The sequence below is a fragment of the Cervus canadensis genome, chromosome 30, assembly GCF_019320065.1.
Source record: "Cervus canadensis isolate Bull #8, Minnesota chromosome 30, ASM1932006v1, whole genome shotgun sequence".
In the NCBI taxonomy this organism is placed as follows: domain Eukaryota; kingdom Metazoa; phylum Chordata; class Mammalia; order Artiodactyla; family Cervidae; genus Cervus; species Cervus canadensis.
In genome coordinates this window covers 30,583,944-30,728,122 of record NC_057415.1, presented here as the reverse complement: position 1 = coordinate 30,728,122, position 144,179 = coordinate 30,583,944, and the positions used below count along the sequence as shown (strand labels likewise).

The 144,179-nt window shown below is 42.2% G+C and overlaps 1 protein-coding gene and 3 pseudogenes across 1 annotated transcript; 2 read left to right on the top strand and 2 right to left on the bottom strand.

Moving 5' to 3' along the window:
* The first annotated feature begins 758 nt into the window (after positions 1-758).
* Positions 759-2,151, top strand: ACTL7B (actin like 7B). Its single transcript, XM_043453641.1, has one exon. It carries the CDS (start codon positions 816-818, stop codon positions 2,067-2,069), a length of 1,254 nt encoding a protein of 417 aa, XP_043309576.1. The 5' UTR covers positions 759-815; the 3' UTR covers positions 2,070-2,151.
* An 18,049-nt stretch (positions 2,152-20,200) lies between these two features.
* On the top strand, positions 20,201-20,364 carry LOC122432160 (annotated as a pseudogene).
* A 17,041-nt stretch (positions 20,365-37,405) lies between these two features.
* On the bottom strand, positions 37,406-37,729 carry LOC122431798 (annotated as a pseudogene).
* Positions 37,730-69,231: 31,502 nt separating this feature from the next.
* Positions 69,232-142,354, bottom strand: LOC122431797 (annotated as a pseudogene).
* Positions 142,355-144,179: the final 1,825 nt, after the last annotated feature.

Below are 144,179 nucleotides of genomic sequence, written 5' to 3'. Positions count from 1 at the left end.
GGCAAGAATACTGGAGTGGGTTTCCATGCCCTCCTCCAGAGAATATTCCTGACCCGGGGATTGAACCCGTGTCTCATCCATCTCCTGCATTGGCAGGTGGGTTCTTTACCACTAGTGTCACCTGGGAAGCCTTTGGCTCACTGCTGCTGCTGCTGCTAAGTCGCTTCAGTCGTGTCTGACTCTGCGACCCCATAGACGGCAGCCCACCAGGCTCCCCCGTCCCTGGGATTCTCCAGGCAAGAACACTGGAGTGGGTTGCCATTTCCTTCTCCAATGCATGAAAGTGAGAAGTGAAAGTGAAGTCACTCAGTTGTGTCCAACTCGCAGCGACCCCATGGACTGCAGCCTACCAGGCTCCTCCGTCCATGGGATTTTCCAGGCAAGAGTACTGGGGTGGGGTGCCATTGCCTTCTCCCTTTGGCTCATTATAGGGGCTCAAATATTCATCACCCTCTTGACAAGCTGAGAAGCAAGAGGTGATCAGCTAGTGAATGGAGGATTAGGAACAAGGATATAAGGCGAGAAAAAGCAGAAACCTCTGAGACGCAAGTGTGCTTGGATTTCTAAAACTGTGCTGGCCACCTGCTCTGTCCTGGAGCAAAGTTGAGTTAGGCCAATGGGGTGGGGGTGGGGGTGGGGGGATAAATCAAGGGCCCACCCAGACCAAGCCCCCCCCTGCTGCAACTGCCAGAATGGACCAGCCCGTGTGACATCACAATTCCAAGGGGTTGCCAAGTCACTGCTAGAGACAGACCCTCATTTCTCCCCAGGGAGCTCTAGGATGTGGATGTGAGACAGGTGAGCAAGGAAGGCAGATGGCAACAAGGAACAGCCCTAGCCCCAAGCCGATGGGCACGGCTCAGGGGGACCCGGGAGAGGCCGGCACCCTGCCAGCTCCTGATGCTGGCATCCGGGACACAAGTTCGGCCACTCAGCTGAAGATGAAGCCCAAGAAGGTGCGCAAGATCAAGGCGCTCATCATTGACCTGGGCTCCCAGTACTGTAAGTGTGGCTACGCGGGTGAGCCAAGGCCCACCTACTTCATCTCCTCCACGGTGGGCAAGCGCTATTCGGAGGCAGCCGACTCCGGTGACACCCGCAAGGAGACCTACGTGGGCCACGAGCTGCTCAACATGGAGGCGCCTCTGAAGCTGATCAACCCGCTCAAATATGGCATCGTGGTGGACTGGGACTGCATCCAGAGCATCTGGGAGTACATCTTCCACACGGCCATGAAGATCCTCCCCGAGGAGCACGCCGTGCTGGTCTCTGACCCCCCGCTCAGCCCCACGAGCAACCGGGAGAAGTATGCGGAGCTGCTCTTCGAGACCTTCGGCATCCCTGCCATGCACGTGACGTCCCAGTCGCTGCTGTCCATCTACTCCTATGGCAAGACCTCCGGGCTGGTGGTGGAGAGCGGGCATGGCGTCTCACACGTGGTGCCCATCTCTGAGGGCGACGTGCTGCCGGGCCTGACCAGTCGAGCCGACTACGCGGGCAGCGACCTCACCAACTACCTGCTGCAGCTGCTCAACGAGGCCGGCCACACGTTCACCGACGACCACTTGCACATCATCGAGCACATCAAGAAGAAGTGCTGCTACTCGGCCCTCAAGCCAGAGGAGGAGCTTGGCCTGTGCCTGGAGGACCTGCGCGTGGACTATGAGCTCCCGGACGGCAAGCTCATCACCATCGGCCAGGAGCGCTTCCAGTGCGCTGAGATGCTCTTCAAGCCCACTCTGGTAGGCAGCAACCAGCCCGGCCTCCCTGCGCTCACGGCCGCCTGCCTGGACCGCTGCCAGGAGGCGGGCTTCAAGGAGGAGATGGCCGCCAACGTGCTGCTGTGCGGCGGCTGCACCATGCTGGATGGCTTCCCCCAGCGCTTCCAGAGGGAGCTGAGCCTCCTCTGCCCCGGGGACAGCCCTGCAGTGGCCGCAGCTCCCGAGAGGAAGACCTCCGTGTGGACCGGCGGCTCCATCCTGGCCTCCCTGCAGGCCTTTCAGCAGCTCTGGGTCAGCAAGGAGGAGTTTGAGGAGCGGGGCAGTGCGGCCATCTACAGCAAGTGCTGACCGGCCAGGTCTGGGGGCAGGCGGCCACAGGCCACTCTATACGCATTTACAGAATTTCACATAAAATTTTAAAGTGCAGTGGCTCCTGTCTGGTCTGAACTTCTTACTCTAGGCTGATAGCAGAAGGTGGGGAGGGTGGGGGGTTTGGGATTTCAGTCTGTATCTGCTGGGTTGGGAGCAGCAGGGGTGGGGGGAGGCTCACCCCCTCTGCCCTCTTCCTGATGGTGACATCATCATAGAGCCCAGAATGTGGCTTCTTGTTCCATTAGCTCTTCAGGGTTCAAAGCCCAATCCAACCGACACTTATACTGCTTGCTCCCCCATAGACCAAGCGGGGAACAAAGACTCAGATTAAGGGACTGGCTTGGGTTACAAAGTTACGTGGTGGGTGGGACATTCAAACTAGGTGTCTTTGCCCCTGATGGTTGCCAGCCCACAACCGCCTGCCCACCCCCCCCCCCCAAAAAAGGTACAGCCCATGGGTGTCTCCTGAGTGGGAGGGGCCATTTCTACCCATCAGTGGCCTTCTCCTTTTAGATTCCTGCCAAGACTGTGGCTATTTTTACAGCGTCACAAAGAGCCACTGAATCTGGAAGATGTTAGAGAAACCAGAAGGCCATTTGGAAATCATTTGGTTCTCTCCCTCCTGTAGAGATGGGGAAACTAAGGAGCCAGGATGGAAGGGGCCATGTTAGTGGCTGAGCCTGGGTCTCCTGACCCAGGTCATGATTATTTTCAGGAGGGCTTCAAAGATGGTGCCAGTGGTAAAGAACCTGCCTGCCAACGCAGGAGACGTAAGAGATGCGGGTTTGATCCCTGGGTTTGGGAAGATCCCCTGGGAGAGGGCATGGCAACCTATTCCAGTATTCTTGCCTGAAGAAGTCCATAGACAGTGAGTCCCATGGGGTCGCACAGAGTCGGGCGCAACTGAGGCAACTTAGTTACAAGCACACAGACATGGCTGCTTTGGTTAGGGCTGCTATAGCAAAACACCGCACGTGGGGTGGCTGGTCAACAACAGAAAGCTATTTTCTTACAGTTCTGGAGGCTGGAAGTCCAAGAGCAGGGTGCCAGCAGGCCGGGTTCTGGTGAAAAGCTCCTTCCAGGTTGCAGACCCCTGACATCCAGCTATGCTCTCCCTTGGTGGATGGGATGAGGGGTGTCTCTGGGGCCTCTGCTGTTGAGGCACTAATCCCATCCATGAAGGCCTTACCCTCCCAAAGGTCTCCCTCCCCTAAAGCATGACTTTGGGCATTATGTTTTCAACATAGAATTTGGAGGTGGGGGTTGGGGACTGGGAGGGTGGAAGCAAACATTTAAACTATAGCAATGATTCTTAGTGGTTAGCAACCTTTAAGCACTTACCAAGCATCTACTGTGGGTGAGACCCAGATTGGAGACAGAAATGGCCAGTGTGGCCCTTGGGATCACACACAGCTACTGGGGGCAGCCACGTCGATAAGGAAACAAGGCCTGAGCTCAGGGTTCCGGGGGTGGGAAAGTGGAGGTGGTGTATTGAAAAGCTGCAAATGGAGAAGTGCTGGGTGTGGTGACCACTCGGTAGCTTTGGGGCTGAAGGACAAGACATCGAGACTCGTGAAGGACTTCAGCTGGTGAACGACTGTCTACCCAGAAGAGAGTCGTTCCTGCCTCTTCTCCTACCCTCACCTCCAGATGGGGGCCCATGACTGGGGGCCCGTGAGCAGAGCCAGTGAAATCAGCCATTGTTGAGCTGTGTAATCCGATGGGCCGTCAAGTATCCCTGAGCCCCTTACCTTAGACAAAAAGTCCTGATCTGGGGGCATTCTGTGAGGCTACCTTTGTCCCTGATCCTGTGCTAGGAACTGCAGTTTTGGGAAAGAACCAGACATGGTCTTTATCACCTAATGCCCTGGCATCTAGGCCTTCCCTGTTGCCTAGAATTGGGTTTGTAGCCTGGAGTTAGGGTTCCTCTGGGACTGGCAAGGCTTTGGTTCTATGCAGGGCTCTTGTCTGTGGGGAGAGCTTCAGACTGGAGGCTGCCAGTCGACACAGTTTGTTTGGTCAAACGGTGAAAATAATTTTTTCTGGAATGTGAATTCTTTCAGTGGGACCTATATTCTTATGTTACTAAAGTCTTTACCTCTCTGATGTCTTCATACATACCAGCTGCTTCAACGTAACTGTTGCTTTATTAGCCAGCATTCATTTCTGTGGCTTGCAACCCAAGAACCTTGGGTCGATATTTCTCCTAAAACACTGATGAGATACAGAGAGGAAAGTGGGGGCTTATAGAAGGGAATGTAGTGTACCCCAAATCACATAGGCAGTAAGTTAGTGCTGCATGTAAATGTTCTTCCACATGCTGGTCTTGACAGTCGCTGAAAACAATGTGTCTACCTCCCCACCTCCACAATCTGTTCTTCCTCAGTCCATCCATTCTCAACAACTTCTGTCTCCACAGTCACAGCTTCAGTGCTCTCACATCCCGTTCATCTCCTCTAAAAACATCACTGTGGCAGGTGCTACAAAAACATGAATCACTTAAGAGACTCTGATATGAACTTATTTAAGCCAACCACAAGCATGACAGATTTAATTTTTATAGAAAAATATGGGTCAACAGGTTTCAGCTTAGGTGACTGACCACATGTGTTTATCTCTTCCACCTAAGCTTCACTGAAGTGATAATAGAGAAATATAGATGTATAACCCGCCACAAACAAGGATGGTAGGGGGACTGCAGGAAGCCAGAGATCTCTAGTTGATTCTGGAAGGAGGAGAATGGACGCAGGGCAGAAAGGCTGCAGTCTGAAATGTGCAGGTGCTCCCAGCAGGGGAGGGCAACTTCCTGTCCTGAAGGATGAGAAGAGGTTTGAGACTTGGAAATGCCAAGTAGGGGAGGAAGAGAAGTGTGCGAGACAGTCAGGCCAGGGGCAGAGATGGTAACTAGCGGTCTCTATCTGAGAATGCAGCTCCCCTCTCTCCCTCTGCATAGGTAGGGGGGTGAGCCTGTGAGTGATGTTCTGCAGACAAAACAATTGAAGGGTTCTCTCTGTGATAGCAGGGCTAGTCCAGGGAAGAGGAGGAGAGGACTGGAGGATGAGAGGTCGTGAACCCCACCTGTATCCCGTTGTGGCTCCCCTAAAGCACGAGTCACACTCACGTCTCACTAACACCCCCCAGGTGGAACCAATAGCTGATGCCCTCCATTTCCCTCCTCATCCCTTACTTACAACTCCCTGTTTCTATATGGGCATCAGATGTGACCTGGGGCTGACTCCCAGCTCCAGCACCCAAAGCAGAGCATATGACCTAGGTTAAGCCAATCAGACCAGTCCATCTACCAGGTCACAGTGGTTGGCTTGGCCTGAGCATGTGACCTCAGCTGTCCATCTGTCTGCGTCCCCACCCCGCAGAGTGAGACACAGACTTTTTGCTTGGAAGGTTGACTTGAAATTGGAGTATATGTGGCGCTGTGGTAACATCCGTTACCTTCCAGAAGGAAGCCAGCTTGAAGCTGACCCACCAAGGAGTGTGGAACTCAGAGAATCTCAGAGAAAGGGCTGGCTGTCCTGAAGCAAAGTGGCCTCCTAGTGAAACCATGCCCAGAGCACCCTCTGCCGTCAGGCCGTCAGACTTTGTTTCTGCCAGCATTCATCCTCATCCCTCAGGTAAGAGTTTGTGTGTGTCTGCCACTCTGACTGAGAACATTCTAACTGCTTCTGTTTCCTTCTCAACAATGGCATTCCTCCTGAGCAGTCTGCGTGGAGGAGGAGCCAGGGCTGGAGACAAATCTTATAGTTGAAATATGAAGACCAACACTTCATTTATTTCCCGACACAAAAGCTACCACATGTGAAGAATTTTTGTCATGGTGTTAGAGAATGTTAGATAACACGTTCACACTTTAGAGTAGAAAGCTAAGCGTGTCTGTTGGCCGTTGTCCTCTATTCCCTTGTTTAGATGTTTGTCTGTATGTGAAGTTAAACTTGAGCTTCTTAAGGGCAGGCACTTGGACAGCCTCATTCGTGCAGAGCATGGCATGGGGTGGGTGTTCAGTATGTGCCAGTGGAAATGATGTCCTCCCAGTCTGTGAGGCACAGGTTACAAGGATCTGTCTGCATTTTACAGGTGAGAACCCTGAAGCTTGGAGAGGTTAAGATTCTTGCCCAACTTTACTCACCTGGTAAATCAAAGTCTTGTGTTAAAGTTTTGTGATTCCAAAATGCTTCTCTGCCCTTGTCTCCTTTCTGTAAATTTTCCATCTCTTCTACAAGAACAGCTTCCCAGGTGGTAAAGAATCCGCCTGCCAATGCAGGAGTCACAGGAGACTCGGGTTTGATCCCTGGGTCAGGAAGACCCCCCAGAGTAGGAAATGACAACCCATTCTAGTATTCTTGCCTGGGAAATCCCATGGACAGAGGAGTCGAGTGGACTGCAGTCCCAGGGTTTGCAAAGAGTCGAAAACAAATGAATGACTGAGCACGCACACACAAGAAAAGAAAAATGTGTAAATGATTCCTTTCAATTCAATTCAGTTCAGTTCAGTCACTAAGTCCTGTCCAACTCTTTGCGACCCCATGGGCTACAGCACACCAGGCTTCCCTGTGCATCACCAATTCCTGGAGCTTGCTCAAACTCATGTCCATTGAGTTGATGATGCCATCCAACCATCTCGTCCTCTGTTGTCCCCTTTTCCTGCCTTCAGTCTTTCCCAGCATCAGGGTCTTTTCAAATGAGTCAGTTCTTCAAATCAGGTGGCCAAATATTAGAGCTTCAGCATCAGTCTTTCCAATGAATATTCAGGACTGATTTCCTTTAGGACTGACTGGTTTGATCTCCTTGCAGTCCAAGGGACTCTCAAGAGTCTTCTCCAACACCACAGTTCAAAAGCATCAATTCTTTGGCACTCAGCTTTCTTATAGTCCAACTCTCACATCCATACATGACTACTGGAAAAACCATAGCTTTGACTAGATGGACCTTTGTCAGCGAAGTAATGTGTCTACTCTTTAATATGCTATCTAGGTTGATCATAAAAGGGGCAAGCATCTTTCAATTTCATGGCTGCAGTCACCATCTGCAGTGATTTTGGAGCCCCTCAAAATAAAGTCTGTCACTGTTTACATTGTTTCCCCATCTATTTGCCATGAAGTAATGGGACTGGATGCCATGATCTTAGTTTTTTCAATGTTGAGTTTTAATCCAACTTTTTCACACTCCTCTTTCACTTTCATCAAGAGGCTCTTCAGTTCCTCTTCGCTTTCTGCCATAAGGGTGGTGTCATTTGCATATCTGAAATATTGATATTTCTCCAGGCAATCTTGATTCCAGCTTGTGCTTCATCCAGCCTGGCATTTCGCATGATGTACTCTGCATATGAGTTAAATAAGCAGGGTGACAATATACAGCCTTGACATATTCCTTTCCCAATTTGGAACCAGTTTTTTGTTCCCATGTCTGGTTCTAATTATTCTTGACCTGCATACAGATTTCTCAGGAGGCAGGTCAGATGGTCTGGTATTTCCATCTCTTTAAGAATTTCCCACAGTTTGTTGTGATCCACACAGTCAAAGGCTTTGGCATAGTCAATAAAGCAGAAGTAGATGTTTTTCTGGAACACTCTTGCTTTTTCAATGATCCAACAGATGTTGGCAATTTGATCTCTGGTTCCTCTGCCTTCTCTAAATCCAGTTTGAACATCTGGAAGTTCATGGTTCACGTACTGTTGAAGCCTAGCTTGGAGAATTTTGAGCATTACTTTTCTAGTGTGTGAGATGAATGTAACTGTGTGGTAGTTTGAATATTCTTTGGCATTGCCTTTCTTTGGGATTAGAATGAAAACTGGTCTTTTCTGGTCCTGTGACCACTGCTGAGTTTTGCAAATTTGCTGGCATATTGAGTGCAGCACTTTCACAGCATCATCTTTTAAGATTTGAGATAGCTCAACTGGAATTCCATCACCTCCACTGGCTTTGTTCCTAGTGATGCTCCCTAAGGTCCACTTGACTTCACATTCCAGGATGTCTGACTCTAGGTGGGTGATCACGCCATCGTGGTTATCTCGGTCATGAAGATCTGTTTTGTATAGTTCTGTGTGTTCTTGCCATCTCTTAGTAGCTTCTGTTAGGTCCATACCGTTTCTGTCCTCTATTGTGCCCATCTTTGCATGAAATTAAAAGACGCTTACTCCTTGGAAGGAAAGTTATGACCAACCTAGATAGCATATTAAACAGCAGAGACATTACTTTGCCAACAAAGGTCCATCTAGTCAAGGCTATGGTTTTTCCAGTGGTCATGTATGGATATGAGATGTATGGATGTGAGAGTTGGACTATGAAGAAAGCTGAGCGCCAAAAAATTGATGCTTTTGAACTGTGGTGTTGGAGACTCTTGAGAGTCCCTTGGACTGCAAGGAGATCCAACCAGTCCATCCTAAAGGAGATCAGTTCTGGGTGTTCATTGGAAGGACTGATGCTGAAGCTGAAACTCCAGTACTTTGGCCACCTCATGTGAAGAGTTGACTCATTGGAAAAGACCCTGATGCTGGGAGGGATTGGGGGCAGGAGGAGAAGGGGACGACAGAGGATGAGATGGCTGGATGGCATCACCGACTCAATGGGTATGAGTTTGAGTAAACTCCAGGAGTTTGTGATGGACAGGGAGGCTTGGCGTGCTGCGATTCATGGGGTCGCAAAGAGTCGGATACGACTGAGCGACTGAACTGAACTGAACTTGCATGAAAGTTCCTTTGGTATCTCTAATTTTCTTGAAGAGATCTCTAGTCTTTCCCATTCTATTGTTTTCCTCTATTTCTTTGCAGTTATCATTGAGGAAGGCTTTCTTATCTCTCCTTGCTATTGTTTGGAACTCTGCATTCAAATGGGTGTATCTTTCCTTTTCTCCTTTGCCTTTAGCTTCTCTTCTTTTCTCAGCTATTTGTAAGGCCTCCTCAGACAACCATTTTGCCTTTTTGCATTTCTCTTTTTTGGGAGATGGTCTTGATCACTACCTCCTGTACAATGTCACGAACCTCTGTCCATAGTTCTTCAGGCACTCTGTCTATCAGATCTAATCCCTTGAATCTATTTGTCACCTTCCACTGTAAGGGATTTGATTTAGGTCATACCTGAATGGTCTAGTGGTTTTCCCTACTTTCTTCAATTTAAGTCTGAATTTTGCAATAAGGAGTTCATGATCTGAGCCACAGTCAGCTCCCAGTCTTGTTTTTGACTGTATAGAGCTTCTCCATGAACAACAAATTTGATGTAATTTCGTGATCATCCCAAGGTATAAAAGTTAAGAATGCCAATCTTTTGGCAAAGGAGAGACAGTTTGCCTCAGATTTCCAGAGACATAAGTTAGCAAGTATTACAGTGACATCCTGTGGTGAAATCCTACTATTTACCCGCGGCAAGAGGCCTGTTATCCCCACTGCCTTATCTGGGCAGCCTGATCTCTCTCCCCCAAGTGTATTACCAAGTTTTCCCCAAGAGTTATCTGTGTAAGGTGGGTTTAAGCAATTAGCTTTATTACAGTACAGACCGTTAACAATGTTCTATTTGATAAGTGGATTTTTTTGGTTTATTATTTTTGCTTTATTAAATCCACGTTGTCTTGTAATGCAGTGGTTCTTAACCAGTTGGGAGGTGGAGTATAGGGATTTGGTGATGTAGCTGGAGCTAGATCCTAATGGCTTGTGAGAGCCCATTGTTGATTATTCAGAAATTTTGTAAGCCAGTTCAACTGTGTTGTGTAGCTTGAAATCAGCCAAGTTGAAAGTATTGCTTTTTTTTTTCCTCTGCAAGTAGGCCTTCTTCTTTTGAGAGCATCTAGCTAATATGTAATGCCAGGCTCCTCTGTCCATGGGATTCTCCAGTCAATAATACTGGAGTGGGTTGCCATTCTCTTCTCCAGGGGGTCTTCCCAACCCAGGGATTGAACTTGGATCTCTTGCATTGCAGGCAGATTCTTTACCATATAAGCCACCAGGGAAGCCCCAGTATATAATACAGATACACATTACACACTAAAGGGGAGAGGGTTGTGGCTCAAACAGCAGGGAAATTTTTGTGTTAAATTTTTCATGTCTTAAAAACAATTTTGTTTCATCATGAAGATCTGCTCTGTGAGGTCAGAATGTCTTTTACCACCTGTCCAAGTTCCACTCTTCTTCAAGGTGCAACCTGAATGTCTGCTCCTTTGGAAGGCATTCTTCCCTGCTTGCCCCTTCCCACCACTGTGGCCTTGCACACCAGCCTTAGTTTTTATCATCTGCCCAATTTGGTGGAAAGGACAGACTGTGTCTCTCCCATCTCTGTTTTGGCTCGTTATAGGTACTCTGGGGAAAATAAGTGGTATGCATTGCTGTGAGGCTCCTTAATTGTATTTGCTAGGCCTGGACATTTTGCTGTGTTGCCCCAGAATTCTGCAGAGTCTCTAGAGTTCTCAGCCTTTCAACCCTGGCTGCTAGTCAGAATTGCCTGGGGAGCTTTTAAAAAAAACACCAGTGCCCGACTTTAGCCCCAGTTAAATCAGAATGTGGGGGGCGCAGTGGAAGTACCAGTGTGATCTCCCAGGCCCCCAGGGATTCTGATGTGAGAACCTGTGCTCCAGGGCAGCTTCAGGGCCCACCTCCTCTTTCATTTTCATGGCCAGAAATGCCAAAAGCTTTCAGGCAGCACTCGGTCTAGAAAAGTGTCCTTTTCCTGAGATGGAGCCCTTCAATGTGCCAATTTTCTGAGCCTTTAATATTTCAGAGACCACAGAATGGCTTCTAAAAGGAGTTGCACCCCTCCTCGCTTCTACATTTGCATAAACACATGAATAATAATTAGGATTCAAATGAAGCAATAAAATTACGCTCAGTGAGTTATGGGAAAGTCAGGTTGAAATACAGCGCTTTAAGGATGATCCTTGAGCAATTGCAGACAGAGAGAGAGTCACTTCCTTGGTTTTAGGCTGTAAGTGTCCAGCAGAGAAAACTGGAGGATGGAAATGGATCAGTTCAGTTCAGTCGCTTAGTCGTGTCCAACTCTTTGCGACCCCATGGACTGTAGCACGCCAGGCTTCCCTGTCCATCACCAACTCCTGGAGCTTGCTCAGACTCATGTCTGAGTCAGTGATGCCATCCAACTACCTCATCCTCTGTTGTCCCCTTCTCCTCTCGCCTTCAATCTTTCCCATCATCATGGTCTTTTCTGGTAAGTCAGTTCTTTGCATCAGGTGACCGAACTATTGGAGCTTCAGCTTCAGCATCAGTCCTTCCAATGAATATTCAGAGCTGTTTTCCTTTAGGATGGACTGGTTGGATCTTGTAGTCCTTTGTCAGCAAAGTAATGTCTCTGCTTTTTAATATGCTGTCTAGGTTTGTCATAGCTTTTCTTCCAAGGAGCAAGCATCTTTTAATTTCATGGCTCCAGTCACCATCTGCAGTGATTTTGGAGCCCAGGAAAATAGTCTGTCACTGTTTCCATTGATTATATTCTTATCTGATTGTAAATCAGATTGATTATATTCTTTGCAGCTGAAGATAGAGAAACTCTATACAGTCAGCAAAAACAAGACCAGGAGCTGACTGTGGCTCGGATCATGAGCTCAGATCATTCCTTATTGCAAAATTCAGACTTAAGTTTAAGAAAGTGGGAAAACCACTAGACCACTCAAGTGTGACCTAAATCAAATCCCTTACAACTATACAGAGGAAGTGACAAATAGAATCAAAGGACTAGATCTGATAGACAGAGTGCCTGAAGAAACTGGATCAGTAAGACTTTGAATGTGAGCTCTCAACCACAACCTTGAGAAGCACCCCTTCTCATTTTTATGGCCAAATAAATGGATATAGGGTTGAATTCCGCCGGGATCCCCTTTTCTCCCAGCAATCCCAAAGAAAGGCAATGCTAAAGAATGTTCAAGCTACCACACAACGGCACTCATCTCACATGCTACCAAAGTAATGCTCAAAATTCTCCAAGCCAGGCTTCAACAGTATGTGAACCAAGAAAACTCCCAGATGTTCAAACTGGATTTAGAAAAGGCAGAGGAACAAGAGATCAAATTGCCAACATCCACTGGATCATCAAAAAAGCAAGAGAGTTCCAGAAAAACATCTACTTCTGTTTTATTGACTATGTCAAAGCCTTTGACTGTGTGGATCACAACAAACTGTGGAAAATTCTTAAAGAGATGGGAATAACAGACCACCTTACCTGTCTCCTGAGAAATCTATATTCAGGTCAAGAAGCAACAGTTAGAACCAGACATGGGAACAAAAAACTGGTTCCAAATTGGGAAAGGAGCATGTCAAGGCTGTCTATTGTTACCCTGCTTATTTAACTTATATGCAGAGTACATCACGCGAAATGCCAGGCTGGATGAAGCACAAGCTGGAATCAAGATTGCCTGGAGAAATATCAATAACCTCAGATATGCAGATGACACCACCCTTATGGCAGAAAGTGAAGAGGAACTGAAGAGCCTCTTGATGAAAGTGAAAGAGGAGTGTGAAAAAGTTGGATTAAAACTCAACATTGAAAAAACTAAGATCATGGCATCCAGTCCCATCACTTCATGGCAAATAGATGGGGAAACAATGTAAACAGTGACAGACTTTATTTTGGGGGGCTCCAAAATCACTGCAGATGGTGACTGCAGCCATGAAATTAAAAACACTTGCTCCTTGGAAGAAAAGCTATGACCAACCTAGACAGTATGTTGAAAAGCAAGGACATTGCTTTGCTGACAAAGATCTATCAGTCAAAGCTATGATTTTTCTAGTAGTCATGTATGGATGTGAGAGTTGGACCATAAAGAAAGTTGAACGCCGAAGAATTGATGCTTTTGAACTGTGGTGTTGGAGAAGACTCTTGAGAGTCCCTTGGATTGCAAGGAGATCAAACCAGTCAATCCTAAAGGAAATCAGTTCTGAGAATATTTATAGGAAGGACTGATGCTGAAGCTCTAGTACTTTGGCCACCTGATGCGAAAAGCCGACTCATTGGAAAAGACCCTAATGGTGGGAAAGATAGAAGGCAGGAGGAGAAGGGGATGACAGAGGATAAAATGGTTGGATGGCATAACTGCCTCAATGGACATGAGTTTGAACAAGCTCCAGGAATTGGTGATGGACAGGGAAGCCTGGAGTGCTGCAGGCCATGCGGTCACCAAGAGTTGGACTTGACTGAGCGACTGAACTAAACTAAAAAACGCCGGCTTGGTACATTTCCGTAGTTCTCAGCACTTTCTTCATTTTCTTGTTGCCTGAGAGCACCAGGCCTCTTATCTACCTCTCAGCCTGGCATGTGCCTGCATTCATGCATACACCTGTACATGCTTGCACACACGTGTACATAGAGCATGCAGTCTCCATAAAATAATTTGTCTTTGTGATGGGGAGTATTAAAATAGAGGGCCAAGCTCTTGTCTTGGCCTTGTGGTTCTCAAACTTTGTTGTTTATTAGAATCACATGAGGAGCTTTCAAACTCCTTATGTCAAGGCCTTCTGGCACCAAGATGGAGTCACCTTGTTCTCTCAGGCCCTCCCTTTTACAGCTAAAACCCCCTGCACACTGACAGAGACTCTCCTTGGCCAAACTCTAGCCAGGGCCCCTTGAGCCCGCTCTTAACTAAGCCTCAGCTTTGGCCTATAAAGACTGGTTGTCATTGTTTGGTTGCTCAGTCATGTCTGACTCTTTTGTGACCCCATAGACTGTAGCCTGCCAGGGTCCTCTGTCTGTGGGGATTTCCCAGGCAATGATACCGAGTGGGTTGCTATTTTCTTCTCCAGGGGATCTTCCTGACCGAGGGATTGAACCCATGCCTCCTGCATTGCAGGTGGGTTCTTTGCCACTGAGCCACCTGGGAAGCCGAGAAAGGTGGGGAAATCATTAAATAACTTAAGGCTGAATCCCTAGGATGACCCCCATTACCCTTTAGAGTGTCTGTCTGAGAAAACTCAGGATACCCAAAGAATTTACTGTTTGTTCCAGCCAATACCTGAAGGAAGATATACTCCTTTTCTCCCTGGCTCTGTGGGAGGGTAGGAGTCTAACTTCAATAAATGCCAATTGGCAGGCCCAGGAGGGTTTCCCAGGGACTAACCTCTGCTTCCTACTTTTGTTATTTTTCACTACTTTGACTCTCCTCAAGCCCGTGCTTGACTTCCTCTCTATGCCTTTAAAATTCACAGTCACCTCTGTATAAATCAAGATGGAACTCTTTTCTCTCCTATAATAGCATTTAGTGATTAAAATCTATTCTTATCCAATTAGTGTCCAGCTTTGTTTAACTTTGACCATAAAACCCACCAAACAAACCTAAGTGTGTTAGTCACTCAGTCGTGTCTGACTCTTTGCAACCCTATGGACTGTAACCCACCAGGCTCCTCTGCCCAAAGAATTCTCCAGGCAAGAATAGTGGAGTGGGTTGCCATTTCCTTCTCCAACATAGGAAGACTCCAAAAAGTGAAAGAAGATGTGCTTGTAGTCAACTTGTTATCTTTAGGAATTACTTATATTAACTGAATATTCTTATTTTTTGTAAGGCCTCCAAATGCCAGAGCATCACAAATAAAAAAGAAAATATAGTTAATGTGAGCGGCCCAGTGATGAATGGATGTCAAATAGACAGAAACAAAAATCTAAAAAAAACCATAGTTGGAATGGGTTTCAATGGGGCTGAGTAAGGACTTGATCTCCTACTTCATCCTCCCGCACGTGGCGGGGGTGCCCTGCTCTGATCGCCCCAGTGGGGTGGTGTCAGTGGGTCTACTGCTCCTGCACCTCTGTCCGCATGCAGCAGCACCGAGGCTGAACAAGGTGATGAGAGGTGGGGCTAGCTGGCACTTACCTTTCTCCTCTTTATGCTCCTGTGATGGGGGCCCAGTGGAGAAATGATCTTACACCCCCACTTGGAGGCAAGTAATCTGTGGATATTGACAAACTGATTATAAAATTTTTATGGAAAGGAAAAAGACCTAAGATAGCCAGGACCACACTGAGGAGGAAGAAAAAAGTTGAAGACTGACATTATTTGACTTAAAGGCTTACTATAAAGCTATAATAATCAAGATGGTGTGGCACTGGTGAAAAAAGAGATCAGTGAACACTATAGAGAGTTCCCAAATAGACACACAAATATTATCAACTGATTGCTGACAATGGCATAAAAGCATTCAGTAGAGAAAATATTAATAAAAGGAGCTAGAACCATTAGAAATCCTTCTGCAAAAATATAAGAAAAGAAACTAGACACAGACTCTATGCTTTTCACAAAAATTAACTCAGAATGGAATCATAGACCTAAATGTAGAACACAAACCTATAAATCTTCCAGAAAATCTAGATCACCTTGGGTTTGGTGATGACACCTCAGATGCAACACCAAAAGCAGAGTCCATGAATGAAAAAATTGAACTAAGTTGGACTGTATTAACAGGAAAAATTTGTGCTCTGTGAAAGACACAGTTAAGAAAATGAAAAAACAAGTCACAGAATGGGAGAAAATATTTGCAAAGCAAATAATCTGATAAAGGATTTGTATCAAAAAAGCCCTTTAAAACTCAACAATAAGACAATGAATAATCCAGTTAAAAAATAGGTAAAAGATCTAAGCAGACACTTCAATAAAGAAGCTATACAGATGGCAAATATACATATGAAAATATGCTTATCCCATATAAAAGATGCAAAACAGTACATCCACTTTAAATGACAATTTGTTTTTTTGTTTGATATTTTTAGTGAGCTAAATGTATTCTTACTATATGATCTAATAATCACACTCCTAGGTATTTATTTAAGTGAATTGAAAACCTATGTTCCCATAAAACCTACACATGAATGTTTATAGAATCTCTACTCTAATTGCCCAAAACTGGAAGCAACTGAGATGTCCTTAAATAGATTAAATGGTGCTACATCTGTACAATGAAATGTCATTCAGCAATAAAAACTACGGACTTCAGTTAATAATAATATATCAATATTGGTTCATTAATTATTACAAATGTGCTATATGACTGCAAGATGTCAATGATAGGGAAAATGTGTACAGATTGGGGGGCTGGTATTTGGAAACTTTCTGTACTATCTGTTCAATTTTTCTCTAAATCTAAATCTATCTTAAAAAATCTATTACGCAAAAAAAAGAGGCAATCTATAGCCTGGGAGAAAACATCCATAATATCCATATATATATCTGCAAAACCATATATCCACCAAAGGACTAGTATCTAGAATTTGTGAAGAATTCTCAAAACTGGACAGTTAAAAATAATCCAATTAAAAATGAACATAAGATGTGAACAGGCATTTCACTAAAATGGATATATAGTTGGCAAATGTGCTCAGATTCAATCACTTAGTCATGTCCAACTCTGTGACCACATGGACTGCAGCCTGCTAGGCTCCTCTGTCTATGGGATTTTTCAGGCAAGAATACTGGAGTGGGTTGCATTTCCTACTCTAGGGGATCTTCCTGATCCAGGAGTTGAACCAAGTCCCCTGCATTGCAGGCAATTCTTTACCATTGAACCACCGGTGAAGCCCAGTTGGCAGATAAGGACGTGAGAAAAAACCTCATCACTAAGCATTAGAGAAATAAATGCAGATTAAGACCACAAGGAGAACTATCACACATCAGAATGGCTTTTAAGAAAGAATGATGATAACACCATAGCTGGTGAGGAAGAGAATGTAGATCACTCACATGAGGTTGCTCATAGGAATATAAAATGATCCAGTCACTCTAGAAAATAGTTTGGTAGTTTCTTACAGAACTAAACATGTAACTGCCATACCAGCTAGCAATTGCACTAAGACATTTATCCCAAAGAAATGAAAACTTCTCTTTGCACAAACACCTGTATACAAATATTCATAATAGCCAGAAACTGGAGACAACTCAGATGTCCTTCAACAGTGAAATCAGCTGGTACGTCCATACTGGGAAATACTACTCAGCAATAAAAAGGAATGAACTATTGAAATACTGGAGAAGGAAATGGCAACCCACTCCAGTATTTTTGCCTGGAGAATCCCATGGACAGAGAAGCTTGGCAGGCTACAGTCCATGGGGTTGCAAGAGTCAGACACAACTTAGTGACTAAAGAGAGAGAGAGAGAGATTGAAATACAGCTTGGATGAGTCTCCAGGGAATTCAGTTCAGTTCAGTCCAGTCACTCAGTCGTGTCTGACTCTTTGCGACCCCATGAACTGCAGCACGCCAGGCCTCCCTGTCCATCACAAACTCCCGGAGTAGTCGGTGATGCCATCCAACCATCTTATCTTCTGTCGTCCCCTTCTCCTCCTGCCCTCAATCTTTCCCAGCATCAGGGTCTTTTCAAATGAGTCAGCTCTTTGCATCAGGTGGCCAAAGTATTGGAGTATTGAGTGAAAAAAAAAAATGCAATCCTAAAAGGTCACATACTACAAGATTCCACTTATATAACATTCTTGAAATGACAAAAATTATAGAAATGGAGAACAGATTAATGGTTCCCATGGGTTAGGGATAGGTAGGTAAGGGCAGCTGGGTGTGCCTATAAAAGGAAAGTTCAAGAGCTCCTGATGATGGTGAAACTGTTCTGCATCTTGACCATTTAAATGTTAGTGTCATGTGACATTATACTGTGATATTATACTATCTATACTATATTATACTATATATATATATAGTATATAGTTTTGCAATATGTTACTAATGGGGGGAAATGGGATCACTGTATTATTTCTCACAACTGTCCATGAATCTGTTATCTCACAATCAAAGATTAACTGAAAATGGAGAAATGTGAAAAATAATACTAATGCCCAGACCACATTTTAGAGTGGTTAAGTGAAACTCTCTGGGGGTGGGACGAGTTACTAATATTTATTTTTAAATTTTCCAAGTAGTTCTAATGTGAAGCCACATTTAAGAATCAGGTAGTGCAGTAGTAAAGAATCTGCCTGCCAACACGAGAGACACAGGAGACACAGATTCCATCCCTGGGTCAGGAAGATCCCTTGGAGTAGGAAACGGCAACCCACTCCAGTATTTCTTGCCTGGAAAATCCCATGGACAGAGGAGCCTGGTGGGCTACAATCCATGGGGTCTCAAAGAGTTGGATATAACCAAACACATACACACACATACATGTGGAGCATGAGGCATCAACATAGAGGCTGTGGAGAGTTTCAGAATTGTCCAGATCAACTCACACTAGCCATGTGGCCTTAGGAAAGCTGTTTAACCTCAGGCTCTTCATTTGTAAAACAGCAACTACCTGTCCTTACGCTTCCCAGTGCTTTGTTGAAGATAAAAGAGAAAATGTAGCTGAGTGTTTTATAAATTGTAAAATGCAATATAAATGTTCTGGTCAATATATAACACAATATGTGTTGTCCATCCAACACATGTTGACTAGATGGACCTTTGTCAGCAAAGTAATGTCTCTGCTTTTTAATATGCTGCGCTATGCAGATGAAATTTATTTTTAAGAAAAGGAGAAAGCATTAGAACTTTGGCAACATAGTTTAAGAACCTGAAAAGGTGCTGTCATTGACATTTCATTCTTTCTTTACTCATCCTGTAGTAGGTTTTATGGAGATCTGTGTTTTTTTTTCACTTTTACCCTTAAAAACCAAAGACTTAGTTTCAGGATGTGTCATGCCCTGGGTATGTCTCTAGAGTCTTAAAGAGAAAATACTGCTCTAACCATTACACACATTTTTTATTCCTCTCAGTGTTTGCTGCCTACCCCAGTCTCCCTGTAGACTTGATTGTGGGAACCAATAGTGAACACCGTGTTAAAATCCATTTGACACCTGTTTGAGACTGACCCAGAACGTCAGCCCAGGTTCCTGGTCTCCAGGAGGTGCACAGGGGTGAGTCATTTTGAAGACCTTGGATTCTTCCATGTCTGGTAATGGACACATGAGAAACAGATGAGAAGGAAAGATTTGTCTTTCCCCTAAGGGTACTGCTGAAGTGTTCCCAACAAGAAATAGATAGGAAAAGGTCATGGACAACTGGGGAACTGAAACAGAAATGATCTGCTCCAGCTTCTTTTTGGATGAGAAAACAGAGGCTCTGGGTTGGGAAGCAGCTTGCCAAGGATACATCACTGGTGAACAGAGGAGCTGGGACCATTGTGAGATTCCCCAGGGTCTTGTCCTGTACTGTCTCCACAGCATTGGAGCTTCTGGCGCAGCTGTGTGCAGCTTGGCCTATCCAAAGTCTTTGCACCGCTTTTTAATCCTTAAAGAATCACTTAAAGAGGAACAGACTTGTCTGCAGGTGCAAGTGACCTGGTAGGAGTGCACTCTTGCAAAAATGTGATCATGCTCCCTCTATGGAGAGCAAGAATGAGTTACCTCCAGTAACAGCCAACCCAGTTTCTTTCACAATGAAGTCGCTCAGTCGTGTCCGGCTCTTTGCGACCCTATGGACAGTAGCCTACCAGGCTCCGAAGTCCATGGGATTTTCCAGGCAAGAATACTGGAGTGGGCTGCCATTCCCTTCTCCAGGGTCTTTCACAATACTGGGGGGGAAAAGACTCCACACATCAAAACCATATCTTCAGAACACAATGGGTTTGGAGCTCTAGCCTGAGTTCCCAGACACCATCTTCAGGCCCTAGCTTTTCCATCACTGTCAGGGAGCTCACATGGCCAGCTATATGTCACCAGGAGATGTGATGGCATTAAGAAGATTTCCCCCAACCAAAGCCAAATTTAGCAAATGGCAAAGCCTCACAGCCAGATCAAGAAAAAGCCAAGCCTTCCTGTTTAAGATGGGTAAAGCAGGAAGAAGGCCATGGCAGAGAATAATAGGTTGTTTTAAAAAACACTCTCCTTCGATTGGATTTTTAGCGGGACACACGGCCGCTCAGTTGTAGACTGCATTTACCAGCCTCCTTTGCCGCTAAGTGTGGTGTGGCTCTGGGACTAAATGCAGGCAGTGAGGTGTGCCTTTCCATACATGTCAAATTGTTAACTGTGCTTACCTCACCATTTTAGGCAGTGGGAGTAAAGAGGGGTGGAAAGAGTGTTTACATTTTGTAATTTATATATTTATGTGCTGTTTGAATTATTAAAAGCATGCTCTACTATTATAGTTTGAAAATAGCTTTAAAATATACAAATGGTTTTCCTACTCCAAGATGATAATCTCCTAGAACTTTTTATGGTGTTTTTAAAAAGAAATGCTTTCTATCCGAGGACAATATATTAAATGGATTTTTGGAGCAGGGAGTTGGAATAGGAGCTTGCTCCGTCCACTCCACGCATCAACCTGGTATTGCAGTACTTCCAGGAACGGTGCACCCCCTTCGGGGAATAAAAAAAAAAAAAAAAAAAAGAAATGCTTATAGGATTATGTCCAGCTTTCCTCCCATGTTAGACAATTGCCCCAAACTGGTAAAGCTGCAATGATTTATAGATTTAGGGAAAACTGATACCTTTTATTAGAATGTTTCTTTCAGTCCTAAAAAACAGTACCTTACTCTCCTACCACAAATTCCCTCTCCAATCTTAAGTCCCTAGGTAGAATTTTAGAAACTTGATTTTTGTGTACTTGCTTTTTCACTTAGCTACTTTATTATTTATCTATCAGTTAACTCTCTTGGCCTTTCTACCCTTAAGTCTCTGTTTTAGCCATGTTTTATAGATAATACAGTAAGTAGTTTCATTTTTGAGCTCAGTTTGAGTTTGCTAAGGACTTTATCAGGCTTCTCAGGTGACTCAGTGGCAAAAGAATCTGCCTGCCAAAAGGGAGATGACTGCCAAGCAGGAGACTCGGGTTCTATCCATGGGTTGGGATGATCCCTTGGAGAAGGAAAGGGCAACCCACTCCAGTATTCTTGCCTGGAGAATCCCATGGACAGATGAGCCTTGTGGGCTACAGTCCATGAGATCGCAAAGAGTTGGACACGACTGAGTGATGAAACAGCAACAAGGGCTTTATCCCACTTTCATTTAGTTCTGTAACTGATGTTTGTTAGTCTGTTGGGGCTGCTATAACAAAAATACCATAGACTGGGTGGTTTAGACAACAAACATTTATTTCTCACAGTTCTAGAGGCTGTGAAGTCCAAGATCAAGGTGCCGGCAGACTTGGTGTCTGTTGAGAACCTGTTTCCTAGATAGCCATCTTCTCGCTGTCTTCACATGGCAGAAAAGAGAGATAGGAAACAAGCTTTCTAGTGCCTCTTAAGAGGGCTCTAATGCCATTCACAAAGGCTCCATGCTTATGACCTCATCTAATCCTAATCCCCTCCTAAAGGCTCCATCGCCTAACATGTTCACATTGTGGGACAGTTTCAACACAGGGATTCTGGGGGGACACAAACATTCAGTCTTTAACATATCTCTTTTGAGTATCCTTCCTTATTATATCTTTCTCGGTAGTCTACCTCACTACTGCCATCCAAACAAGTCTAGTATTTTGGGTTCTACTAGATAAAAGTTCCTTTTATATCTCTTTAGATATAGGCTATAGAAGATACAGATCTTCTGAATTCTGTTCTGAGTATTATCATACACATTATGGAAAAATATTTTTAAAAGGACACCAAAATTGGGTGACAAGCTGGTCTAACATTTCTAAGTTTTATTAAGCTTTTCAGATAAAATATACTGAATATCTGTCATGTTTTGAGTACCTGATACAGACTGTGCAATTCACAGATATTATCTAATTTAATCTGCAGGATATTTCTAGGAGATGGTTATTTTGTTCTCATTTTCATGTAAAAAAATCAAGTCTTAAAAAGTAGGAAATGCCCAACCCCCAACCTCAAACAGCAAGTCGATTTAGACCACAATTTCTTTCTACAAAGTTCCTATCCTTTCCTGCTTCTCACATTCCTTCTACATCTTGAGAGAAGAAATAAAATCTAGTTTTGAATCAAATGAAAGGGCTGGGAGTGAGACGTCTCTGAGTATAATTTATTTTTGACTTAGATCCATGTAAATGTTTTAGTTTTTGAAAAACAATACAGGGAAAGTAAAGCCAATCCTAAAATTGAGAATAAATTGAAACCAATAACCTTAACTCTTTACCAAATTGGTTATATTCCCACATAGAGATAAGAATTATTTCAAGTGACTTTGGAACATGCTCTTCTGGTTTATCTTCTTGGTAGGGTATATTCTAAGGAAAAAAAAATTGCAAATAACTTGAAACTTCACTCAATTTTATTATCAGGTGTAATATTTGTACTATAAGTTTAACATTACATTTATATATATATATGTATATATATATATTAGAATAGAACAAATAACATTAATGTTACTAAGATCCAAAGTTTTCATTGTGAGAGAAATGAGATACAAAGTAAAAACCTGGTGTTAAATTTGCATTGTACATATTAATATGAACTCATGTTTTTTTTTTTCTTTTTCTGTTCATTGAAAGGACCCAAATACAATGCTATCTCAGGAGCAATGTTAACTGAGAATCTATCCTTCATTTTTGAGAGATAGTTTTGCTGCCAGTTCAGCAAAACCTCATCATCTGGGTGGGAAAGGACTGAGTGCCCTGGGCTAGGACTGTTTCAGGGAAGGAAATAATTCAATGCTTAATTTAGCAGTCAGGGATCTTAAAGCTGTTTGCCAGGAGTGAAGTCTGCCCCTACATAGCCTTATTCATCACCCTCACAATATCTTTTGTAAAGACTACATTGCTCACTAATGCTTTTATGTGAAAGAGGACTCTCATGAGTGAATGTGGAGTTGTGTCTTGTGTCTGGCCTGGGAGGTAGGAAGCTGAACCTGAGAACAGAGGAAATCCTGATAATGCAAATCTCTGGGAATTAGCAAAAATTCCTGGAAGAACTTCAGGTTTTCAAAGGCTATATAATTGGTAAGATTAAAGCTCAGGTGACCAAGGAAGTAATGGACAACGCAGTTAGTGTTGTAGGAGGAATAAATAGAAAATAATGCTACAGTGTATCTATGATATGGAAAGATGGAAGGATCTAGAAGACCCAGGGAAGGCTGGAGGGAGCTACCAGGCTGGCTGCTGTGAAGAGGAACTGTGAGTTCACCTTCCTCTTTAAGGGCCCTCTCCCACCCTCAAGAACACTGTCACTATTCACAGCTCCTCAGCTGTCTGAGGTTGAGGTGCACTTCAGATAAACTCTGCTTTCAGATGCATCTCAGTGAGTCTTGGGGTTCTCGTTCCGTTTCATACTTTCTGTATAGCATGGTATCCATTTTTCCATTTCTCTACCATTTAGAGAAATAAAGTTTACTAACATATAGGAAAACAGACACATTAATTTGACAAAGGAATCCTAGGGCCAGCCACCAGCAGAGATTAACCTGTTCCTCCTTTTCCAAATCAATTATGTTGGGACAGAGAGACACCTAAGATGGAGACTCTCAGGGAAGATTAGAATATGGGGGACAGGGGAGGACTTGAAGCTCACAGACCTTCTGGGGGGTGGTAGAGGGATCCATGGTAGAATCCTGATCACAGTGAGTGAGTCACTGACCATGGACTGGACTATTGAGTTCAGGATTCCTGTAGGAGGACAGGGTCCTTCAACTTTTGTTCGCCTGTTTTGTTCCATCTGAGGTGTCTCTGGGCCAAGGCTTCCCTTTGTGTTAGGGTTGCTATGGAGAGCAATCCTCTGAGCCTTTTAAAGCCTTGAATCAGATGCTGAGCCTCTGTGAGCACGGGCAAGTCCCATGTGAAGGAATATACATGCACCTGCAGTTTTGGAAATTAGTGGCCTTCATCTGCAAAGGACAAGGACTGAAAAAATCAATTGAACATGACATACAGAAAACCCTTCATGAAATTTTCAAAGGAAAACTAGAAAATATTTTTATCCACTTTAAAGTGACTAACAGAGACGGATCATGGAGCTTTAGTAACTTAATATGGAAAATCAGATTATCCATGAATAAATGAATGTCTATGGCTTGCCTAGGGAGAAGAAAGTGAAAATTCAGTCGTAGTCACTCACTTTAGTCTCTCAACTTTAGTGCAGAGTCAAAAAGAGGAACAAAGGTGTAGCATTAAAAGGTAAGATTTTGTCTAGTCACCTCTGGGCTACCTAGAGGTGTTAATCTCACCTTCCCATGAAGGCTCAGGTCCACAGTCTCTGAGCATGTCAGTTCCTAGAGCAAGTCTCTATTAGGAAGCAGAGTGAAAGAATGATGGAGCTGGACCATGAGTTTTGCCCACTGGTGGTGGTGTGAGATACACTGGAACCACCATTGGTTTACGAGGCAGAGCTCCTTGATCCTGATTTGGGACAAGCTATTTAACTTCCCCAAAATTCAGATTCCTCCTCAGAGGTAATTCCTGGCCTCCATACCTCACAGGGTTGTTGTGAGGATCACATGAGATAATGTCTGTGAAAGCCCTTACTATTATTGTCATGGACAGTTTTATATACTAAATTTGGTGTTTCCAAAGTCATAGTCTCCAAAATGTCTCTGCCACAAAGCATCATTCCACTCAGCCTCCTAAAATAACACTTTGTTCTCCTCTTCACCACAAGTAACCCAGGCTTTTGGATTCTCAGACTAGAGAGGCTGACTGAAAAGGGTCTACTGGAGCACAGAATAAGGTTTCCTGGTGAACAGATTAGTCTCTCCCCTTTTTCCTGTATTCCCCCCCCGCCCCCTTCCTAGGGTGACTCCTGCAGTCCGGAGCTCAGTGCAGCCTGGGGTTCATACTGGAGGGGAAACCTACAGAGAAGGGAATGTAAAAGAAAACCTTGGTGTGAGGAATCAGACAAGCATTGTGAAGTCTGGGATGTGGGGGAATGGAGTGTGCTTCTGGCTTGGTGAGGCCCCCATCCCAGCCTTCTAGATTTTAGCTTGTTGTCTGCAGCCACTTGGACAAGTTCTCTGCTAGAGGCAGTTTGTGACAAGCATTTTTATCAAGATCCTCACTGTGAGTAGGGAGGCGAGGCCATGGAAGCTGACATTCTACTGTCTTGGGAGCCTATGGGAGATGATGCGGCCTCAGTGTCCTGGGCCTCCCACCATTCCTCTGAGCGAGGTCAGCTCAGTCTCCACCTTCAGCCTCAGTGAGCCTCAGAAACCTGCAACCAGGCCCTCTCTCATCCCGTATACCTCTGGTTTCTACCTTCTCACTGGATTCCACAGAGGTCCAAGTTCCAGACCATTTACAGACTCCATGGCACTGGCTTCTACCTTCTTTGGGGCCTCGCCAGAGGCATAGTTACCTCTCTTTTCTTTTTTGACTGAGTACCCTGTGGGGCCCATCTTTCCTCATGGAACTCTTCACTGTCTCATTTCCTCTCATTGTGTTCTGTTTGCTTTTTTTCCCTCTTTTGCTGCTCTGTGTGGTTTGCGGCTCTTAGTTCCCCAACCACAGACTGAATCCTGGCCCCTGGCAGTGAAAGTGTGGTGTCCTGACCACTCAACTGTCAGGGAATTCCCTGTTTTCTGTTTTCTCAAAGTACCCCCTTATCACTCCTTTCATCTTCCATTACTGACTTCTGTGAAAATTTGTTTGGAATAGCTGAATTTTCACAAAAGTTTTCGGGAGCATTGTTTTATTTAGGGCTGAAACCTTGCTTTCTATGTATGACGTAAGAGGGGGTTTTAAAATTCTGGTTGTTCGGCCTCTTACACTACTTTTCATCCTCTGCCCACCTCCTGGTTGAGTCTTACCCACCAAGGAAGGAAATGAGTGGATTAATTCCAAGAAATTGATAGCAAAGGAAGCTGGGTGGCACCCGAAGAAAGTGAGTACAAACCCAGCAGACAGGGTAATTGCGTACTGTCGCCAAACCATGAGCAAACTGTAGCCTGGCATTGGACTCACACCAAGGAATGAGCAATTGAGAGGGAAAAAAAAAGAAAACAGTATTAAGGATAAAGACCTTCAAAGTATCATAGTTCATAGATAAGAAGTGTCAACAATTTAAACCTTAACTTGGCAGAGAGGAAAGCTCAAAGAAAAAGAGCAAAAGGTAATTTGCCGCTCTGGTGATCTTGTCTGGTAGGTTTTGGGAGGCGACACTTCCTGCAGTTATCTGCTTTGGGATGATTCCTCCGATTCCTCTGAGATTTTAGGACAGACTTTCAAGTACTTTGTATCCTGTGTCTGTTGACTTGGAATTACTTTTGTGTTAGTTGTTAACAGTACCTGGTAAGGTCCTCACTGAAGCTCAACCACAGTCTTCCTCTGATATCGGATCTAGTAACTTAAAAAAAATAAAGAAATTTGTATTATTATTCAAGAGAATGACAGGAGGACAGAGAGTTATCAGGATACTTTAGTAAATCAAAAGAAAACTCTTAAATAGGCACAAAATAACTTGCTCATTTTATGGAAAGAAAACCCTACTATTACTCTTTTTGTGTATATTAAAATTTGCAATAAAAGATTTATAAACCTTTTTTTGTGAATAAATCTATTAACATCAAATATACCCTTGAATTTTCCTTTTTGTCATTTATAGAATTAAAGCATATTAAATGCTTTATATGTATATGTAAACATAAAAATATAACACACAATTTTAGTTTTTAAGATATACCTTATCTCAGCACATTAAAACAAGTGTATATATTACACTGAATTATCATTTAATAAATAATTCCTTAATAAACATTGTCTTATAAACATATTCTCATTTTCTATAATTATGATACTAAATACAGTTTTTCTAATTTTATTGGTTACCACATTTAGGCAAAGTAACCAATTTTTGTTTTCTCCAGACACAGGGAAAACTAAATTGCTAAACTAAATTTTTATGGGTACACATTTTAGATGACCTTTTACATTTTCAGAAGACAGAACGAACACATCAACCAAACACACTTACACACTCTATTAATCTATAGCCCTTATATAATACATATGAATATGGATAAATTAAAACTATGTGTATATGGGTTTTTTTAAGCTTAGAAACTGTTCAGGTATTCAAATATTACATATCAAGTAACTCAACATTTTCTAAAGTCTTAACTTTTTAACTATGGAAGTTACAATTTTAGCTAAAAAATTAAGTCCTTATGATTTGTAGTATTTTAAGAATTTTATAAAATCTAAACCCTTTATAAGACATCTATCCTATGATTTCACTTAAAAACAATTTTATATTTTATAATCTTAAAATGTTTTAACAGTAATTCTTTGCTTGCCCCATAAAACCAATACATAAAATTTAGAAAGTTTAAGTCTTAAAGTTTTAATACTAGTCATATATACTACAATATTGTCTTAGCATTAATTTTATATAATAAAGCCAGAGCAATATAGATATAGGGTTGTCTCTAATCAATATGATTGAAAGTGAAAGTGAAGGTCGCTCAGTTGTGTCCGACTCTTTGTGACCCCATGGACTATTCAGTCCATGGAATTCTCCAGGCTAGAATACTGGAGTGGGTAGCCTTTCCCTTCTCCAGGGAATCTTCCCAACCAAGGGACTGAACCCAAGTCTCCCACATTGCAGGCGGATTCCTTATCAGCTGAGCCACAAGGGAAGCCCAAGAATATTGGAGTGGGTAACTTACCTCTTCTCCAGTGGATCTTCCTGACCCAGGAATTGAACCGGGGTCTCCTGCATTGCAGGCAGATTCTTTACCAACTGAGCTATCAGGGAAGCCCAATCAATATGATTAACTCATTTTGATTTGTCCCAATTGATTTATCAGAAATATTATAGGATATTTTAAAAATGTATAAACTTTATAAACTTTGTATTCATGAGACAAAATTTAAATAGCCTTAAAACCTAAGAAAGGAAGCGCTTATATTGAAGGTCTCATCCCTCATAGCTATAGTAATGAAGCCCATTCTTTAAATACCTTTGTCTATATTATATAATGCAAGACAATTTACTGGCATTTTTCTTACTTCTTAGATTATTATTATTATTTAGTATGCAAAATAGTGACAATTTTTTTTTCTGAGCAATTAATCTTTAAAAAATGTCCCCAGTGAGGGAAAAGACAAGGATAGAACAATAACAACAAAAAAAAAGTGAGAGAGAGAGTAGCTTTAGACAAATATGAAATTATCACTAAGAGGTTATCTTTCTGTAAGGAGGAGGAGAAAGTTTAGATGCCGGCAAACCTTTTTCATATATAGACACACACAAAAAAGAAAGTCATTATAGCTGCTTTAAATAGTTACTCAAGTCCTTGACAGTATTATCAAGCGATACAATTAAAAACCAGTGCTTATTAATCCCTAAAGAATGAAATAGAGGGGAAATCTCTGCATTAATCACAGTGATCTCTCTTAGACAGACCAGCTATACAGTCTCATGAGAGTTTCTTTTCCCTTTATGCCAAAAGCATTTCTCAAACGAACATTCTTGTTCATGTCAAAGATCCCCAAGTGGCCACATAATTTTAATTTATCCTCAGTGAATTATGCCAGGAAGTAGCACAAGCTTGTTAGCGGACAAGCCCATGAGAGATTGCTTGACTGCTGATCAAAGGTAAAGCACCACTAGTGCTGAGTCCTCAACCCTAAGGTTAAGCTGCCTCTCCTTGCTGACCCGAACAATCAGCAGTCACCTGGCTCTCACGAAGTGTGGACAGCTCTTTCCTAAAACCAAGTTCTCATACCCAAAGAAGACGGGAAAGTTCTGAGAGACAAACAGAACACAGTAGATAAACTTCCAGACGTCCTGGAATGTGAAGTCAAGTGGGCCTTAGGGAAGCATCACTGCGAACAAAGCTAGTGCAGGTGCTGGCATTCCAGTTGAGCTCTTTCAAATCCTAAAAGATGATGCTGTGGAAGTGCTGCACTCAATATGCCAGCAAAATGTGGCCACAGGACTGGAAAAGGTCAGTTTTCATCCCAATCCCAAAGAAAGGCAATGCCAAAGAATGTTCACACTACCACACAATTGCACTCATCTCACATACTAGCAAAGTAATGCTCAAAATTCTCCCAGCTAGGCTTCAACAGAACGTGAACCATGAACTTCGAGATGTTCAAGCTCGATTTGAACATCCAGCTCAGAAGAACCAAAGTTCAAATTGCCAACATCCATTGTATCATCAAAAAAGCAATAGAGTTCCAGAAAAACATCTGCTTCTGCTTTATTAACTATGCCAAAGCCTTTGACTGTGTGGATCACAATAAACTGTGGAAAATTCTTAAAGAGATGGGAATACCAGACCATCTGACCTGCCTCCTGAGAAATCTGTATGCAGGTCAAGAAGCAATAATTAGAACCAGACATGGGAACAACAGACTGGTTCCAAATTGGGAAAGGAGTATGTCAAGGCTGTACACTGTCACCCTGCTTATTTAACTTATTATATGCAGAGTACATCAAGCAAAATGCTGGGCTGGATGAAGCACAAGCTGGAATCAAGACTGCTGGGAGAAATATCAATAACCTCAGATATGCAGATGACAACACCCTTATGGCAGAAAGCAAAGAGGAATTGAAGAGCCTCTTAATGACAGTCAAAGAGGAGAGTGAAAAGGTTGGCTTAAAACTTAACATTCAAAAAACTAAGATCATGGCATCTGGTCCCAACACTTCATGGTAAATAGATGAGGAAACAATGGAGACAGTGAGAGACTGTTTTCTTGGGCTCCAAAATCATTGCAGATGGTGACTGCAGCCATGAAATTTAAAGACGCTTGCCCCTTGGAAGAAAAGCTATGACCAACCCAGACAGCATATTAGAAAGCAGAGACATTACTTTGCCAACAAAGGTCAAAGCTGTGGTTTTTCCAGTAGTCATGTATGGATATGAGAGTTGGACTATAAAGAAAGCTAAGCGCCAAAGAATTGATGTTTTTGAACTGTGGTGTTTGAGAAGACTCTGAGAGTCTCTTGGACTGCAAGAAGATCCAACCAGTCCATCCTAAAGGAAATCAGTCCTGAATATTCATTGGAAGGACTGATGCTAAAGCTGAAACTCCAGTAGTTTGGCCACCTGATGCAGAGAGCTGACTCATTTGAAAAGACCCTGATGCTGGGAAAGACTGAAGGTGGGAGGGGAAGGGGACGACAGAGGATGAGATGGTTGGATGGCATCACTGACTCTATGCTCAGGAGTTTGAGCAAACTCCAGGAGTTGGTGATGGACAGGGAAGCCCGTGTGCTGCAGTCCATGGGGTGGCAAAGAGTCAGACATGACTGCGTTACTGAACTGAGATAAACACTAGGCAGGGCAGGGTGTTAAAAACCCAATTTCACCAAGGGACACTAGTTTGATGGGAAACCAAAAATTCCAGGGAACAAATAAACTTATATTGAAGGATCAAAGAGTCAACCAGAATCTAAATTCAGTCAAAGAATTTAGCACAATCAAAGACAAACCTTGAATATCTTGAGACTCGAGAAGTCTCAGATGTGTACATTATTACTGTCATGGAGGCCAATCGTTTGTAGGGAGGGATCGGAGCAAATATTCAGAGACTCTCCAAATTTCCTAATCAGGACACCTGGAGCAAAGTCTGACAAAATCAGGGTTAGTGGCTCATTGCAATGGAGGTCACACATTAGAGGAACCATGGGGTGTGTCACCAAGAAAGGGAAAAAGTTATATGAGTTGGGGAAGAGTGGCATAAAGTGAAATTTATATGAAATAGTGTTTTGATATGCTAAAGCAAAGCAGGGCTTTGTGTAAAGCAGCAACATCACGTCTGAATGGCAAAGGGGACAGTAGGTCTCCTTTCCTTAGACACTACAAATGAAGATAGATATGTAATGTTATATCCCAAACACCGTTATCTGAATCTGGGTTGAAAATCAAGGCAGGTGTTCTGTATCAGTGTGAATTAGATCCTTCAGGAAAGGATGCTTTATTCTTACTGAAATGATTTCAAAAGCAAAGTTTCCAATGAACTAAGATTTTAGAAAACAAGGTTTCTCAGTTACCAAGTAATAGTTCTGCTACTGAGTGTCATTTAGACACTTTCCAGCTGGTATGTTGCCTTGGGAGAAATAGAATTTTTTTGCTAATTTTACAGCTGGCTTTATCTAGGATCTGTGTCTGTTTACCCAGCTTGATGAATGGCATGGCAGATTTTCATTTTTTTCAGGTCAAACTAATTTTCACTTTTTCAGCATGTAACCCAGTCTCTTGTTATACTGGCCTGTAGAACTTACCAGAAAGAAGCTGTGGTGGCATGAGACCTTTTCTGGAAGTGATGAATCTCTTTCCTTCTCTCCCGTTTCTCACTTCCTAGCATGCACTACATAATTTTAGGGCCCCAGTGCGGCCTGGGGTTGCTCCTGAAGGAGGAACCAATAGACAACGGAATGAGAAAGCAAGCCTTGGGGTGAGGTACAAAGGAGTATAATGAAGTCTCAGATGTGAGGGAGTGGGAAGCGGGTGGGTAGCCTGCTTCAGGTGCCCTTATTCTTGCCAGACCCTCTTGTTCTGACTGCTCCTGGCTGCAGCTCGTAGCCTTTTGCAGTTTTGGCAATTTCTGGGTCAAGCTGTGTGCAGGGAGGGTTGGGAGAGCATCACTGTGGTGTCTGACCTTTTGCTTAGGGGAATCCTGTGAAAAGATGCTGCTCCCTGTGTGTCCCCTTCTGTTCCAATAGCTCCTCTCCTTGAGCTTTCTTAAACTCTGGCCCTACTCTTTCACCAGAACTTTCAGAAGATCAATTACCACCCACCCTGGCTATGTCATTTCCCTTCTGGGATATTTATCAGCCTTTCTTCCCAGGACCCTGTATCTGACTCTGCTCCTGCATAATCTGTTTTCTTCTCATTGTGCCCTGCTCTTCACAATTGGTCCCATTCCTTCATCATTCCTTTCACTGGCCTCCTCTCTGCCACCAGAGGCTCTGTCATCAGCTCCCACGTTCTCACTCACCTTTCTTCCCACTCCCATTATGGCCTTCTCCCCACTGTCCAGGAGTCCTCCTTGCCTCGAGCTCTCCTAGTATTTCATTTATCCTTATTCTGCCCCATTACCAGCTTTCTTATCTTTTCCACCAAGGTCCTCTCTGCCTCCACTCTGCCTTCCCAGATCCCCATATTAAATCTCAACCCTGCAGATAGATCCCTTTCTGCCTCCAGAGCTACAATCTTAAGGGACCATCTTAAAAAAAAAAAAAAAAAAAAAGGGACCATCTTTCACCCCATCATTTATCTTTTCTTCTTTCCCCTAGAACACCTCAGACATTAGATCTTCTTCTCTAACCAGATCCCTCCTCTTGCAAGATCCTACCCTTTTATCAGAATCTCAATCTCCCATCTCTCACAACATCCCATGAACTCCATGAATCCCACTGATTCACTTGCCTTGTCACCCTATCATCATGTACAGTCTCTACCCACCATTGCCAGATTCTAATACTGACTCACTTTGGCTTGATTTAAATCCTACTGAACACTGTCCTAGAGAGCTCATCTTCTGAAAATCCCCTTTGTCTGGCTTCTATTGCAGAACACTTATGCACTGACTGTCCATTTCAACCTTCTCCCCGGGGGCTGCTGTTAAGGGCCTGCTTTTCCCTACCTTCTCACACTGTGATTTCCAGCAGGAGGAGCTTTTTCCTTTCAGCCATAGGGTCCTGTTTCTGAAGAGAGCCTGTGACCAGACATGTGGAAGCAAGCAGCCACTCCTTCCTTAGCTATGCTGTCCAGAAGCTCCTGGGGATACATCACAAAGAGTGCAGATTTCCAGATTTGTGAGGACAAAGAAGGGATGATTCTAAAACAATCGAGGGCATACTACCAACTCAATTTTTCTGCAACTTTTTTAGTATCACTTGCTGTTGAGCACTACTTCACAGCCCTCCAACCCTTCTAGAGATGTGAAGGCCCACCAGAGTAACTGCATAGTCCACAGGAGTCTCCAAATTCCAAAATCTTGGGAACTTCCGCAGCAGAAATGTAGCTAGCTCTTCAGAGGTAGCTGCACAGCGAGTCCCTGCTGGCGACCCTTCTATTCTTTGATAGCAGTCCCTCACCAGCCTCTTTCTCTGCTTATTCAATTGCTAATGTCCTCCTCCCCCAGTTCAAATGCAGTTAACTGATCTCTTACTCTTCACTCTTCTTCAGCCCCAGACCTTGCCCTCACATTAAATCCTAGCCACAGTCCTTGGGGGAAAGTTCTAGAGGGAAGGAGCTCACCAAAGAAGGATGGTATCTTCTCTGAGTTTCCACTTTAGGAATATGACAATGGAGATGAATTTAGGTAGCCTTTCAAAGATTACAGTACAGAGAGAAACTCAAGGCCAAGGAATTCCCAAGCTCTGGAGCAGCCTAGGTCTCAGTAGAAGCCCTGTGTTCCTAAGTTTCAGACCCCAAGGAAAAGCAAAAAAAAAAAAAAAAAATTTGGCTCCAAAGGATGAGAGGAGCTTAAGGAGAACCAAAGATTAAATGCATCAAGGAGAGGAGGCAGGAAAAGGGATCTTTCAAGCCAGGCACCCTCCCAGATTTAGCCGACACCCTAGTGAACAAAACCCCTGATTTTTGCCCTAGATATTATAGACTTCAACACAAAGTCACTTGGAAAAAATGGATGAGTTGTTTCAGTGGCTTTGTCCCAGGACACAAGGCTAAGGGCAAGAAGGTCACTTGCAAAAAACATCAACTGTGCACTGTCCAAATCCAGTTGAAACCAGAGGGGTCTTTGGGTAAAAGTATTCTAGTCCTTGTTCCAAACATTGGGAACACACGAATAAGAAAAACAAAGCTCCCTCCCCTTGTGGCGCTTACAGCGTTGGTCCTTGACTCAGCTTCTTTTCAATCTACTCAATAAACGGTATCAAACCTCCTTTACTTTTCTCAAGCTCCTGCCCCTCCCACACCCTCAACAGATTGGCTCTTTGACCCACTCCTGAAAGGAACCATAAAGCCTCCGGACGGGACCTTTTCATCACCAAATCTTCGAAAACGGTTGCATCCCACCCTCCCTTCCTTTTTCCTTACTGCTTGCTCTGTGTCTTTCTGGGAGGCCTTCCTTGACCCTCCCAAGACAGGATTAGCAACCTCACCTTCTCCATCACAACTTTCTTTGTAATCTTGGGTTACTATCTAGGTCCCCTAAGTACCAGGACCTTCTCTATCTCCCTCACTACTGGTCTGGAGTACCGCATGTAGCTAACGGTCAATAACCGTTTAGAGGAATTAACTGGCAAGCGTTGGGCCGAACCTCCGGGGTAGAGGCTCTTCCCATGATACTTTGCGCCCGCCCCCACATCCAGCTGGGCTTGACCCTTGGGGGCGGGGCCACATCCAGGGCAGGGGTCAAGGCCTGGGGGCGGGGCCTGCATTGCTGCATATCCAGCTTTTGTAGGAAGCGACTGCTTCTCAGAGTCCTGGGTCTCAAAGCCAGAGCTCGGTATTCTGCTCACAAAAGAGATTGTGACCGGGCTTTCTGGCAGTCTGAGATTTTCCGCCTCTGCTCCTGCGGCGCTCCGCCAGGTGTCGCTTCACCTCAGTCTGTTGGGGCCTTGGTTCAGGTTGCGGCCTACCAACGCTTTGAAGGGCCCCAGAGGCCCTGAGCACGGGACTCGCCCTCTCTGCCTGAACTTTAACATCTTCATCGCCATCACTGTAATGCTGACTGCCGTCTAATGAGCGCTAGGTGAGTCCTAGGATTCCCGACCCAGATGTCAGCTCGCCCACAGGCCTGGCACAGGATGCTACACCAATTTAGTGAGGTGGCAAGGGAGTGGAAGGAACCACGAGCCTTTGTTGAGCTCCAGGGCCCAAGGCTGGTCTAAAAGCCCTGCTGTGGTTGCCACCTGTCCCAGCAGGACCAGCATCCACACTGTGTGGGGTGTCCGCAGCCCGCTGGGACTTATTCTATGAGGAGCTGCTGGGAAGGCCTCGGTGCCCCCAGCCAGGCCAGGAGAAAGGGCCGGTGAAGCCCCGAGGGGGCAGGCCCGTGACGGGAATGGGCAGCTTGACTGTGGAGAGGAGACTACACCTGAGGACCCTCTGGCCGACGCCGTGGGCCGAGGGCACGGTTCCACGGGAACTCTGGCGTGATGGTGGTCGACAATAGAGATGGGAAATACCATGGTTCTTCTTTTGGGGGACAGGTTGTCTTTCTCTTGGCATAAATATTATATAGCGAATTTGCAAGATACAGAATAGTATTGGTGGATGGCAGGACCCGTGGGCTCCTAAACCCAGAACACCTGACACTAACATTTTGGTGTATTTTTCCTAGTTTTGCTGTGCCTATTTTCAGTGTTTAAATTATATGTATATATGCATATTTTTTTAAAAGTAGGAAGACATTTAACGTTTTATCATAAGCAATATCTGCATTATTGTACACCTTCCTAAAGATTATTTTTAATGTTTTCCATATGAACTATTCTGTTTTTCTCTGATACGTAGGTTTGTTCTAAGTTTTTGATATTATAAGACGTCACTTAACAGGTTTGTGTATGATTGCACTTGCTGAGAACTGCCTTATTCCGAAATCATAAACCTTTTCTCCAACTTCAGATTATTTTCTCATCCAGGGTTCTGCCCTTGAGCCACTTCTCTTTCTATAATCTCTTAGGCAATTGCAATAAGTTATTTCACTGCTGACTTCTCCCATTTGCTTCACATTTATGTATCCAAGTAATTGCTAAACATTACCAACTTTGACCTCCTATAGACATCCCATACATAAAATCTGTAAATGTGGACCATGGTCTTCCTTTGCCACCTACTGCCCTTGCTCAAGTAGTCCCTGGTTCCCAAGGCTGACCCGTAACTACCTTTCTGTGCTTCTCTTCCTTCATCCTTCCTGTAATTCCTCAAATACCAAGTTCTGCTGAGTCTGCTGGTTACCTGTTTCTCAAATTTTAATCTCCTCTTCATGCTTACTATTATCTTGGTAGTTCAGACTCTCATGGTCTCTCACCAAACTATTCAGTGGCTTCTTAACTTATCTATGACTTTAATCCAGTACTTGCTGATTTCTACTTCTTTAGCATCTGCTACTCTCAAGTCTGTTTTTCTACTCCAGTAAAAACACCTGTTTTGTTCAGTGCTTCCATGTCCTTACTTATTTTTAATTGAAGTATAGTTGATTTATGCTATTGTGTTAGTTTCAGGAGTACAGCAGAATGATTCAGATTTAGAATATGTATATGTATACATATACACACACATTCTTTTTCAGATTTTTTCCTACTATATCGGTTATTACAAGATATTGAATATGGGTCCCTGCGCTATACAGTGGGTCCTTGTTGTTTCTCTAATTTATGTGTAGTGGTGTGTGTCTGTTAATCCCAAACTCCTAATTTATCCTCCCCACCTTTCCCCTTTGGTAGCCAAGTCTATTTCTATTTCATAAATAAGTTCATTTGTATCATTTTCTTTTTAGATTCCACATATAAGCGGTATCATATTTTTGTCTGATTTCACTTAGTATGATAATCTCTAGGTCCATCCATGTTGCTTCAAGTGACATTTATTTCATTCTTTTTTATGACTGAGTAATATCCCATTACACACATGCACACACACATATCTTCTTTGTCCATTCATTTGTAGATGGACATTTAGGTTGCTTCCATGGCTGTTGCAAAAGTGCTGCTATGAAAATTGGGGTGTGTGTATCTTTTTGAGTTAGAGTTTTCTCTGGATATATGCCCAGGAGTGGGATTGCTGGATCACATGGTAACTTTAGGGCTGTCTAGGTGGCTCAGTGGTAAAGAATCCACCCGCCAAATGCAGGAGATGCGGGTTTGATCCCTGGATCAGAAAGATACCTTGGAGAATGAAATGGCAATCCACTTCTGTATTCTTGCCTGGGAAATTCCATGGACAGAGGAGCCTGGTGGGCTATAGTTTGAGTTGGATACAACCTAGCAACTAACCACCAACAATGGTAACTTTATTTTTAGGTGTTCAAGGAACCTCCTTACTGTTTTTTTACAGTGGCTGTACCAGTTTACGTTCCTGCCAACATTGAAGGAAGGTTCCTTTTTCTTACTCATTATGACTTCTTTATCTGGAGTTCCTTAGGCAGATAAACACTAGAGTTCTCACAGTCTGCTACAGTATGTCAGGGCTGTGTTTTTATCCAGGGAATTTATCCATTTCATCCATGTTGGTGAATTTATTGGCATATTTCATAATATTATTCTTATAATGTTAGTAGACCTGATGATGTCCCCTTTCATTCTTGGTCTTGGTAATTTGTACCTTCATTTTCTTGATAACCTGAGTAGAGGTTCATCAACTGTCTTTTTTTAAAAAAAGAAACAGCTTTTGGTTTAATTTTATTTATCTCTTTTTTTATTTCATGGATTTCAGCTCATATTGTTATGTCCTTCTGTTTGCTTTGGGTTTATATTGCCTTTTTATAGTTTGTTAAAGTGAATTCTTGTTAAAACATTGATTTGAGACCATTCTTCTCTTCTTAATATAAATTTATTTTTGACATTAAATAACCTCGAGATTTTACTTCCTTTATAATAAAACAAAAGGTGAAGCCGGGAACTGGATGATTTGGACTTTTCTCTTGTTATCTCTTCCCAGTTCATAATACTGCATCTATTAATAACTGGCATTCTTTTAGATCTATAATAGGGCTTAACACATTCAAGCCTTAGCATGATTTTCTTTGTAATTTTAGCCTTTTGCTGGAAAACCCACTTAGCCTGCTCACCATAGCCACTCTACTTCCTGTCATAACACTGCTTTCCCTGAACAGGCCAGAATTTACCCTTATACTGTGTCATTTTGGGGGTTGTGCTTATCATGCTTCCTATAGAAAGTTTAGTGAGATTTGGGAATTTACCATGGTTACTGGAGTAGTAGCACTATAAATTCTGAATGCTATGAATTTCCCTTTAAACACTGATTTATCCCACAATTTTAAAAAATTTTATTTATTTTTAATTGAAGGATGATTGCTTTGCAGTATGGTGTTGGTTTTTGCCATACATCAACATGAATCAGCCATAGGTATACATATGTCCCCTCCCTCCCTATCCTACAACTTTTGATGTTTCTTCATTTTCTATTCAAATTATTTTATAATTTCTCATTTGACTTTCTTTGAGTTATTTAGAAGTGTAGGAAATTTTCCAAATATCTTTCTATTCTTGGTTTTAATTTAATTATATTGTGAATTCAAAGTATTAATTCAAAGTATAGAGAATGTGCTTTGTATAATTTCAGTTTTTTAAAATCATCAAGATTTGATTTATGAGCCAGTATATTCTTGGTGACTATTTCATGTATTCACATGACTGACTTATAGCCAGCCCTTTGTATCTACATTCTTCTGTATCCAAGGTTTCACATCCACGGATTCAACCAACCAGGCATTGTGTATTACTATGGTATTTACTTTTGAAAAATAATCCACATGTAAATGAATCTGTGTGGTTCCAACCTATGTTTTTCAGTGGTCAGCTGTACTTGAAAAGAATTTGTATTCTGCTATTTGCTGACTAGAGTTCTCTATAAATATCAATTAGGTCAAGTTGGTTTATAATGTTCTTTAGGTCGTCTTTGTCCTTCCTAATTCCTTCTGCTTCTTTTATTGCTGTGTGAGGGCTGTTAACATATCTGATTGTAATCCTGGAATTGTCTGTTTTTCTTCTGATTTCTATCAGTTTTTGCTTCATGCATTTTGAAGCTCCAATGTTAGATGTATTATATATATAGGATTCTTATGTCTTGTTGGTTAATTGTCCCCTGAATCATTATCTAGTGACTCTTTATTTCTGGTAATAGTCCTGTTCTAATATTCATAAAGGCACTCAGCTTTCTTTTGATTAGTGTTTGCATGGTCTTTTTGCATTATTTTAACCTTTTATCTATTTATATCTTTATGTTGAAAGTGAGTTTTTTGTAGACAGCATAATCTGTTGTCTTACTTTTTTATCCACCTGACAGTCTCTGCCTTTTAGTTGGGGTGTATAGATTACTTACGTTGTTACTACTGATATGGTTAAATTTTAATCTAGCATCTTGTTGTTTGTTTTCTATTTGTTCCATCTGTTCTTTGTTCCTTCCCCCCTTTGCTGACTTGCTTGTGGATTATTTTTTATGATTCTGTTCTCTTCATTCTTGTTTTATTTGTTAAACCTCTTTTTTTCTAATAAAAATTGATCTTATTTAATATTCATCTTTATCACATTTTTGAATAGTCATCTTCAAATAATATTATTTGAGTTCATGTGTAGTGTAAGAACCTTACAACAAGATACTTTTCCTTCCATTTTGTGCTGTCGTTATGTATTTACGGGGCTTACCTGGTGGCTCAGCTGCTAAAGAATCTGCCTGCAATGCGGGACACCGGGGTTTTGATCCCTGGGTTGGGAGGATCCCTTGGAGAAGGGAACCTACTCTAGTATTTTGGCCTAAAGAACTCCATGGACTGTTCCATGGGTTCACAAAGAGTCAGACATGACTGAACGACTTTCACTTTCACTTCACTATGTATTTAGGGGCAGTATTATTTCGAATTAATTTAAAAATTTTAAAGTAATTTATCATTATATCCTCTGAGTAAAACTATTAAAACATTTCACATAAAGTCCTCTTGACCCTCCCTTCCTTGGAGGTAAACAGTGTTACCAGTTTGTTACACATCCTTCCAAACCTCCGCTATATATTCGCATATTTGCGTGTGTGTGTGTGTGTGTGTGCATGTGTATGGGTGTATATTTGTATGTGTGTATATATATATATATATACTTAGAATATGTACATTTAATTTTTTAGATATACTATGCATCCCATTCTATAGCATTCTTCATTTATTCAACAATATGTCTTGTCAGTCTACTCATTACTACCTATAGATCTGCCTCATTCTTTTGAACTGCTGCAGAATATTCTATCAAATGGATTTCTCAGAGTTTTATTATTATTAGGTATTATTTTTTTAGCTGATGGGCAATATTTCCTATTATTATGGTAAACAAGGCCCCAGTAAATACCCTTTTGTGTGCCTTATTGTGATATTTTAAAGTGCTTTTCTAGACTCCATCCTTAGAAGTGGAATTATGTTTCTCATAGAACCCTCCAGCAAGAAATAAAGGGGAGAGGAAAGGCAGAAATTAACCTTAGAAGGTTTTAAGGTTGTACTGGGGCTAGAGGGTGTGGTAGTGGGAGTGGTGGGTGTGTCAGGGATGTGATAGAGGATTTGAAGCATTGGAAAGTCTTTGAAGAATTTCATACGGTAATGGTATCATTTTTGGAACTCAGGGACTTCTGAGGGAACATAGATTGATTTCTATTTTTATGTTTTGGGAATAAGAAGCAACTTTTTTTCTTCATTAGAGATGGAAAAGAAGGATGTGACTGACCTTGATGGTCTATCACAGGAGTTAAATAAGTTGCCCCAAGTCACATGTCTGTCTCCGAGGAATGAGTGATAGTTGGAATTATGAAAGTTACTAAATTTAGAGATTGTCTCCTTGTATACCTTCACTCTTCACATGGGAAGCAAGGCCTGGAGAGAGAAAGAGACCCGTCAAAGGTGTTATAGTAAGTCAGTGATAATGTTGACATATTTCAGCCCAGCTGTAAGAGGCAGAAAAGCAGAAATAAGGAGATAGCTTAGTCCAGGTAGGCAAAGTGGTGGTAGGGGGCTTAGGAGACAGAGAAGCAAACGGCTTCCACTTACTCCTCCTGCTTGCAGCCCACTGTCTTCCTTTCTCCAGATTCTTGTGGACTTCTTTCTTCAGCAGCATCAAAGAAGTCCAAAAAAGAAAAGTAAACAATACAAATTACAGGATAGAGGAAAAACCCATTTCCATGCAAATATTACGATTCTGCAGCAAAACAAACAGTAGAAATAACGAGGCTTTGGTTTGGGTTTGCGGTGTGGAAAATGGACATAGTCTCTGGACTGACTGGTGGAGCTGTAGTAATTCTCTCCTGGAGGGTAGAGTGATGGGAACATTACCCAAATGCAGCTTTTCAAAAAGTGGTCCAGATTGCCTTGCAATAATTATTAATTTCAGGCAACAAAACAAAATTAAAAAACAACAGAAGGAGGGGTGGGTCATTAAAAGAAAAAAGCTGGGCGCTCAGAAGACTTCTGGAAAGAAGACAGGTCGAAAGTTGTGGAGGTTGGATTTGAAACTGTCACCAGGTCTTGCCTACTTTTATAGCAGAGGCCCTCAAACTGAACTTCCCTGTCTTCCCTGGTGGCTCAGAAGGTAAAGAATCCACTTGCAATGTGGGAGACCTGGGTTCGATCCCTGGGTTGGGAAGATTCCCTGGAGAAGGGAATGGCTACCCACTTCAGTATACTTGCCTGGAGAATTCCATGGACAGGGGAGCCTGGTGGGCTACAGTCCATGGGGTTGCAAAGAGTTAGATATAACTGAGTGACTAACACTTAAGTAGACTAAGGGTGCCCTTTGAGAAGTGCCCCATCTTGAGATGCTGTCCTTCAGAGTTATTGGGAACGGAATAGACTTCCAACTTGGAAATGCTCAAGGGGAAGTCCCCTAATGTAGTCCCGCTTCTATCTTGGAATGCCTTTTAGGAAGCTGAATTCCTGAACTAACCCACCCCAACTCCAGTGCTAAATCTATGAGTGGGCCCGAATCTTCATGTTAAACAGTCTTGCAGATGATTCTTATGCCTGCCTGCTGACATCTGACCCAGGATGGGTTTGCCCAGTCATTTTGCAGTGATAAAGGTACTGTCTTTTTGAAGACCTGCATTCATTGTGTTGAACCCCTTTAGTAATTTCACATAGTTCAACCTAGTATCTTTGTTTCCTTTAAATTTCAACTGAACTCTAGAAAATGAGCTTTCTAGCTCTTGATTGGATGTGCAGGGAGAAGAGAATTTTTCAGGATGTGAACATTAACTGACAGGTGGCCTGGGACTGTGGTTTCTTATGTTGAGAAGTTTGGGAACATTTCCAGGGGCCCCTTAGGATTCTGGTTTCTATTTGGAGCCATGAAGTTCAAAAATACCTGTTTTATGAGGTAGCAGTTCTTCATGGTTTCAGTTCAGTCGCTCAGTCATGTCTGACTCTTTGTGACTCCATGAACTGCAGCATGCCAGGCCTCCCTGTCCATCACCAACTCCTGGAGTCCACCCAAACCCATGTCCATTGAGTCGGTGATGCCATCCAACCATCTCATCCTCTGTCGTCTCCTTCTCCTCCTGCCCTCAATCTTTCCCAGCATCAGGGTCTTTTTTCAAATGAGTCAGCTCTTTGCATCAGGTGGCCAAGGTATTGGAGTTTCAACTTCAACGTCAGTCCTTCCAGTGAACACCCAGGACTGATCTCCTTTAGGATGGACTGGTTGGATCTCCTTGCAGTCCAAGGGACTCTCAAGAGTTTTCTCCAACACCACAGTTCAAAAGCATCAATTCTTCTGCGCTCAGCTTTCTTTATAGTCCAACTCTCACATCCATACATGACTACTGGAAAAACATAGCCTTGACTAGACAGGCCTTTGTTGACAAAGTAATGTCTCTGCTTTTTAATATGTTGTCTAGGTTGGTTATAACTTTCCTTCAAGGAGTAAGTGTCTTTTAATTTCATGGCTACAGTCACCATCTGCAGTGATTTTGGAGCCCCCCAAAATAAAGTCAGCCACTGTTTCCACTGTTTCCCCATCTATTTGCCATGGAATGATGGGACCAGATGCCATCATCTTAGTTTTCTGAATGTTAAGCTTTAAGCCAACTTTTTCACTCTCCTCTTTCACTTTCATCAAGAGGTTCTTTAGTTCTTCTTCACTTCATGGTTTAAAGGTAGTTATATTGTTATTTATATACCAGACCTAATCCCTTTTTCACAAACACACTGGGAGGGGTTTCTCCTCATAGTGCAGATGAGGATTGAAGATGTAAACCTCTTCTGGAATGAGGCAGGAGCATCACCTCATTAATCAAAACAAAACTCCCAGTGGTGAGTTGACAGGGCCAGGATCACAGGCATAATAATAAGCTTTGAGTGTAAGTCTATTGGAAGCATCCTGGTGCTGTAAGAAAGAGTGTGAATTAAATTCAGTTTTGATCCTAAATTGGGTTTGTCAGTTACTAGTTAGTTATGTGGTTACCTGGTCCAGTCAGGTAACCTCCTGGAGCTATCTGCATCCCCAAAACAGAATGACATTTTGCTGAGCTGGTGGGGTTGAGGTATTGCTATTTTTTGGGAAGGTGTGTGAGACCCTCAGTGCAGTTCATGCCCACAGGCAGTGCTTAGTAATGGTTATGATTAGTGAATTCCCAGCTGAAAGTTTTTTTCCCCCTACAGATGTACAGGAGCCTCTCAAGCAAGAAAAAGTCTCCCAGCCTTTTAGACTAGCTGCAACTCTGCCCCTCCTCTCCCCGCCATCCCCTTCACAGGTATAACTGCCCTGGGGCATCTGTCCTCCAGGGCATAATTCCCCATGAAGCTGGCACATCTGTCATGGGCACCAGCAGGTGCCAGCACAGGCTAAGCTTTCAGAAGGGCTGCTTCATTGGATTTTATCCTTCTTCCATCCCCCCAGTGTGACTCATGAAAGCCCAGACTTCCTTTCTTTCTTCCATAGTGATCTCTCTTCCAGCCTTTCTTGCTTGCTATTCTGAGCCTGGGAGAAAATGCTCAAGGTTGCACTGTCAGATATCAGTGAAGAAAGACCTGTTTGAGGATCCTTGTAACAAGACTAATAAACACTAGTGCTACGTTTGGGTGGCACTTTACCATTTGCAATGTGCTTTCATGTTATTAGCTCATATAATAGTTGCAAACTTCTGGCTAAGAAGTGTGATGGTTAAGTGTCTGCAGATTGCCTTTACATTCCTATTTTCACCTCTTCTCAGCTGCATCATCTTGGGCAAGCAACTTAGCATCTCTGAACGCTGTAGATTTAAGTGGAAAGTACTCAAAACTGGTAATAAATGCCCAATAATTGTTAGCTATTACTTATCTCATGCCCATTTTACCAAATGACTTCAAGTTTTTCTGTAACTGCAGTCTATAGGGTTGCAGAGTTGGACATGACTGAGCGACTGAACTGATCTGAACTGAACCGTTAGTTAAATGGGTCAAGCCTTAGTTTCTTCACTTTTCCTTTGATCCTCCTGCTTCCACACCGTCCTCAGCCCTACTTCACACTCCCCCATGGCCTACACTGAATTTTCCTTTTTCTGTTCAGCACTGGGTATCTCAGGCCTTTGTATGGGCTAGCCTGTCTGTCTTGAGCCCACATCACGAACCCTGGTAAATAGCCACTTATCCTTTAAGTAGACTAACTCCCTTTTATCCCCGTGCTCCCAGAGTGCTTTCTGCACATCTTGATTACAACAAGATTGATATGACTCTCTTCCTATTTATCTTTTCATTAGATCAAGAGCTCCCTGGGGAAACGGATCATGTCTTCTCATGTGTGGAACTTCTGTCCCTGATATTTATGATGTGCCAAATAAATGTTGGTTCAAATGAACAAATATTAAAGAATTTGTCAATCCACCTGAAACTGTCTTAGATAAGCATTCAGTTATCGAGACCAGCGGCTGTGGAGCCAGTCCTGAAACCCAGGGTCCAGCTGCTAGTCCCCAGGCTCTCTGGGCACCCCCAGCCTGTCTCTCATTGTGGTCTCCTGTCATTGCTGTGTAATTTTTCCAACCAAACTGGACGCAGAAAAAAAAAACCAAAAAAACTAATGATATGAAAGCACCAGACTTCATATTTACAGGCCCAGTAGAGATTTCCAAATGACAGCAAGCAGCCAGTGTTCAGAGGCCTGCTTTTAATGCATCAGAAAAGACAAAATTACAGTGCACCCGCCTTTCATGTGCTGTCTGTTTCGTCTTTCTGAGTAAAAGGGAAACTCTGGCTCCAGGCTGATTTTCAATTACCAAAATAGACTAAATTCCTACCCTGAAATTATCAAAAGTGCCATATACTTGACAAGCAGCTAAGCAGAGAGCAGAAACTACCAAGTTAGTAATTAAACAGAGCTTCAGTCAAATTAACAGAAACAGACATTCTGGTCTGGCGGTCAGAACAGAGGCCTAGAGGGCCCCGGATTCGGCCTTGGTACTTCTTGTGTCAGAGTGAAGTCTTGATGTGCAACCACGGTTGCCAGGGAGAGACTCCATGGGCACCCTTCACCCCGTCTGACTTCTGGAAGGCCTTTAGTGTGAGAATGGGGATGCGTTCGTGTTGAGATATGGGATGAGAGAGAGTAGACCTGAAAGGAGTCAGGAGGAGGCCCAGGGGATCCAACTCTTCTCTACTTCAGAATTTGTTTCCAGATATTATAAGGGACCCTGGAAGAGCTTTTTAAATATAAAATTATTGTAGCTTAGGATCTCTTGTAAGTGCTTTAATATAAATTATTCATTTACTCAAAAAGTATTGAGTGCTCACAACCACAGACAAAGCTAAATCCTAGCTTTGGGTTGTGACATGCTGATAGAGGAAGGCAGACAGTAAACAAGCAAATGAATGCATAGTATTTGAGGTGGGTCTGGGTGACATGGGTATAACTTTAGTGGAGGAGGAGGATGGGGAGTTCAGGAGTAGGAGAGAAGGGAAACATGCAGTTGCTATTTATATTAGGCAACCAGGAGAGCTTTTCTGATAAGGTGACATTTGAGCAGAAACCTGCAATGGGGAGAGAATTTTAGGCAGAAGGAAAAGAGAGTATAAAAGCCTTGAGTTGGAAGAGTACTTAGCAAGTTTGAGGAAAAGCAAGGATCCCATTGTGGCCAGATTGTGACAAGCAAGGAGGGGGTGGAGGGAGATGAGGTTTGAAAAAGATCAGGGTCTCGATCATGTAGGCGTTCCAAGAACATTGGCTTTCATTCTAAGTTAAAAATGAAGGTATTGAAGTTTTTCTAAATGTCCCATGGAGGTAATAGCAAGGTATGAGATAGAAAATTTTAAGTATACTTGTGTATGCTATAAGAGTAATATAAATTAATATAAATATAAATGAATTATATATAAATTATTAATGACATCATTCAAGATGCTCCTATTCTTATTTTTTTTTGGACTTGATGAAATATTCTCATGGTAATGAGAAATGGTAATATGTCTATGATTATTTCTTTTCTTTTCCCTTATATTCTGATTTTTGCTCTGTGTATCTTTTTTGTTGTTCTTAGATGTCTAATGGTTTATAGTGTCTATCTTTGTGAATTGTACCTTTTATCATTAGAAATAATCATCTTTTTTCATTTAAAAATTAATTAAAAAATGAAGGCATTGAAGGCTTTAGAGCAGATCTTACATGTTTTACAAGGTTCACTTTGGGTTGCTGTGTTTAGAGTAGAATGTAGGGAGATGAGAATAAACAGCAAAGGTGAGATACAACTGTGATTTCGATCAGGTGGTGGTAAAAAGTGGTTGGATTCACAATGACTTTTGAAAGCAGAACTTGTAGAGTTTGCTGATAGTTTGGATCTAGCATGTTAAAGGAAGAAAGGATTCAAGGACGGAGTTCTTTTTTAATGAGAAGGAAAGACTTCAGGAAAAGTAGGAAATCTGGGAGATGGAAATTAAGAAGTTGTTTTTGGATATGATAATTCTGAGATGCCTATTATACCACTATAACAATTTTTGGGAAGAAGCACAGTTCTGGGAATCAATCAGAATGCAATTTTCATTTTGTTTCCTAGTGTCCCTTTAACATTTATTCAGTAGAGGAAGAGTTTTCCCTGCCATTGGGTGAAAATTCTGGTAGGCACCATGATTTTCCAGGCCACACTTAGGTATAAGAAAGTCCCATGGTTTTCTTTAAGCAGGAACCCAGACTCTTCATTCAGAAGCAAGAATGTCCAGTTCAATTTGTCATTAATACTTGTTTAGTTGCAAATTCATGTCCAGCTCTCTGCGGCCCGTGGACTGTAGCCCACCAGGCTCCTCTGTCTCTGGGATTTCCCAGGCAAGAATACTGGAGTGGGTTGCCCTTTCCTTCTCCAGGGGATCTTCCCCACCCAGGAACTGAACCCGTGTCTCCTGCGTTGGCTGGCAGTTTCTTTACCGCTGAGTCACCAGGGAAGCCCCTACTTAATACTTGCGCTGTGCTTAGGCGCTCAGTCATGTCTGAGTCTTTGCCACCCCATGGACTGCAGCCTTCCAGGCTCCTCTGTCCATGGGGATTCTCCAGGTGAGAATACTGGAGTGGGTTGCCATTTCCTCCTCCAGGGAATCTTCCCAACACAAGGATCAAACCCAGGTCTCCCTCATTGCAGGCCGATTCTTTACTATCTGAACCATCAGGGGAGCCCTACTTAATACTTAAATCTTCATTAAAAGGTCGTGTTTCTTCTGCTTCCAACTTCTCTACCATAGCAGGTCAGCCACCCACACTGAAGAAATTATGGTTGGCTTTCCCTGCCCCCTTTTCTTGCTCATCATCTCATTAGCTATGGTTTCAGCGGCTCCAGAATTGGTTTCAGCACTCCACTAGGAGGGTAGAGGGGAAAGAGATCAGAAAGTTCTTCCTTGGCTGGGGCTATCCTAACATGATTTCACTTTCTCGGAGGCTGGTAGCAGTTAGCGCTGCATTTTCCTTGGTTCTTTTGTGGATTCTGCGGCGCTCCACTGCTGTGGTCCACTCCTCTGCTGTAGGTGATGGACCCTGTTCCTCCAGCTGCTGTGCTTTTTTCCCACACAGACTTTCTCACTTACAGTCCCAGCACCCCACCAAGCAGAACACTTGAGCACGGATGGTGAGGCTCTTACTGACTCCAGTGTGGCCCACCTCCTGCCCTTTGAGAATATACGCCCTGTGCCTTGGCTATCCCCAAGGGAATCTCTTCTTGGCTGCCACCCATTGCTTTAGCAACCTCTCCCCTTAGGTTCCCCCGTGGCGGGGTGGGGTCAGACTCCAGTTAAGTAAGCAACTCTCCCACCCCCTTTGCTTTAAACTGCAGGGAACACATGTTAGCTCTCTGAGTCCTGCTCTATCACTCGGTCTGAGCTGAGGGGATGTCCTGTCATTCTCCAGGGAGAGGAACCATTCATAGCACAGCTTTCTTCAAAGAAAACCTTTTGCAGGGGTGAGATGGGGTGGAAGGTGGAAGGGAGGTTCAAGAGGGAGGTATATCTATGGCTGATTTATGATAGAAACCAACACAATATTGTAAAGCAGTTATTTTCCAATTAAAAATTAAAAAGAAAATCAATAAAAAAAGAAAAAGAAGACCTGTTACAAATTATCTTCAATCTTTGGTAACTGGACCATTTTATGACAGTGGTTACAGTGAGGGCCCCAAGTTAAACTGTTCTTAGAAACCCACCTTGAAAATACTGATTTGTGTCTGCCCCTTACTTTAATATTTGATATCTATTGTGCCTTGGTCTGAATTCCCTTTTTAACATCTTGTTATACTTTTAAAATTTGAGAGTCAACAGCGTATGAATTGCCTTGAAAGCCGTGAGATTAGAAGAAGTCACCTATGGTGTGAACAGGAGAAAGATCTGAGTACTGAGCCGTTTCATAAGCTAGAAATGAAGAACCCACAAAGAATTCAGAATTTACCATGTTTCTGAATTGGCTTAAAAAAAAAAACAGTTTAGGCTCTTAGAACTCATCCTCTATTCAGAGTTATAGTCAACACTCTAGCAGTGGCTTTTTCAATAGTGAATTTTCCATTTCCATAATGCCACTCTTTATATGTAAAATGCCTGGCATTTACAAAGTGCCCATGCTTTCATTTCCACTGCCTTCTAACCCCTGTGAGGAAGTAACAGGCAGAGGTCTTTGGCTCCAGGTTTTGAGCTCTTTTTTCCATAGCCTCAGAGACACTCATGATGAGTGGACACTCATGAGTCCAGTCTTGCCCTGCTCGCCACAAGATAAGTTGATGAATCTGAGCTGTTGGGGCTAGTAAGGGACTTTATTCGGGAGCTGGTTGACTGAGAAGATGGCAGCCTAGCACCTCAAAATAGCCATCTTGTCAGGGCCTGGTTGCTAGGTTCTTTTATGGATCAGAGATGAGGGGGTAGGCGAGGAAACAAAGTAAAAAGACCACATAATTCCTGCAAATATCTCCTAGAATGGCAAGCCTCACATAGGGGGATGTGTTAGTTTCACCTCTTTACAGTCATTTCATGGGTGGTGTGAAATGGAATATCTCCTGTCATATCAACAAATAAAGATGTCAGATCTGTCTGTGATTCCAGCCTCCCCAGATGTGAATTTCTGGGCCGGTAAGCAGCAGACAAGGGGCACCAGGTGCTTCCATTTGCCACACGCATGATTCACGAGTGGCACAGTCCTTCACAGGGGGCCAGGTCAGCTTGTCTCCCCGAGGCAAGCCGTGGTAAGTGTGGAGTAGTGTTAGTCGCTCAGTCGTGTCCAGCTCTTTGCGACCCCGTGGACTCTAGCCTGCCAGTCTCTATCCATGGGATTCTCCAGACAAGAATACTGGAGTGGATTGCCATTCCCTGCTCCAGAGGATCTTCCCAATCCAGGGATGGAACCCAGGCAAGCCATTATGTATGCTTATAATAACAAAAAGGGTTAAAGTCACAGAAGCAGATCTAGTGTCAATTCAAAATTAACCCTTCCTGGTTACAATGGCAGTCATAATTTTTTAAGGTTTTTTAAAAAGAATTATTTATTTTTAATAGAAATATAATTGCTTTACAGTATTGTGTTGGTTTCTACCAGACATCAACATGAAGCAGCCATGGGTTTACCCGTGTCCCTCCTTGAGCCCCCCTCCCACCTCCCTCTCCACCCCTCTAGGTTGTTGATGAGCCCTGAGTCACACAACAAATTCCCATTGGCTGTCTGTTTTACATATGGTAATGTATGTTTTCATGTTACTCTCTTGATTCGTCTCACCCTTTCCTCCCCCCTCCCCCCAGTGTTTTAAGGTTTTGCTAAAGTAGTCTGTTGAATAGATATATAGTAAAAGTTTAATCTCACATGCCAGCTGCCATGCATTAATCAAAGTTACCTGGAGAGCGGTGTTTAGCAGGATTCGGAGAGATAATGAGGTTTGGCAGGAAAGTGTACCTTAATCAATTAGTGATGACTGCCTTGGTTGGTAGGGGTTCTGGTGGCTTATGTGCCATACATTTGCCATCACTGATTCAATTATTTTTTTTGTGTGTGGGGGGGTGGGGGGCAGTGAGAGAAGGGGAGAGAGAGAGGGAAAGAGGGAGAGGAAAAGAGAAAGAGAGATAGATGTTCTCTGGAACAATTGTAGTTTCTCAAAACACATGAAAATAATGAGAAAATAAACCGCAGCCTAAAGCCACATTGGGTAATGGAGATGACAGCACTGTATACATGCATTCTGAGAGCATGCATTTTTAAAGAAGTGCTGTTAGCAAAGGAAACAGCCTGAACTCAGAGCAGTCTTGCAAATAAATAAAACTAGCCACTGTTCCCCAGCATTTTTCTCCCCAAATTTTTATTTTGACACATTTTGAACAGAAAAGTTAATAGAGTAGTATAGTGAAGGCCTGTGTATCATTTTCCTAGATTTTCATCGTTCATGATTTCCTAGTTAATAATCTGTTTGCTTTTATTCTGAATTATTTGAAAGTAAAAATTTCACAACACCGAATCATTAATCTCTTAAGAACAAAGACATTGTCTGACATAATCACAATGCCATTATCATACCTGCAAAAATAATACATAGGCCATTTTTAAAATTCACTTGTTGTCCCTTAAAGTGGGATCAAATTGAATTCACTGCTTTTTGTTCACTTTATTTTGGGAATTGACATACTGTAAGATTTTTCATGTCATCAATAAAATGTCCTTCAAAAATGACTGTTATTTTATTACCTGAATAGAGTACACTTTATTCTACCAGCCTTTTACTTTTGTTCATTTAGTCGATTTTCTATTTATTGATTGCTGTTGTAAATGCTGTTGCAGTGAACATCATGGGGAGATGGTGGATTGGCCTCAATATATATTCCAGTCTCTTTTTATGAGCTTTTCTAGACTCAGATGACTAAAATTTCCCCAGCCTGTCTTACAGTTCAAGTTCTAGATGTAATTTAGATTCCATCAGTCACTTGGCACTTACCTAAAGTTTAGAAGGCAAAAGCATGAGGCAGAAGTCATGCCCTTGTTGCCCCTCTATTTTTCCTGGAAAGTAGGCCGTTTATTATTTTTTCTTGCAGTGTTATGAGAGGCTATGGAAAGCCATTGGAGAGCTGAGGGCAGAGGTATGACATGATCTGATTTAGTCTTTAAAATCATGCTGGCTGCTGTGTGGAGAATAGACTGTAAAGGAGTGTAGTTGGAATCAGGAGCTAGTTAGGAGACTCTTGCTGTCTGGGTAGAGATGATGGTGGTTTGGACTAGGATGATATCTGTTAATAGAGGAGGTGACAGTTGAGTTCAGAATATAGTTTGAAGGTGGGATCATCGAAATTTGCTGCTGGGTTGTATATGGGATGGGAGAAAAATGATCCCTGATTCCCTTGTAGCTACAGTTCTGGATGTAATTCAACTTTCACCTATCAGAGGCACTCTCGTGAGATTTGGAAGGTGAGATTGAGGTAGAGACCTTGCCTTTGCTGTTTCTGATTTCACCCACTGCCACTGGAGTATATGGGTCCAGCTGTTGGAAAGGTGATAGGTTTGGTGGTGGGAATACTGGAGGTTGTTTCTTGGGGTTTCATTTTTCTCGTGAACTAAGAAGCAAGGATAATCAACTGAGATTGGCAGGGTGTGGAAGGGGGGACTGGGATTTATTATTTTATCATGTGTTTCTTCCTTCTCTGCGAGGACGCTGCTCAGTGTCTGGCCACTAGAAGATAGGCAGTTTGTTGTTAACTGAACAATTTTCTACTTTCACGGAAGGATTAACTCATAAAACTTTACCTTCGGCTTCAAGATAAATCAGTGCAGTTAAAACTAAAGCAAGGAGATTCTCATGTTCTTTAAAGGAGCAATTCATTTTATATTTAAATGTCAGGTTTCAAACAATAAATGTCTTTGAAAGTGTTGCTATGTTTAGAAGTTTTTAAAAATCAAAGTATAGTTGATTTGGATATTACAGTAGTTTCAGGTGTACGGCATAGTAATTCAATATTTTTATAGAATATACTCCGTTGTGAATTATTACTAAGATAATTGCTGTAATCCCCTTTGCTGTACAATACTCCTCGTTGATACCTATCTGTTTTATATATAGCAGTAAGCACCTCTTAGTCCCACACCCTCCCTCTCCCTCTCCCTCTGGTAACCAGTAGTTTGTCTCCACATCTCTGAGTCTGTTTCTCTTGTGCGCCACACTCTCTCATTTGTTTTATATTTTAGATTCCACATAAAGGTGACATCATATAGTATGTGTCTTTTTTGGTCTGACTTATCTCACTAAGCATAATAGTCTCTGGATCTGTCTATTTTGCTTCACATTCAGAATTCCATTCTTTTTATGGCTGAGTAGTATTCCTTTGTGTGTTTGTAATATATTATATACATGCCACATTTTCTTTATCCATTCATCTGTTGATGGACACTTGGATTGTTTCCATGTCTTGGCTATTGTAAATAGTGCTGCTATAAATATTGGGGTGCATACCTTTTTTTGAATGAGAGTTTTCCTCTTTTCTTGATGTATACCCAGAAGTGGAATAGCTGGATCATATGGTCGTTCTATTTTTAGTTTTTGAGGAGCCACCATAATGTTTTCCGTAGTGGGTGCAGCAATTTGCATTTCTATCAAGAGGGTACAAGGGCTCCTTCATTTCCATATCCTCGCCAACCTGTGTTTGTAGCCTTTTTGATGATGTGTATCTGTTAATCCCAAACTCCTAATTTATCTTTCCTCTCCCCTGTTTGGGCTTCCCACGTGGCGCTAGTGGTAAAGAATCCACCTGCCAGTGCAGGAGATGCAAGACATGGGTTCGATCCCTGGATTGAGAAGATTCCCCTAGAGTAGGAAATGGCAACTCACTCCAGTATTCTTGCCTGGACAGAGGAGCCTGGTAGGCTACAGTCCATGGGGCTGCAGAGGGTCAGACACGACTGAGCAACTGAGCACACACACAGCACACTCCCCTGTTTATTATCCTTCCCTTCGCCTCCTGTTTACTCTTAATCACTCTTTGCCAGGCACTGTTATAGACACTAGGGATATGGCATGCAACAAGATGGATATTGTTCTTGTTCTCTCATGGTCTTACTTTCTAGAAAAGGAGACAGAAAATAAGTGAGTGCAAGCATAAACAAGTTAATTTGAGACACTCATAGTGCCATGAAGATGATAAATAAGGCTAATGTGTGATCGAGAGGGTAGGGAGCATGGTTTTATAAGGAAAGACTCCCTTGAGGAGGTGATTTATATTGCAATGTAAACTTTTTTGTCAACGTATAACATATGTACAAAAAATTGAGCACAAGTCATAAGTGCACAGCTTGATGAATTTCTGCAAAGTGAACACACTCCTGTAACTACCACCCAGGCCAAGAAGTAGAACTTTGCTAACTGCTGTAAGGAGGTGACATTTGAGTTGAGACCTGCTTGGTATGTAGGCAGCTATGCAAAGATCTGGGTTTAGAGTATTCCAGTAAAAGAGGTCAACAGATGAGAAGGTAAGGAGAAAACCTTGGCATATATGGGAGCAGAAAGAGGCCAGTGTGTGCCAGTCTGTTGATTTGGCACTGCAATATTTGGTTTATGTGTTTGTGACATGATTCATAGTTTAAGATTGGAAGGGAAGCAACACTTTGATTATAATTGCTCTTCAAGCTCCATCCATCAGTAAATTGGGCTCTTAGGATCTCAGAGTAATTTGGAGCAGAGAGTCTTAGCAGGAAAGTCTTTGGAGATTTTATTTATTGCATACTGTCAGCCTTGTACAAGGAGAGCAATATCCGAACTCAGCTATAGAGAGAATTGTTATAATATGAGATTACAGTAATTGGCATGACTTATAGTCTCTCACATTACAGTAATTCTACTAGGGTTCTTTCAATTCCGTCCACCTTCCCTCACCAAAGAGTTCCTCCTGCTGTCTTATCCAGGGCCCTGGTCTTGACATTTGATATTTCAGAATTTCATTATGACCATGCACTTAAAAATCCCTTGTTACCTAAAAATTTGCATACAGGTCGGGCTGGTTCTTAAGAAGAGATAAATAGGGAAATAACAGAGGTTTTGAGAGGCTTACATAACTGGGGACAGTAGAAACACTGGTTAAGTCATTACACAAATATCTGTCATTCACAGTGACTAAGCTTAGAGGAGATAATGTCAAACTGTGGCAGAGTAGGCAATCTTGAAAAGTTTTCCGCCTGACCTAGTTAAAGTTGAATTTTTCTTTAACGTTAGACTGTTCCACAATTATCCCTACTTCCTTGTGTGAACAACAGTCATCCAGAATTTGACAAGTGAGGGCTTCCAGTGAGGCCACCCTACCGTCACGCCAGTACACAAATTAGCCTCCTTTGACCCCCCGACTGCTTTTGCTGAGGCTCTGCCTGGGCCCCTAGCGACTCTTCAGGGTGTGCTTCCTGTGAGCTCACAGCATGCCTGCTGTTCCCATGTCCCTGCCGTGTCCCCCAAGGACTCTGCAGGCGTGCCCGTTCCTGTGGTGGGCGCAGCTGCTGGAGGGAGGCATGGTCGGGGCCACTGTTCTGTGTCTGTCTGTAAAGGACAGTGACCGCTCCTATAGTCCTTCACCGGCTGCCGCCCTGAGCCCTCAGGTGCCAGAGGCATATGGAGGAGGACTGTCAGCTCTACCTGTGTGACACTCCAGTAGAAGGGCCCCAGCGCAGGAAGGCCTGAGTTCCCAGGTGTTTCCATCTTTGTTTATAGTCTTTTGCTCAATAGGGGACTTTGAGATAAAACCAGTAGGATTGGGTCAAGAGACAAATTGGAAGGGTAGATACCTGGCTGAACTCAGAATTTTTCCATCCTAGGACTTTCTTGCAGCCAAACCAGACCTTTCTTCCCTTGGCACATGTTCCGTCCCGGGAGACCCCTGAGCGCCCCACCATACAGACGCCTGTCAGGCCACTTCCCATGTGTCAGGTGTGCCCAGGCATTCCTGACTTGCATTAGCTCTTTCTCAAGGCTGCTCTGCATGGTCCCTGATGGGCTATCATACAAGGTCAGAAAGGCCTGTCTCTTGCAGCTTTGAACTGGGAGCCCCCATCCCTTTGGAAGCAGTGCTCAAGGCTTTTTTCTTTTTTTTTGATTAGCAAAAGCCTGATCCTTGTTTTGACAAGTCATGTCCCAACAAGAGAAGACAGCACTTGTAGTGAAACCACCCTAATATGTAAATCTCCAGGGAAGTAGAATCATTTCTTTAGCTCATTCGTAGTGCAGAGCATGAGAGAGAGCGGCAGGCTCCTAGCCGTGTCTCTGACTGGAGTCTCACGCCCTGTAATTTACCTCGCGCGCATGGTGCCACTTGAGTAGTCTTCCTAAAATAACTGAGTCTCACCCCTGCTTTCAAAACTGTTCATGCTTGTCTGTTGCTTAAAGCCCCAAGTTCTTTATCGTGAGCAATGAGGCTCTTCTTGATGTGTTGGCCCCCTTATTTCTCCTGCCTCATTTCCCCCTATTTCCCTCTGCACATCACCTTCTCCAGTCACACCAGTTGACTCCAGGCCTGTACCTTTCCTCATACTGCCCCTTTCATCTGGGATACTGCTCTCCACTCTCCTTTACCACCTGGGGAACTGCTCATTCTTTAGGCCAGCTCACATGTCACCTCCAAGAAGCCCTTCCCTCCTGATTCCCAGGTCGTCGTCTTACTGTGGAGACAGAGCCCCCAGCAGGATGCACGGTGCCTGACTTGCAGTGTCAAAGCAGAGTCAAAGGCTGAGTTAGGGGTTGGCTGTTCCTGAAGGCCTGGTGCCTCTCCGCAAGGCCTGCGCATTCTCTCTGTTGTATTGGTGAAATGCACTTTCTGTCCTTATTTGGCTCCTGGGGCCTAGTCTGCCATCCATTAGTGTATCAGGGAGTTGCCTGTTCGTGCAAGATCATCAGCCCCCTTAATCCTCCTTTGTAACTGGATTATGTCAGACTTCACTGTGTGCCTGGAGGCTTCCTATGGGTCTAATTTCAAAATAACCGAGAAATGTCATACTAACCACCAACTCCCCACTCCCCCTGTAAAAACAGATTTGTTTTTGAAACAGTTTAATAGAATAAAATCCAGAGAAGAAACAAGAGCAAGGAGGGGAAACCCCCCCACCCCAAACCCATAAAACAGCTAATGCACTGAGTATGTCAAAGGGCTCTCAGCATCTCTAGGAGGTCTGTAGGAGAACAAAAAGGATTCTCAGGGCAGAGTGGGAGTACCTTTCCCCACTGGACAGATGATACAATGTTGGGTTGCCAGTGGGGAGAACCCATTATCAACGGGATCCTTTAATCAAAGCCCATGTCACTGCTAATTCATTCGGTATTAACACAACAAGTGGCAGCTGCTGACGGTGGCTTGCTGGTAGGGATGGTATGGAGAGAGGGGTGGGAGAATTCAAGTCTTGGAAAGTCAGAGCTGAGGCACTTAGAATGAGCCAGATTCTCTGGGTGGTGCTGTTCATGTCCTTTCTCTGCTGAAACACCTTTATTGTTACCCTTTCTGAGCTACTTACCTCTTTCCTCCTTTCTCTAACCCATGGCAACCACTAATCTGTTTTCCATTTCTGTATTTTTGTCATTTCAAGAATGTTGCATAAATGGAACTATACAGTACTAACCTTTTTGATAGGCCTTTTTTAAACGAGGCATAGTTTCCTGTGTGTGTGTGCTGAGTAGTATTCCGTGGTATAGATGTACCACCGTTTGTTCAGCCATTCCACAGGAGGCTGTTGTGTATCTTGACTGTGATGGTAGTCACATGTATTGAAATTACACGGAACTAAACACATGCACGGGGCTTCCCTGGTGGCTCAGATGGTAAAGAATACACCTGCAATGCAGGAGACCTGGGTTCGACCCCTGAGTGGGGAAGATCCCCTGGAGAAGGGAATGGCTACCCACTCCAGTATTCTTGCCTGGGATGGACAGAGGAGCCTGGTGGGCTACAGTTTGTAGGATCACGAAGAGTCGGAGGTGACTGAGTGACTAAGCACACACACAAACACAAGTACACGTGCAAATGAGCGGATGTGGACTTGGTGAGATTCAAATAAGGTGGGTAGCTTGTATCAGTGTCAGTGTCCTAGTTGTGAGACTGCACTCTTGGTCTGGAGAATGTCCACAGTGGGGAAATTGGATGAAGGATGTCTACAGTTTCTTACAATTGCATGTGAACCTACAATTACCTTTTAAAGAGTGCCTTTAGTGGCACCCTTACGCTGTGGGACAAGGGCTAAGTCCCTTCGTCTGGAACTCAAGGCCCTTCTATGTTCTGGCTCCACTTTTATCTGCCTTTTGTCTGTCTTCTCTCTCATGGGAGATGTATTTTCGCAGTGTGGACCCACTTGTGTGATGAGGACCAGATCAAGAAGTAGGACACTGCCAGGAGCCTGGAAGCCCCCCACCTCCTCCCATCCATTTACAACTCTTCGAAGGGTAATTGCTATCTGATTTCCATTCCATATATTAGTTTTGCCCTTTTTTGAACTTCACATAAATGAATTCATGGATTTTTCTTTTAAACTGGCTTCTTTTGCCCAACATGATGCTTAAATTATTCATGTTGCAGGTAGCAGTAGTTTGCTCATTATCACTGCTATATAGTATTCAGCCCACTGTGTGAAGAAACTACAGTTACACAGTTTGTATGTAGTACTATTGGTGATTACTTGGTTGTTTAGTTTTGGGCTATTTAAATAAGTCTGCCATAAACCTTCAGACACTGGAATGATCTTGTCAGGCATCAGAGAACCTTTAGGGATATCTTCAGTGTCAGAAGCTTTCTGTATAGGCTCAAATCTCATTAAACATAAGCAGATTCATTTTGGACAGGAGCCTTATTTATGTCATGAGTGTGGCAAAGCCTTTAAGTTCTGTGATAGCCTTGCTGAACATCAGAGAATCCACACTGAAGAGAAAACTTATTGGTGTGAAGAGTGTAATACAGGATTCATTGTGTTTCAAGCCTGGTCCCCCACCAAAGAACCCACAGTGGAGAACACCATTATGAATGTAGTGAGTGGGGGAATGCCTTCATTTGGAAGCCAGTATTTATTGCCAGAAAACCCATAAATATTAAAATGTGAGAAGACCTTCACATCCACCCTGGCACAAAAACTTTATGTCTATAAAATATACATTATTTTTTATGGATATGTATATAACTGAATCACTCTGCTGAATACCTGAAACTAAACATGACATTGTAAATCAACTATAATAAAATAGATTAAAAAAAGAGAGCTGGAAAAAACCAAACAACTCTGCCATGATTGCTCTCTTATATACCTTTTACTCACATATATACTCATTTCACTTGGATAAATACCTAGAGGTGGGATTGTTGGGTCATAGGATATACACAAGGTTTATTTTTAGGAGGTACTGTCTAATGGTTTTCCAAAGTGGTACCATCAGATTTTACTCTTACCAGGAGAATTCTTGTTCTGCATCCTTGTCAACATCAGTCTTATCAATCTTAGTTTTTCTGGTGGGGTGTATAGTGGTAACTGTTATGGAGGACTAGTTTGCAGGTGGGTTTTCTTCTCTTGCCCCAGCAGGAGAGCTGTTGCCTGTTCCTCAGTGCAGAGGTTACCGTGGGGTGAGAGAGGTTTTCTGCTTCTCCTGCAGAGGCAGGTGCCTGTGTTTCTACCCTTTCTGCAGACAGTGGGTGTATGCCTGGGCCTTTTGCCTGCCCTTCCATTAGTGATTAAGGCTTTGGTTTCTTATAAGAGAACGTGCTGGAAAATGTGTGCAGGCCAGTGAGGGCTCTCTCAGCTCTCCTGCCTGCCTCTGTCTGTCTGCTGAGTACCAGGTAGAGGTTGTGGAAAAGAGTTTGGGAGTATAAACTCCTCTTGTATCTGGGGCTCCCAGGGGTTCTTAACTTCATTCTAGTCCACACTGGCTTTTAAGAATTTGTTATAATATAAACTTTTTTCTTACCCTCTTCCTCCGAAGAAGTCTGACAAAGGTGGAATAGCTCTTATGTCCTGCCCCTCCCTGGTCGACTGTCAAGTCTTTGGAATTCAGTTCTTCTGGTTGCCTTGTAACCTCAGCTCTCTGATGGGCTCCAGGGAAGTTCTGATTTTACAGATTGTCTGGCTTCTTCCTCATTGTTGGGGTGGGAGTTAATGTTCTCTTTGTGGCTTTCTACCTCTCACTGTGATTTTAACCTGAATTTCTCCTGTGACTCATACGTTTGAGCCCCTTTAAAGGTAACAGCTGTATCTCACATTTTCATGTTCCATGGCCTTTGTCTGAAATGCCCTTTGCTTTTACTCTGTCTGTTCCTTCAGGGGTCAGTTTCAGGGTCCTTCGCAGCTGTCTCTATCCACCTCTGTCTTCTGCCACCCCTGTCAAACCTTGCTGTCTCCTCCCTTCCACTTCCCTGGCACTTTTTATAATTTGGATTAGGAAACTGGGAGTTGGAGGAAGACTCCTGTTTGCTGGTTTCTATCCATTTTCTTTATGATCAGCTGGGAGCAGAGCAGCAGGGTGAGAGGTGGTATAAATGCCCAGGGTGGATTTTCCTAGGATCTTGGAGAGCGGACCAGGGTACAGAAACAGTTTCTTCCAAAACTGTGAAGGCTGCACATCATTTGCCCAAAGGCAGTGTTTACAGTCAGGGAATTTGTAGGAGGGTCACCTCACAAACGCCCAGAAGGCCTACTCCTGGTTTTGGTTGTGTCTTTGTTCCCTGCCAGGCACCTTTCCTGCCTAATTGAGCCCAAATTGCTGAAAACAAACTTTCTCTGGGTTATCCTCATCCTGCTGGGTATCAGCTTTCCCTAAAACCAAAATTGCTGCTCAGTCTAGACTTGCACACTTACTGTTCTATTTTAAGAGAAGCCCCCAGTCCACGTCGGAACAGCAGAGCTGTCTGCTCCACATAAAAGCCCCTTCCCTTCGGCACCTTCTAGGCCCCCTGACAGTCGTGAACCCTTTTTTGTGCAGTGTCTGGCCCTGGTGGCTTCTGGGCAGTCCTCAGCTGCTCTGTTACTGCCCAGGGCCACAGCAAGGACAGAAGTAGCATTTTCAAAGGAAGAGAAGAGAAAAATAGGATAAGTCGCAGGCACAGAAAAGCAAGCCTGAATGCTTAGGGCTGTCATAAAGAACCATCTGTTGACTCAGCCGTGTCCAGGTGGGCAGAGGTGGATATCCTTCACTTTTCCTTTTCCTCTAACTCCATGGACTGCATTTCCTCTTTTCACTCTGCTTCTCTGTCTGGATTTTCTGAGTGAGCTGGTAAAGCACTTTATTTATTTATTTATTTTTTTGGCCATGCAGCATGCAGAATCTTAGTTGCCGGATCAGGGATCAAAGCTGGTCTTAACCACTGGACCATGAGGGAAGTCCCTGGGAGAGCACTTTAGTTTCCTATAATTCTGTCTCACTGAGACCTCAGGGCAGTGGTGTGCTGATAAATGCTTAACAACAGACTCTCCAGGAGAAGAAACCCTGGTTTGCAATGTTTGCCCATTTCCATAGTGTAAATACTCCTGTCATAGCCAATTTTAAGCTGCCAGTGTGATATAACTGAATATGGAGTTGGGAAGAGATTCTCAGTAGCACACGATTATATAGTATTTCTACCATGTAAGTGAAGTAGATGTTAAATAACCTCAAGAGCATAGATCAGTGGTTGGCAAATTATGGCTTGTGGGCCAAGTGTGACACATGGCCTGTTTTTGTGCAGCCCATGAGCTAAGATTGGTTTTTACACTTTTGAAGGTTTTTTTTTTTTTTTTTTTTTTTTAATAATAATACATGGCAGAGACTGACTGTGGTCCCCAAAACCTAAAATATTTAGCATCTGTCCCTTTACAGGAAAAGTTATCTGACCCTTGGCATAGGTAATAGTAAAATGTAGTAAAATAACTAGGAAGTGATAAATTTTGAGTGTTTTTCACTCTTAGATTTTAATATGATTTATTTGATTGTAAATATATGTAACTAATTTTTTTATGACAGCTATTTAATAACAAACTCACAAAATTCTCCCAAATTTAACAGTCAGTTTTCATGATCCAGTAAGAGCTGATTCAGCATAGCGCTGCCTCACACAGGTCATCGCTAGAGGAGCCTCAAGTGTTCCTTAGTTCAGCCCCTTCATGTTACAGGTGGGGAAGCTGAGACCCAAAAAAGAAAATGACTTACACAAGTTTACTTAGAAGGCTAGTGACAGAGTCAAGTTTCCAAATTCCAGTCTTGTCATCAGTGTTCATTGATGATGTCTAATATATACCCATGGTTCCCTTTTTGTTGCTTTTACCTCTTGATCAAAGTTTGAGCCAGCAAAGTTTGCACCGTATATTTTCCTAGCACTGAGCAGCCTCAGGCCGGCACACCCTAAGAACTCTTGTCACCAACTTCACCATGGCCCTGTTCAGTTTACTGACTTATTTTTCTGTTTACTTTGAGGATAAGTATTATTTTTCTTTTCCCAAAATTGTTGTCCTGGGTATTTTATCAGGTCCTGACTTTTTGCCCAATCTTGTTTTTTTTCTGATGGGATGAGTGTCTTGTACTAACCTCTTCAACCACCTACCTCCCCTTTAGGGTTTGCACTGAACACTCTTCTTGCTAAATTTTTGTACTTGTCAGACTGGGATCCTGTTTATTGTGAGGGAACCTGATGTTTTCAGGGGGGATGAGGCAGAAGGGGGGGGAGGGAGCAGAGGAAGCTGGATCTCAGAAAGTGAGGAAAATGCTAGTATCAGAATCTTATAAAAGGGTAGCTGACTGGGGCTGCATCTTCGGTGAGTTGTTGAGTGAGGAGCAGTATCCAGGCTGGAGAGAAAGGGAAGTGAGGAGGGAGAGAAAGATTGAGAAGAGAGAAGGGAGAAAGAAGTAGAGGCCAAGTCTTGGGTTCTATGGCTTCTCAAGTCCCACAAGGCTAGGCTAACTTCCTGTGCTTTGGGGGTGTCTTGGGTATCTTCAGTAATCTTATAATTAACTTCCACATAATTTGAGAGAGTCTAAATGGATTCCTGCTCCTTGTGATTAAAGTTTCTGAAAACACCGGAAGTCTCAAAATCTTTAGAGACTGAGAGGAGCTGACCCTCAGGCACCTTTCTCTCCAGGTCTCCTGGCTGCTGTGAACTATGGTGAGGTCCCCAGTATTTTCTGCTGTTGTCTCTTCCTCTTTGCTCAGCGTGGCAGAATGCCAAACAGTTGTTACAGCATAATTAGTGCAGTCAAAGCCAGGGACAGTGACAGATATTGGCTTGATTTTGATGTATTCTAAGATCACCACAGAGAAAGTTGTGAATTATAAAAGAATCCATGTAAAAAATGGAACAAAAAAATCTTAGTTTGAAGAAAAATTTTATTTGTTTCTGTAAAGCAAAATTAAATGTATTTGAATTAGCAGATAAAACAGAAAATTTGGAAAAGCACATGTTCAGTTCAGTCGCTCAGTAATGTCCAACTCTTTGCAACCCCATGAACAGCAGCACACCAGGCCTTCCCGTCCATCACCAACTCCTGGAGTCCACCCAAACTCGTCCATCGAGTTGGTGATGCCATCCAGCCATCTCATCCTCTGTCGTCTCCTTCTCCTCCTGCCCTCAATCTTTCCCAGCATCAGGGTCTTTTCCAATGAGTCAGCTCTTCGCATCAGGTGGCCAAAGTATTGGAGTTTCAGCTTCAGCATCAGTCCTTCCAGTGAACACCCAGGACTGATCTTTAGGATGGACTGGTTGGATCTCCTTGCAGTCCAAGGGACCCTAGAGTCTTCTCTAACACCACAGTTCAAAAGCATCGATTCTTCAGTGCTCAGCTTTCTTTATAGTCCAACTCTCACATCCATATATGACCACTGGAAAAACCATAGCCTTGACTAGACGGACCTTTGTTGGCAAAGTAATGTCTCTGCTTTTTAATATGCTGTCTAGGTTGGTCATAACTTTCCTTCCAAGGAGCAAGCATCTTTTAATTTCATGGCTGCAATCACCAACTGCTGTGATTGTGGAGCCCCCAAAAATAAAGTCTCTCACTGTTTCCATTGTTTCCCCATCTATTTGCCACGAAGTGATGGGACTAGATGCCATGATTTTGGTTTTCTGAATGTTGAGTTTTAAGCCAACTTTCTCACTCTCCTCTTTCACTTTCATCAAGAGGTTGTTTAGTTCTTTTTCCCTTTTGCCATAAGGGTGGTGTCATCTGCATATTTGAGGTTATTGATATTTCTCCCGGCAATCTTGATTCCAGCTTGTGCTTCCTCCATCCCAGCATTTCTCATGATGTACTCTGCATATAAGTTAAATAAGCAGGGTGACAATATACAGCCTTGACATACTCCTTTCCCGATTTGGAACCAATCTGTTATTCATTAAGACGTCATGATGACACTGAAAAACGCTTGAAAGGAAAAATTTACCCAGAATTCTACTGCCTTGTAAATACTGCTTTCATTTCGTCTGATGCTGTGTTTGTTCTTATTTACAAAGGTACACTTACACATAGCTGCAATCACAATATATCAACACACACATTTTTCAGTTATGAAAAGTGTCTGTGTTGCAATAATCTATAAAATTTTAATTTCTGATGGTTGAGTAATATTCTAGTGAATTTGTCACAATTTGCATAACTGTTCTTCTATAGTTAGATATTTAGATTGCTTCCAGTTATCATCTTCAACAGTGTAGTGGACATTTTTTAACCTTTGATTTTAAAATTACAAAGTAAAATTCATCAGCATGAATCTCACAGAATGAGATTACTGGATGACCTGGGAAGATGGAAGTGGGATTACTGGATGACCTGGCACCATGGAAAGAGCACTGGAGTTAGAGTCAGAAGACCTGGGATTGATCTTTGATCTGCTACCTGTGTGATCTTGGTCAAATTACTTAGCGTTATTGACCTACAGTTTTCTCACTTGTAAACTTTATTTATACTCTTTCTATATATACTTTTCTATATTATACCTGGTAGGATTTTAGTGAGGATTCATGAGAAATCTGCTGTTTAGCTGCTAAGTCCTGTCCATTTTACGACTCCATGGACTGTGGCCCACCAGGCTCCTTTGTCCATAGGATTTCTCAGGTAGTTCTTCCCAGATGGTGCAATGGAAAAGAATCTGCCTGCCAATGCAGAGGTGCAGGAGACTTGGATTTGTTCCCTGGGTCAGGAAGATCCCCTGGAGTGGGAAATGGCAACCCGCTCTAATATTCTTGCCTGAATAATCCATGGGCAGGGGAGCCTGGTGGGCTACAGTTCATGGGGTTGCAGAGAATGGGACACGACAGAGCGACTTTCACTCACTCACTCATTAATATTGTTGCCTGGAAAATCCATGGACAGAGGAGCCTGATGGACTGTATGTAGTCCATGGGGTTGCAAATAATTGGACATGACAGATAACAACTGAGCACGCATGCATGCAATGAGAAATCATCTAAATATTAGCACATAGCATACTCAAACATATTAGTTTTAGCTAAAAGGGGATAGACATTTTTATTTGCTTACTCTTCTTCATCCATATCACATTTCATTTCAAAATATAGAATCATCAGTGATATAATGAGTATATACAGGTTTGAGTGCACCATGTTGAATTTTATGATTTTAAAAGTCAACATAATGGGCATAATATGTTAATAGAAAGGTGCTTAGGGAAATTTTGAAGTGTACAAAAGAAATGCTTAGATAGTGAGAAGTAAAAAAAATAAACAGTAACAGGCAAAGCACAGCATGATATGAAATGACTGAAATAAGAGAAAGAATCAAAGGGACTGGGGTGGGGAGAGGGCTGTGGCAGAGGGAGTTGGCACTGGCATTTTTCTGTGGCGTCTCTAACCTTTGTCAGGTTGGCTTGTGGGTGGGCTGCCACGTGAGCATTTAATATTTCCCTTTCCCCTAGCCGGGTAGCACACAAGCTCTCTCCCAGGGCCCTGGCAGATGCTCCCAACTCTGTTCTTCTCTGTCCGCCACCCTTAGGGGAACAGATGCAGCTCTGGGAGGGAACAATGCCCACATTGTGAGCCCAGCTGTCACACAGAACTCCCTGCTCCCCGCCCCCCCCCGCCCCCCGCCAGGCTGCACCCCCACCCCCCCATGTTGCCAGAGCCTCCAGGCCACTCTTCTGCCCACTCAGGCTCAGCCCTGCCAGACCCGGGGTGGGGGTGGGTGGAGAGGACAAACAATGCCTGGTTGTTCTCAGACACCACTTTCCTTCTCCTTGCGGGGCACCTCACCACCCTTTGTAGAACTGCCCTTGGCCTGTCTCTGTCTCAGGAAGGTAGGGTTTTACAAAACTGTGTCCTTGAAACTGGAAAAAGGGGTAGCCCCTAGGTTCCAGAGGACCTGGGTGAAGTGACCCAGTCTGTCCATTCTTGTCATCAGCCTTAAAATGGTCTTCATGAACTGAAAGGGAGGTGTTAGAACAACTCTGGTGAGCCACGTTTCAGAACTGCTCTTCTGGAAACTTGCTGTGGTTTCTACAGCAGTGGTTGTGACTGAGCACCTATACTCTGGGCTGAAGGAAACAACCATCTCTACAACAGACAGTTAATTTAAAATCCAGCACAACAGTGTTCTGAGGTGGGAGGAAGATTTCTTCTACTATAACGGTGTTTGTCATTCTGTAGAACCTATTTTTAACCTATTTTTATCCTTCTTTGAGAGAGAGAGGACTATAAAGGGCGAAACTGAGGCTCAGGAGTGGAGAGTAGTTAATAAGAACTGGGACTTTGGAATCCAATCATTGATCTTCTGGGCAAAAGTGTGTTTTTTCCCACCATACTACACAGAGCTTAGAAAAAAGCAGAAAGATAAGGAAACGAGCTTCCCCAGAGGCCCCAGTGGCATGAGCCTTGGAGGGCCCTGCAGACAGTAAGTGTCCTTGTGTGTGTGCATGCTCAGCCGTGTCCAGTTCATTGTGAACCTCTGGACTGTAGCCCACAAGGCTCCTCTGTCCATGTGATTTTCCAGGCAAGAATACTGGAGTGGGTTGCCATTCCTTCCTCCAGGGGATCTTCCCAACTCAGGGATTGAACCCACATCTCCTGCACTGGCAGGCAGATTCTTTATCACTGAGCCACGTGGGAGGCCTCAGGATGGGTTTATGCAGTGGAAGTGAGTAGGACTCAGGTTTCTTCTGAGTTAGGTTTGTACTGGGGCTCCTTTGTGGTTTCCTGGGATACTCTCTCTACCTGGGTTTCTCCAGCTTCTAGTAGGACTGAGAAGGCTGCCCTGAGCTGAGCATGCCCAGTGGCGTCTGGTGTGTGAGAAGCCAGACAGAGAGCAGTTGCTCCAAACTGGTGTGTAATGGTCAGTGGATCGCAGGTCAGCTTGATTACAGACTGATGGTTTCTGTTTCTCCCTTCTAATGGACCCTCAGTGTTTCTCCCTTCTAGGGTATCTCCTACAAGGAAAATCTCCTTTCTCAGTACTTTTCCATGACTCCCCTGGCAAACCCAGGTTCTGCTGAGTGAACTCTTTGAGCCACGTGATTGCTTTATTGCTAATGCTTACACCTGTGTGCCCATGACCTGAATTGGTTATCACCTTATAAAGAAAGGAGAAACAAAGAGTTCTGGACCTCTGATGCAAAGTAGCAGAGGAAAGAACAAAGGAGAAAGAGGAAAGGAGAGAATCAGACTCTTTATTAGATCCGACTTCAGATTCTGGCCCCACGCTTGCTAGTTTTGGAATTTTGGGCAAGTTACTTAATCTTTCTAACCTTAGTTTCCTCATCAGTAAAATGAGGTTAATAATGGTTCTCATCTTATGGTGTTATTATGAGGTTTGTGTTAATGTGTATAATGGTGTTTAGCAAGTGCCTGTGCTTATTAAGTCCTCAGCTTTGTTTATAATTAATTTCTTATAAAACACAGTATATGTACATATATAAATAAGAATTTATTCATATCATTTCAGAGTATTTTCCCCTTTCTTCCTTTCTTTCCCTTCTCTCCCTTTCCCTCTCTTTCTTTCTCTTATCTGTTTCTTCTTTCTTTCTTTATTTCTTTCTTTGCCTGCCTGCCTTCCTTCCTTCCCTCCCTCCCTCCTCCTACTCTCTCTCTCTCTGTCTTTCTCTTCAGTAAACTTTATTGGGTGCCTACTGTGTGCCAAGGAATATCCCCAAGTCTGGGAAAAGATCTTGTTGAGAAGAATGAATGTTTTGTTGTCTTTTCTTGCTCATGTCCCTGAGTGAACTTTGAATTTGTCTATATGACTTAGTCTCAAATGACAGACCCAGCCAATCCGGGGAGGTAGGGGGTGGATAAAAAGGCAGTGGGGATGAAAAAGGCTTTAGCAGGGTCTGCCTCCTTAGTTCTCTCCCTCTGCCCACAGCCCAGCAGGAAGTCTGCCTTTGTGATAGGAAAATGCCCTTTCAACAGCACCAGTGTGGAAGCTCAGATGTTTGTAACAGTTGCTTAATTTTAGGAACATGGATATATTTTGCCAAGTTGTGATCCCACCGGGCCTCTGAGCAGTCTGAACTTGGAATGAAATCTAAACCATGAAGTCTTAAACTTTTGAAACTAGAAAAAAAAAGTAATTTCCAGGTTCAAAGAAAAAACAGGTTTTATCAGGCTTCTGGATGAAAGAGTTGATCCAAAATATAATCATCCAAAAATAATATTCTGAAGGTTTACTTTAGAAAAATCAGAGACCAACAGGTGAAACTTTCTTTGTAACAGAGATGCAGAAAGGTGAGATGTGGGGGAATATGTCTTCTTCCTGGAACATATTTTTTTTTGTGTGATGTCAAATACTCTTATTTCTTGACTAGAAAAGATCTATGGCTAGTAGATTTATAAGTTTGAATCCTCAGCTATATGGCTTACTTTTGAAAGGCAGAGTTCACAATTATACTCTCCTGAGATGAAGAGGTTTTAAAATGAGTTAGACCAAAGACAAACAGCATAGTTCAAAGAATATTTACTGAAGTATTATTTATAATATAAAAAATTAGAAGCAACTTAAATGTGTCTTGGTAGGGAAGTGATTAAATGAATTATGGTTCATTCATTTTACAGAATACTCTGATGCAGTTAGAATAATGTTATAGATATGCATTCACTGACATGGAAAGGTCTCTAAGACATAGTGTTATGTGACAAGAGCAAGGGGATGAATACTATGTATGGTATGATATCATTATATAATACACAATATATAAAAAAGATGTGGAAGGATATGCTCCAAGTTGAGTGGTTATTTTTGGAGAGGAAAGTGTTTTTTGTTTTGCTTTTTTTTAAAAGTATTATTAGGATACATATATTTTTACTTATAATATTAAAAAAAAGTTAAAAAATTAAATTTTAACATAAAAAACTTAGAAACTCCTCATGTGATTTTTGATGCCCATACAGTTTTAAAGACCAAATAACCTTGACGTTTAGCAGCTTGAAACAGCACACATTTGAAAACATGTCGTACTTTCCGAAGATTAGGGATCCAGGAACAGCCTATCTACATCCTTTGCTTTAGGATCTCTCAGAAGGCTGCAGTCAGGGTGCTCACTGAACTGTCTAGTGAATACAGCAGGTAAGGCAGAACTTCCCAGTCGAGCTGTCACAGTTTTTGCTTGGTCATCAAAGAAACATGATCTTGCATTTTCCTAGTGGAAGATGATGCATTCTGGGTGCTTTTATCGTGTGCTGCTTTCAGTTGGTCTATTTGGGAGCAGTACTTGTTGGACTTAATCATTTGGATCAGTCACAGCACCTTTTCGATACACTGCATAAATCTCGTTTTGTGTTTCAGTTGTATTTTTGCCTTTCTTTTTTTTTAAATTTTATTATTAAATTGTTTATTCTCCTGCAAGGCTTTGCTTCACTGTATAAAGATAGCACCAACAAGCACGGTATATTGCAAAATTAAGATAGTAATATTCTTCATCGGACACTATTCAACTAACAAACTTTTCTCCACTGGCAGTTATTTCTAGTGAGAAGATCATTATGACCCAAATCCAAGGATAGCTGTTAGCAAGTTACAATGTCATATAAGGTTTAAGATAACCATGTTATTCTTGAATTACATAATTTTTGTAACTAGTTTTACCAGAGATAATTTCAGGAATTCTGAATATAACGAGCCTAGCCTAAAAATCACAGGATGCTGTGGAAAAGATGCACAGTGTTTATCTGAAGTCATTAGAAGGTTAAGGGGTATTTTCTTCAGGAAACATTGTTACAAGTAGTTTCTTTTGCTAAAAGTTGCTCTTTAAATATCTATCCACCACTAATTTAAGACAACTATGCTAGATTAAGTTGTTTCAAAGTAGTTTATTTAGGGGTTCCATTTTCACCCCTCAATAGATTTTATTTCTCATATGCTTCTTCATTCATTAGTTCATCTAGTTCTGAAGGGTTACTGAATGTCATCTTGATCAGCAAACCATCTTCATAACAAGCTTTGTTGACAAGTCCAGGATTTTCTGCTAGAGCTTTATTAATTTCAGTTACTTCTCCTGATAGAGGAGAATAGAGTTCACTAGCCCCTTTCACACTTTCCAAAACACCAAACTCCTCTTGCTCAACTTTGTCCCAACTTCAGGCAGACTATAGTAAACAACATCTCCCAAAGCTTCCTGTGCAAAATTGCTACTTCCCACTGTTCCAACACCGTTTTCTGTTGTTACCCATTCATGTTTTTCTGTGAATTTCCGCACCGACAGCAGAGCCGGGCCAGGCGCGCAGCGCGGGGAGGGCGCCCGCCCGCAGCCCCCCGGGCTGTGATGAGCAGGGCGTGCTGGGAGCTGACCGCGGCCCGCACCGCTCACAGGGCCGTGTTCCTACGGGTGCAGGGGGTCTCTGCCTCGCATTTTACCTTTCTTGAAATAATAAAGCATAGTATAAAGAAAATGTTGCTCCCCCCCCATCTTCAATATTAAAATGGCTACACAAAAGGTTACCAATTTTGATAATTGTTTTGAAATGCAAGCTGATGTGCCAGCTGTCGTAAACAGTCTAACAACATTGTTTCCAATGAGGTTAAAGACAATGAAGTGCTGCTTCCAGGAGGCACTAGTGGTGAAGCTTCCTGCCGATGCAGGTGGACTGAAGAGATATTGGTTTGATCCCTGGGTTGGGAAGATACCCTAGAGGAGGGCATGGCAACCCACTCCAGTATTCTTGCCTGGAGACTCCCATAGACCGAGGAGCTCGAGGACTATGAACTACAGTCCATAGCGTTGCAAAGAGTTGGACACAACTGAGTGACTTAGCATGCACACAGGAGCCATTTTATGGAAACAACTGAATGAACCTTTTGACCAGCCAATATATAAAAGAAGACCAGCTCCAAAATAAATCTGACTGCTTTTCTCTCTTGTGGGATGGTTTCCTATCGGTAGCAGACAGAAAATGGCATTCTGGTACCTTGCAAAAATAGATGCCCAGGTCTCGTTTGGCCACAGTTGTTTCTTAACCTGTCACTCCGATCAATAGACCAAACTAATGGCCTGACTTTCTCTGGAGATCCCACAGGTTCCTATCTTCTTGACTGGACATATTAAGTGCTATGAAAGACAATTGGAAGACTTATTAACTCTCTTTGGACTCTGCCTTGACTTGGACCATTTGAAGTTTTGGCTTGGTTAATGATGTCTGTTTTTACAATTATTCAACCCAGGGCTTCATTTCTTACCCAAGTGTTCATAGCCATGCCTATGAACTAGCTCAGGTTCACTCACCAATTCTCCGCTCCAGGGATTCTGGTCAGGGATGCCCTGAGATTGGGGCAGTGAGTGCCAAGGTTCCAGGCACATTGATTGCATTCAGTTCCTACCTCTGTGCAAACAGCACTTAGGGCTTTGCATTCTGATTGTTTAATATGAGTCAGTACGTTCAGTTAAAATATGTGAACATGGTAGGATCAGAATAGCCCAACAGGGGCTATATCTTGTTCATCTCTGTGTCCTCAACACTTTGAACTGACTGTGATACTGAGAAAGGAGACCTGGACTGGGAATTTCCCAGATCTTGGTTGAAATTCTTACTAGGTTTATAATTCTGGACAAGCGATTTAAGTTTTTAAAGGTTCTCCTGCATTGTCTATAGAGTGGGCCTAATTATATTCACATGATGTGAACATTGGTCAGATTAGATATGTGAAGGCACATAGCCCAGAGTCTGGTATACAGAAGGCTCTCAGTTGATTAAAATATAGTGAATCCTGGACGGAGGTAAGGGCTCCAAGTGGGTGAAGAGGAATTGTCCCTGACAGTAATGCAGCTCTACCACAAGGAGGCGTCCAAGCTCCATGGTTGATTTTTTGACCAGTTCTATCTTCAAAGCCAGCTACGCAGTTCAACCTCTGCAAGTTTGCACTTAATTTATTACTGAAGAGTCAATGAGTGCCCGACTCCTTCACTCCTGTTCTATTCAAACTGTTATGCTTAAAATTAAGACAGTCCTTTTTTTTTTTTTTTGCTTATCTCCATGGGGGTACACGTAACACAGTTGGCTCACACCTTGTTCTTGTTCTAAAGATTTGGACTACTTGGAGGATGGTAGGTGGAACTAGTCTCCATTATCTTTTATACAACCAAGGAGGGCCACCTGTGGCCCCAAATGTGCTGTGGCTCCTTCTCATTCCTGTCTTAGAAGCAGTCTCTGCCCCATCTTTGTTGGTAGTCTCTGGCCGTGTTCCCTGAGCTCTGGCAGAGCACATTTAGTCTGAAGAGCAAGTTTGAGCCTTTATGGCTCTACTTTGCCTCACAGAAGTAAGATTGGAAAGCACCTTTAAGGAGGAATAAGCTCCCCTCACATGGGGAGACTGAGGGTCAGAGTAGGGCCAGAACCTTGGGCCTCAGTTTCTTTGTGGGTAAAACAAGAAAACTGGGCTGAATATTCTCTAAGATCCCTCCAGTGTGGACATTTTTTCATGTTCAGATCCAGAGGCTGTGCTCACAAGCCCGGTTGTCCGACTCACCTGAGGTGTGTGAGTTGGCTTATGAAGAGCAGCCTGCAATGTTGTAAACTTGAGTGTCACTGTGATTTATGGGTGTTGTAACCTAGCCCTCAGAGCCATACTAAGGCTTTCTCAAAGTAGACATTATGCCTTGGAACATGCTGTTCTGATGAGCAACACAAAGACACATCAAAGACTCCAGCTTTCCTGCTTGGCTTTCAGGCCCATGACTCTCTTTTTTATAGTCCTGTGACGTTGGGACAGCATTAGCATTTACTCCCATTTGCTGAGCACAACATGATGCAAGAAGGCAATGGTCATGAATATTCTCATGGAAGTAAGTGGCCAACCTAGGAGGAGAACAGCTTTCTGACATTGGTTGGGCATTTGGTATTGACAGCCGCAAGAGTAAAAGGAAAGAGCCCCCAGCTCAGAACAGAGTCTTGTTGTCCAGTTGCTCAGTCGTGTCCGACTCTTCGATCAGAACCTGCCTGGGTTTCAATTCTTCCTCCTATTTCTTGCCTATGAGGTTTCAGGCAGATAGCTTAACCTCAATGAGGTTTCATTCCCTACCTGTGAAATGGGATAACAATATACCCCCTGTTCAGAGTGGTTTTTAAGGGGTGAAGAAAAGGTATTACTATAAGGTGTTCATGAAATATGAGATTAAAAAAATTTTTTTCATTTTGACACAGGAGCAATATGATATGCTTTTTCTGTCCTGAAATGGAAGTTGAGGTAGGGTTAAAAGATAGAACAGAATAACCTGAGGACTTAAAGAACTTTAATGAGCAGCAGGGTCTGAATTAGGGATAACTGAAAATGAAAAGAAGAGAGTGATTAGGATTATGTGGGAAAAATACACAAGACTCACTAATGTCCCTGAGCTTCTGCAAGAAGAAAAGTCAGGAATCTTGAATTCATCAGGGATTCCTGAAGTGCCAGATTGCCAAGGATCACATCAAGCTGGTGACCATGGCTTCTAATCTGTTATCAGTCTGTTAGACTGTTCTGACTCATCTGTCTTATTGGACCATGCAGCTATCTGTTGAGCATCTATCATGACCCAGCCACATGTCACTGCTGGGGACAATAGGAAGCAAGGGCAGGTCCTGGCCTCCATGATGTGGTAGGAAAGGTCCAGGTGAAAAGGCAAGTTCATTACTCCTAGAGCAAAGGGCCTCAGTTGAGGCCTGCCCCAGCGAGGAGGGTGGTGTGGGAAGCTCTTTCAGTCAGGAGTCAGGGAAGACCTGGCTCAGGAGGAAGTGTCTGGACTGGAAGTGGAAGCTACTCAAGGCATGATTGTGGAGGGGCCAGTGATGGGAGAGAAAAGAGCCAGCTCCTGAGAAGCTGTGTGCTGCCTCTCAGGGTTAGGGAAGAGGAGATATAAGGATTGTTGGAATAGGCTGTTCACACCTTCTTCTTCCTTCTCATAGAGCATGAGAGTCTATGACATAGACTATAAACATTCAGTGTACAATTTTAACTTGCCTTTAGGATCTGATCTGATAGCATCATCTTAGATACTAAAGGAAGTAACTGAAGGAAGAATAAGAAGCCCAGGGCGCATATATATTTAAATCCATAGCTTCTCTAAGGCACTATTGTGAACTAACTCAGTGGGCGTTTGTTTTTTAAAAATTTTAGCACTCAGTATTGATGAGTTTCTGTTAAAAATGAGACACTGTCTGTAGTAGCAATGAAGATTGGTTTAATGCCTTAGAACAGTTTGATAATCTATAGTGACAGCCATGAAAGTAGCATGTCTGAGTCAGCTCAGTGTTTTCAGTAAGCGGAAAACATTGTTAAGTTGAAAATGAATTTATATGCCTAACTTACTGAACAGCATAGTTTAGCTTATCCTAACTTACCTTAAATATGTTCAAAACAGTTGCTGTAGCCTACAGATGGGTACAATCTTCTAACACAAAGCCTGTTTTTGTTGTTGTTCAGTCACTAAGTCGTGTCCAACTCTTTTGCGACCCCATGGGCCAGAGCCTACCAGGCTTCTCTGCCATGGGATTTCTCAGGCAAGAATGCTGGAGTGAGTTGCCATTTCCTTCTCCAAACACAAAGCCTATTTTATCTTTATAAAGTGCTGAGTATCTCACGCATTTTATTGAGTACTGTACTGAAAGTGAGAAACAGAATGCTTGTATGAGAACAGAGTGTTTAAGGTGTTTGGGTGGTCCACCTTCGTGACTTTGTGGCTGACGGGGAGCTTCAGCTTGCTGCCACTGCCCAGCACCACAAGAGAGTTTCGTACCTCATTTCACTAGTGCAAGATCGAAATTCAAAGTATGGTTTCTACTGAGTGTGAATTACTTTCACAAAATCGTAGTGTTGAAAAATCATTAAGTTGAGCCATCATATGTCAGGCACTGTCTGTATATATCCCTAGGCCTGCCCCTGGCTCTTATTTCCATTCACCTACCCGCTAAAGGTGCTAATGGAATCCCTCTCCCGCCCAACTAAGCGTCTTTTCTGCGTGAAGCACACAGACTCCACTCTGCTCCAGGGGTGTCACTTCAGTAGACAAGGTGAGTGGCGCACTCATCCCCGGAGTGGGACCCTGCCGCAGTCCTAGCAGAGGCTTTGTCTGACTGAGTGCTGGGTTCCTGGGGGCCTGGAATTGGATATGGCACACAGTAGGAGCTCGGTAAATACTTCCTAACCCATTATGGCGTGCTTAAGTGAAATGCCAGCTCATGCGTCTGTTGTCTAGACATTTAAAATGATCATTATGAAGATAATGCATAAACTCACTTATGCTGAAACTTTAACCAGGAAGAAAGCAAGACTTAAGTTTCACTTCTACTGTATAATTACCACCAGGCAAAATTGTATATAAATATGAAAACAAAGCCTGAAATGAAAATAAAATAGGCAAAACGAAAATAGTTACGCTAGTATGCCGAGATTATGGGCCATTGCTTTGCAACGCTAAGAAGTTTCCAAAATCAAGTGAAGTCAGATATGTTTTGACCACACATTTAAGGCTGATTTAAGAAAAATAAGGCAAGACATTATTAGTAAGTAGAATTAGATTTAAATAACTACTTCATTTCATAACTGTTTTCCTCCCTTGGAGTTAATAAATATTCTTCAGGCATCTGTAATCTAAACTTTGTAGTATCAGTCCCCAGGCAATCAACCTATTCAAAACCAAAAGGACTGGAGATGTAAAAGAGTATTTTATTTTCAGTATCCACTGTGAGAACTCATGTAAGTGAGCAATAAAGAATCATAAAGAGAAAAGCAAACCCTGGTTTGTTGGGAGGTTTAGATCCACTAACTGACCAGACATTGAGTTCCTCTGATGAACTGAGCATGCAGTGAGGTGAGTGAAACAGGGCCCAGAGTTTCCTTGGGCAGGATTGGCTTCGCCACAGAACAGTCTGGTTTACCTGTTTCAATTTCAGTGTTTATTCTCACTGCAAATGGATGAGTTCCTAATTGTGGGTATGGAATCTGAAGTGAAGCTTCCTAAGGTTCAGTTCTCCATTCTATAAGAGACTCTGCATCTTTGGAGGAAGATGTGTTCCTTTTCCAAGTCTGATTTTCCCAGTTTCTGGCTGGCTAACAGTTCAAGCTGCTGCTGATTGCACAGAGACGCCTATACAGCAGAAATTCTCAGTATTTGGTGGGCATCAGAATCACCTGGAGAGCTTCCCAACACGAATTCTCAGGCCCTGTTCCAGTAGGTCTGCGTGGGAATTTCTAACCAGCTCCTGGGAAATGATGACATTGATGCTGACGACTGGGGCTGCATCACTTTGTGTAGCATTGGTTTACAGCTTTCTCAAGTGGTCACCAGATGATGTTCTAGGGGTTGTCTAGGTAAGGATTCATCTCTTCTATGACCAGGTTACAGTTACTCCCTAATTGTGATGTTAACCCCATTTATTTCTTGAGAGGCAGTCTCACAGTACAAAGAACGGGAGCTTTAGAAGTAGGTCCAGGGTCCAATCTCTGCTCTGGCCTTTCCTCTGTGACCATGGAAGCCCAACCTCTCTGAGCCTCAGTTTCCTCAGCCACAAAAGACCCCCACCTGGTAGAGGTCTTTTAGAGATTAAATGAGACATTGTTGGGAAAATAACCTATCGCAGTGTCTGATTCATCAGTTCAGTTCAGTCGCTCAGTCGTTTCTGACTCTTTGTGACCCCATGAACTGCAGCACGCCAGGCCTCCCTGTCTATCACCAACTCCCGGAGTCCACCCAAACCCATGTCCATTGAGTCAGTGATGCCATCCAACCATCTCATCCCTCTGTCTCCCCTTCTCCTTCTGCCCTCAATCTTTCCCAGCATCAGGGTCTTGTCAAATGAGTCAGCTCTTCACATCAGGTGGCCTAAGTATTGGAGTTTCAGCTTCAGCATCAGTCCTTCCAGTGAACACCCAGGACTGATCTCCTTTAGGATGGACTGGTTGGATCTCCTTGCAGTCCAAGGGACTCTCAAGAGTCTTCTCCAACACCACAGTTCAAAAGCATCAATTCTTCAATACTCAGCTTTCTTTGTAGTCCAACTCTCACATCCATACATGACTACTGGAAAAACCATAGCTTTGACTAGACGGACCTTTGTTGGCAAAGTAATATCTCTGCTTTTTAATATGCTGTCTAGGTAGGTCATAACTTTCCTTCCAAGGAGTAAGCGTCTTTTAATTTCATGGCTACAGTCACCATCTGCAGTGATTTTGGAGCCCAGAAAAATAAAGTCAGCCACTGTTTCTACTGTTTCCCCATCTATTTGCCATGAAGTGATGGGACCAAATGCCATGATCTTAGTTTTCTGAATGTTGAGCTTTAAGCCAACTTTTTCACTCTCCTCTTTCACTTTCATCAAGAGGTTGTTTAGTTCTTCTTCATTTTCTGCCATAAGGGTGGTGTCATCTGCATATCTGAGGTTATTGATTTCTCCCGGCAATCTTGATTCCAGCTTGTGCTTCCTCCATCCCAGTGTTTCTCATGATGTACTCTGCATATAAGTTAAGTAAGCAGGGTGACAATATACAGCCTTGACGTACTCCTTTTCCTATTTGGAACTAGTCTGTTGTTTCATGTCCAGTTCTAACTGTTGCTTCCTGACCTGCATACAGGTTTCTCAAGAGGCAGGTCAGGTGGTCTGGGATTCCCATCTCCTTCAAAATTTCCCACAGTTTATTGTGATCCACACAGTCAAAGGCTTTGGCATAGTCAATAAAGCAGAAATAGATGTTTTTCTGGAACTCTCTTACTTTTTCAATGATCCAGCGAATGTTGGCAATTTGATCTCTGGTTCCTCTGCCTTTTCTAAAACCAGCTTGAACACCTGGAAGTTCACAGTTCACATATTGCTAAAGCCTGGCTTGGAGAATTTTGAGCATTACTTTACTAGTATGTGAGATGAGTGCAATTGTGTGGTAGTTTGAGCATTCTTTGGCATTGCCTTTCTTTGGGATTCATCTGATTCATAGTTGGTACTTTATAAGTAGTGGTTCTTGATAGAATTTCTTTTGAGATGCTACAGATACTAGGATGCTATTCAGTTAATCCTTTAAGCATCTCTAGGGAGGTTTACAAGAGCACCGTTATGGAGTGGGTAGGTGGAACTAAAAGAAAGGGAAATGGAAAGGGAGAAAAACCTGATCTAATTCATTAAACTGTAGCTTCTATATTTGCCTCATTTTTGTGTTATCAAAGGGAAAATGCTTTCTGTTCTGTCTGTCCTGCCCTTTGCTATCCTACTCATTAAAATTTGAAGTCCCTAAAATGCTGTGTACTATACCAAGTGTTTTCTATCTTTAAGGAGAGGCAGCCTGAGGAGAATTGGAGAAGGAAATAGCAACCCACTCCAGTGTTCTTGCCTGGAGAATCCCAGGGATGGGGGAGCCTGGTGAGCTGCCGTCTATGGGGTCACACAGAGTCGGACACGACTGAAGTGACTTAGCAGCAGCAACCTGAGGAGATGGCAAAACTGTGGATTTTGAATCAGGCTGATTTGTGTTTGGCTTTGAACTCTGTTACCTCCCTGGTTGTTTGACCTCCAAGCTGGTTATTTCAGTTCTTTTTTGTAGAATAGGGAGAATAACACTGAAATCACTAGGAGGCAAGGTACTTGGCTTACCTGACTGATTGAAGGCACCTGATGGAGCCTGGGAAGAGCAAATAGAAAGCAATGAATCGCACCTCGCAGAGGTGTTGTGAAGATGAAATCAAATACCAGAGAGAAAAGTATTTTGTTACAAACCATGAATTGCTGTGCACATGTGAGGTAAAGAAGAAATAGTTTCCTTTACACTGTGGGACTTTGATTGAATATTCAGCTTCTCTCTCCTGCTCCCACTCAGCCTTCTTGAGTTTTCTCTTCCAATGTGATACATTTCTTGGCAATAGGGAACACTTAATGCCATCTTCAGCCCACTCCAGTGCTCTTGCCTGGAGAATCCCAGGGATGGCGGAGCCTGGTGGGCTGCCGTCTATGGGGTCGCACAGAGTTGGACACGACTGAAGCGACTTAGCAGCAGCAGCAGCAGCAGCAATGCCATCTTCATCTTGGAACCTAATGACTCACTGCTAAAGTAACTTTAATTATCCTTGAAATGGTAAAAGAAGTTCTTCCTATTCTTTATGACAGCACTTGATGCTTTCTCATGTAGCTACAAGTTTCTTGGTTTAGATAGTCTACTATAGCGGAATGATCCTGGACTTAAAATTCAGAGACCCAGGTTTTAATCGTCAGTTCAGTTCAGTTCATTCACTCAGTCATGTCCGACCCTTTGTGACCCCATGGACTGCAGCACACCAGGCTTCTGTCCATCACCAACTTCTGGAGCTTGCTCAAACTCATGCCCATTGAGTTGGTGATGCCATCCAACCATTTTATCCTCTGTCTTCCCCTTCTCCTCCTGGCTTCAGTCTTTTCCAGCATCAGGGTCTTTTCTAATGAATCAGTTCTTCACGTCAGGTGGCCAAAGTATTGGAGCTTCAGCTTCATCATCAGTCTTTCCAATGAATATTCAGGATTGATTTCCTTTAGAATTGACTGATTTGATCTCCTTGCAGCCCAAGGGACTCTCTTAATGCTGGCTCTGTCAAATAACAGATCTTCGCAACTTCCTTCCCTTCTGTATAAAGACAGCATCAGGGCCAGAGGTTAGAGATCCTTGAGTCTAGGACAGGCAAAATATATGCTAGTGGGTGAAATATGGCCCACCATCTATTTCTGTAAATAAAGTTTTATTGGGACCCAGCCACGCTCATTTGTTTACATATTCCATGTGGCTGTTTTCTTGATACAAAGGCTGAATGAGTAGTAGCAACAGAGACCATATGGTGTACAAAGCTGAAAATCTTTACTATCTGACTGTTTACGGAAAGAGTTTGCTGACTCCTGCTCTAGTCCAACGCCCTCTGTCTTCCTTTTTAAGTATAGGAGATTAATTCCATAAAGAGGAAGGAACTTGTCCAGGAGAGCATAAAGAATTAGCAAAAGCAAAAAGGCAAAAATTTAGGAAAGAAAAAATTAAGGTTAGTGAATATTCTTCCATAACCCAGAACCTTAGACATATCAATTATACTAAGATCTTTCAGGTATATTTGAGGGACTTTGCCTTCCCTCATTTTATATCTGTCTAGGTAAGACGAATATTATATTTAAATGGTTCCAAGGAAAGGAGTGCCTTGGAGAGTCATATAATGAAGGCTTTGCTGTGTGACTCCAACACATTCATCTTCATGAATGTATATAGCCAAAACATCCATTGGCATTTTGTTTTTGTAGTACTCTCTGATGTCATGATTAATCTGAAGTTCACTAATTTGGAAGTTGTGTTAACTTGATGACATAAGTTCTGGTTTAATTTATCTTTGCATACTCCTGACAAAATGCTTCATTAAGCAAGTTGATACTGTAAACAAGATGTTGGGAGAGTGGTGTTTAAATACACAGAAGGGTGAATGAGTTTTTAGGCACTGCCAAATCATTTAGAAGTGTTTATTTGAAAATAGATGATGACTAGGCAAATCACAAACCATTTCTGTTTGCTAATTTATGTTCAAGGTCCTTCAGTTGGAAAACTTTCTGACAATGTCTCTGTTTGGATACTGGGAGTCACTTCTCTCAGGGTAGTCTATAACTCAGATTTTCCACTAATTATGATCATCCTTTCTCTACAGGAGGGCACAAATGGAATATCAGTATAGGAGAAGACCTTAGAAATATTAGTTCCTAAACTGTAGGGATATTGAGATAATTTAGGTGATAGAGTCTTGTAAGAAGTTTTTTCCGTGTAAGTTCTGTTTCAATCTTTTTTTCTCTTTTCTTTTTTTTTTGATTAGGGAAGTCTCAGATAGGTGTTGGAATATCCTTAACACCTCTTTACTAATTTCCTTGCTTTAAAACCAGAGAGCAGACATCAGGGAGCTCATCCTCGAAAGGCAACGCTTCCCAGAGATAATTAAAAGCCTTGTTTTGTTTTCATTGTACTTAATATGGTTGCCTTCTGTTCTGGCAAGTGATAGTGGTTTCCATTCATGGTAATTCTATCAAGCTTCCTTTTAAAATCAATTTCAAGGAAGGAAAAAAGTGAGGAAACATGGCAATTTTAACCAGATGTACTACGGAAATAGTACATCTGTGTGTGGATATGACACACATCACAAGGTGGCAGATGTTAATATGGAAAACACAGTGAAGATGGGCTCACATGGTGAAGGTTGGGGTTAAGGAAGTCTGGTCCAGTCATCTTGTTTTATGGCAGAGAGAACTGATGCCCGGAGAGGGCTGGAGACAGCCTGCAGTCTTACAGCCTTGGTTTCAGAGCCAAGAACAAGAGAAGGGCCCTGACTCTAGTCTTACATTTTCTGCTACCTGATATCACCTTGCACCAGCTTTGGTGTTCCTGCCCAGGTACTAGCAAAAGCATTTGGGAATGTGAGCTAGTTCTCGCATTTTTTTTTTTTCCCTTCTAACCTGCCCTGCATTAGAATGTTTGCCTTAAACTGGCCTGCCCTATGGCACTGAAGAAAAGTTTGCTAGAATGAGTCAGTGAAACATAGGATTGGGCCCTCATCCTGTTGTGGTTCTGATTCCTTCTGTGACTTGCCAGGAGCGCATACCATATCAGCTGATTGAGAAGGAAGAGATCCTTTCTCAGAATGTGATCCTCTTAGTAATATCCCAGGAAGAATTTGTATTCCCCCCTCAATGGAACTTGCTAGTTCGTCACGTGGCCTGTTCCGTTAACTGTGGTGAATACAATCTGAGGATCTTCTGGGTTTGAGGAGAATGGCCCATAGCTCCGACACTTCAGATGCCTACTTCCTGAGACCCGAAATAGCATGTTGTTGAGGCCTCTGATTGTGGAATCTTCTGGGAGTAGGGACTGCAGTAATGCCTCTTCTGTCTCTGCCTCTCCTTGCAGCAGGCCTGGAAACAGCCCTGCAGGCAGTCAGGGAGGTGATTGCCCCCTTTCCCCCATGCTCTTGGCCTCTGGCTGAAGCTGAGATGCTGGGTTCTTCCACCATGGGGCCCCACCTATTGGTTGTGTCTCTCTGGCGTTCCAGGCATGTGGAACATAGACAGATGTAGCCTCCTTGCTTTGAAAGTAAAGCAATGGAGGGAACAAAGGCTCACTTCTTAGAGTATTGCACCAGGACACATAGTTCCTATGCATTTTTTAGATGCCACTCGATCCACCCCAGCCAATAATTGTTCAGAAACCACATACCAGCTCTAATGGCACATGTTGACATTTGTTTTTAACAGTAGTCCTTCAGGTGACACGGTGATTGGCAAATCAGGAGATGAAAGGCCAGATGAGGAAGCTGGCTGGAGATCAATATCTCCCCTCAGTCCCTATTTGGAAATGATGGAAAAAGGGGTTAAATAATGGTAATACAATTGCTCCACTTACTGAGCATCTACTTTGATCCAGGCACTGTCCTAACCGCTTTATCTCTCTTGTCCTATTGAATTCTCTCAAACACCTTTGAAGATGGATTCTGTAGCCCTCAATTTTTCAATGAAGAAATGAGGCTCAAAGAGGTTAAGGTATTTGCTGAGGGCAAATAGCCAGCAAAAGGCAGAGCTGGGAGATTTGATCCTAGTTTTTTCTGATGTTGGAACTTACGGTCTTTCCAAAGTGCAGCGGCCTTTATAGAAATGCTGGATTATCAGGATTCTCTGGTCTTGCCAAAATTATACTATTTATTGATAACATGTTGGATTAAAATTCATTACATGGGAAACATTACACATGGGGCTAGGAGAAGATTAAAAGGAAGAGATTATGGCTGGTTTGTTTTGAATCCCTGGGCAGATGTCCCATTGTCTCACATCCACCAGACTGTGGGTGCTTCGAGGGCAGTGACCAGCACCCAGCACAGGGCCTGGTACCAGGGGCACTCCCAGTTGAATTGGATTTAGAATTATTTATATCCCTGAGCCCTGGAATAAACATGCATTGGAGAGGGGGAAAGTCATCAGGAGCAAATTTGCATTAAAGTTCCAAAAAACATTATTAATAAGTGTTTCACATTTTTAATTGTTTTTTTCTCCAGTGTTATCTTTTCCATTCCAACATACACCCTAACTGTAATTAAGTCATTTTGATAATACCACCTTACATCCAAGTTTTCTGCCTGTCAGTTCAGTTTAGTTGCTCAGTCGTGTCCGACTCTTTGAGTCCCCATGGACTGCAGCACACCAGGCCTCCCTGTCCATCACCAACTTCCGGAGTTTACTCAAACTCATGTCCACTGAGTTGGTGATGCCATCCAACCATCTCATCCTCTATTGCCCCCGTCTCTTCCCGCCTTCAGTCTTTCCCAGCATCAGGGTCTTTTCCAATGAGTCAGCTCTTCGCGTCGGGGTGGCCGAAGTATTTCTGCCTTAGTCTGTTTCTGTTGGAGCCCAGTTAATCTCCCATGGTCCTGCCAGAACAAGGAGCATCTTTCCTAAATGCAATCCTGATTATACTTTTCCTCGGAAAAAAACGCTGTGTTCTGACAGAACTCTGTGAGGCCTTCTTTTCCCTTGGAGCTGGGAGTATTTCTGATTGCTGTCTGTCTCAGTGCGTAGTACTGTACCTTGCACCAAGCAGGGGCTTAATAGTTTTCATTTTTTAATTGATAACCTTCCTTCTTAGTGAAATGTCCTTCCCTTTTTTTCTTAATTAAAACACGTTTCTACTCATTCCTAGGACAGTCTTGGGTCAGGTTCCTTGAACCAGAGCCTGAGGTGGGGATAGTTGTGCATGTGATTTGTTGAGGTAGTACTCTCAGAAGGAAAACCTGTAAGAAAGTGAGGGCAACAGGATGAGGATGGAGCCAAGAGGAACTTTCAGCTGAAATCTGACCTCAGTCCTATCCCACAGGGAGGAGGATCACCTCTGCCACAGGCTCTTCTGCTCTGAATTAGTCAGGCGCTGTCGCATCTGATTTGTTTTTGTTTAGTGGGAGGTGAACGCATAACGTCTCAGCCACCGGCAGGCCAGGTGGCTTCTGCCAGCTGCAGGCAGTTCTCTGGAGGAGGGTACAGCTGGGGTCCCCTCACAGCCAACTGAGCTTCTGGGTGATCGGCATGTGAACCAAGTAGGGACGCTGGGTCTGGGGCACTACAGTATCGATTTCAAATACCAAGAGCAAGTATCACCTCCCCTATGACTCCCTGGGGTGGAGCTTAAAAAAATGAATGATTTTTATGGTTGCCAACATAGAATTTGCTGCCTTTTTCCACATTTGAGTTACGTGCTTAGTCATGGAATAACTGAAGCTTTGGAAGCCAGTCACATCTGGGATTCAGATCTAGTCCCGCCCTTCCTTGCCTCTGAACATCATGGCTTTACCTCACTGAGCTTAGTTTCTGCCTCCCAGACTTGTTGCAGCACCCCGTGAGCTATGGACACACAGCACCTGGCCCACAGGAGACCCAAAAGAGTGGATTCTGTACCTGAATGAACAACTTGCAATGAATTTTTGCTTTTCAAAGAGTTGTCAGTTTCCACCTCTCTTATTACCCACACCCCATGGGTAAAGAAACAGAGTGGATAGATCTGGTCACTTGCAGAAGGTAGCAGTCAATAAATGGCAGGGCTGGGTCTTATCCTGTGACTCCACTAAGGAAAAGCAGAGGTAGATTTTGCTGGATTTTTGCCTGTGGCCATCACTTTCAGCTCTGGGGAAACCCCAGTGAAAGTTAGACGGGAACCAATACTTTCTTTACTTAAGGCAGACCAAGAATAGAACTAATATGCATTGGGCGCCTACCATGTGCCACACACCAGGGTAGGCATTTTTATACCTAACCTCTTTTAATCCTCAAAGCCAGGTGGGAAGTTTCACCCCAATTTAGTAGATGAGAAAAGCTAGCCAGTTGTTTAAGTCCCACATGTTGTCATGTGGAACTCCAGGCTCTCTGTTCAGAGATGGGCTGCCTTCTTGAAGGAAGGAGTGGTGGCCCTTGCATTTGTCCTCTGCTGGAGTCTGACCCGAGAGCAGCTTTTTCAGCCCTCATCCCATGCTGCCTGCTCCCTTGGTGTGTGTCTCCACCCCTGCCCAGTGTGTCTGTGGATGGTATTTTTATTGCTGTGACGCAGAACTAGACTCTTCCCAGGCCAGTGCCATCTGTCTGCCCAGTGGACACTAAAGGCCCTTCATAGCACATACCATCCAGAGGCACATTCCATGCATGAATTGCTCAAAGGTAGCATTGTGTGGGCCCACATGTGTGTGCTTGCCCAGGCATCCCAGGCCCCAGGTGAGGCCCCAGGGATGAGACAGTCTGTCAGAATGCGTCTTGGGAAAGAGGCTAGAGTGGTTGTTCCTGCTGTCTGTTCACAGATGTCTCTGTGCGGTGCCTTGGTGCTAGAGGCTGGGGGCTCCCTCAGGGTGACGGTCAGTGCCCTTCACTAATTGGTCCACTCACACATTGCCGCCCCACTTACTAAACATCTGCCGTGTGTCACTCAGCCTTGTCCCTAAGGAGCTCAGAATCTGACGGGGAACATACAGAATGTAAAAGACCACTACTGTTTAATTTGTAAAAAGAGGAAAAATTGTTCACAGTTTACTGTAGCTGTTGCTGCTTCCTAAGGGGAGTGGGATAATCCATGTTAGGGAAGACCCTTTGAGTTGGAGCCTTCCCTCCCTTGTAGGTCTTTCCCTGATGGGCTCAGGCAAGGTTAGCTACTCACTCTTTCTTAGTTACACCAGGGGTGGCAGATGTCACTTCTGTTGTAACTGTCCACCTACTTGTCACTGTCTGCCATTAGATTATGAACTCTTTGAGAGGTTGAAAATTGCCTGATCTTTTTGACTTTTGGAAGCAGTGTGGTTTTGGAATCAGAGACACCCAAATTTGAATCCCAGAGCTGCTAATTACTAATTCAGAGTTAGGACAAGGGTGAAGAGAGTCAGGCACTTACCTTGGGTGCAAATTTAAAGGGGCATTGGCAAACTCAGTAATCAAGGTAAACAATATTTTAGAGCAATAGTTAAAATCAACATTAATGTAAAAAATCCATGATGAACTAAATTTTAAGTAAAGACAGGACCTGATACAGAACTTGGATGACTTCTTAATTGCCTCTGTTTAATGTTAAGTTTTCATTAATTTGGATTAATTTCTGTATTAATATTGACTTCAAAAAAATTCAAAAAATTCCCTCAAGGAGCTCATGTTCTAGTGGAGTAGGTACACAGGTTCACAAACGAACATAATATACTGTAAAGGAGTGTGCAGCATACGTGTGCAAGAGGCACAGTTCACCTCCCAAGGTTGCTGTGGCTGCGTGTGGGGTGGATGTTGGGAAACGCCATTGAGAGGTGGCATTTGACCTGGGTTTTGAAGGGTAAGAAATCACCAGCTGTGTGGGAGGTGGATGGTGGGGAGAGAAGCAGAGAGAATTGCCGGAGAAGAAGCAGAAAATCATGGGAGTGCTGATATATCTGTTGTTGTTCAGTCACTAAGGCATGTCTGACTCTTTGCAGCCCCATGGACTATAGCATGGCGGGCTCCTCTGCCTTCCACTATCTCCCAGAATTTATCTCAAATTCATGCCATTGAGTTGGTGATGCTATCTAACCATCTCATCCTCTGTCATGCCTTTCTCCTTTTGCCTTCAATCTTTCTCAGCATCCAGTCTTTTCCGATGAGTTGGCTCTTTGAATCCAGTGGCCACAGTATTGGAGCCTCAGCTTCAGCAGCAGTTCTTGCAATGCATGTTCAGGGCTGATCTCCTCTAGGATTGGCTGGTTTGATCCCCTTGGAATCCAGAGCACTCTCGAGAGTCTTCTCCAGCACCGTAATTTGAAAGGGTCAATTCTTCAGCACTCAGCCTTCTTTATGGCCCAACTCTCACATCCATACGTGACTACTGGAAATAACACAGCTTTGACTATATGGACTTCTGTCTGCAAAGTAATGTCTCTGCTCTTTATAATAATGCACAGTCTAGGTTGGTCATAGGTTTCCTTCCAAGGAGCAAGTGTCTTTTAATTTCATGGCTGCAGTCACTGTTTGCAGTGATTTTGGAGCCCAAGAAAATAAAAACTGTCGCTACTTTCACTTTCCCCCCTTCTATTTGCCATAAAGTGATGGAACCAGATGCCATGATCCTAGTTTTATTCTTTCACCCTCATCAAGAGGCTCTGTAGTTCCTCTTCACTTTCTGCCATTAGAGTGGTGTCATCTGCATGTCTGAGGTTGTGGATGTTTCTCCTGATATTCTTGTTTCTAGCTTGTGATTTGTCCAGCCCAGCACTTTGCATGATGTACTTCACATGTAAGTTAAATAAGCAGGGTGGCAATATACAGCCTTGTTATACTCCTTTCCCAATTTTGAACCTGTCTGTTGTTCCATGTCTGGTTCTAACTGTTCTGCTTCTTGACCTTCATATAGGTTTCTCAGGAGACAGATAAGGTGGTCTGGTATTCCCATCTATCTATTAGACTAGGAAATGTCTAATAGGTTGGCTGTTAGTTTTGGTGAGAGCTGTTCAGTTGATAAGAGAAATCATAATTTCCATTCTTGTGTTCCAAAGAGCATTCAAGGGAAGTTTCCCTGCAGGCAGTTAGAGATCCTGAGAGTGAGAATAGAAGAGAGGTTTTGGAGTCAGAGCTAAGAGGTAGGAGGTAAAGGCATGAAAGAATGCTTCTCAAGGGAATGGTGTGGGCTCTCTGGCCCTTTACAGAAAAACTTAGCTGACCCCTGGTCTATTGCAGAGCTGGTGTGCATAAAGTTCCTTATATAATTATGTCATTCAACCTTTACAATACTCCTGTATGATAGATTTTATTAGTTTATTATCTCTTATTTTAGACATAAAGACCTTAGTGAGGTAAAGTGACTTGTCCAAGATTACATGTTATGAGAGTCATTGAAATCTAGGACAGAGTTGAAGTCAGAGGAAGTTGCCAGGGGAGAGAGTAGAGAGACTTTGTTTTGAATCTCTTTCAAAAAGGTCACAAGTTGGTAGCAACTAATCTTTCTATTGTCTCTCTAGTTGTGCCTTTTCCAGAAGATCATATGGTTGGAATACAGTATGTAGCCTTTTCAGATTGGCTTTTTTCTCTTAGTAATATACATTTAAGTTTCCTCATGTTCTTTTTGTGGCTTCTTAGTGCTAAATACAAGGTTTGCCAAAAAGTTAATTTGGATTTTCCTGTACAATGTTATGGAAAAACCTGAACAAACTTTTTGGCCATCCCAGTAGTATTCCATCATCTGGATGTACCACAGTTTGTTCATTCACCTACAGAAGTACATCTTGGTTGCTTCCAAGTTTTGGCAACTATGAATAAAGTTGCTATAAACATCTGTGTGCTGGTTTTTGTATGGATGTAACTTTTTAGCACCTTGTATAAATGTTTAAGAGTGTAGTTGCTGGATTGTGTGTAAGAATATGCAAAAACCAACCAATCTGTCTTCCAAAGTGACTTACCATTTTGCATCCCTACCAGCAAGATACGAGAGTTCCTGTTGCTCCACATCCTTGTCAGCGTTTGGTCTTGTTAGCCATTCTAATAGATGTAGTGTCATTTCCCTGTTGACATGTAATGTGGAGCATCTTTTCATTTGTTTATTTGCCATTAGTATTTTTTTTTGGGTGAAGTGTCTGTTAAGATCTTGGCTCATTTTTAAAGTTGAGTTTCAAGAGTTCTTTGTATGTTTTTGGTTATTAGTCCATTATCAGATGTGTCTTATGCAAATGTTTTCTCAGTCTGTGGCTTGTCTTCTCATTCTCTTGATTTTGTCTTAAAAATGAAAGTTTTAAATTTTAATAAAATGCAGCTTATCAATTACTTTTTTTTCATGGATTGCATTTTTGCTGTTATAGTTAAAAAGGTATTACCTTATCCAAGGTCATCTAGGTTTTGTCCTATGGTATCTTCTAGGAGTTTTATAATTCTGTACTTTACCTTTAGGTCCCTGATTTATTTTGAGTTGATTTTTGTGAAGGCTGTCAGGGTCTTAGTGTGGCTTTAATTTTATATTTCTCTTATGACAAATGCTGTTAAGCTTTTTTTTCCCACTTATTTCACATTTGTATATTTACTTTTATGGAATATTTATTCAAGTTTTTTGCCCAGCTTATTTGGGTTGTTTGTGTGTTTTGTTAATTTGTAGGGGTTCTTTATGTATTCATTTTTTTCCCCACATGAATTTCCAGTGTTTCAGCACCATTTGTTGAAAAAACTTCTCTCATTGAATTGACTGGTTGACACCTTGGTAAAAAATGAGTTGGTTCTGTATGTGTGAATCTATTACTGATCGCTCTGTTTTGTTTCTTTGATCTGTTTGTCTGATGTCAGTACTACCTTGTTTTGATTATAGTGGCTTTTTAGTGAGTCAGGTAGTGTAAATATTTCAACTTTGCTTCTTTATTTTTTGAGATTGTTTATTTTGGTCATTCTAGGACTTTGCTTATCATATACATTTTAGAATCAACTTGTTAGCTAGAATTTTGACTGGGATAACTTTTTGTTTATAAATCAACTTGAAGGTATGGATACCTAACACTATTGCCTTTTGGATCCATGAACTTAGTGTTTATCTTCACATAATCAGATTGAGAAAGTTTCATTTGTCCTCAGTTTCCCTCTTTTTTCTATTATAAATTGGTGTTAAATTTTGTCAAATATCTTTTCTCATCTATTTATCATCACATGATTTTTCTCTCTTATTCTGTGAATGTGTTAATGAATTAATTGACTGATAAACTGATGTTAATGCCTGCATTTCTGGGATAAACTTCAGTTGGTCATGATATGTTACTCTTTTTGTATATTGCTTAATTATATTGATATATTGTTAATATTTTGTTAAAGATTTTTACATGTATGATCATGAGGAGTCTTCTTCTTCTTTGGTTTTGATATCAAATAATGCTGGCTTTGAAAAATATTTTGTTTTATTTTCTGAAAGAGTTTTTATAAATTTGGCATTTATATTTTCCTTAAATAGTTGATGTAATTCACTGGTGAAGCTATCTGGACCTGGAGTTTTCTTTTTTGGAAGGATTTTGATAATGAATCAAATTAAAAAATAGATATGGTACAGTTTGGTTTTCTAGTTTTTATGTTTTGGTAAATTATCTTTTTAAAGTGACTTCTCCATTTATCTGGGTTTTCAGATTTGTTAGCATAAAGTTGTCTATTTATGTCCCCTATTATTTTTTTTTTTAAATGTATGAATTTATTTATGGCTGTGCTACGTCTTCATTGTTACATGGATTTTTCTCTAGTTGTAGCCAGCTGAGGGTGCTACTCTTCACTGCAGTGTGCAGGCTTTTCATTGTGATGGCTTCTCCTGTTTCAGAGCACAGGCCCTAGGGAGCGTGGGCTTCAGTATTTGTGGCAGGTGGGCTTAACAGTTGCGGTTCCTGGGCTCTAGAACACAGGCTCAATAGCTGTGGCACACAGGCTTAGTTTCTCTGCAGCATGTGGGATCTTCCTGGACCAGGGACTGAATCTGTATCTCCTACGTTGGCAGGTGGATTCTCTACCATGGCGCTACCAGGGAAGCACTCCTATTGTCCTTTTAAGATCTGTCAGATCTGGACTGAAGTCCATTTTTCATTTCTTATGTTGTTACTTCATGCTTTCTTTTTTGTGTGTTATTAGCGTTTTATCACTTTTATTATTTCTGATAAAAAATCAGCTTCTGACTTTTAAAATTTTGTCCATTTTCTATTTCATTGATTCTGTTTTTATTTGAAAAAATTTTTTCTTCTCCAGGAAGAGTTTGCCACTTTCGGGAACTTAGTTTATTTGGGTTTCCGTATGTTGTCACCTCTGTGATGTGCTTGTAAAAAGCTATGATTTGGTAGTACACCTGGCTTGGTCATGTTATGGTGGGAACAATAATCTCTTCTGACTCTCTATATCCTCTCTAACTGGAACTGCATCCATCTTTTAAATAAGTATGCTGCACAATGAGTATTATTATTTCAGTTGTGTTCTTGTGGCAAAGCCCTGCTGAACTTTCAGCACTAGTGAGTTCTCACTCACCATCCTCCACATCCCTTCCCCACCACATCAGTCACTTTATTGCTGAGTCTTAAATACCCATAGAACGTGCCAGACTCAACTTTTGTATGGGAATCAGAGAGTTTTCAGGAAGAATAGTTTTGGTTATTAAAGAAAAGAGTCCAGGGAAGCAAATGCTGGTGTGATGGTCAGAACTGGGTGCCCTCTAATTTGTGGGCTTTGTGTTTTGAGAAAGAATGAAAACTTCTAGCCTGTGACACATCCTGGCCAGGACTTGTTATAGCAGCTAATGTTTACCAGCCATATTGTTTTTCATGTCCTATTTCAGGCTGTCTGCAGTCTTGTCCCCAGTAAGAGGATGGGCCATGGCAGAAGTGGGTAAATAGGAATAATAAAACCTATCCTGCAGGGCTGATGAGGTGATGTCTGTGACACAGATGGCATGTAATAGATGCTTAATAAATGCAACCTCTTATTACCTTTAGTTAGAAGAAAGGGGCTCTCAGAATTGAGGATGTTTTTTATTTTCATGTAGAGACTGTATAAGACTGTTCAGAACTTGTGTATCTTGTGTTATTTGTGTAACTCAATTTAAACCTCAACCCTCTCCCTCGTCAGACTTAAACTTAACAGAGAACTGGTGGGGTATGCTCAACAGTAGTCTATATTCCTCATCAACCTTGGAGCCTCCTGCAAAAAGTTCTTAAAGGGAAGAAGGAGTCAGGAGCATAAGCTTGGTCCTAGCCTTAGGGGCAATGCTAATCCTGTTCTTAGATCTCTTTTCTGCTTCAGCCCTTGTGGATTCCTGTCTTTGTTATTAGAAGAGAAGGTGCTGTGTGTAAAAATCTTGTTCAGTCACTAAGTTGTGTCCAAACTCTTGCGACCTCATGGACTGCAGCATGCCAGGCTTCCCTGTCCTTCACTATCTCCTGGAGTTTGCTCAAATTCATTTCCATTGAGTCAGTGATGCCAGCTAAGTATCTCATCCATCTATTTAATTTGGTCTGAATAATTTTGTGTTGAGATCAGGATTTCAAAGAGATCCGCACTGTTGTGCTTATTGCGGCATTATTCTCCATAGCAATATATGGAAACAACCTGAACGTCCATCAAAAGATGAATAAAGAAAATGGGAAAAAAAAGGAAAAAAGTGAAAAAAAACAACAACAAAAAAAGAAAATGTGGCGTGTATACACACACACACACACACACATATAATAGATTATTGATCAGTCTTAAAAAAAGGAAAATTTTGACATTTGTGACATCATGAATGAACTCAGAGAACAGTATGCTAGGTGAAGTAAGCCAGTCACAGAAGAGCAAGGGCTGCATGATTCCTGTTATATTAGGTATCTAAATTAGGCAAAGACATAAAAAAAAATGGTGGTGGCCAGGGACTGAGGGGAGGAATAAATGGTGATTTGTTGCTCAGTGGGTAGAATGCTTTAGTTATGTAAGATGAATAGGTTCTAGAGATCTGTTACAATGTAGTATCTGTATTAACCATACCGTACACTTAAACATTTGTTAAGAGGGTTAAGAATTCTTACCACACACACAGGCACACACACAAAGGACTAAGGAAACTTTTGGAGGTGGTAGATATGTTTATTATCTGATTGTGTATGCATTATAGAATACGTGTATGTGTGTGCATATATTATAGGTGTATGCATATGTCCAAACTCATGGCATTGTATACATTAAGCATGCAGTTTTTTTGTACATCAATTATATTTCTGTAAGTCTGTTAAAAATAAAATAATTCTGTGATGCTGAGTCCATTACCATATAACTTTAAGATCAATGTGTTAGAGTGTGGCGTGAGGGTAGGAGAGAGTTCTGCTACTTGTTAGGGAGCAGCACATATCTTTTTGTCCCTCTCCTTAAACCTCTTTGCCACCTCCCACTCCATCTCATTGCTTTAGGTTATCACAGAGCCCCCGTTTGAGTTTCCTGAGTCATATAGAAAATTCCCACTGGCTATCTATTTTACATATGGTAATGTATATGTTTCCATGCTACTCTTTTCATTTGTACCACCCTCTTCTTCCCCCACTGTGTCCACAAGTCTGTTCTCTAAGTCTGTCTCTCTATTGCTGCCCTTCAAATGGCTTCATCTTTCTAGATTCCACATATATGTGTTAATATATGATATTTGTTTTTCTCTTTCTGACTTACTTTCCTCTGTATAATAGGCTCTAGGCTCATCAACCTCATTAGAACTGATTCAAATGCATTCCTTTTTATGGCTGAGTAATATTCCATTTTACATATATACCAGAACTGCTTTATCTGTTAATCTGTCAATAGGCATCTAGGTTGCTTCCGTGTCCTAGCTGTTGTAAATAGTGGCCGCATGTTTTGGCTAAGTGGCTAAGTGGGTAGAGACAAAGTCTTCAGCTGGGGCTCTGACCACAGTGTCATTTCAAGGTCTTCCCAACTTGGGGATACCTCCTTTCTCTAGACCTGAGTCTTCTGTTTTTCTTAATGTGATAGGAAGGAAATTTTGGGCCACTAGAGACAGAGTGTGGTCTCATCCAGTTTTGTTCACTGTAAATTCAACTCACAAGCAGTATCCTGTTTGATGGTGGAAGTCTTCAATTGCCTGCAGGATCCTGGGCTGGCGGTGACCAAGACAAGGGTTTGTCCTTGTAACTGAGTCTCTCATGGTTGAGGTTGCCCCCAGCAAGGAGAGGAGCTTCCTGTGACCACTTTCAGTATATGCTTTGGTGCAGAAATTGTGGACTCAAGGTAAAATTCAGTTAGACTTTATTTTGTTTCATCTGGGGTATAGGAAAAACTTTCTGTTTATTTACCAAGATGAACATTTCAAAGAGCAGAAAACATGTCTGAGATCAGAGAAGGTCTATGTGTGGGTTTGGTGGATGGCACCCCACCAAACAGTGGGTGCAGACATGCCGATATCTTAGAGGAAAGGGGGCTTACCTTGGGTTTATTAGTTCCCTGATACCCCTAGGGAGGAAGAATCCTGTCAAGGCTGGTGCCAGGTGTTTCAGGCACCACTGAGGGATTTTCTCAAGACTGTCGCCAGGGTATGTGGTACCATAACTTCATTAGGCAGTAGTTTCAGGAGATTTAACGGGGGCTGACAGTCGCAGCAGTATGAGCAGCAGCGTGAAGCAGGGTTGGCGGCTTTGAGAACATCAAGGGCCAAAGCCTCTGCCATAGTTCAGCATGCTGTTGCTGGCGGCTTCTGGCCGCATGGTGGCAGGACGCAGAGTCACGTGACTTGCCACCCAGCAGAGGCCGAAGAGCTGACGAAGGACGACACACGCATCAGGAGAAAGGGAAACTGGTGAACACTATATGGCGGTGGGCAGGGCTTGATCATGTGCCCATGTGTGATCATCTTGCTCCATTGGCTCAGAGTGGAAACTTTGAAAAGGGTTTTATTAATTTCCTAGGGCTGATGTAAAAAAAATTACCACAACTCTGTGGCTTAAAGCAGCAGAAATGTGTTCTCTTACACTTCTGTAGGCCAGAAATACGCAGTCAAGGTGTTGGCAGGGCTGCCCTTCCTCTGACGGCTCCAGGGGCCAATCTGTGCTTGCCTCTGCCAGGTTCTGGTGGCTGCTGGCATTCCTTGAGGCTGCCTTACTATCGTGACGCTACTTCCGTCTTCCCACTGCCTTCTCTGTGTGTGTTTCAAATCTCCACATGTCTTTTTCATATAAGGATACATGTCATTGGATTTCAGGCCCACCCAGGTAGTCCAGGATGATCTCATCTCAAGATTCATAGAGTAATTACCTCTGAAGAGACCCTTTGCCCAAATAAGGCAATATTTCCAGCTTGCAGGATTTTGGTGTGGACATATCTTTTTGGAGACCACCAGGCCCATGCACTGAGGAGGGACAGGGTCAGAACCTAATACTGTCCAGGTGAGGGCTGCAGCTGGAGGGGCGGTCCATTTATCTTGTTCTGCTGCGTCTGGCCTTATCCCCCTTTTCAAGCCGACAACTGACCTGATCCCTTTCTTGGCTCTGTCCCTCTAACACGAGTGGGCAATGACATACCGCCTTCTAAAATCCTTCTTTACCTTTTGATCAAAGAGCCATTTGCTGCTTTCTATGAAGCCTTGAGGCCCCGTCTTTACCAGGTGATTTACATGTAATACATGTGTGTGTGTGTGTGTGTGTGTGTGTGTTCAGTGATTGTTCTCTTGCAGCAAATGACTTGGGGGACCAGCACCATCCCCATGTCTATGGGCTCACTGGGGTTTTTTTTTCTCTGTGTGTAAGCATCATCTGGCAACAGTTGTGTTTTGGGGCCAAAACCAGTGAGCTGGTGGTGGGAGGAAAAAGGACAGCTCTGGAGTCAGACCTGCATTGACTGTAACCTGGTCCACTTGGCTCTGCTGTGGGACTGTGGCCATGTCATTGAGCCTCTCTGTTTTCTTGTCCTGAGAAAACGGATAATAATTTCTATTTCTATGATTGTGGTGGGATTAAAAGAAACAAATATATGTGTGGCACCTGGCACAGAGGAGGTGCTTAATAGGTTAGTTCCTTTTATCCTTTATTTCCGCTCATTTGTGTGTCTTGAGAAATCACCTTTCTGTCCCCCAAAGACATAACTCACTTCTAGTACTTTAGCTCTGAAGACAAACATACAAATTGTTCGGCAGCAACCAGTTTTGTGCCATGGCAACCTGCTGTTTTTAATTATCCGTCTTACCGTGTAACAGCTGTGGGCACTTGGTCTGGCCAAATGAATTTGAGCCTTGTGACGTGCTCCAGATGTGGAGGTGTTCTGCCAGGTGTTTATTTTGAGTATATAATGTAGCATTTTAGTACATGCAGTCTTTTGCCCTCCCCTGCCCCTCCTTCCTCCAACTCCACCCCAAATGTTCTTTCAGAAAAGATCTAGACTCCGGCCCTCAGCTCCAGACCTGGGTCTTAGAGCCAGAGTTTTGAATCTGGAGTCTTTTTAACCTGGGCTTCCTTCCTCTGGTGGGGTTCCTCAGCTGCCTGGAAACTTGCTCTGTTAATTAGGAAAACCACTGCTACTGCTTTGAGAGGAAGCCATGCAGTGCCTTGGGCCTTGCCACCTTCTGTGTTCTGAGTTTTCACGTAGTGACTCCACTTTCTGAGCAGGGGCTTATCTTTCTATGAGGGAGGCAGCACTTCACTTTCAAACTGTGGCTTGAACAATTAAAAAATATATTATTTAGAATCTCGGAGGCCAGCCTTGAGCCCAGTATACCAAGTGGCTTTCTCCAACAGCCCTGGACCGAATACCTGTTCTTTCTCACGCTGCAGCTGTCCTGGAGCCCTGCCTGGACGTGGGTTCTGGCTACTACTGAGTAAGAATGGGGTAGCTGCTGGGGAAGTGCTGCCTTTGGAAGTGGAAATGTGTTTTTGGAATTGTCTTACTTTTCTATAATCTTTGTCAATTGGGGACAAGTCCTTTTGATCATTGATCTCCCCCATGCCCACTCCCACCACCTTTGCATTTTTGCAGTTTTTTGACCAAAATCTTTGGGATAACTTGTTGAAAGAATTGAGCACATTTATACATAAAAAAAAAAAAAAAGAATGAAATAATGTCATTTGCAGCAACATGGATGCAACTAGAGATAATCATACTAAGTGAAGTAAGAAAAGACAAATACCATATGATATCACTTCTATGCAGAATTTAATATATGGCACAGTGAACCTATCTATGAAACATACTCACAGACATAGAGAACAGACACGTGGTTGCCAAGGGGGCGTGGAGCAGGAGAGGGACGGATTGGGAGTTTGGGGTCAGTAGATGCAAATTATTACAGATAGAATGCATGAACAAAGTCCTGCTGTATGGCACAGGGAACTATGTTCAGTATCCCAGGATAAACCATAACTGAAAAGAATATGAAAAAGAATGGATATGTGTGTAACTGAGTCACTCTGCTGTACAACAGAACTTAACACGACATTGTGAGTCAAGTATGAATGAATATGAATATTCACATGGAGTCAGTTCGCCAGGCCTATCTGTGCATGCTAAGTCCCTCCAGTCGCGTTTGACCTGTGGACTGTAGCCCGTCAGGCTCCTCTGTCTGTGGGATTCTCCAGGCAAGAGTATTGGAGTGGACTGCCATGTCCTCCTCCAGAGGATCTTCCCGATTTAGGGATTGAACTGGCAGCTCCTGGATCGCAGGCAGATTCTTTACCACCGAGTCACTGCTGCTGCTGCTAAGTCACGTCAGTCGTGTCCGACTCTGTGCGACCCCATAGACGGCAGCCCACCAGGCTCCCCCGTCCCTGGGATTCTCCAGGTAAGAACACTGGAGTGGGTTGCCATGCCCTCCTCCAGAGGATCTTCCCGACTCGGGGACTGAACCGGCAGCTCCTGTATCGCAGGTGATTCTTTACCGCTGAGTCACTAGGGAGGCCCGAACCAGCTATACTTCAGTTAAAAAAAAGAACACATTTAACAGATGGCGGCTGGTGTGAAACTGGATTTCAGTCATCATTTAACTCAGTTTCACTTTGATAATTATTTTTTGATCGCGTGCCATATACCAGAAACTCTTCTAAATGCTGGGAGAGTAATTGCAAGTAAAGCAAAGTTCCTGCCCTCATGGAGCAGGTAGGGAACAAAATCTGGTAGGGAACAAAAATAATAAGTAAAATGAATAAATATATGCTATTTTTAAGGTATAGTAAATGCTAAATGAAAATAAATCAGAATGAGAGAATAGAAAACAAGGATTTTTTCTTTTAGAAAACTCCAAAACAGTAGTTTGAACAAGGTAGAAGTGTGTATTTTTTTACTCCTACAAGATCATGCAATCTACTGCTGCCAATCTAGCTCCCAAATAATCAGACACCTAGCACCTTTTGTCCTCTTGTTCTACCATCTTCATATGTGGCTTGCATATCCTGGCCCTTCATGGCTGCTTCAGCTTCACCCATCATGTCTGCATTCTAGCAGAAAGGAAGAAAGGAAAGGAGAAAGGAATGGCCCTTTCTTGAAAAATATTTCCTGGAAGTTGCCCATGTTACCTCTATTTTCATTTTCTTGGCCAGATCTTAGTCACATAGCCACATAGCCACAAGAGAGGCTGAGGAAATGTTTTCTCTATTCTCAGTAGCCACATGCTACTGGAGTCTTTTCATAGAAAAAAATAGAAAAGTGGATGTTGGCAGATAACAACAGATGGTGAGAAAAGACCTCTCTGAGGAGGCATCATTTGAAAAGAGATAAGAATGACATGATTTTCATCCAATTCATTCCATTAATCAAATCACCTGAATGCCTTCTCTGTGCTTGGCATTAAAGATGTAAAGATAAATAATAATACATAGTTTTGTTCTCAATGCTTGGAATCCAGAGCAGAGGTGCCAAAATGGAGGTGCAGGGCATCATCTATCAGAAAGTGAAAGTTGTTTGACTACCATGTGTATTAATAATTAGGAAATTTCACAAGGATCTGTTCTTTTAGAAAATTTGCAATACAGTAGATCAAACAAGGTAAAAGTATATAGATTGCTAACTCTTCATAGAAACTTCAAAAGCTCTGATAATATAGGGTCTATATTCTCATATGGGCTTCCCTGGTAGTCCAGATGGTAAAGAAAAGAAAGTTAGTCACACAGTTGTGTCTGACTCTTTACAATCCCATGGACTGTAGCCCGCCAGGCTCCTCTGTCCATGGAATTCTCCAGACAAGAGTACTGGAGTGGGTTGCCATTTCCTTCTCCAGGGGATCTTCCCGATGCAGGGATCAAACCCAGGTCTTCTTCATTGCAGGTAGATTCTTTACCAACTGAGCTACAGGGAAGCCCAGATGGTAAAAAATCTGCCTGCAATTCAGGAGACCTGGGTTCAATCTCTGGGTCAGGAAGATCCCCTGGAGGAGGGCATGGCAACCCACTCAAGTGTTCTTGCCTGGAGAATCTCATGGACAGAGGAGCCTGGCAGGCTACAGTCCATGGGGTCACCAAGAGTTGAACCTGACTGAATGACTGATGGCCTCATCACATTTCGTATGACTGGATCTGAATAACTTGAGCTGGTCATGAGCATTCCAGTTTGCCCCAGTCTCCCCTTTTATATCCCCAAAGAATGTTCAAACTACTGCTCAATTGCACTAATCTCACACCCTAGCAAAGTAATGCTCAAAATTCTCCAAGCTAGGCTCCAACAGTACGTGAACTGTTAACTTCTAGATGTTCAAGCTGGATTTAGAAAAGGCAGAGGAACCAGAGATCAAATTGCCAACATCTGTTGGATCATTGAAAAAGCAAGAAAGTTCCAGAAAAACATCTACTTCTGCTTTATTGACTACACCAAAGCCTTTAACTGTGTGGATCACAACAAAATGTGGAAAATTCTTAAAGAGATGGGAATACCAGACCAACTTACCTGCCTCTTAAGAAATCTGTATGCAGGTCAAGAAGCAACAGTTAGAACCAGACATGGTTCCAGAGGAACAGACTGATTCCATATTGGGAAAGGAGTACATCAACGTTGTATATTGTCACCCTGCTTATTTAACTTATATGCAGAGTACATCATGTGAAATGCTGGATGAAGCACAAGCTGAAATCAAGATTGCTGGGAGAAATATCAGTAACTTCATATATGCAGATGACGCCACCCTTATGGCAGAAAGTGAAGAAGAACTAAAGAGCCTCTTGATGAAAGTGAAAGAGGAGAGTGAAAAAGTTGGCTTAAAACTCAGCATTTAAAAACTAAGATCACGGCATCCAGTTCCATCAGTTCAGTTCAGTTCAGTCTCTCAGTTATGTCCGACTCTTTGTGACCCCATGAACTGCAGCACGCCAGGCCTCTCAGTCCCATCACTTCACGGCAAATAGATGGGGAAACAATGGAAACAGTGACAGACTTTATTTTCTTGGGCTCCAAAATCACTGCAGATAGTGACTGCAGCCATGAAATTAAAAGATGCTTGCTCCTTGGAAGAGAAGCTATGACAAACCTAGACAGCATATTAAAAAGCAAAGACATTACTTTGCCAACAAAGGTCCATCTAGTCAAATCTATGGTTTTTCCAGTAGTCATGTATGGATTTGAGAGTTGGACTATAAAGAAAGCTGAGTGCTGAAGAATTGATCTTTTGAACTGTGGTGTTTGAGAAGACTCCTGAGAGTCCCTTGAACTGCAAGGAGATCCATCCAGTCCATCCTAAAGGATATTAGTCCTGAATAACACTGGAAGGACTGATGCTGAAGCTGAAGCTCCAATATTTTGGCCACCTGATGGGAACAACTGACTCATTGGAAAAGACCCCGATGCTGGGAAAGATTGAAGGCAGGAAGAGAAGGGGATGACAGAGGATGAGATGGTTGCATGGCATTACTGACTCGATGGACATGAGTTTGAGTAAGATCTGGAAGTTGGTGATAGACAGGGAGGCCTGGCGTGCTGCAGTTCATGGGGTTGCAAAGAGTTGGACACGACTAAGTGACTGAACTAAACTGAACCCCCTTTTCCATCTGTCCCACGCTGGCTTGTTTCCCTCTTTTCTTTATCTGCCTGGCCCCTGTAAGCATCTGAGTTTCCAGTCTGTGGTCCAAAGCGAGTAGAAACCAATTAATAAAATACAATAATTAAAATAAAACAGGTTTAATGGTTTGGCTTGTTTCTCTCGCCATCGAGGATCCACATCTATCTGTTTCTTCTTGAAACCTGAATACCCAAGAGAATTATGGGAATTTCAGTCAAATTCACTCTGAGTTTCTGGTTTTCTTGATCACATGACATGGTAGGTGAAATATCTGGCCTTGAATCAGAAAACTTGAGTTCAGGTTTTGCCTCTTATAGCTAGCTGGGTGAATAATCTTGGAAAAGCTCCTTCCCCTCTCTCCCAGAGACTCATTTCCCTATCTTGTAAAAGAGTGAGGTTAAGTTACCTTTCCTAATCTACTAGTCTTCCAGGATATGGGAAAAAGCAAACAGGATAATATAAAGTGGAAAGGATTTTTAAGATGAAGGTGCATCATTGTGGCAAGGAGCAGAAAGCTAGTTAGACTCTAGATGCAGGAAGGACCCTTAGGAATGACACAGGAATGTAGCATAGCCTCGCCTGTGGAGATTAGAGCTGAGAACTGGGAAGCCCTTAGAAACTGAAGTGGCTGCTTTCTTCCTCTCTCTCTGGGACCACATGAGTTTTTTCTTTTTTTCTCCTCTGTTTATCTAAGCCAGTCTTCCACTTCTTTGTAGACTTCCCCTCCCCTCCGTTTTTCTTATATGCAGGTCCATAAAGGGTAGCTCCAGCTCTAATGCTACATGACTTTTTAGTTTAACTGCCCGCCATCAATTAATGATTTTCTGCATCTCTTACTTCATACTTTCAAGAGGAAGATTTTTTTTTTTTATTTTTAAATTTGTTTGTTTTTAATTGAAGGAAATTGCTTGACAGTATTATGTTGGTTTCTGCCAAACATCAACATGAATCAGTCATAGGTATACTTATGTCCCCTCCCTCTCCCCTCCCTCCCCATCTCCCCTCCCTCCCCATCTCCCCTCCCTCCCCATCTCCCCTCCCTCCCCATCTCACCTCCCTCCCCTCCCTCTCCCCTCCCTCCCCATCCCACCTCCCTCCCTCTCCCTCCCTCCCCATCTCACCTCTCTCCCCATCCCACCTCCCTCTCCTCTTCCCTCCCCATATCCCTCCTCCCTCCCCTCCCTCCTGTTCTCCCCCTCCCTCCCCATTCACCTCCCTCCCCATCCACCTCCTCCCCATTTCACCTCCCTCCCCATCCCACCTCCCTCCCCATCCCACCTCCCTCCCCGTCTCACCTCCCTCCCCATCTCCCCTCCCTCCTCATCTCCCCTCCCTCCCTCCCCGACTCCCCTCCCTCCCCATCTCGCCCCTCTAGGCTGTTACAGAGCCCCAGTTTGCGTTCCCTGGGTCATACGGCAGATTCCCATGGGCTGTCTATTTTACATCTGGTGATTTATGTTTCCATGCTCCTCTCCTTCCTCCCCCAGCTCCAAGCTCATAAATCTGTTTTCTGCGTCTGTGTCTCTATTGTTGCCCTGCAAATAATTTCATCAGTACCATCTTTCTAGATTCCATATATATGCATTATTGTACAATATTTGTTTTTCTTTTTCTGACTTACTTCACTCTGTATAATGGGCTCCAGGTTCATGCACCTCATAGAACTGACTCAGATGCATTCCTTTTTATGGCTGAGTAATGTTCCATTGTATATATGTATCATAGTTTCTTTATCCATTCATATGCCATTGGACATCTAGGTTGCTTCCATGATCTAGCTATTCTAAGTAGTGCTGCAAGGAACACTAGGGTACATGTGTCCTTTTTAATTTTAGTTACCTCAGGGTATATGCCTAGGAGTGGGATTGCTGGGTCGTATGGTGGTTTTATTCCTAGTTTTTTAAGGACTCTCCATACTGTCTTCCATAGTGGCTTACATTCCCACCAACAGTGCAAGAGGGTTCCCTTTTCTTCACACTGTCTCCAGCGTTTGTTGTTTGTAGACTTTTTGATGATGGCCATTCTGACTGGTGTGAGGTGACATCTCATTGTAGTTTCGATTTGCATTTCTCTAATTACGAGTGATGTTGAGCATATTTCCATGTGTTTATTAGCCATCTGTATGTCTTCTTGGAGAAATGTCTGTTTAGGTCTTTTCCCCACTTTTTGATCATGTTGTTTGTTTTCCTGGTATTGACTTGTATGAGCTACTTGTATATTTTGGAAGTTAATCCTTTGTCAGTTGTTTCATTTGCTGTTGTTTTACCCATTCTGAGGGTTGTCTTTTCACGTTGTTTATAGTTTCCTTTTCTGTGCAAAAGCTTTTAAGTTTAATTAGTTTCCACTTGTTTATTTTTGTTTTTATTTCCATTACTCTAGGAGGTGGGTCATAGAGGATCTTGCTGTGATTTATGCATAGAATGTTCTGCCTATGCTTAAGAGGTGGTGGTTAAGTGGCTAAGTCCTGTCCAACTCTTGCAACTCCATGGACTGTAGCCTGCCAGGCTCCTCTGTCTATGGGATTTTCCAGGCAAGAATACTGGAATGGGTTGCCATTTCATTCTTCAGGGGATGTTTCCGACCCAGGGATCAAACTCAGGTCTCCTGCATTGCAGGCTGATTCTTAACTGACTGAACTAGCAAGGTGGATGGCATGTTTAAAAGGCAGATTCTTAATTGGTACGTGGTTTCCCTGGCTGAAATGACAAACCAAGCTTCACCCATCCGAGACTGTGGAAGTAGGGGCACATAGTTCAAATGAGATAGTTCAGGCCCAGCCCTTTAGTAGGGTCTAATTAAACATGGTCATTCCTAGAGCAAGGGTGTGGCTAGGTAAGGGCACCAAGTGTGTCCCCTGCAAAATAAAATGTTTAATGTTACAGTTATGATTCTGTCTTGAATGGCTCTGCAAACATTTCCGGCAAGTGGGGTGGAAGGCTCTTTCTAAAGAGACAAACTTTCTGAGACAACTCTGTAATGAAAACATGATCATTTCTGGGTTATAGATGTGTGTACTAAGGTTCTTTGAAAAATTTTGCTACCTTCCTGCTCTCCAGAACATACTTAATAGCTGGTGCTAACTTTTGGCCTCCAAAAGAGGGAATGGTATACAAAGATGGACCAAGGAAATGAAATGAGGGTTTCCATGGCTACTGTCTTGAGTGTGCATAAGACAAAAAATTTTTGAGCTGAAAGTCATCAATTCATCCAAAATGATTTTCTTCCTCTATTTCATTTGTTTACTTGGTACACAGAGAAAGAGAGCAGGGAATGTTCTGGTACAAATACATAGCCTGAGGGAGTCAGGACTTTTCCAGCTGCCAGGAACATTTTAAACAGAGCCTTGAGTGTTCAACAAACTTTGGGGACACTCAGAACCAGCTTGGGTAAATTTGAAGATAAGGAGTCTGGGTCTCATTCCTGACCATCTCTGAGTGATGTTAGGTGAGTTATCAGTACTTTACCTCTCTGAGTTTAGGTGTAAAAGAAATATGCTGGTTGAATCTAAACCCTAATTGAGGTTAGCTAACAACCTATATCAGCTATGATTAGACTTTACTGCAAATGAAAGAAACTCAGAAGTGGCTTTAGTACTTAAGGTTTTATTCTTTTGAGTAAGAGGGAGCGATGATGATGTGATGAAATCAGCAGAGACTCAGGCTTCTCCTTCCTGTTTTCTGATCCACTGTCCCTAGGGTGTTGCTCTTATCCTTACCAGCCAAGATATCTGCCAGGATTCTAACTACTATATTTATGTTCCAAGCAAGAGGATGGAGGTTGGTGCATTTCTCTAATTTCCTCCGCTTGTGTGTAGGCTGGACTTAGTGACTCACTTCTAATGAAATGAGTACAGCAAAAGTGATGTGATGTCATTCCTGAGATTAGGGTACAAAAAGACTGTAGCCTCTCCTCTCTCCTCTTCTCCTTTCCTCTCCCGTCTATGCTCCTCCCCTTTCCACTTTCCTTCTCTTCTTTCTGGGCTCCCCTGGTGCTGGGGTAAGTGAGCTGCCATGTTATGAAGCAGCCCAGTGGGGAGGCCCAATTTGGAAAGGAGCTGAAGCTTGCCAGCAGCCACATGGGTAAGCTTGGAAGCAGATTTTCCAGTCCTAGTTGCACCCTGAGACAACTGCAACCCTGGCTGACAGCTTCACAGCAACCTCCTGAGTGACCTTAGACTAGAAGCACCCTGCTAACTTGATGTGATTCCTGGTGTGCAGAAACTTTGGGGTGATAAATGCTTGTTTTCTTTTTCACCCCTGCTAAATTTTGTAGTCATTTGTTATGCAGCAATAGAAAAACAGATTGACCCTGCAGCTGTTTTAGAGGCATTTGGTGAACTCTGGGTACGTACAGAGACCCCCAGAGACAGCTGAACAGGAAATTGGATTTTTCACCTTTGGTTCTCTCCAGCAGGACACGAGCAGTGTTTGGGCCTAAGGTTTGCTCAGTTTCTTATCATTTGAATATTTTCCTAAAATTTGCTTAGAGGAAGAGAATGAAACCACCACAAGCATTCCATGCATAGAGCAGAAGGGACTTAGCACACATTCTAAGAGCCTGCTCTGTGCCTGCCATGGTTTAATCCTGTGCTCTGGGGCCTAGGGCCCAGATCTGGTACAGACATGGCAGATGGATGGCACCGACTCTGCTTGCTCTTGCTGGTTCCAGTGTCCCTTAGAAGCAGGCTCTCTGGCTCTAGGGTCTCCATGGCTAGTTTTACCTCTTTTCAGAGGCCAGCACACAGACTGCCTTCGTGCAAATCACACAAGGGCCCTTTCCTGGATGTTGTAGCTGGAGACGAGGGCCCGCTGCGTCTCAGCTCCTGTGTGTTCTCCTGGCCTCTCTACAGGGCACAGGCTGCACCACTGTAGCTGGTGATGCGCCTCCAAGGAGCAGCCATAAAGAGGATGGTAAATAAACCACCTGGTTCTTTTCACAGTGCTGACCTTTCTGTTTTTTTAAATTGAAGTATGATTGATTTACAATATTGTATTAATTTTAGGTATACAGCAAAGTGATTCAGAGCTGTCTATCTATATTTTCCAGGTTCTTTTCCATTAGAGATTATTTCAAGATACTGAATAACTGCTCTCTTCAGTAAATACTTGTGGTTTATCTATTTTAAATATAGTAGTTTATGTCTATTGACTTGCTGTGGCTCAGATGGTAAAGAATCTGCCTGCAGTTCAGGAGACCTGGATTCAGTCCCTGCATTGGGATGGTCCCCTGGAGAAGGAATGGCAACCCATTCCAGTATTCTTGCCTGGAGAATTCCATGGACAGAGGAGCCTGGCAGGCTGTAGTCTATAGCGTTGCAAAGAGTTGGATGTGACTGAGTGACTAACACTTTCACTTTCACATTTGTTAATCCCAAATGCCTGATTTATCCCTCCCCGCTTCCCTTTTTGTAACCATAAGTTTGTTTTCTATGTCTGTGAGTCTGTTTCTGTTTTGTAACTAGGTTCATTTGTATTATTTTTTAGATTCCACATATAAATGATATCATGCATTTGTCTTTGTCTGACTTACTTCACTTAGTATAATAATTGCTAGGTCCATTCATATTGCTCCAAATGACATTTCATTCTTTTTTTATGGCTGGGTACTATTCCACTGTATATATGCCACATCTTCCTTATCCATTCATAGGTTGATGGACAGTTACACTGCTTCCATGTCTTGGCTATTGTGACTAGTGCTGCTGTGAACATTGGGGTGTGTGCATCTTTTTGAATTAGAGTTTTCATCTTTATCAGATGTATGCACAGGAGTGAGATAACTAGATCATATGGTAACTCTACTTTTAGTTTTTTAAGGAACCTCTAGGATGTTTTCCATAATGGCTGCACCAATTTACACTCCCATCAACAGTGTAGGAGGGTTTCCTTTTTTCTTCATCCTCTCCGGCATTTATTATTTGTAGATTTTTTTTTTGTCATTTTTTTTCTTTTTTAAAAAAATTAATTATTTTTTAATTGAAGGATAATTGCTTTACAGAATTTTGTTGCTTTCTGTCAAACGTCAACATGAATCAGCCATAGGTATACATATATCCCCTCCCTTTTGAACCTCCCTCCCATCTGCCTCCCCATCCCACCCCTCTAGGCTGATACAGAGCCCCTGTTTGAGTTTCCTGAGCCATACAGGAAATTCCCATTGGCTGTCTATTTTACATATGGTAATGTAAGTTTCCATATCACTCTTTCCATCCATCTCACCCTCTCCTTCCCTCTCCCCATGTCCATAAGTCTGTTCTCTATGTCTGTTTTTCCATTGCTGCCCTGTAAATACATTCTTCAGTACCATTTTTCTAGATTCCATATATACACGTTAGAATACAATATTTATCTTTCTCTTTCTGACTTACTTCACTCTGTATAATGGGCTCTAGATTCATCCACCTCACTAGAACTGACTCAAATGCATTCCTTTTTATGGCTGAGTAATATTCCATTGTGTATATGTACCACAACTACTTTATCCATTCATCTGTCGATGGACATCTAGGTTGCTTCCATGTTCTAGCTGTTGTAAATAGTGCTGCAGTGAACAATGGAATACATGTGTCCTTTTCAGTTTTGGTTTCCTCAGGGTATATGCCTAGGAGTGGGATTGCTGGTTCATATGGTGGTTTTCTTCCTAGTTTTTTAAAGGAATCTCCATACTGTCTTCCATAATGGCTGTATCAATTTATTTTCCCACGAAAATGCAAGGGGGTTCCCTTTTCTTCACACCGTCTCCAGTATTTATTGTTTGTAGACTTTTTGATGATGGCCATTCTGACCAGTGTGAGCTGATGTCTCACTGTAGTTTTGTTTTGCATTTCTCTAATAATGAGCGATGTTGAGCATCTTTGTGTTTGTTAGCCATCTGTGTGTCTTCTTTGGAGAAATGTCTGTTTAGGTCTTTTTCCCACTTTTTGATTGGGTTGTTGTTTTTCTGGTATTGAGTTGTATGAGCTGCTTGTATATTTTGGAAATTAATCCTTTGTCAGTTTTTTTCATTTGCTATCATTTTTCAACCCCATTCTGAAAGTTGTCTTTTCACCTTGCTATATAGTTTTTTTTGCTGTGCAAAAACTTTTAAGTTTAATCTGGTCCCACTTGTTTATTTTTGTTTTTGTTTCCTTTACTCTAGGAGGTGGGTCATAGAGGATCTTGCTTTGCTTTATATCATCGAGTGTTCTGCCTGTGTTTTCCTCCGAGAGTTATATTTTATATCTGTTCTTAAATATAGATCCTAATCCGTTTTGAGTTTATCTTTGTGTATGGTGTTAGGAAGTGTGCTAATTTCATTCTTTTACATGTAGTTGTCCAGTTTTCCCAGAACCATTTATTGAAGAGGCTGTCTATGCCCCATTGTATATTCTTGCCTCCTTTGTCAAAAATAAGGTACACCCATAGTTGCATGGGTTTATTTCCAGGCTTTCTATCTTGTTCCATTGGTCTATATTTCTGTTTTTGTGCCAGTACCATACTGTCTTGATGACTGTAGCTTTGTAGTATAATCTGAAGTCAGGAAGGTTGATTCCTCCAACTCCATTCTTCTTTCTCAACACTGCTTTGGCTATTCAGGATCTTTTGTGTTTCCATGTGAATTGTGAAATTTTTTTGTTCTAGTTCTGTGAAAAATGCCATTGGTAATTTGACAGGGATCACATTGAGTTTGTAGATTGCATTTGGTAGTATAGTCATTTTCACAATATTGATTCTTCCTACCTAGGAACATGGAATATCTCTCTATCTGTTTATGTCATCTTTGAGTTCTTTCATCAGTGTCTTATAATTTTCTGTGTACAGTTGTCTCCTTAGGTAAGTTTATTCCTAGACATTTAATTCTTTTTGTTGCAATGGTGAATGGGACTGATTGCTTAATTTCTGATTTTTCATTGTTAGTATATAGAAATGCATGTGATTTCTGTATATTGATTTTGTATCCTGCAAATATGCTAAATTCACTGATTAGCTCTAGTAATTTTTTGATACTATCTTTAGGGTTTTCTATGTATAGTATAATGTCATCTACAGACAGTGAGAGCTTTACTTCTTTTCCAATCTGGATTCCTTTTATTTCTTTTTCTTCTCTGATTGCTGTAGTTAGGACTTCCAAAACTATGTGGAATAATAGTGGTGAAAGTGGACACCCTTGTCTTGTTCCTGATCTTAGGGGGAATGCTTTCAGTTTTTCACCATTGAGAATAATGTTTGCTGTAGGCTTATCATATATGGCCTTTACTATGTTGAGGTAGATTCCTTCTATGCCCATTTTTTGAAGAGTTTTAATCATAATTGGGTGCTGAAATTTGTCAAAGGCTTTTTCTGCATCTATTGAGATTATCATATGGTTTTTATCTTTCAATTTGTTAATATGGTGTATCACATTGGTTGATTTGCATATATTGAAGAATCCTTGCATCCCTGGAATAAATCCAACTTGATCATGGCATATGAGCTTTTAGATGTGTTGCTGAATTCTGTTTGCTAAAATTTTGTTGAGGATTTTTGCAATTATGTTCATCAGTGATATTGGCCTGTTCAGTTCAATTGCTCAGTCATGTCTAACTCTTTGTGACCCCATGGACTGCAGTACGCCAGGCTTCCCTGTCTATCACTTACTCTGTCTTTGGCTGGTTTTGGTATCAGGGTGATGGTGGCCTCGTAGAATGAGCTTGGAAGTGTTCCTTCCTCTGCAGTTTTTTGAAAGAGTTTTAGAAGTTTAGGCATTAGCTCTTCTCTAAATGTTTGATAGAATTCTCCTGTGAAACCATCTGGTCCTGGGCTTTTGTTCTTTGGGAGATTTTTGATCACAGCTTCAATTTCAGTGCTTGTAACTGGGTTGTTCATAATTTTTATATCTTCCTGATTTAGTCTTGGAAGATTGAATTTTTCTTAGAATCTGTCCATTTCTTCCAAGTTATGTATTTTATTGCCATATAGTTGTTCATAATAGTCTCTTATAATCCTTTGTATTTCTGCATTGTCTGTTGTAACCTCTCCTTTTTCATTACTCGCTTTGTTGATTTGATTCTTCTCTCTTTTTTTCTTGATGAGTCTGGCTAAAGGTTTGTCAATTTTGTTTATCTTCTCAAAGAACCAGCTTTTAGTTTTATTAATCTTTACTATTGTTTCTTTCATTTCTTTTTCATTTGTTTCTGTTTGGATCTTTATGATTTTTTTCCTTCTACTAATTTTGGTGTTTTTTTGTTCCTCTTTTTTCAGTTGTTTTAGGTGTAAAGTTAGGTTGTCTATTCAATATTTTTCTTATTTCTTGAGGGAGGATTGTATTGCTATAAACTTTCCTCTTAGAACTGCTTTTGCTCCATCCCATAGGTTTTGAGTTGTCATGTTTTCATTGTCACTTGTTTCTAGAAATTTTTTGATTTCCCTTTTGATTTCTTCAATAACCTGTTGGTTATTTAGGAATGTATTGTTTATTCTCCATGTGGTTGTTTTATTTACAGTTTTTTTTTCTTGTAATTGATCTAGTCTCATAGCGTTGTGGTTGGAGAAGATGCTTGATATGATTTCAATTTTCTTAAATTTACTGAGGTTTGATTTGTGAAACAAGATGTGGTCTATCCTGGAGAATGTTCCATGTGCACTTGAGAAGAAGGTGTATTCTTCTGCATTTGGATGGAATGTCCTGAAGATATCAATGAGATCCATCTCTTCTAATGTATCATTTAAGACTTGTGTTTCCTTATTAATTTTCTGTTTTGATGATCTGTCCATTGGTGTGAATGGGATGTTAAAGTCTCCTACTATTATTGTGTTACTGTCATTTTCTCCTTTTATGTCTGTTAGTGTTTGTCTTATGTATTGAGGTGCTCCTATGTTGGGTGCATAGATATTTACAGTTGTTATGTCTTCCTCTTGAATTGATCCCTTGATCATTATGCGGTGTCCTTCCTTATCTCTTATAATCTTCTTTATTTTAAGGTCTATTTTGTCTGATATGAAGATTGCTACTCCAGCTTCCTTTTGCTTCTCATTTGCATGGAATATATTTTTCCATCCTCTCACTTTCAGTCTATATGTATCTTTAAGTCTGAAGTGGGTTTCTTGTAGACAGCACTTATATGGGTCTTGTTTTTGTATCCAGTCAGCCAGTCTGTGTTTTTTGGTTGGAGCATTTAATCCATTTACACTTAAAGTAATTATTGATATATATATGTTCCTATTGCCATTCTCTGAATTGTTTGGGGTTGATTTTGTAGATCTTTTGCTTCTTTTGTATTTCTTGATTATGTAAGTTCATTTAACATTTGTTGTAAAGCTGGTTTGGTGGTACTGAATTCTCTTAACTTTTGCTTGTCTGAAAAACTTGATTTCTCTGTCAATTTTGAATGAGATCCTTGCCAGGTACAGTAAGCTTGGTTGTAGATTTTTCCCTTTCAGTACTTTAAATATATCCTGCCATTCCTTTCTGACCTGCTGAGTTTTTGCTGAAAGATCAGCTGTTAAACATATGGGGTTTCCCTTGTATGTTACTTGTTGCTTCTCCCTTGCTGCTTTTAATATTCTTTCTTTGTGTTTAGTCTTTGTTAGTTTGATTAGTATGTGTCTTGGTGTGTTTCTCCTTGGGTTTATCCTGTATGGGACTTTTTGTGCCTCTTGGACTTCATTGACTATTTCCTTTTCCATGTTGGGGAAATTTTCAACTATAATCTCTTCAAAAATTTTCTCATACCCTTTCTTTTTCTCTTCTTCTTCTGGGACTCCTATAATTTGAATGTTGGTGCATTTGACATTGTCCCAGAGGTCTCTGAGACTATCCTCAGTTTTTTTCATTCTTTTTACTTTATTCTGCTCTTCAGAAGTTATTTCCACCATCTTATCTTCCAGCTCACTGATTCATTTTTCTGCTTCAGATGTTCTGCTGTTGATTCCTTCTATTTTTTGATTTCAGTAATTGTATTTTTTGTCTCTGTTTATTCTTTAATTCTTCTAGGTCTTTGTTAATTGATTCTTGCATTTTCTCCACTCTGTTTTCAAGGTTTTTGATCATCTTTACTACTGTTACTCTGAATCTTTTTCAGGTGGTTTGCCTGTTTCCTCTTCATTATTTGGCCTTCTGCGTTTTTAGTTTGTTCCTTCATTTGTGTAGTGTTTCTCTGCTTTTTCCTTATTATTATTGTTTTTTAACTTATTGTGTTTCATGTCTCCTTTTCCCAGGCTTCAAGATTAAGTTCTTTCTTTTGGTTTCTGCCCTCCTATGGTTGGTCCAGTGGTTTGTGTAAGCTTCGTATAGGGTGAGATTTGTGCTGAGTTTTTTTTTTTTCCCTCTGATGGGCAAGGGTGAGTGAGGTGGTAGTCCTGTCTGCTGATGATTGGATTTGTACTTTTGTTTTGTTTGTTGTTAAGATGAGGCGTCCTTCACAGGGTGCTACTGGTGGTTGTGTGATGCTGGGTCTTGTATTCAAGTGGTTTCCTTTGTGTGAGTTCTCACTATTTGTTACTCCCTAGGGTTAGTTCTCTGGTAGTCTAGGGTCTTGGAGTCAGTGCTCACACTCCAAAGGCTTGGGGCTTGATCTCTGCCAGTCTTTGTGAGTCTCCAGGAGAGGTTGGAGCTGGTGGCTAGGAATGCAGAAGGCATATTTGGGAGCTCGTTCTACATGTGTGCATGGGAGTCAAATCCCATGCTGGTGGTGCCAGGCAGATGACCCACAAACTTTTGGTCTTGGAGAATATCTAGTAGAGGCTGGGGCAGGTGACTGGGAATCTGTAGGCTTTTTGATGATGGCTGTTCTCACCAGTTTGAGGTAATAATCTAACTGTAGTTTCAATTTGTATTTCTCTAATAACTAGTGATGCTGGGCATTTTTTTTATATGCCTGTTGGCCATCTATACATATTCTTTGGAGAAATGTCTATTTAGGTGTTCTGCCCATTTCTTGATTGTGTGTGTATTTTTTTTTAATTGAGCAATATGAGCTGTTTGTATATTTTGGAAACTAAGCCCTTGTCAGTGGCATTGTTTGCAAATATTTTCTCCCATTCCATAGGTTGTCATTTTGTTTTGTTTATGATTTCCTTTGCTCTGTTTGATTAGGTCCCATTTGTTTATTTTTGCTTTTATTTTTTTGCATTGGGAGACTGATCTAAGAAATATTGCCACAGTTTATGTCAGAATATTTTGCCTATGTTTTCTGCTAGGAGTTTTATGGTGTCATGTCTTATATTCAGGTCTTTAATCCACTTTGAATTTATTGTTGTGTATGGTGTCATAGAATGTTCTAACTTCATTTTAAAAAATGTAGCTGTCCAGTTTTCTTAGCACCACTTAATGAAGAGACGTCTTTTCTCCATTGTATATTCTTGCTTCCTGTGTCAAAGATTAATTGGCCATAAGTGTATAGGTTTATTTCCGGGCATTCTATTGTGTTCCATTGATCTATATGTCTATTTTTGTGCCAGGACCATGCTATTTTGATTACTGTAGCTTTGTATTATTGTCTGGAATCTGGGAGGGTTATGCCTCCAGCTTTGTTCTTTTTCTTCAGGATTACTTTTGCAATTCAGGTCTTCTGTGGTTCCATATAAATTTTAGAATTATTGGTTCTAGTTTTGACAGGGCTGGTCTAAGTTCAGAATAATGTCCTCTTGAAAATAGACTTTTTTGATTTTTCACCTTGTATAACTTGAATAAAGAAAAATAGATCATGAAACAGCATGAACAGTATGATCCCATTTATTAATAATTTTATGTCCACACATGCAATCACAAACAGTTTTCTTGTAAGTATTAGTTAGCATTAAGATATAAATAATCTCTGGATAGTGGAAATTCGGATAATATTTCCTCATGTTTTTTCTGTAGTGTTATAGTCTTTTTTGAAAAAACATAAATGGGTATTATTCTTTTAAACATATAATAAGTCCTACGTTCATTTTGAAAAAAGCATTATTTTCTCTTTCATTTATATAGTGCTTTGCACCAAAGTGTAAGTATTCTCAGTTCACAGATACAGCAGGTGAGTCTCAGAGAGGTGGAGTGAATGAATTATTTGTGGAGAGAACTCTCTGCTACACTTTTTCTCTCATTCCCTGCCCACCCTCCCAGGTGTCACCTGTCTAGAATTTTTTATGACACGATCAAGACTATAGAACTTGGACTAGTCATTTCCCCTTTCAGTTTTCTCATCTCTAGAATTAACTTAGTAATTAACTAAGGTAGATATCGTTGCTCCCTTATAGAGTTGTTATAGGGACTGAATGTAATAATTTGTGTGAAGCATTTAGCATAACTCCTGGCCCCCAGCATCCATAGCTATTAGCATTGGTTATTATTGGGTGACCTGGTGAAGGCATTTCCCTTCTCTGGGTCTGTTCCTTCAAATTCAAAGCGCATGAATTAGACATGATTGATTACTGAGAATTCTGCATTTCAGTACTCTGGTTCCAAGTGAACAAGTGAAAAGAGTCTCTGGGAAGGGTGTTTCTGGCACAGGAATAGCAAATACACACACCTCAGCAAGGGTTAGGCAACCCGAAGGGAGTGTTAGGAGAAGCCTGATGCCGTGACATGGTCTGGCAGCTGTTTCCAGAGTCAGGTTAGAGCCACAGTCAAGGAAACAGTGCCCTGCTTCTCAGTCAGCCCTGCGTGCCAGGTTGCCAGACAGCTAAGGGGTGTCATATGTAGCTTTTTTTTTTTTTAAGGCATATTCTGTTAGCATCAGCTTTAAGTATCTGCTTTTGCTCATTAGTGTTGGATTCAGGAGCATGAGAAAAGTGTTGAGTTCATGTCACATCGTAAATCAGAGACCTGGATATGGCTTTTCCACCTTTAACAAGTCCACCAGGACATCTGTGGGTTTTCCTGCCCTGGCTGAGCTGGTAGTGGGAACAGGTATGGTGGGTCAGAAAGCTGCTCGAATGGAGACATTCTGAAAGTCCCTCTTCAAAGCCAGTTAGGGAGGTGCAGCTGCATGGCTGGGAGCTTGAGAGCATCTGGGTCATGGAGGGGTGGGGATCCAGCTATGACAGGCATCAACCATTGACGTTATCTGTCCTCTGTTAATTAGCTATAGAGGACATGCCTTTTGCTGTGGTGTCATTGTGTTCATCTGGTGTAAGAGAACCAGTCAAAACATTGGCTCCAAGTGTAAAGAGTCATTTTTATTCTGTTTTTTTAAGGATGGGAATGGAGTTAGCAGAAAAAAAAAAAAAGAAAAAAAAATAAGTAAAGCAAGCAAACAAAAATTCCTGAGACAGAATGGAGGCTGCTGGCTAGTGAAGAAGGCTGTTCCCTTTCCCATCTATTTTTCTTGTCTTTTTTTTCACCTCTCTGATAAAACACTGATAAACTACTTCCTGTCTGGAGATTGTTGGGATAGCTCTGTCCCCCAGGTCCCACTGCATCCTCCGCTTCTCCAGTCCTTCCAAGTGCTTTGCTAGCACAGTGACCTGGTCATATTAGTCCCCTTTCGTGGCCCCCTATTGGGTAAAGCGTAAGTGCCCTAGCATGGCATTCCAGGCCTTTCATGGTCTCGTGTTAACACTCCTGGATAGCCTCTTCTTGAAGTAATCCCATTCCTTCCCTCTGGAGCCATAGACTGTCAGAGCCGAAATAAATTTGGAGACCATCTAGTGCTTTACCTTGCTTTAAAAAAAAGAAGGACTTTTCTTGATAAAATCTGATCTGAAACAACAGAAGGGCAGAGAAGGAGTTATGGCAGTGGGGATGGGACCCAGAGGCTCACCCTTGCTTAGACCCCTTAATCTCTTTCCTCCAAAACCTGCTGTGGCCTCTGGATTTATAGAGGGACTTCAGGGCTCGGTGGAAATGCTTGATAATCATTGATCTTACTCAGTTCTCTCCTGTTACATAGAAGCTGGATTGTGTGCCCAGGGTCTGTGAGCTGGTCTGTGTGTAGTCAGTTCTCTGAGATCCAGGGCGGTGGCCTCGCCTGCATGTCTTCCCGTCCCACTCCTAGTGTTCCTGCCCTAATTTAGATTGTTAACTCAGTTGAAGTGTTATTCAGTTGCATCTCTAAGCAAAGTTCTTTCCTCAAAGAGCAACTACAGGAAGGTGCCAAGTAACCTTGGTCATGTATCTCTTGCTCAGTCACTTGGTCTTTAGGGTCTTGAGGATGTGGGCAGTGCAATAGCCAGACTGCTTTGCAATGTCATCAAAACCCACAAAAATCCCAGTAGGGAGCCTCTTCTTTTTTGAGGGTTTATTGATCAGCTCCTTGGAATATACTCCCGCTCTTCAGTTCAGTTCAGTCGCTCAGTCGTGTCCGACTCTTTGCGACCCCATGGACTGCAGCATGCCAGGCTTCCCTACTCTTAGGGAATATTTTCTCCTACTCTTAGGGAATATTTTCCTCCCAAATAGACTTCGTGACACAGGATCATATTTACCTTTAGAATTCCATCTCTGCTGGTTTATTTAGCTTTCACATTCTGAAGAATCCTACTCCAGCATCTAGGAATCATAAAGTTGGAGAAGGTGCCTCTTTCCTCTCATCTCACACGATGTCCCTCTGAATCTCTGACATATCCAGTTTCTGGTAGAATTTGCTCAGAACTAACTTTGTTCCAGTTGCTAGTCTGGATGTGAGGAGTCAGATCCTGGGTAGCCAAAGTGAGTGTTTCAGTTCTTGACTAACTGGTTATATTTGGTGTGATAAATAGGACAGGGAGGCTGAGCTTGTCTGGGAATAAATCTGGTGCTCAACTTGAAGCTCTGAAGATGGTCTTCCTGACTAAATGATACTGCTGCTGGTGATGGTGATGATGGTGATAATAATGGCTAATATTACTTTTGCATTGACTGTGTACCAGGCCTCTTGCTAAATAGTTTACATAAACGATCATTAAAAACTCTTTATGAAAATCCTGTGGGGCATGTTCATTTTATAGGGGAAAAAAGTGGAAACTCAGAGAGTCTAGGTTATTGCCCATGGTCACTTAGCCAGAAAATGGTAAAGCCACCAAAGAGAGGCACTTAATTACAACTCTGTGTATGACTATTTCAATGTTAAAGTCAAGAAAATAACACACAAAATGAAAGAAATGACAGCTGAAGTTTGAGCTGTGTCAGAGTCCAAGGAATATGGTTTCCTGAGAGCCCCTGCTCTTTGGGAATGGCCTCTGGGGACAGACTGGACAGCTGATTGGTACAAGATAACCCCCACCCCTGCCCAGAGCTGACTGGCCGAGAGGTAGATACCTGACCACAGGGTATCAATTAATTGTCTAATCAGCAGATTACCAGTTTCTTCCTGCAAATTTGAACTGTAATGTGGGAGTTGGAGTCAATTGGTCTTGGGCCTTTGGCTCAAATGATGAGTCAGAGTAGAAAAGAAAACTGAAGACTGCTTTCCTGTTTGGTTATTTCCCTCTTGTTCAGCTTTTTTGTTCTGAGACCCAGATGAAGAAGGAAAGGGGAACAGGTTTTGAAACAGAGAGGAAAGATTGGTGGACTTTTACTCCATCCCACAGTGGCTATGATTTTGCCAGGTGACTTTAGAAAGACTAAGAAACCCAAGGCCAGGGAAACTGTGACTTGGCTTCCCAACCAGTGGGTGGCGGCAGTGGCCTAAAGCACAGGTCCTCCTCCCCACCCCGCCCCGCCTCCCTCCTCCCCACCCCGCCCCGGGAGGGGGCGGTGTTGGCGCAGAGGGACACTAGCAAAGGAGAGAGAAGGTTGTGTTTCACATTTGCATCAGGCGTTTAGAAGGGAACAATCTGCTTCAAAGAGATAAGCCTGGATTATATTTTGCCCTGATCACATGAAAGAAAGTTATTAGATCTACTCCAAATGTGAACGTTTCATAGCAATCATTATATTTCTGTCCGATTTACCCCTACGGCTAGGGATATGCATATCTGGGTTTAAAAGCAAATTTATTACATTTCTTAAGAATTTATGAAGGTATCCCTCCGAAGCTGGAGTGAAGAGGGAAAAAAGGAGGCTGGGATACAGCGATGACTTCAAGCTGAGCTAAGAGAGATTCCCTCCTTGCATTTTTGGCTAGAACTGCGCACACATCCTGAGAAATGTACTTTGTCCAGTTTCAAATTATTTTTCTCCATCATTGATGATGTTGGATACTAGCAACTCTGTTTATGATGCACCGTGGGATTCGTTACTGTCTGTGTAATATAGTTGTCATTAAATACCGGCTTTAGGAAAATTGGAATTGTTTTGATTGTGGTTGCTGTGGTAACAAGTGACCCATTGGTCCTGAGTGGCTTGTGTGATGCTCACAGTGTTTCCTGGTTCTTGTGTTACATCGTTACATGCAGGTAGCAAGTTACGTTTCCAATAGCTCACATCAGAGTTATAACATGCCCAGACATAATCAGGGAAAGGCAGTGAGGGAGAGGAGAGCCTTCTTATAGAGAGGAAAGAGGGTGAGATTGGACGGCTGCTGTCATCCAAGAAGGTTCTCTGGGCCATATAGTCCTCTGTCCCTGCTGTACCTCTGCTTTGCTACCTTTTCCCAGGCCAGACTCACTGACCATCTTCCAGCTGTCCTCTGCTCAGGCCTTTGGACTTGAGTAAACAGCCCTAGTCCCTTGGAGATCTTGTGTCTTACATTCCTGTTCCAATCAAAAGTCTGGGTCTATAGGCTTTTTGCAAGATCTGTAGTTTTGGTCCAACCTGGGACCTAGTTGCCTCCTGGGGACAGGGACCCTGAGGACCTCTCACCACCACTTCTGTCATACAGTGTCAGCTGCTCCAGCCTGGACTTCCAAGTGTGCCCTGCCTCTTGTCACAGTCTGCCCCTTACTAGCACACTGTAGGTTTGCCTAGGCCTCCCACCATCTACTGAGCCGCAGTCTTTTGCTCACTATACTTTGCTTATGCCTTGACTGCCTACTGGATTGCCCACCGTCATTCGAGCCTTTCCCCTCCAGAATTTTGCCTAGTCTTTACAGATTTGGCTGGAACCCAGTTATAGCTTTTCTCTGCTTCAAGTCTTTTAGCCAGCATCAGAAACAACTTGTTTCTCTTTTCTGAAGTGTGACAATGAACCAGTGGGACAGCTGTCGAATCATTTTCTGGCCTGGGGGTAGCTGTGAAAATTTATCTTGTTTCATTGGCACTTTTTTTGCTGGCTTTTAAAGAAGAATGCACAATAATGCAGACTGAACCAGAGGTGAGAGCCACAGGGAGGCAAATCCCTGTCCTCTTTTTTGTTTTAGGGTCCTATGACCCCATTCTGTGACTTTACAGAATCAGGTCTTTGCACAAAAAGCATTACTGCTTCCTTTTGACTTCCAAAATGAAGTTCAACATTTGTCCAAATAAAGCCTCCTTGGGTCTATCCTCAGCTTGCCTCTCCAGCCTGTGGAACTGGTTTCAGGATGACTGAATGCAGTTTTGGTACAATCAGGGAAGGGTTTATTTTTCTCCTACCAGTGTTTTAAAGGTGCCCTATTAACGCTTTCTGCCACCCTGTCCAACAGCTTAGGACAGATCCTCTAGCTGGTCACTTTAAGCTAAGAGAGATGGTCTCATTTTCAAGTCTTTAAAAGCCCAGTCCAAATCTAAATTTTAATCTTCATCCTAATTCAGAATTTCTGTCCCTTCACACAGCCACCAGCTCAGGCTTAGCCTGAAACTTGAGGACCCACTTCGTGGCATTCTAGCCACACTGGCTCCTGACAGACTCCAGCACTCATCAGCCATGCTTCATTGTAGAGCTTGCTCCTGCCTTGTCTTTGCCCAGAGTGCATCCTCAAAGCTGGCTGCATGACTGGCTCTGAGTTCTGCCTTAAAAGGACCGGTTCTGACTGACTGTCTGAATTTTGCCCTTACTCCAGTTTCTATACATAGTAATTGCTCTGAACTCTTTTCACTATTTTACTTCATTTGTTAAATTTTTTTTTTTTGGTTAGCTGAACTATTATCTGTTTTTAAGCCATAGTAATGTTAACCCCAAGAGGGCAGAAATTGTGTTTGTCTTGATTAAAGTTATATATCCATGGCATGACAGTATGTCTGTCATACTGTAGGCACTCAAAAAAAGTTGTTTAATTAATAATGAATATCTGTGTCTTTATTTACTTACATTTTGGCTGTGCTACAGTGCAGTGGGATCTCAGTTTCCCAACCAGGGATCAAACTGTGCCCTCTGCGATGGAAGTGTGGAGTCTTAACCATGGGACCGCCATGGAAGTCACAGTAATGAATTTATGTTTAAAATTAAATTTCAATATTTTACCTATGGCTAAGTAATAGATGAGAAGATATGAAATTGCTGACACTTGACCTTTTTTTGACCTGGAAGAATGGCAGTTTCATATGGTTCATCCTAATATTTGAAACATTTCCATCAGAATTAACAGCAAGATCAAGATGGTTGTTGTCACTAACATGTTATATTTTCCTGGAAATTCAGTTCTGGTCAATATAACAAAATGAGAAATAAACAGGTATAATATTGGAAATACTAGTTTCAGAGGATAAAATTGCCAATCTGCAGAACCAACAACAATCAACAAAAATTAAGTCAATAAAAATTAAGGGTCCTAATAAATGAGTTCAGTTAAGATGACCATATAAAACATAGCCAACTGGAAAATAATAATGATGAATGAGATAAAATATCTAATTCATAATAGCAAAAGTAAGATGATAACAATACTACAAGATTTTCTCTTTCCTAAGTCCTAGAAATTAAGGAATATAGGTGATCCCATATGAAGAAAACTATAAAGCTTCCCAGAGAATCCTTAAAGAAAATTTGGTGAATGCACAAAGACATTTCAGCATGGAAAGTCTCAATATTATGAAAATTCCAGTTCTCTCCATAATTAATGACAACATTAATTTTCATTTCAGTTAAACTTCTCATAGAATTTTGGGGATTTTGACAAAAGCAAATGCCAATATCATTTGAGAGAAAATGTCATTCAAGAATCTTCTCAAAGAATGAATTACCCCACACAGGAGCTGCTTATCTCACTTATTCTTGCTATGTGAAATAATGCATATTTAGCCATTTTGAATGGAGGGTTTTTTGTTTGGTTGTCTTTTTGTTTGCAGCAATTCCTGATCCATAATTTGGTACTAGGAGTAGACTAGTGTAGGTAAATTACTTAAAATGTCAAAGTGGCTGAATAGGGGAGGAAGTGTACTGGGTTGGACTTCCCAGGTAGTGCTAGTGGAAAAGACCCCTCCTGCCAATGAAGGAGGTATAAGAGACACCTGCTGGATCCCTCGGTCAGGAAGATCCCCTGGAGGAGGGCATGGCAATCCACTCCAGTATTCTTGTCTGGAGAATCCCATGGACAGAGGAGTCTGGCGGGTTAGACCCTGATGGGTATAAGGGTCTAAGACCTTGATGCTGGGAATGATTGAGGGCAGGAGGAGAAGGGGGTCAATAGAGGATGAGATGGTTGGACAGCATCATCGACTAAATGGACATGAGTTTGAACAAACTCTGCAAGACAGTGAAGGGCAGGAAAGCCTGGCATACTGCAGTCCATGGGGTCGCAAAGAGTCAGACACGACTGAGCGACTGAATAACAACATAGTGGGTTGAGATGACCCAACTATTTCAGATTGAGAAGCTAGTGACTCTTGTTATGTCACCATGAAACTTCTTCTTAACCTCTCACCTATGAGACCTTAGGATCTTGCCCATGAGCCTTAGGAGGGATGGTATTGGGGGAATGGTAAGAAAAACTCAGGATGTTGGAATGGGTGGTCTAATTCTGTCTGTCTTCAGTAAAGTGCTATAAGAAAGGAGGCCCATCTGAATGTAGAAAGGGACGAAAATGCAGCTTTGCCAGGACAAGTCCTTTCTGCCTATGGCCTAGGATATAGTCCCATAATTTGGAGTCTTTGCTATTAAAAAGCTGAATGTTGTATTCCAAAGCTATTTTCAGCCAAACATGGAGATGGGAGAGTTAGCAGGAGAGAGCTGATGCGATTTGGGGAAATCAAGCCTTATTTCTTCCTCCCAAATTTTCTTTTCCTTTGATTAATTAATTTTCTGTATTTTTAATATGTATTTGTATGTGTTTATTTTATAGTAGGTCCTTGTTGGTTGGTTTGATTGAGAGTTTGGGATCAACATGTACACATTGCTCTATTTAAAATAGATAACCAACAAGGTCCTTTACTTGAAAAATACCAACACTTCAAGTTGGTTTGGACTTTTCTTTTACTTGCTGTTGAAAGCTTCCTCAATGATTGAAAAAAAAAAATAGCAAAATGTTGGAAACAAACAAGTTATTCAACACTGGGGGGTTAGTTAAACAATGAAGGGTTAGTTAAACCCTTCACACAATGGCATATCATGCAATGTGCATCACATTTAATGTGAAAAATTAGGTTGCAAAATTGTTGAACAGGAGTAGGGACTAGAGAGAGATCTTTTTGTTGTAATCAGTGTCTTGATCACTACTGTTTAATGAGTAGTTGGTAAGTACCAGTTATTGTCCTAAGGGTTTTACCTGCATTAATTCATTCAGTCCGTCCAGCTGCACTCTGAAAAGGATGCTGTTCTTATTCATTTTACAGATGAGGAAACTGAAGCTGAGGTTTTATAACTTGCTCAGGAAAATGGTAGAACAAGCAATTTAAGCTCAGATCGGCTTCATTTTAGAGCCTGTACTTAGAGTTCAGCTGTTTTTTGCTTTCTGTGTCTCCCTTGCTATGGTATATAGTCAGTTTATAAATTCTATAAATTCTATATCTTAAATTTATTTTATTTCCATCCTTTCTTCTTACGTCCAATTATACCAGCGTAGTTCACCCTTAGACAATCACAGCAGTTATTTAACCTTCTTCCTTTCTACTACTCAACAATAAAAAGGGGCAAACTAACCCTTTTGTGGTTAAGTCAAAGTTCTGTTGCTATCTGTTCATGTGCGAAAGCTTTTTTAATTTATGTGGAGAAATTCATCCCTGAACTCTTCCTCTGAACTACATTCCACTGCCTTACACACCTTAAATTTTTTTTTTGTATCATTCACACATGTTTGTTTTATCTTTTCAGATCAAACTTCTCATTCTTTAGAACTTTTTAGGATATAGACATTTTTAGCTCATTTTCCCCCATTGTATTCACACAGCAAACCAGTGAGGGTAGACAGTGATGGGCTTAGAGTTGACATTTTTTGGTGAAAGAAGCTAAGGTGTTCTAAGGTTCTGTGATTTGCCAGTTGTCACAAGACTGGTCTTTGAAATCCAAATTTAGTACTGGTCCTTTTTGCCATCTTCCTGAGAGCAGCAACCAGGTAGCTTGAACACTTGTGTTGCTAGTACAGTTCTGGCATTGGGAAGCAGTCAGTGAACCATAGGTCAATAGTTTTCAAAGTGTGGTCACTGGACCAGTGTCCCCAGCATTCCCTGGGAACTGTTAGAAATGCACATTCTCAGGCCCACCCAAACCCTACTGAATCAGACATTGTAGGGTGGGGCCCAGCAACCCATGTTTTAACAAGTCCTCCTGGTGATCCTGATGCTGGCTCAAGCTTGAGGAGCACTGGTCTTGGTAACCATGAGACATACTGCTTTTCTCTAAGTCTGAAATGGTACGGCATGTTGGGAAGGCAGGAACACCCCTGACACCCTTTTCAGTGATCCTTTCTCAGGCAGCTAACTGACGGCAAGGATAACAGGGGAAGTCAGTTCACCAAGGTGTTGCAACTGCGTGTGCACTACCTGAAATTAAGTTAATGAAGCCTCTGTCTTTCAACATGGGATCAAAGACCAGAAATCTCTTCTTACGTTACCTTGGATTTCTCTCCAATTAAATAATCTTCCCACAGGAGAGTGAGGGAGGTTAGTTAGGACTTCAGTAGGGGTAGAGTTCATAGTATGCTTTTCTCACAGATGAAATTAATAAATGAATGAATGAATGAATCCACTTGAACATCACCTATGCAGTGTCTAGTGTTGAGCAGGTACTGGAGTGGTCTTTATTAACAGAGGACACAAACAAGCAGGCATCTACTTACAACATGATATCCTATGGACAATAATAGAACTAAGCAGAAGATACGAAGTGCTGTGAAGAAGGGAATAGTGGCCTGTGTATGCATGATTTTGTTCACTTACATACGTGTGTGTGTGTGTGTATTGGAGGGTCTTGTGTAAGGCAGGATGAGTTTAGGGAGAGGTGTTCAGAATTTCACAAAGAAGAACGTTTTTGAGCTAGATTTTAAGATCTGTTGTTCAGCAGAAAGAAAAGAACGTTCCAGGCGTATTGAATAGAGTGTGTAAACATAAAGGGACATGAAATAACATGAATAGCACATAGGGAGCCACAAGTGGTTTGGTGTTGGTGAAGTCCAGAGTGTTCAGCTGACAATGAGGCCAGAGGTGTCAGGAGGCAGATTATGCTATTAATGTGCACTATCCCTTTTTATCACTTCTTATTCATGCTTAATTCTGTTATTGTCTATACAGAACTGTATGTTTTTACAATTTAATTACATTATATTGTAAGTATGTCTATCTGTTTACATCTTCTATTTTTAAACACCACAACTCTAGTGCCTGCTCAGTACTAGAAATGGCATAGATTATGGCAAGGTCAGAGAGGTAGACAAGATATGCACATGAAATACTAAAGGCTCTCAGAGTTCTTACAAAAAATAATTTAATTTTATTAAAATTTTCACATTTACTTGATTATAGAAATCTTTCTTTCTTTCTTTTTTTTTTTTTTTCCAAAGAAAACCTAATACAACCCCCTGGACCCAGTGTTCTGTGATGTGTACACTTTGGGAAACTCTAGCTGATGGATCAAACGCTAACTCCTTAGCAGCACATTCGTAGCATAATCTGTGTCCTGACTCCATCCTGTTCTGTGCATTTGGAAAACCAAAGATGGGGAATCAAAAGGAATAGGAAGTTTTCTGGTGAGCCTTCTCAACATCTTAAGTTCCTCAAGAATGAACTTTGGAGACTTCCCTGGTGGTTCAGTGGCTAAGACTCTGTGCTCCCAACGCAGGGGCCCAGAGTTTGATCCCTGGTCAGGGGACTAGATCCCCCATGCTGCAAATAAGAGTTCACATACTGCAACTAAGGATCCTGCATGCCACAACTAAAACAAAAAAAAGATCCTACATGCTGCAAGGAATATTGAAGATTGCACCTGCTGCAGCTGAGACCTGGCACAGCCAAATAAACTATGGAATAAATAAGTATTAAAGAATGGACTTTGGACATTGCCACCCTGCAGTTTGTGGCCTAGTTGCTGAGGGTACATATTCCTTTCCTAGGAAGCCCAGGTGCAATGCTGTGTGTGGTCATCTGTATTTCTGCTAGTTCTTCTCACAGTTAGAAGAGGTTGAAGGTCCAAGAGAAGCGAGCTGTTCCTCCAGGCCATACCCTACCAGGATGGACAGTGTCTTATTCTATTTGGACTGCTATAACAGAGCACCATAGATTGGTGGCTTATAACCAACAGAAATCCAATTTCTTATACTTCTGGAGGCTTGAAGTCCAAGATCAAGACACCAGCAGATTCAGTTTCTGGTGAGAGTCTCCTTCCTGATACATAGATGGCAATCTTCTTACTGTGTCCTCACATGGTGGAATAAGCAAGGATGCTCTCTGCAGTCTCTTTTATAAGGGCACTAATACCATTTGTGAGGGCTCCACCCTCATGACCTAATTATCTCTTGGTGGCCCCACTTCCAAGTATCAGCACTTTGGCTGTGAGGATTTAAAATGTGAATCTTGGGGGGACACAAACATTCAGTCTATGGCAGACTTACTCCTCTCCCAATAGACAGGACTCCACAGTACAGGACACTGGGTCTCCCATCACAGCATGGCGCTTGAGGCCTGCAGAGAAAGGCATTCTAGCCTTTCCTTTAGGACTCGTGTCAGCTGGCTTAAGGAAAAATATGCTGAGTACCCCTGAGAGAAAATGAAGTCATTGCTTGCTTGAGAGTGATTTATTCATTCATTAATAACATATTTGCTATCTTTCCAATGATAAATTAGGTCCTTACGGTAAATGCTTTTGTTATAACTTGGTTTAAAGGAGAGGGCTGTGCATCACTAACTGGCTGTCAGTTTTTCTAGTGTTCGTGTTGGGTAAGCTGACAGATCCTTCAAACTCATCACCAGCTGAAGTATGTTTGAACTTTATTCTTGGGCAGTCTAATTGTCATATGTTATGAAGCAAACCTCTAGAAGGGGTTACTTTATAACTAGCAATGTGGCCTTTGAAGGAGGTACAATATGCAAAAAAAATTATGTGAGAAAAAAATCTAACACCTTCTCTACTAAAGTTACTACACAAGGTCTAGATATAGGCCTTATAAAATGAAATCTGAGTCAAAAACATGCCTCACACATCTGGAATCTTGCCTGTGGCAGATATTCTAAAACTTGAGATGCTATATTAAAGCAAGGAAAAGAGCATTTATTGCATACCTACTAAGTGTTAGGCTTTTTCACACTTTACCTCATTACAGCAACCTAGTGAGGTGAGGTTATTTATTATCATGAGTTTGTACAGTATATAGCTTGAACAAAGTAGAGATTCAAATTTCAGCTTTCTGACACAGTCTCATCATTTTCTGAGTGCATATTGTTGCCACTTCAAGTCAAGTGTATAAAATAATTTGCTAAAACACCAAATATGATAGTTTCACGTGGGCCAGAGAAAGGATTCTGGTTTCCCAGCATTCATGAGAAAAGCTGTTTGTCCTATGTGGGTGGACTGGTGGAGGCTCTGAGCTGAGGCTGAGAAGTGGGTATTAGAATAATGCTCTGCATCCAGTGGATGTTTTTAAAATGAACACTGACTGACATGGCTATACAAAATTCAGTTATTGATTGAGTTTTGCTGTTTAGTCATTAAGTCATGTCTGACTCCTTTGTGACACTATGGACCATGGCCCACCAGGCTCCTCTGTCTGTGGAATTTCCCAGGTAAGAATACTGGAGTAGGTTGCCATTTCCTTCTCCAGGATATCCTCCTGATCCACGGATTAAACCCATGTCTCGTGCTTGGCAGGGGAATTCTTTACCACTGAACCTATGCAGAGTAAATCATGAGAAATGCTGGGCTGGAGGAAGCACAAGCTGGAATCAAGATTGCCGGGAGAAATATCAGTAACCTCAGAGATGCAGATGACACCACCCTTATGGCAGAGAGTGAAGAAGAACTAAACAGCCTCTTGATGAAAGTGAAAGAGGAGAGTGAAAAAGTTGGCTTAAAGCCCAACATTCAGAAAACTAAGATCATGGCATCTGGTCCCATCACTTCATGGGAAATAGATGGGGAAACAGTGGCTGACTTCATTTTTCTGGGCACCAAAATCACTGCAGATGGTGACTGCAGCCATGAAATTAAAAGACGCTTATTCCTTGGAAGGAAAGTTATGACCAACCTAAACAGCATATTAAAAAGCAGAGACATTACTTTGTCAACAAAGGTCTGTCTAGTCAAGGCTGTGGTTTTTCCAGTAGTCATGTATGGATGTGAGAGTTGGACTATAAAGAAAGCTGAGCGCTGAAGAACTGATGCTTTTGAACTGTGGTGTTGGAGAAGACTCTTGAGAGTCCCTTGGACTGCAAGGAGGTCCAACCAGTCCATCCTAAAGGAGATCAGTCCTGGGTGTTCATTGGAAGGACTGATGCTGAAGCTGAAACTCCAATACTTAGGCCACCTGATGTGAAGAGCTGGCTCATTTGACAAGACCCTGATGCTGGGAAAGATTGAGGGCAGGAGGAGAAGGGGTCGACAGAGGATGAGATGGTTGGATGGCATCACTGACTCAATGGACATGGGTTTGGGTGGACTCTGGGAGTTGGTGATGGAAGGGGGGAGGCCTGGTGTGCTGTGGTTCATGGGGTCGCAAAGAGTCGGACACGACTGAATGAACTGAACTGAACTGAACCACCTGGGAAGCCCAGTCCCATTGATTTGATTATGACCCTTGATTCTCCTCTGATATCTTTTCTTACTTCTGTGCTAGAAGATGAAGAACCAGGATTTTGAAAGTCCTGCCATTTAGCTAAGAGAAGCAATCTTCTTACAAGTGATTTACCTAATTTGTATTGTTATTAGAAATCAATGAAATGATTTCTTCCTTTCTTAGATGGACTTTTACATTTCTGCCTACATCACCCATCAACTTCCTCATTGGAGTGCTCTCTTTTTTTTTTTTTGGAGTGCTCTTGAGCTCAATAAATTGTGATACTCTTCCCATTGCCAAGCATGCATATTCAGTAGCCCTGGTGCTCATGAGTGATGCTCACTTTGTAGGTCTCCAACTTCCTGGCTCTTGTGGTTTGGTGTAGTATGTGGCCATTTCTGGCCCAGTGGGTTAGGGGTAGGAGTGATGTGTGTCATTTGTATATCAGAGCATTTAATTGTTGGTGCTAGGGTCTCTAGAGCTTTCTCTTTTATTCTAGAGCGATGACCTCCAGTGTTCTGGAAGATGCTGGCTGGCTTCTTGCTCAGTGTGGGTCCCTGAGTGATTTTGTTGAGTAGAGAGCTTTTCTGATGTCCTCTGATCAAGTCTTACTGTGAACCAGAAAGAAACATTTCTGGTCTTAAGACCCTGAGATCCTGGGTTTTTTTGTTATCACAATTATCTAGACTATCTTGATAGATACAGAAATTGTTTACTGAATGGATAAATTTATTCCTAGTTTCTGTGCTCACTACTGTGAGTCCTAGTAAACCTTTTTTGTTGTTCAGTTGCTAAGTCGTATCTGACTGTTTGTGACCCCATGGACTGCAGTACGCCAGGCTCCTCTGTCCTTCACTATCTCCTGAAAGTTGCTTAAATTCATGTCCATTGAGTCAGTGATGCTATCTAATCATCTCATCCTCTGCTATCCCCTTCTCTTACGACATAGTAAATTCTAGTAGAATCTTTTTAGTTCTTCATTTGTGTGTGTGTGCTAAGTAACTTCAGTTGTGTCCAGCTCTTTGCGACCCTATGGTCTGTAGCCTGCCAGGCTCCTCTGTCCAAGAGATTCTCTAGGCAAAAATACTGGAGTGGGTTGCCATGCCCCCCTCCAGGGGATCTTCCCGATCCAGATAGAACCTGCATGTCTTTACATCTTCAGCATTGGCAGACAGGTTCTTTACCACTAGCACTACCTGGGAAGCCCCATTCATTTGTATAATTATATTCCATTTGGCCTACTAACTTCTAGGCCCTATTTTGTCCGCCCCTCTTTTTTTTCTTTTTTTAAAGCAAATTCATCTGCTTGTGTGATTTCAACTGCTGCCTATATTTATAACAAAACAGTATGATGTATGTGAAAGAATATTAGATTTGAAGATAGATAAGGCCTAAATCCAGTCCTGACTACCACTTCACAGAGACCTTTTTTAACTGAAACTGTCTAAAACTTTTAGCTGAAACTGTCTCAATTCTCTCATCTGTACAGTGGGAATGATGATGACAGTCATGCCTATTGCATCAGGTCACCTGTGAGAAACAGGTGAGAGAGCAACTTTCGTAAACTATAAAGGAAGTGTTTTAGAGGAACTCTGAACCTCCATTCCAGCAAAGCTCTTCTCTGAACTTCCTCATTATCAGGATCTACCTTGTGTGGCCATTTCCCCATTAAGATGACCTGCCTCCACACCTCTGCTCACCTACTCTGTTGTGGCTGCATTTGCATCATCAGCTCATTGTCCCGAGGGCCCACCCCACCCTCTCTCCCCATGGCCAGCCACATCTTGATTTTTCTATTACTTTTTCCTGATGATTCAGCTTCGACAGGCTTCCTGGATTTCACCTGTTGGAACCTGGTAACCATCTCTAGGCAGTGCCCTAAAGGCTCATGCTGCCGTTGCAACAGCTGAACTCAGATGTGCGTCTCCTGCCTCTCACGTTCTCACTCCTTTGACCCAGCTTACTCCCCAGTAGTGAAAACACATTTCCTGAAGCCTCACTTAACTTGTGTCACTTCACTCCTCAGATTAAACACTGGCTCCCAAGTGCCTCTTTAAAATAAGATGTGTACACAGGTTTTGTGGCTATTACAATAGCAACTCATGTTTGATGTGCCAAAATACAGAATAGCGAGTAGAAAAAGAAACAGATCATGTATTATCAAGTCACTTTAAGATAATCACTGAAAGCATTTCCATTTTTTTCTATTCTTACATAACTTATAAAAATGCTATCAAAGAGTATGAAACATACTGTTTCATACTTAGCTTTATTATCTTAGTAATATATTCTACACATTTTTTCAGGTCATCAGGTTAACTAATTTAGTGAATCTGTGGCTATCATTGCAATTCAATGCATAGATTTACCATAATTGACTTATTTAATTCCCTATGAAAAACAATTGTTTTTTATTATCAATAACACTTTAAAATATATTCATATGCATATATCTTGTGTAATCTTTTATTTTATACTTTTTTGGGGAAGGGGTAATGAATTTGTTATAGATAGAATTGCTTGGCTAAAGAATATACACATTTTAAGATTTCTGAGACATATTGCTAATTGCCTTCCAAAAAGTGTGTACCAATTTATGTTCTGAGCTGAGTAGAAGAGTGTCAGTATCCAGACACTCTCAATTAATTGTAGTCTTTGCTGACTTTATGGAGAAACATATCCCATCTTGAGCTTTTAATTTGAATGGTTTTGATTAATAGTAAAGTTGAATATTTGGTCATATAATAACCAACTGTATTTCTTCTTTTGAAAACTGACTCCATGTAGTTTCTTCATTTTTATAATATAGGGCTAATCTTTTTCTCATTGCTTTATAAAAATCTCTGTGATGAATTAAAGATATTCCTTACCTATCATATGTTTTATTTATGTTTTCTAGTTTATCATTTCCTTTTTTTTCTTACAATATGAAAGTTCTTTATTTTCAGATGGTTTAGTGTATCAGTATTTCCCTTTAAGTTATCAGACTGTTGTTATATTTAGGAGGGATATATATGTATTTTTTTCTATTTCTTTCATAATTTATTTAAAAACATTGACTTGAATCCAACTGTAGTCTATTTTGGACTATGATGGAAGTAAAAGTGTGACTTAATTTCCTTTCAAATAGTTAATCCATTAGTTAAAATTTCCCAGGGACTGTAAATACTATCCTTCTCATATAGTTATACTTGGGACCACTTCTGAGTTTTCTATTCTGTTTCTTTGGTCTAGCTTTCTCTTCTAGGGTTGGCAGTTTTATCTTATCCTGGCTGTTTCCCAGTTAAGTAGATTACTGGCTGGAGCTTTCAGATAGTTATCCTTTTTTTCATGTTAAAGAAGAAAATTCAGTTCCCAGTTTTTAAAAACATCTTGAGTGACTATTAAATTGTATCAAATGCCTTTTTGGCATTTTTACAATGATCATATGGTTTTTCTCCTTTGACCTATTGATATTATGAATTATGTTAATAGATTTCCTCATATTAAACTATCCTGCATTCCTGGAATAAGCTCTGGTTAGTCATTTTGTATTATTCTTCAAGTACATGGCTGGATTTGATTTGATAATATTTTATTTAGGAGTTTTGCATCTATATTTTTGAAATTGGCCTATAGAGGTTTTTTTTTTTTTTTTGAGAGTATTATCTGTGTCAGGTTTTGATTTCAGGATTTTTCTAACTTTCAAAAATATAATATTTGCAGAATGGTCTTCATCTTGAATCAGTTAAGTAGTATTCCTAGTAGGGACGTGTAGGCTCCAAGGATGGTGTGATGGGAAGAAGACAGGACTGAGGATTAGAAGACAAAGGTTCAGTTCCTGCCTTTGCCCCATTAACTCTATAAATTTGGGCAAATTATTTCATCTTCCTCAACTTCAGTGTCTCTGTCTTTAAAATCGGAATTAAGTCCAGTTTGTGCCCCGAGTACTTTCTTGCAAGTTTGCTGTGACAGTCCAGTGAGCACATGAGAATGGAAGCACTTTGCAGAGAAGAGAAACAATGTTCAGTGAGCTCCTGTTCCGTGCGAGGTGCTGTGTGTACTATTTTACACGGTGATGGCGTTACTGAGAATCCTAACTGTAATCCTCACAAGCTCCAGTCACAGTGAGGACTCCTTAGTGCTTTGCAACAGTGGTCCATGGCTAGCATACCTCATTACCCAGGAACATGTCAGGGGTACTGAACTGCCAGCCTTACCACTGAGAGTCTGCGTTTTCACAAGAATTCCTGGAAGATTTACATTAAAGTTGGCTTCTACATCGTAATTGTCCAGATTCCTCAGCATCAGCATAGAAATGCAGATGTAGCATTTATAAATAATTCTCATAATGGTTCTCTTGATCATTGTTCTGATATTGTGGATGAGGTGATTTTACCATTGAGACTGTAAGTGTTATTTAGAGCAAATACCATGAATATGTACAGTAATTTCCAATCGAAAGTTGACTGTCCTTGGGACCTGAGTAAAACCGACCCATCCACTGAGTTATTTTCTAAAAAGTCCAAAATGAAAAAGTAGTTTTAGTGCCTGCAGATGTACTTTTCTCTGGGGAGAGTTGATCATGCTGCATTCCTATCAGTCAATGTGAAGGAATTTTTTCAGCTGATCCTGAGCAACCACAGACCTTTCACTGGGGTGAGGATAACTATGTCATTTTCATCACAAAGATTACACTAGTCATTCCTCAAGCATGTTTTGACTTCCACCAAGAGGAAAGTGCAACATGCCGTAAGCTTCAGCACACACATTAATATACGTACCTGCATGTGCACACATGCTTAGAGAACATCTAAGATTATGGTGGGAACTGAAACCATGGCGACCAAGAAATCAACAAGGATTCCCTCCGCGGGAGTTCTGCAGAGATGTGTAATGCAGTCGAGGTAACTGTTTGTTGGCTGTGACTGGCAGTTGCCATGGAGACCAGCAGTTGGGTGAGGGAAACCCTCCTCAGTGACGTGGCCAACAGCTGTCTTATTCCACTGGGTCTTGCATGCAAGCAATTCTTTCACACCCTACGTGGGAGGGAAGCACAGGTGTGTCTTTTGCTAGGCTCAGAAAGTGGAGGAGAAAATCCAGTGTGAAGATATTTCTAATCATGGCTTTCTTTCATGATGGTCAGAGTTTAAATGGGCATTAAAAAAATACCCATTATGTTAAGGATGCTAACATTTTAACCCAAAGTGAAGAACTTTCTGCGATTATAAAATAGTTTCACCATGTTAGAACTTCCTTCCTAGTTGAAATATTGTGTCTGTAATGCTTTCTCAAGCTCTCTAGGACAGAAATAATTGCTTCTGTGGATGTGTGCCCCCAGAAATTTGTTTATAAGTTTTATAACATCTTGTGAATTATATTGTAGGTTAGGCATAACCATCTTGTCTGCTTAACTAGTTCATCTCCCTCTGTTTGCACGTAGGTCTGGATCCATGGCCTAACCAAATAAATATGGCCACTGTGTCTAGAACAGTGCCCAATTCAAAGCATATTTGTAACTATATTAACAAGGTATCACTGTGTAACAAATTGCTACAAACTTAACAGTTTAAAAAACACATTTATTGTCTCAAAATTTATGTGGTTTACCTTTCTGGCCCTGGCTTAGCTGGTTCTTTTGCCCAGAGTTTCATAAAGCCACACTCAGGGTGTCAGATGGGCTTTATTTTCACCTGAGGCTCTCCTGGGGAAGAATTTGCTTCCAAGGTTATCAAGTCATTGGCAGAATTCATTTCTTTGTGGCCTGTAGGAGCTGAGTGCCTCAGTTCTACAGACTATTTCCTGTTCCCAATATGTGGTCCTCTCTCTAGGAAGTTCGCAACATAGCAGCTTTCTTCTTTGTGGCTCACAGGAGGGAAAGAGTGACTAGAGAGGCAGAGTTTTATGTAGTGTAATCCTGAGAGTGACCTCTTATCGCCTCTGCCATGTTCTGTTGGTGAGAAGCAAGTCACAGATCCTGCTCACTCTCAGGGAGAGGATAATACAAGAGTGTGAGTGCCAGGCGTTGGGGATCACTTTAGGGTCTGTCTGAGGTAATGACCCTTTGCAACTTTTCCAATGAACTAGCCGTTCAGCTGGACCAGAAACATGAATACTCCATTTGAGCTTATTAGGATGGGAAAGGAGATACCTACTCATCACAGAACTCTGTTATTGTCTGTATTCTATTCTTGTGAGAACTGACTTCATTACAGTTTCATCACAGGATGAGTCCGTATCTCTTATAAAAGGCTTTATTTTATTATATTGGCCATTTTTGTATTTGAAAAAAGTTGCAAAATATCCAACTGGAGTTGTAAATAACACAAGTGTTTCATAAGAGTTCTAAATATTTTCACTTGATTCTGTGCAAAATTACCATGGCAGCCATGAGACTGCATGATTATAGAGAGTATGATTGACTAAGGCCCCCAGTTGCTCTGAAGTTCACCACTGCCTTCAGATCAAACTCTTACTTCCCACAGGTTGCTTTCTGCCACTTGGGGCCTTTCCTCATTCTCTTCTCCAGTTTAACCTCTACTGTACCTTTCAGGTGACAGATTTTATTTTCTTGGGCTCCAAAATCACTGCAGATGGTGACTGCAACTATGAAATTAAAAGACTCTTGCTCCTTGGAAAAACGCTATGACCAACCTAGACAGCATATTAAAAAGCAGAGACATTACTTTGCTGACAAAGGTCTGTCTAGTCAAAGCTATGGTTTTTCCAGTAGTCATGTATGAATATGAGAGTTGAACAATAAAGAATTTGAGCGCCAAATAATGGATGCTTTTGAACTGTGGTGTTGGAGAAGACTCTTGAGAAGGCCTTGGACTGCAAGAAGCTCAAACCAGTCAATCCTAAAGGAAATAAGTCCTGAATATTCATTGGAAGGACTGATGTTGAAGCTGAAACTCCAATACTTTGGCCACCTGATGCAAAGAACTGACTCATTTGGAAAGACCCTGATGCTGGGAAGGATTGAAGGTAGGAAAAGGGGACAACAGAGGATGAGATGGTTTGATGGCATCACCTACTGAATGGACATGAGTTTGAGTAAGCTCCGGAAGTTGGTGTTGGACAGGGAGGCCTGGCGTGCTGCAGTCCATCAGGCTGCAAAGAGTTGGTCACGATTGAGCGAATAAACTGACTAACTAACTATACCTTCCAAGGTAGGATTTATGGCTGGATCTAGTGAGGTTTCTTTGGCTTCCTTGAACTCCTCACTGTTTCTCCTCCCCAGTTCTCAGCTCACCTAAACCATCTTTACGAAGAAGCAGAGTCCACATTTAGGTACAGCCAGAAAAAGTAGAGGAGACTTTGGGGGAAGCCGTGACCCAGGTTATAGAACTAGTGTGAATATATGTATTGCAGCTGAAAGCTTGTGTTTTGGACCCAGACTATCTGACTTCTGATCTTTTTTTTGTCTTCCTGTGTGACCCTGGGCAAGCCACTCAGCCTGTCTGAGTCCATTTTCCCTCATCTGCAGAATGAAGTAATGGTTTCTTTCTCTTAATGCTATGAGAACTGATAACCTCTTCCCAGGGCTGGCACATGGAATGGACTCAATAAGTTGGCTCTCTCCTTTCCTTATATAGAACATTGTTTAAAATGGCTTTTTCAGTCATGCTAATAGCAATTTTGGTTCCTAATAGTAATATATATAAAAAAAATGTTTGAGTGTTTGCTCATGTTGTGGCTTCGAGCTTTGGAAAGTGAGACATGCAGATGAATTGTGGGTCTGACAGTGAAGAGTAAATGGTCTTGGGCCTAGCTTCAGAAGTTGGCCTAAAGAGAAACACACTACTCTTAAGAAAAAACAAGTGGGAAGCAAAAAGCTTTCATATGTATGTGATGGCCATTCTGCAAGTGTAGGCCAAAAAGCTCTTTTTAATGGTCACAGGAAAAAAAACAAGGGGGAAGGGTAGCCAGAAGAGACCGTCTAACGAGTACCACTCCGCCTCCTTCAGTCTCTCACTTCGCCCAGGAAGGGAAATGAAGAGCTAGTGGTGCAGGAACCCCCCACCTTAAATGAGAGTGACCATTGGAAGCAGAGCCAGGGCAAGTATCTTTACAGTATAACCCTCTGTCTGATGTCAGAGGAGGTGGGGGGTGGGGACGTGCAAAGTTACCAGATCTGGAATCTGAAAAGCTGGTCTCTCAACTGCAAGCTCCCCCTTACTGACTGTGTGACTTGGAGCAAGTTGCTTCATTTCTCTGATCTCCAGTTTCATTATCTGTAAAATGGACGTAACAAAATAAATCATAACATGGGCTGTTATGAGGCTCAAATGAGATGATGAATTCCTGTGAATTCCTGTGTAGAGGTTAGCTGTTTAGTGAAATACTGTGTCCTATCACAGTCCCCCTGAGTTATAGCCTCCCCTATGATTATCATTGAAAGATGGTCTTTAAATCAGCTATGACAAGTTTGGGCTTCCCTAGTGGCTTAGACAGTATAGAATCTGCCTGCAATGCAGGAGACGTGAGTTTGATCCCTAGGTCGGGAAAGTCTCTTGGAGGAGGAAGTGGCAACCCTCTGCGTATTCTTGCCTGGAGAATCCCATGGACAGAGAATTTAGAATAACTGGGTGGGTGCCTCATACAATGGGTGATGAAGAGGAGGAGGGTGACATTTGCGTAACTCTTAAATGGTGTACACTATGTAGGAGGAATTGAGGAAAGCAGTCTGGTTGCATGTGGGTGCTAAGAGATTTGTCTGGAAGCTGCCTTTCATGGCACACACACTGTTTTTACTTATATCACACATCTGTTCATTTGTGGCAGCTGAAGGAAGTGCCAGTGAAGATAATAGGGGGAGGCGGGGCCAAGGGAGAGTTGAGTCTAAATATTGATATAATGTTTTAAAGAGGAATTTTGGGTCTGCTGTTTCATTTGAGTCTAGTAACTGTCTTCTGTTTCTTTTCCTATTTTACAAGGAAACTGAAGTTCAGAGAGGTTAGTTAACTTGTATAAGACCACACAGCTTACAGGTTGGAGCTGGGATTCCGTATCAGGTGTGGCTTGATGCCCCTGAGAAAATGTATGTGGGAGGGGGGCTTTGTAAGTGGTGCAGTCCCACGGAAATAGACATCATCCTTCTACTGCATTTGAACAGAGAAGGCAGCTGAAGCCCAGAGAAGTGCAGTGGTTTGCTTCAGCCTACACAGCTTATAAGCACAAGAGGGGCCTAGAAGCTGGATTTCCCCATTCCTGGAACAGAGTCTGTTCTATGCTGGTTGCTGCCTTAAGAGTGCTTTCTAATCAAGACCCCTACCCTCTGCCCTGCCCTCTTTTCTTTTTAAAAAATTAATAAAAGGCAGTCAAGCAATGGCTAATGGGTTTGCAAGAGGCTAGGAAACATTTGTGCGGCAATCATAAGCTTGCTTTCAGTGAAACACATGATCCTGGTAACAAAAGAAATACAGGACTACATTTCTTTGAATGCTCTTCAACCTAATCAGCCCTGATGCTGCTAAACTGTTCCTGACATTCTCTGGTCTTCCTCCTTTAAAGCCCCAAATGAAGCATAATGAAATAAGCTATGAGCATTTGGGGTTATTCAACTCTCTGAAGTGCTTGAGGATGCAATTTGTAGGCAAGATGTTAAGGAATTAGAAAAAAAGAAAAGCTGGCTGGTGCCAAGCCGCATTGTACCGATTTCTCCATGGCCGTGTTGCATGTTAGGTATGCATATGGTCCACACATTTTTCAAAACATACCCCCAGGTGTCAGGGCCTATTCTTTAGAGCGTATCAACTAAATGTGGAGAGACGGGTGTGCTGAGGAAATGAAAAATAAAACCCCAGCTGCTCCTTAGAACATTGCTGTGATTTGGAGGCTTGGCATAGGCTGCAGTGTTCTTGTCTAGAGCCCAACAGATGCAAAACCCTAAAAGGTGACCTCCTCCAGGGCAGGACTGAAGGCACTGACTCGTTGTCCTCTGGCCCAGCACAGAGCTAGCAGGGACTCAGCGTAGCTTTAGAAGAAGCCCTTTAGAAGAAGCTGCTTAAAATAAGCCATGATCTCAGCCCCATGTTTCCCTTAGTCAATTCCTGCCTAAAAACCCCATGCCATTTTAGAGTTGGCTTACATGTGTGGTGGAACCAGGAAGACTTGGGTGTATGACCATCAGGATTACATTTGAGCCCTTTTTCCTTTAATGTAACATTTGTAGAGCACTTAGGGCCACATTTGGCACACAGTAGGCATGCATTTCATTCATTTGACTTATAATATGCCAGACCTAATATCAAAAGCTAGTGGTGGAAAAATAACTACCCTCGAGGAGCTCAAAGTTGAGTGGATTGGGAGAACTTTACTGTCACTATTGAATTCTCTTGATAACCCTTTAAGGCATAGACTGTTCCTTGAGTAATGAGGAAGTCAAGCTTTGGAGAAGCTCCATGGTCAGCCCCCAGCCCTGTAAACCTAAGAACTGGTACCTCAAATGAAACACTCCATCAGAGGTCACCAGTGGGCAGCTCACAGCTCAGTTCTGTCACAGCGTATGTTTGGTTTGGTCTGCCTATTGTTTGTGGAGAAAGAAAATATGGAATGGGAATGCCTTTAGACAGGGCACGTGCTTCCCAGTTCGTATGATCCCTCCACACACAAGGTCCCACTGGTGGGCAGCTGAGTATGAAATCCCAGCTCGGATTTACTGTTTCCACTTGCTGTGCACTTTACAGTGGGCTTCGGAGTATCTTATCTGCTTCTGACAGGGCCTACACCTGCACTGCTGATCTCTCTGGGTCTTTTCTGACTCAGTGCCGATGATTACCGTGATCCTTATTGTAGTTTTTTTATCACCATGGACTGACTACTAGCTTTGGATTGAATAGACCAGACTGCTTGAGACTGGAGCAGGTGCTTGTATACTCTTTTGAGTCAGGAATGATGGTGGTGGTGGTGATGGTAGGGGGGACATTGTGTAGCACAGACTTGGCACATTCTAAATGCTTGGTCAGTGTTTCCCAAATAAACAAAAAATATTCTGAAGCCAGCCTGCCTCTTCCAATAGCTCTGATTTTAAAAAGTTTTTCTTTTCTTTTTAAAGTAAAGGAGCATTCCTAGGCTATATTCAGTTTACTTCCTTCATTTCTCTTACGGAAAGGGTGGGCCGCTGGTATTACATAAAAATGTTTCCATGCTGAGGTCATCTGTTCCATTTAATGTAGTGTGTGGAGCTTTGGGGTCTCCATCAATCACTGGGAAATGAGCTGGAGAAAATGCAGATCTTTATTCAAAAACTCAGATTGGTCTTGGGTGCCCATGCTAAGTTGAGCTTGAGCTGCCTTGGGTGGGGGCAGGCATAGAATCTGGTCCAAAAGTGTCTTCAGAGGAAGCAGGGCCTCCCTGAAGTCATAGAGGAGGAAGGGCCATTGGCTGTGCCATAAAAGGAGATGAATGAGTTCTAGCTCTTGTCCAGAGCTCACTGACTATGTAAGATGCCCTGTGGGCCATAATTGGTCAAGTTGAGATGGAATTGCCTGATGCATAAGAGCGAGGATTTGAAGACAGACTGCCTAGGTTAGAATCCTGGTTCTACCTGTTATAAGTTGTAAGACGTGGGCACATTAATGCCTCTGTACCTCAGTTTCTTTACCTATAAAGTGGGTACAGTAATAGAACCTACCTCATAGGGTTTTTTTTTTTTTTTGCTACATAGAGTTTTGTTTGTTTGTTTGTTTTAATTATTATTATTATTTTTATTGGAGTATAAGTGATTTACGTTATGTTAATTTCAGGTGTATAGCAAAGTTATACATATACATATACAGTTATACGTATACATATATCCACTGTTTTTTAGATTCTTTTCCCATATAGGCTGTTCCAATTCCTGAAGATTTAGTTAACTATTATTCAGAATTGACTTAGAACAGTGCCTGGCAGTATTAATAATAAGCACTCATTGTGTGTAGCTATCAACCTTTCAAGATACCCCAAGCCTACCCTGTTATTAGGACTGGTCTACAGAAAGCAACCAACTTTCACTGACCAGCTTTGATCCTGTCATTTTAGTTGACAGGAGTTGATGCAAGAATAATGTTTCTATTCTTTATACATGGCAGTTGGAGATGGCTTCATTATCCATACATTGTACTTGCAGAAAGACAACTACCTTTGACTATGGGTATGTTTGCTTTCTGTTGACAAAAAGTGACTGATGTTAGTGTTTTCGTTTTGCATTTTTGTCAGGAAACCTAGAATATTACCCACTACTTATTTTGAGGGCTCCAAAGCATCTATTTTGTCCATTTTCTTCAAATGGATTTTTATCTTAGACTAGTACTTCTTAGTTTTTCTATGGAACCGCTAAAAATAACCGACAATAGTGACTGAGGGGAGTTTGGAGATTATGGTCTTGAAAGTTCAGAAGTCTGAATTCTGTTTCAAATTTTGTATTTTAAGTTGAAAATGAATACATGTATTTTGAACTTGAGCCCCTTTCATATCTACATTTGTTTTAATGTTCAGCCCGTGTTTTGAATGATCAATCTTTAAGTAAAACTGATGTTTCAGGAAGACACACCTCTGAGTTTATGACTCCTTGTGAAGTCATTAGTGCTGTTCATCAAGTATTTCTGGTCTTCCCCCTTCCAGGCTCATAGTAGGACTGTATGTCCTTGTTTGCCTGAAGTCAGGTGTGACCATGTGACTAACTTGGCCAAAGGAAGCACATTAGCTCTGGCCAGTGTCCAGTTTGCCACACTGCTTTGCTATGGAGAGGGAGAAACGCAGACTAAAAGGAAGGCTCTATCAGCTGGGTCCCCAAGTGACTGATGAGCGAGATTTTTCTACTGAACAGGGTTGGACAGGCTGTGTGGACAAGAGGTAAATGCTGTGTTAATAACCACTAAGAGTTCAAGGCTATTTGTCATCACTGTTTGATGCAGCCCATCCTGACATATACCCTCCTAATCCCCTTCAGTGCCCATCAAATTTCTGAAGGGGAGCCTGTCCTCTATTTTGAAAGTGTGGTCTCTGGTGTCTTGTCTAAAACAGTACATTTTGGAAGGTGAGGAATACAGATGAAAAATGAAAAAGTTCAGATGCCCAATTCCCAACCCCCCCCATTTTCTAGAAAAATTATTATTTTTAATCTTTAAAATATAGCAAATGGTGTGAGATTTGTGCGTCCTTCTAAGATTTAGAGTCTTAATAAGTTTATAGATTAAAATCAGCTTATTATTTGTTAATTTTGAGGATGTACCACTCTTTAACAATTATTTATTTACTAAATGCCCAGGACCATGTACTGTGTCTGAAAGTATGAATCATAAGTTTGTGTTGAGCCATAAAACTTTGATCATTGGAGTTTGGTTGCAGTGGAAATGAAAAGTGAAATTGTTAGTTGCTCAGTCATGTCCAACTCTTTGCAATCCCATGGACTGTAACCTGCCAGTTCCTCTGTCCATGGAATTCTCCAGGCAAGAGTACTGGAGTGGGTAGCCATTCCCTTCTCCAGGAGATCTTCCGAACCCAGGGATCGAATTCGGGTCTTCTGCATTGCAGGCAGATTCTTTACCCTATCATGCCTAAAGTGGGCACTTTACCCTATCATTACCAAGTGGGCACTTGGTAAATGATATGGTGAATGAGTGTAGTTTCATTAACCTAATAGTGAAAATTTACAGACCCTTCTTCACATGTTTCTATCTCACTTGGGCATTGATTTTATTTTGTTATTTTGTTTTATAGCTTGCTGTTGATGTGTCAGTCCAACTGACTAAAACACTGGGTTGGCCAAAAAATTCACTAGGGTTTTTCTGTAACATCTTTCATGTGTGTGTGCTCAGTCGTCTCCGACTCTTTGTGATTCCACGGACTTCAGCCTACCAGGTTCCTCTGTCTGTGGAATTGTTCAGGCAAGAAATACCAGAGTGGGTTGTCATTTCCTCCTTCAGGGGATCTTCCTGACCCAGGAATTGAACCCATGTCTTCTGCATTGGCAGGTGGATTCTTTACCACTAAGCCACTGGGGAAGCCCAACGTCTGACATACTAATCCTTTTATGCAGAAACTAGATAATTTCATTTTTGAGTCTTCCAAAGGGGATAAGCCTAATTTCTGCACACAGCAGATGTTCAGTGAATGCTTGATGAATTGAGTTTGGTGATAAATTTGTATTGTTTAGAAACCAAGGATACTGCAGTGTGTCCTGATATTATGAATGAATTCCCTTTGCACTAACTTTAAATCTCAGCTAGAGCTCACTCCTGTTTCTCTGGCGGAAACTTCTCACTGGGTCAGTACAGTCCTGAGGCCTATTATGTGGGCAGACTACAGCAACAGTCTGACTTTTATTGTCTGTTTTTCCAACAGTAAGATGAAAATAGCCCCAGCTTCTGGTTTACAAAGTGCTGTAGGATTCCTCTGTCTCAGCTGGTAGGGCCAAAGCAACTATCAGGGAATTTGCATATGTCTACAACATCTGAGAAACCAGTTTGCATAAAAAACTTGCCTTCCTGGAACTTGAGGATAGGAGAAAGATAAATGAGAGCGTGGGAAAGGAATGAGACCTAGAAACGTCAGAATCCAGGTGCTTTGATTGTCTATTGCCATGTAACAAACCACTCTAAAACTCAGTGACTTAAAAAACAGTATGTGATTGTCCTTCACAGTCTGTGGGTTGACTTGGCTCAGCTGGGTGCTTTACATTTGGGTCCCTCAGGTGGCTGTTGTCTGAGAGCAGCTAGGGCCGGAATCATTTGAGTACCTGAATAGGTTGGCTTCTGAAGTGACTTCTTCACGCACATGTTTGGTTCATCAGCTGTAGAGCTAGAATAGTTAGAGGCTGGCCAGGTCTTTCTCTCTCCACATGACTAGTTTGGGCTTCCTTCTAGCATGACAGTCTGAGAGAAGTAGGACTTCTTACATTGCATCTGATTTCCCTTAGAGCAGGGTTTCTCGACCTTGGCACTACTGACATTTTGGGCTGTTTCCTGTAGGAGGTTGTCCTGGACGCTGTAGGATGCTGAGCAGCATCCTTGGCCTCCATCTATTGGACGCAGGTAGCATATCCCCTACCCCAGCCCCCAAAACATCCCTAGACATGGTCAAATGTCACCTGGGAAGCAAAATTATCTCGGGCTGAGAACCACCGCCTTAGAGTGAGTGTTGCAGGAATCCTAGATGAAAGTTGCAAGACTTCTTATGACCTAGCCTTGTAAGTTAGGCAGAGGCACTTGTGTTCTGCTGGTCCAAAGTGAGCCCCAGGGCCAGTCCAGATGCAAGGAGAGAGGGCTGTACAAGAGCATAAATACGAGGATACAGGGTTGGTTGGAGGGAATCATCTTTGGAGACTAGGAGTGTGTTAGTTAACTCATGGAAACAATGTTCCAGGATTCTTTTAATGCTTTATGTCAACTTTTAATGATTCTCTGCTGTATTCTCACTTTGTCCCCATTTCTGTGAGAGGCACTGGATAAAAGGACATAAGTCATGGTTCCTGTTCCTGAAGATATTGGAGGCCACTTGGGGATACAGATTCAAAACCAGAGATTTTCACCGTGACATGGTATATGATGAGATACAGAGTGAAAGGTGTGAAAGGAGCCTGGGAAAGGGTGCATCTTCTGGTGTGGGAGTTTGTACCTGGCTTCCTGAAGGAGGTGACGGCTGAGCCGAGACTTGACAGATGAGTGAATCGATCCAGCTGGGGAGATGTGGGAAGGGCGTTCCCAGCTGACGGCGCGGTGCAGTGGAGCAGCAGCGCGGCCGGGTCCATGCAGCGCCTTCAAGCCCTAGGTGTGCAGTGGGGGCAGGGTGGGGGCCGATGCTGCTCGAAAGGGGAGAGGTGGAAAGCAGGGACCCTGAACTCCGGGCTGAAGAGCAGAGACTTGAGGTTGTGTCTATTTCCTGGTTATTGACTTGCCAGCGCCCAGTCACTAGGAAACGACATCACTGTCTAGTACAGTAGACAGCACTGAGGTTTACCTTTTACAGCACCAGCAACCTGAGGTTACTATGGAGGCAGAACTGAGCCCAGTAAAGCAGGTGTGATGTGGTTCTCTGCTGTGATGGGTGGGGAGGCCAAGGGGGCCAAGTGGGGTGTCGGGTGCCTCCTAAACGCTGAACCCTGTGACGGGGGCTTTGGAGACCTCCTGCCTGTCAGTCCCCATCACCGCTGTGCGAGTGTGTTCTAGTAGTTTGTGGATGATGTCACTGAGAGTCTCAGGCTTTCAGCGACCTGATCAGTGTCTCCTAGTCAGGTGAAGAGCTAGGATTGTACCCAGGTTTTCTGATGGAGATGTGTGTGTATATTTTGATGCTGAGTTGTCTAAAAAGAAAAAAAATAAAAAGAGAAAGATAAAACTGGACAACCTTGTGTGTGTGTGTTTTTTTTTTTAAACCTTGTGTGTTTTTGCTCTATGATTGGAGTGTTAGGAAATGCTGGCCTGGAATTGTTGCCTCGGGGTGCTGGGCTCTATTTGGTGTCTGGGAATGTCCACACGTCCCTGTGATTCTGGTACCTTCCCTTTTAAAAAAAAATGATTTTCTTTTAAAAAAATTTTATTGACGTATAGTTGATTTACAGTGTTTAATTTTGTTTTACAGCAAACTCACATCCATCCATATATATATTTTTAAATATATTTTTCATATTCTTTTCCATTTTGGTTTATCAGAACATATTGATTATAGTTCCCTGTGCTATACAGTGAGATCTTGCTGTCTATCCATCATATATATAATAGTTTGCGTATCTACCAACCCTAAACTCCCAATCCTTTCCGCTCACCCTTGGCAATCAGATATCTGTTCTTTATGTCTTTGAGTCTTTCTGTTTTGTAAATGTGTTCATTTGTATCATATTTTAGATTCCACATATAGACGCTAGCCTACGGTACTTGTCTTTTATCTTTATGACTTTGCTTAGTATGATTAATTAATAGGTCCATCCATGTCACTATTTTATTCTTTTTAATGGCTGAGTAATATTTCATTGTATATATGTCTGTATAGCACATCTCCTCTTCCATTCCTTTGTTGATGAACATTTGGGTTATTTCCATGACTTGGCTATTACAAATAATGCTGCTATGAACATAGGGGTACATGTATCTTTTCGAATTACAGTTTTGTCTGAGTGTTAATATATCCCCTGGAGTTGGATCCTGGATCATAAGTAGTGCCTTCCCTTCTGGCTCTGTTGTCTGCTGTCCACTTTAAGATTCTGAGGAGCAGCAACCAGTGGCAAGGATGTTTCTAATACGCGCAGAAGATAAGGTGAAGGATTTGGGCGCTCAGTTGAAGAAAGACTCTGAGAAGACACCTGGCTAGACTTTGATTAAAATCCTTATGCATTCACTCCCTGGGCTAAGCCACAAGTTACCAAGATGAGTACATTTGCCATTTAAGAGAAAGCCTCCAACGTAGTGAAATCCAAGAGACCATGTTTTCATTTGTGAAAGTATGTCTACATGGATAACCGATACTAATAAATCTACCCTTTGTTCCCAGGTGAAAGTTCCAACTTCTTTGCATGGCATATTAAGCATTTCCCAGTTTGAGCCCACCTTCCTTCTCCAGCTTCATCTTCTGCCCTTACT

Bases quoted from the DNA above. Each gene is read 5' to 3' on its own strand.
- ACTL7B (XM_043453641.1), top strand. From the start codon at position 816: ATGGCAACAAGGAACAGCCCTAGCCCCAAGCCGATGGGCACGGCTCAG.